Below are 144179 nucleotides of genomic sequence, written 5' to 3'. Positions count from 1 at the left end.
CCTAGTTGCGCCATTACTAGATCACAATCCAAAGCTGGTAAAATCTCTGAGCCTACCTTACCTCCCCAGAGTCTCATTCCAACTATTTTCACTGAACAAAGCCTTAAAGAAGCCCAGCAAAGTGACCCTTCCCTGACTCAGTTGCATGCTAAGGCTATTTCCAAGGATAATATACTTCATCCTCCCTCATATATGAAATGTGGATATATTATAATGTACATATGAGTGTGTGACTGTGTGTCTAAGCACAGGCTCAGTGCCTTTGCCAGGATGTTATGGAACACGTCAGAGCTGATGGCCGTGGCAACACATGCTTGGCTGATACCAATTCAGCAATTGATGACAAATCATCGCCAGTCATCAACCGGAAGCCCCACCCTTCCGGACGAACTACAAGCAAATAAAAGGAGCGAACAACGCGCAGACAGGGGAGAAGACGAGAGAAGACAGCGGGTCGCGGGTAGCGGTACAACTGTTAATATAGTTTAAATACATTTTGTATTTGTATTGACCCTGTGAGAGAGAGAACTAAAGTGAACTAAAGTAAACTTATAACGACTACCGCTCGGCCAAAATATAATCCACATCACTTGGCTTAAAAGTAAAGGTTATTGTGTTATCTCACTTACTACAATCAACTTGTAGAGCAGGCAACGGTACACCGGACCTGACGAGAGATAGTAGTTCGCGCCTTAAACTTAACACTTAACACCAACTACTTTAAAAAGTAAAAACACTTAACATTAGTGGTGGCAGTGGTGGGTTAACTACTATCTCTCTTTTAAGTTAAGTGATGTGGATTATGTTTTGGCCGAGCGGCAGCCGTTTGTGGGGTTCTTGAAAGGTCTGGACTTCCGAAAATCCCGTAAATTCTCAGCAATAAAAAAAATATAAAATATAGTATCTGAAAATTGAGTTACCAGACTCACAGCCCCTTGTAGTCACTTATATTATTTATATATGTCCAGTCACACTACTCATAGGACAAGCAAAGACCAGATGAACCTGCTCTTAAATTTATTTGAAGCAACAAAGAAAACTCGCTGGAAATTAAGAAATAATTAATTTAATTCCAGGCACACAGCAACCTAGCTATCTATCTTAAAACATCCTGTGCAAATAGATTACTTAACTGTAGGTGGGCGAAGCAGAAGCCACCTCTGATCTACCTCGTGGTCCGTTCGGCACTGGAGTTCTCCTTCAGGCCTCTCTCGTACCTCTCTGCAACACGCCGTGCCGTCCTCGTACCACCCAAGGGCTCCCTCGCCTGTAGCACACAGTCAAACTGACTTGTGGATACTAATCAGGACAGGAAAACCACCACGGAGGACACGTGGCGTGGGAGGCTGGTGAGGGACGTCCGGACGCGGTGAAGTCTGGGAGGAAGATGGCGTGTGGGGAGCGCCAAGACCCACAAGCCTCAGCTGCGGTCAAGATGCCAGCTCTCGCCACATTGACATCTCGTTTTCTGTGTGACACTTACGCTAAACGCCCTACGGCTATGGTTTATTATTTATTAATAACCTAACACATGCACTAGGTAATAGTGGGTCATGCATCCCCCCCATAGCTCAGCTTTGGCAGCAATAACGAATATGATTTGAAATAGGTGATGTTTCCCGCCTGCCTGGTGATGCATCTTCCCGCTCTCTCAATCAAAATGGCGGGGACTCCCGCGGTATTTTTCCACGGGCTATTCCTTGAATAATGAAATCATGACATTTCGCCCCCCCCTTTAAGAAAACTTTTGTCTTCAGAGAAAAGTTTTTTTAACTGATACGCTGCCAACACTGGTAACATGCCCTACAACTGCACCTACAATTAGCATGTTCCTGACAGTACGTTCTCACACTTTTTCACACACCCTCTCATACTGTGGTGTATGTCAGTTAACCTCTCCTCAGGTAATTGACGGTTCGCCTGTGAGTGAAAAACCTCAACATTTACGTTAATACTCAAACTAGAGGGAAAACTCCATAGCGAGGCGCCAGTACCTTTAAGAGTGGGCTTGGCGCACTTCGCCACAATTATTCACAATATGTAAGTTGTGTTATGTATGTATACATAGTGTAGGTGGGACAGATGTGGAGTAGCTGTAGGTAGGTGTAAAATGGTGTAACTTATTGTATAAATTCCTGGCTAACTGCCTATTTTTTCCTACATTATCACACCATGCACCATACCATGCAACTTAAATTTTTAAGCATGCCGCAAAACTCTCGGCCAAACCAGCTTTTTCAGGATTGCATTTACGACTCCACCACCTACAGAATTGACAGCTCCTATCTGCTCGAAAACACATGGCCGGATGGCAGGGTGCTCCGCCAACCATCCTCGAAAGCCACCTAATCTGCACACTTTCGTCACTTGGTTCCTCGCTTCAGCTGAATCTTCAGGTCCCAAGATTCGAATATAAAGTCTCCGAGTCACCTAACCTGTCCACCTCACTGCACCCACGCCTCACTACCACCTTGATCAGCTTGCTCTGCTACCAGACGCGACAGAAATCCGCCCCAACGTTGGCTTGTCCCTTTTTGTACTTTACTACTGCCGCTCCCACATCTACGATCTGAGGTTGAGAATAGTGAGCTTTAACTAACTCTAGACACCTCACGCTCTTATCATCATACTCACTTTCTCGCAAGAAACCTGCGGCTGCATCTGGCCGGTAGTATTGTTTCAATATGTTGATGTGGAACCGTTTTGGGTGTCCGTCAACCAGAAGAATATAATTAAGGTCATTAACCTTCTCCTGAACCTCGTAAGGTCCCTTACACTGAGCTAACAGCTTGTTGCTCGCTGTAGGAAGCAAAATTAGACACTGTTCTCCTACACTGAGCTTACGCAGCTTTGCCTTCCTGTCGTAGTAACTTTTCTGTACTTGTTTTGCTTTGAGTAACTCCTCCTTAGCAATGTTACAGGGCTCTCTCAGCCTGTCACCTAAATCTAACACCTACTGGTATGTGGTCTTGACGTTCGGGTCCGGAACATTGTCATCCCACAGCTCTCAGTAACTGAAGCGGACCCCTAACCGACCTACCATACATTAGCTCAAACGGGGAGAACCTTGCGGAGCTCTGTGGCGCTTATCTGTACGCGAACAACAAAGGAGCCAGGTACCTAGGCCATTCCTTGGGTTGTTCGGCAGCCATGCGTTTAAGCATTTTCTTAAGTGTGCCGTTAAAACGTTCACACAGTCCATTCCCCATGGAATGGTAGGGCGTGGAATGTAACCCCTTGCACGCTAGCAGACGTAGTACTTCCTCCATCATCCCTGAGGTGAACTGAGTACCTCGATCACTCAGTATTTGTCTGGGTATACCTACTCGGCAAAATATGGTCATGAGAGCTTCAGCCACAGTTTGCGTTCCAATATTATTCAGCGGCACTGCTTCTGACCAACGCGTGGCAAAATCTACAAGCGTAAGAATATACCGGGAGCCATCGCTAGCTCGGGTCTCTATTGGCCCCACCAAATCTACCGCTACTCTTTCAAAGGGAGAGTCAATAATGGGCAGTGGCTGTAAGCGATCTGGCTTTACCCTTCCCCTATCTATAGTCTTTTGACACACATCGCACGACCTCACAAATCTAGCTACCTCCTGGCCTATCCCTGGCCAATAAAAATGTGCTTGTACGCGAGCGAGTGTCTTGGCTCTTCCCAAGTGACCGCCTAGAGTAGTACTGCGACCTAACTTGAGAACAGCCTCTCTGTATCTCGCAGGCACAACTAACTGCAATTTCCTTTCACCCGAGGGAGGGATAATCTGCCTATAAATCAAGCTACGCTGCTTGATAAAACTGACGCGGTTGTCGTTCAGCTGAATGACACTTTTCCTGCAACCGTTTGCGTACGCCGTGCAGGGTGTCGTCTCTCTCCACCTCCTTCCTTACGTCCTCGCTGTTAGTTAGATCTCCAAGAGATGTAACCATGAGAGGCCTAACAGTACTCTTACGCTTAGCAGCTGCTCGGGTCACTACTGCTGCACCAATCTGAGGCTCACCTTCTCCTTGTAACCTTTCACTTTCCCAAAAATCCTCTGGCTCCAACACCGCGTTAGGTGTTTGAGTGACTGCATTTTTACTCACCCCGTTAGTAGCTCCGGGAATGTTGCCAATCACTAAATCATAGAGCGGTGTTTCGAGTGTCACCGCCATGATCCAGCCTGTGTAATAGGGTGACTTGACTTTATCTTGACTTCAGGAGCTATCACTGGCGCGCTATTCAACAGCCATATTTTTCTACGTTTGCCTGTGAAATCATGGCTCCTAGCTAAGCTGTGCCTCAGTGTACAAATGGTAGAACCACTATCCCTCATCACCGTAACCTCTCGGTCTCCTACACAACATTTACTCAAATGCAACCGATCATCGTACTGATTAGTGGCTGCGCCGCCCATATGTGGTGGCGAACCCTGCTTTCTACCATAATTACCATGCTGCGATGTACTTTCTTGTCTAACTGCAGCATTTTTGTGCCACTATTACCCTGATACGGTCGCGACCCATAACTTCCAGTTTTCGGACGCAATGAATAATTCTGGTTACTTTTGGCTGAAGGCCACGCTTGGTTGATCGCACCATGGTTGGTGGCGACGCCTGAACCAATCTTTCTAGGGACTTCACTCTGCATGTTATTGCTTTTAACAACAGGTCTTTTCGTCCTACCGCAGGCCTCAAAAATGGAATTAGCCATTTCCTTTATAACTTCCAATTTCCTCACCTTGTCTATTTTGAGCCTCGTGACTAATTCATCTGGGCAGGATTTTACGTACTGCGCACGCAATATTAGGTCCTTCACACCTTCAACTGTCTCCTCAGTACCGTCTTTCTTGAGCCATTGATCTAAGTACCCCTTGAGGCGAGCAGCAAATTGAAGTGCTGTCTCATCGTCATTTATGGAGGCAGAGGAAAACTGATGCTTCAAATCATCAACATACATTCCATAAGCTGCCAATAATGCCTCCTTCATATCCTTATACTCACGAGAGTTATCATCCAATCTATGAATCACCTCCAAAGCTTTACCTTCAAAAAGACTCATGAATTGCACCCGCTTGGTGACCTCATCATACTCCGTTAAATTAGCGGCTTCCTCAAACCGCGTTATAAATATCTCAGTCTTGTCACCTTCTTTGAAATGATTAAGCTTTAGGTTTGGAGAAATTACTTTATTATTCTGAGAGTTATTACCATTCCCATTATTCGCCGCTAGCTCGGCCATTTTTACTGCATGGGCCTCCTTTTCTCGCTCTCTCTCAACTTCCAGTTTCCGTAATTCTAGCTGATGTTGCTCTCGCTTTCTCTTGCTCTTTGATTATATACTCTCTGGCTTCCTTAGCATTGTACCCTAACACTTCCGCTTCCTGTTTCCACTGTGATATAGACATCTTGCGAGATGTATACTTCGAGCCTAACAGCCAATACTTTCCTATGGAGTGTGAGGTCAGCCCCTCTTCGGGCGCCATTTTATGTGGGGTTCTTGAAAGGTCTGGACTTCGAAAATCCCGTAAATTCTCAGAAAAAAAAAATAAAGTAACTGAAAATTGAGTTCTCAGACTCACAGCCCCTTCTAGTCACTTATTTTATTTATATATGTCCAGTCACACTACTCATAGGACAAGCAAAGACCAGATGAGCCTGCTCTTAAGTTTATTTAAAGCAACAAAGGAAACTCGCTGGAAATCAAGAAATAATTAATTTAATTCCAGGCACACAGCAACCTAGCTATCTATCTTAAAACCTCCTATGCAAATAGATTACTTAACTGTGGGTGGGCGAAGCAGAAGCCACCTCTGATCTACCTCGTGGTCCGTTCGGCACTGGAGTCCTCCTTCAGCTCTCTCTCGTACCTCTCTGCAACACGCCATGCCGTCCTCGTACCACCCAAGGGCTCCCTCGCCTGTAGCACACAGTCAAACTGACTTGTGGATACTAATCAGGACAGGAAAACCACAACGCAGGACACGTGGCGTGGGAGGCTGGTGAGGGACGTCCGGAAGCGGTGAAGTCTGGGAGGAAGATGGCGTGTGGGGAGCGCCAAGACCCACAAGCCTCAGCTGCGTCAAGATGCCAGCTCTCGCCACACTGACATCTCGTTGTCTGTGTAATACTTACGCTAAACGCCCTACAGCTATAGTTTATTTTTTTTATTAAAAACTTAACACATGCACTAGGTAATAGTGGGTCATGCATCCCACCCATAGCTCAGCTTTGGCAGTAATAACAAATATGATTTGAAATAGGTGCTGTTTCCCGCCTGCCTGGTGATGCATCTTCCCGCTCTCTTAATCAAAATGGCGGGGACTCCCGCGGTATTTTTCCACGGGCTATTCCTTGAATAAGGAAATCATGACACCGTTATAAGTTCACTTTAGTTCACTTTAGTTCTCTCTCTCATAGGGTCAATACAAATGCAAAATGTATTTCAACTATATTAACAGTTGTACATAAAGTTTACAGTTTAAGTGAGCGAGTCGCACGATTTGAGAGCCAGCCACACCAACGTGCCCGGGGTGGCCGAGCTCCACTCGCCCGCCCGCTACCCGCTGTCTTCTCTCGTCTTCTCCCCTGTCTGCGCGTTGTTCGCTCCTTTTATTTGCTTGTAGTCCGTCCGGAAGGGTGGGGCTTCCGGTTGATGACTAGCGATGATGTGTCATCAGTTGCTGATTTAGTATCAGCCAAGCATGTGTTCCCACGGCCATCAACTCTGACGTGTTCCATAACATCCTGGCAAAGGCACTGAGCCTGTGCTTAGATACACAGTCACACACTCATATGCACATTTTAATATATACACATAACATAGCTCAGTCCCCTAGAAGTCGCGACCTCGCGGCTCACCCCACCTTTACAAATTTTTGTACCTACCCATGTTACAGTCGCCCAAAGTGTACTAGCGGAGCGTGTTCTTGTTACAGTTGCTTAAAAGATTATCACAGAAGTCAGAGCCCGCCTATCGATACAAATAGGGAAATGCCAATGATAATAATCATGGAAGTAACAGGAAATGGGTAGTTTTTTTTTTTTTTACAACAAAGGAGACAGCTCAAGGGCACAAAAAAGTAAACAATAATATAAAAAAAAATCGCTACTCGCTGCTCACAAAAAGAATCCAAAGAAGTGGCAGAAAGAGAGGTCAATTTCGGGAGGAGAGGTGTCCAGATACCCTTCTCTTGAAAGAGTTCAAGTCGTAGGCAGTAGGAAATACAGAAGAAGGAAGATTGTTCCAGAGTTTACCAGCGTGAGGGATGAAAGAGTGAAGATGCTAGTTAACTCTTGCATAAAGGGTTTGGACAGTATAGGGATGAGCATGAGTAGAAAGTCGCGTGCAGCGGGGCCGCGGGAGGGGGGGAGGCATGCAGTTAGCAAGTTCAGAAGAGCAGTCAGCATGAAAATATCGATAGAAGATAGAAAGAGAGGCAACATGGCGGCGGGAATTAAGAGGTAGAAGACTATCAGTAAGAGGAGGAGAGCTGATGAGACGAAGAGCGTTAGACTCCACTCTGTCCAAGAGAGCTGTGTGAGTGGAGCCCCCACACACGTGAGATGCATACTCCATACGAGGGAGGACAATGCCCCTGTATATGGATAGCAACTGTGCGGGGGAGAAGAACTGGGGGAGACGATACAGAACGCTCAACCTCGAGGAAGCTGATTTAGTGAGAGACGAGATGTGAAGTTTCCAGTTAAGATTTTGAGTTAAGGATAAACCGAGGATGTTTGGTGTTGAAGATGGTGACAGCTGAGTGTTGTTGAAGAATAGGGGATAGGAGTTTGGAAGATTGTGTCGAGTTGATAGATGGAGAAATTGGGTTTTTGAGGCATTGAAGGACACAAGGTTCCTTTTACCCCAATCGGAAATTATAGTAAGGTCTGAGGTTAAGCGTTCTGCAGCCTCCAGCCTGGAGTCATGTAATTCCTGTTGAGAGGGTCTTCTGTTGAAAGAAGTTGAATAATGCTGAGTGGAGTCATCAGCGTATGAGTGGATAGGACAGTTTGTTATGGAACGAAGATCATTGATCAGGAAGAGAGTGGGTGATAGGACAGAGCCCTGTGGAACACCACTGTTAATAGGTTTATGAAAAGAACAGTGACCGTCTACCACAGCAGAGATAGAACGGCCGGAAAGGAAACTGGAGATAGAGGAACAGAGAGAAGGATGGAATCCGAAAGAGGGCAGTTTAGAAACCAAAGACCTGTGCCAGACTCTATCGAAGGCTTTCGATATGTCTAGTGCAACTGAGAAAGTTTCACCGAAACGGCTAAGAGAGGATGACCAAGAATCAGTTAAGAGAGCAAGAAGATCGCCAATAGAACACCCCTTGCGGAACCCATACTGGCGATCGGATAGAAGGTTTGAAGAGGAAAGGTGCTTTTGAATCTTCCGGTTAAGGATTGATTCAAAAGCTTTAGATAGACAGGAAAGTAAAGCTATAGGGCGGTAGTTTGAGTGATTGGAACGGTCACCCTTCTTAGGCACAGGATGTACGAAGGCGTACTTCCAGCAGGAAGGAAAGGTAGATGTTGATAGGCAGAGGCGAAAGAGTTTGACCAGGCAGGGTGTCAGCACGGAAGCACAGTTTTTAAGGACAATAGGAGGAACTCCATCAGGTCCATAAGCCTTCTGAGAGTTGAGGCCAGAGAGGGCATATAAAACATCATTAGGAAGAATCTTAATAACAGGCATAAAGGAGTCGGAGGGGGGATGAGTAAGAGCAATATGCCCAGAATCGTCCAGAGTGGAGTTGTTACAGAACGTTTGAGGGAAGAGTTCAGCCTTAGAGATAGAAGAGATGGCAGTGCTGCCGTCTGGGTTAAGAAGAGGCGGGAAAGAGGAAGAAGTGAAATTGGAGGAGATATTTTTGGCAAAGTGCCAGAAGACTGTGGAAGAATTAGAGAAAGCAAGGTGTTGACATTTGTTATGGATAAAGGAGTTTTTGGTAAGTCGAAGAATAGATTTGGCACGATTCCGGGCGGAAATGTAAAGGTCATGGTTAGCGGGAGTTTGAAGTACATACAGGTTGAGGTAAATAGGGCTAGAGTCGTGGAAGTTGAGTACTATTCCGAGAAAACAAAATAATAGCTCGAAAAATTATTTACATCATAAACCTAGAAAAATTGAATTGACTAAACTGTCTTTAGGATACATGGTAATGGAGCTATTTGGAATAGCAAAAAGAAAAAGGAACAATCCTTGAAGAAGATCTGCTACACACTGAACCTTCGAATCACACCTTGACACAAAACTGTCGCAGAGAAACACTCATCCGTTGCGTGACAATTAATTGCCAGTGTCGTTACCCTCGGCACGCCTTTGAGACGGGTGGGATGTACAAAAATAGAAGAGGTTGTGTGAAAAGAGGTAATGTTATCCGTAGAGTCTACTAATAGTTACAATGTGATAACAAGGACAAGTCTGGAGAACCTTAGAAGCATCGTCAGTCAGCACCACTAACTCCTAATACTCCGTTTTTCAGGTCTACAGTACTATAAAAGAAAATCCTGTCACCAAGTTGTGAAATCACTGTTGTAACAAATCTCACTGAAATATATAATTCCAGCATAATTGATTAAAGTAATTCCAGCATTAATAAACATCAAATGAAAAAAACAAATTTCCACCTATCCCTCGATCGTAACGAACGTGGATGACTGACATCTTTGACGCCAAAAATAATTCCCGTAACGGGTAACAGTGGTATGTCAAGCAAAGGGTAAGTAAGACTTGTCTGCTCATTTCCAAAGCTTACAGATATTCACATGCTGGTTACAATAAAAGTTAGGGATAGCATCTGCTCAAGTTTAGTTAAGTCAGTCTTTGCAGAGAAAAATGTCTGTTTCAAGCAGAAGCACATGAGGTTCAAGGATAAAAAGTACCTATCCCTATGTTAGTCTACACCCTCGGTTATTACGGCTCCAAAAAAAATTTTGGAAGACTGGCTGCCTTACATCAACTCAGCAATAAAAAAATAAATAAAAAATGGGGTTAGAGTGAAAAGTATTACTGAAGCACTCCCCTCTCGCATGAAAAAAGATGCAGGCAAAAGCTCAGGAACCAAACATAGTTAGTAGATGCGAGGATGCAGGTTATAGTCGTGTGGTGGAGTAGGTAGGAAGACACCTACCGAACGGGCGCAAGCCACTCCCGGTGAGGTATATATGGGAGGTGAGAAGGGAGCTGAAGCCCTCCAAAGACCCTTCCCATGTCCTCACTAACCGTTTCCTTATTGTCTCACCAACACCAGAGAGTAGTTCAGCATGCTCTCTAAAGACAGATCCTCTCTTTATCCACACCACACTACATTCACACAACATATACACCTTTTCCCAAAATTCAAATTTCAAAATGGCTCACCTACAACAAGCCTCGGAGTCCCCGCCTGGAGGGGGGACCACAAATTCCCCCAGGGAGGACTTCCCTTCTGGCTGCCGACCCGAGAGGTGTCTTGATAACTCCTCGAACCTCTTTCTTCTCAATTTCTGCAACATTCGCGGTCTTCGCTCTAATTTTCATTCTGTGGAACATCATCTCTCCTCCTCTAAACCTCACCTTCTCTTCCTTACCGAAACACAGGTTCCTGAGGCTACTGACAGCAATCTCTACTCTGTTCCCTCCTACTATCCTACAAAGCTGGATGTTACGCCTATGTGCGCAACGACATCACTTGCTCTCGTGCCCACAACCTTGACTCTTTTGAATTTTCTACCATCTGGCTAAGACTTCATTGTCATTCTGTTACTAAATACATCTGTGCTGTTTATCTCTCACCTAACTCTACCAACTATGTAAAATTCTTTGACTATTTGAATTATAAAGTGGAGCACATCTTGACCCACTCTCCCTTCGCTGAAATCTCCATCCTAGGAGATTTCAATGTTCACCACCAGCTTTGGCTTTCATCCTCTTTCACTGACCATATGATGAACAAGCCTACAACTTTGCTATCCTGAACGACCTAGAGCAGTTGGTCCAGCACCCTACACGTATTCCCGACCGTCTTGGAGACCGGCCCAACGTTCTAGACCTCTTCCTCACCTCAAACCCTTCTGCTTATTCTGTCAAACTGTTCTCTCCGTTGGGCTCCTCCGATCACAATCTTATTTTTGCATCCTGTCCTATCGCTCCTGTACACCCTCTGGACCCACCGAAGAGGCGATGCTTCTGGCATTTTGCTTCAACTCGGTGGGACGACCTGAGGATGTACTTTTCCGATTTCCCGTGGAATGATCATTGCTTCCAGGATAGAGACCCCTCTGTGTGTGCTCAGCGCATCACAGATGTGATTGTCTCTGGAATGGAGGCATACATTCCTCGTTCTTTCTCTACTCCTCATGCTAAAAAGCCTTGGTTTAATCACGCTTGTTCTCGTGCTATTAAAGATAGAGAGGCAGCTCACAAAAGGTACCAGAGCCTTCAAACTAATGCTAATTATGAACTTTACATTTATACCCGAAATCGTGCCAAATCTATTCTCCGACTAACCAAAAATTCTTTCATTAATAGAAAATGCCAAAACCTTGCTTTTTCTAACTCTTCCCGTGACTTCTGGCATCTAGCCAAAAACATCTCCTCCAACTTCACTTCTTCATCTTTCCCTCCACTTTTCAGTCCTGACGGCAACACTGCCGTCTCATCTATCTCTAAGGCTGAACTCTTCTCTCAAACTTTTTCTAAAAACTCCACTCTGGACGATTCTGGGCATATTCCTCCTACTCATCCCCCCTCTGACTCCTTTATGCCTGTTATAAAGATTCTTCAAAATGATGTTTTCTATGCCCTCTCTGGCCTCAATCCTCAGAAGGCTTATGGACCTGATGGAATGCCTCCTATTGTCCTTAAAAACTGTGCCTCTGTGCTGTCACCCTGCCTGGTCAAACTCTTTCGCCTCTGCCTGTCAACATCTACCTTTCCTTCTTGCTGGAAGTATGCATTCATACAGCCTGTGCCTAAGAAGGGTGACCGCTCCAATCCCTCAAACTACCGTCCTATAGCTTTACTTTCTTGTCTATCTAAAGCTTTTGAATCAATCCTTAACCGGAAGATTCAAAAGCACCTTTCCACTTCTGACCTTCTATCTGATCGCCAGTATGGGTTCCGCAAGGGGCGTTCTACTGGTGATCTCCTAGCCTTCTTAACTGACTCTTGGTCATCCTCTCTTAGCCGTTTCGGTGAAACCTTTGCTATTGCACTGGACATATCAAAAGCTTTTGATAGGGCTAGCACAAATCTTTGCTTTCCAAACTACCCTCCTACGGTTTCTATCCTTCTTTCTGTACCTTTATCTCCAGTTTCCTTTCTGACCGTTCTATTTCTGTTGTGGTAGACGGTCACTGTTCTTCCCCTAAATCTATTAACAGTGGTGTCCCACAAGGTTCTGTCCCATCTCCCACTCTTTTTCTGTTGTTAATTGATGATCTTCTTTCCAAAACGAACTGTCCTATCCATTCCTACGCCGATGATTCCACTCTGCATTACTCAACTTCTTTTAATAGAAGACCCACCCTACAGGAACTTAACGACTCAAGGCTGGAGGCTGCAGAACGCTTAGCCTCAGACCTTACTATTATTTCCGATAGGGGCAAGAGGAACCTGGTGTCCTTCAACGCCTCAAAAACACAGTTTCTCCACCTATCCACTCGACACAATCTTCCAAACAACTATCCCCTATTCTTTGACAACACCCAGCTATCACCTTCCTCAACATTAAACATCCTCGGTCTATCCTTAACTCAAAATCTCAACTGGAAATTTCTTATCTCATCTCTTACTAAATCAGCTTCCTCGAGGCTGGGCGTTCTGTACCGTATCCGCCAGTTCTTCTCCCCCGCACAGTTGCTGTCCATATACAGGGGCCTTATCCGCCCTCGTATGGAGTATGTAGGGGAGGCGGTGGCTGAATCGACAGAGTAACACCACCGCGTTCAGGAGGACGCGAGTTCAATCCCCGCCCGGTGCCACCAAGCTGGGATTTTTCAGCCGCCGCCGAGTGGCTTAAAACTACCCACATGCTGTCCAGAAGACCACCTATCAACCCGGACTCTAGATTCTAGGATTAAAGATGAGCTCCGGGAGGGCAGCATGAGCCAATGCAAGATGGCGCCACTATAAACACTCGCCTGCGACAGAACGGGCTGGGCCGACCATCAGGACCCACCGGGAAGAAGCCTTGGGCCGACCATCAGGCCCCACCGGGAAAAAGCCTACCGGCGCTATAGGCCGCGACGTAAAAAAAAAAAAAAAAAATGTGTGGGGGGGCTCCACTCACACAGCTCTTCTGGACAGAGTGGAGGCTAAGGCTCTTCGTCTCATCAGCTCTCCTCCTCATACTGATAGTCTTCTACCTCTTAAATTCCGCCGCAATGTTGCCTCTCTTTCTATCTTCTATCGATATTTCCACGCTGACTGCTCTTCTGAACTTGCTAACTGCATGCCTCCCCCCCCCCCCGCGGCCCCGCTGCACTCGACTTTCTACTCATGCTCATCCCTATACTGTCCAAACCCCTTATGCAAGAGTTAACCAGCATCTTCACTCTTTCATCCCTCACGCTGGTAAACTCTGGAACAATCTTCCTTCATCTGTATTTCCTCCTGCCTACGACTTGAACTCTTTCAAGAAGAGGGTATCAGGACATCTCTCCTCTCGTATTTGATCTTGCTTTCGGCCACCTCTTTTGTTCCTTTTTTAGGAGCAGCGAGTAGCGGGCTTTTTTTTTATTATTGTTTTCTTTTTTGTGTGCCCTTGAGCTGCCTCCTTTGTTGTAGAAAAAAAAAAAGTACACAAAGCAGCGTCAGGCTGAACCTCAAGCCGACGCTAGTCTTTGGAGATGATCACTATCACATTCTGTGTATTAAAATAATAGATCGTAAAGCTCAAATTTCCGTCCACCTATTTATCTGACTTTCTGCCTAAACCACGGGTAAAAGAACACACCTAGGATTCATTTTTTTTTTTATTACCGCTGGTGACACCCAAAAAGGTTTAGGTCAGAGGGTCGCGAAGGCCCCCCTCCCCGACGAACGTATCGACGGCAAAAAAAGCTTCAAAAAAGACCTAAAATTACTTTAAGTGCCATAAAAGTTGGCTGACAAAATTGTGCAGGTTGTCAGTGGGGCTGTAGTTAAGGGATACTGCACTCCGAAGAGGAACTTTGAGGACAATCATGTACACAATTAACTCTAGTAATAATCTAGCATTAGCTACAGAAATGGTTTCTCCATCTGTCCAGTTTCTTTGTTTTAAACACGAGATTAAATCAGTAGACAGCCTATAGGCGTCCACTGGCCTGTTAAAAAGGCCACTCGTTTGCAGTGTCCACAGCAAAATTTACACTCATGACGAGGCTGTGTTGCCCATCTTCCCCAAATGTTTCAAGCAAAACTGACCGAAACGCATCACAATCCTTCCGTCCTGTGAACGTGCTCTTGTTTATGAGGGCCGTCGTTCCCGTTTCCGGGACTGACCTTCGAGCGGCTGAGAGATATTTTATCTCCCGGATCTGACACGAATGAAATGTCCATGACAATCTCACTTTGAAACAAGAAGTCCCTGGCCGAATACTCTGCCTCCCTTACTACCTGAGAAGGGTCTAACTGCTGTTGTTGTTAGCGGATGATTAGGGGCAGAAGCCATTGTGGGATTAGTAAGGTAAGTAAATACCTCTTGGTTGCTCATGCAGCGTAGAAGGAGAAAGCACCCTTTGAAGACTGCTACACTCCTTACATGACAGTTACCGTTATCCTTGACGGCATTGTTCTTTTTCCTTTACCCACTCCTTCTAGTCCTCAGTGAGAGCTTGTAACTTCGGGTCAGGTTTCTCTGCCATTAAAAGAGTTACTAGTAAAATGAGGAGTAAAATGGTAAAAGAAAAAAAAATTATCGCTGCAAAAATAATTAAAGTAATAATCATTCACCGCTAAGTACGTGCTCACTCCTCCCCGATGCTTTTAAAATGCATAATAAAAGAGGAAAAAGAATAATGAGTGAGGCTTAGCAAGACAAAACTTCTCCACTGTGCAATAAAATACACAAAAGAAAGGAGAAAAGAAAATGAATGATTGTACATAAAATGCGTAACAATGTTACTCAAGAAAAATATTAAACATCCACACGTCAGAAAAATCAACAGCTGAAAAATCTAATAGATTAGATACGGCCCCACACACCTAAACACGTGAACATAATAATAGTAATTCACCTGAAATCATGTTACAAGTGGTGTAATTACTGAAACCGTATCAATGTAGTGTCAGCTAAAATGGGTTAAAAACCTCGAAGACAGCAACTCGATACCCCACTACTCAGCACGCTCGCGTCCTTCGCCTCGCCGGTGACAAGGACAGGGCTGCAGGGGTGGCTGGGTCTGCCGTCCGTCGTCTGGTAGCGGTGATGGGATGGGCGGCGGACAGAGTATATACGCCCACCACAGTCACCCCCAAAGGTCCGAGTAACCTGGCGGAGAAAAGTGTGCACCTACGACTGGTTGTGTAATAATAATAATAATGGAGGTTGCCCATGCGGGCCTTGCGAGTCACTTGGACATAACTAAGACCTACTCCCGTCTACTGGCCGAATTATTTTGGCCAGGAATGAAAAAGGATGTCACTCATTTTGTTAATCATTGTCACATTTGTCAAATTGTTGAAAAGGCTAACCAGGTAATACCACCCTACCTTCTACAGCCCATTAAAGTACCATCTGAACCTTTTCAAAAGTTAGTCATTGATATAGTGGGGCCCCTTCCTAAAACCAAGAAAGGAAATCAACATATACTTACCACCCTATGCCCTACATCCCGATATCCTGAGGCATTTCCATTGAAAAATATTTCTGCTAAAACTGTAGCCAATAAATTAACCCACATGTTTACCACTGTTGGCATCCCTCAGGAGACCCAATCTGACAGAGGCTCCAATTTTACCAGTGAACTATTTACTCAAGTACTTGAGCAACTAGGGATTAAGCAGTCTTTGTCAACAGCATACCATCCCCAGTCCCAGGGCGCACTTGAGAGGCAACATCGAACTCTCAAAACCATGATACGCAAGTTTTGTCACGAAGAGGATCGTGATTGGGATGAGGGACTGCCCTTCCTTCTTTTCGCCATTCGTGAAACACCCTCAGACTCCTTAGGTGTTTCTCCATTTAAACTTCTGTATGGAAGGAAGGTAAGGGGGCCCCTTAAGGTAATCAAAGATCATCTAATAACGTCACCCACCAGTAAACTGATAACAGTACAACAGTACGTAAATTCCCTCCAGGACAGATTAAACAAAGTTCGAACTTTTGCTAATAAGAATTTAATTAATGCCCAGACAGTTATGAAGGCCAATATGATGCCGCATCCAAGATCAGGGAATTTAAAGAGGGTGACATGGTATTGGCAGACATCCCCATCACTAGTTCTCCTCTACAAGCCAAGTATCATGGTCCTTATAAAGTTCAGAAGAAATTGTCTGAATATAATTATATCATTAAGACCCCAGACCGCCGTAAGGCTACTCAGGTCGTGTACATTCCAGACGCCTATCCTCTTCCACGGGTAGACGATCTCATTGATGAGGTGAGAAATGCACAATTTTTAACAAGGATGGACCTATTGAGGGGTTATTACCAGATACCCTTGTCAGTGGAGGCACAGGTAATTTCCGCCTTCACCACACCCTTTGGATTATACCAATACCCCGTGATGCCGTTTGGCCTTAAAAATAGTCCAGCAATCTTCAAGAGGGCCATGAATGATCTATTGCAGGGGTTAAAGGGAGTTTCGGTCTATCTAGACGACATATTAATTTGTTCTCCCCATTGGCAGCATCACCTCCAACAAATCTCCAAGGTGCTGTCCCGACTGCAAGAGGCAAACCTCACGGTGAAGTTCGCGAAGACCACCTTTGGACAAGCGACAGTCACGTACTTGGGACACGAGGTTGGACTGGGAGTCGTCCGACCCAAGGCAGCTAACGTCTCCGCCATTCTCCAGTATCCGGTACCAACCACCTGGAAAGCGCTCATGCGTTTTCTGGGTATGAGAGGTTACTACCGCCGGTTCTGCCCCAACTGTGCCCAGGCAGCAGCACCACTCACCCGGATGACCAGCGGAGCGATGCCTTTCATTCGGACTGACGACTGCCAGATTGCCTTCAACCAATTGAAGACCTGTAACAGTCACCGCTCAAATTTCGTGTTCCTTCCCCTCAGTGACAATAAGAAAATGGGGCGTTGCAGCATAGACTCTATGTTCATTTTTACTTTGTGTCAATGTTTTCGTTCGTGCTCCTGTCTCGCTGTTTCCTGTGCGTCTAATTGTTTATCTCTTGTTACTTGTTTATCTTCTACTGTCCGTCCATGTCCTCTTGTCGTCCATTCGTACACATTGTTATACACATACACCAACACTTAAATGTTACCCACACTTCACAACATTCACACAAACGCATACCCACACAAACACCTTTTCTTAGTGTCTTGTCCGTGTCAATGACCTTTGTGATTTTTGTCCAATAAAGTAACCCTAACGGATATTGAGTTTCTCTATCCGGGAACCTATTAGCACTTGAGAACACTCGCTACCACCAACAATTGGTGACCCTGCAGTGTTGCTAAGGTTCTAGGTGGCTTAAAACCAGTGCCTTTGAAGGGCACTTTCTCCCAGAGGGTGGACCTGAGTCAGAATTATCTGATTCATTCGTCCTACCCTCTCCTGGGGCATTAAATTTCACCTCCGCTTGGGGTTCGTGGGATTGAGCCACGGGTCGGGAGAAATATTACGCCGTGGGCGTAGTTGCCACCTACAGGGTTTCTCCCCCGCCCTCCCCCAGGCACCCTCTGTGCCCCTTCCCCAGGCGCCCTCTGCGTTTTTCCCCAGGCACCCTCTGCGCCTTCCCCCAGGCACCCTCTGCGCCTTCCCCCAGGCACCCTATGTGCGCCTCTTCCAGGCACCCTCTGTGCGCCTTCTCTAGGCACCTTCAACGCCTCCTCCAGGGCCCGTATCCTCGACAACTATTAATACTAAACTTGGTATTAACTTTCGACTTTGGTATTAACTTCACTCTCAAAGTGTATCCTCAACAACTATTAGCCTAATACCTACTCTTAACTTTGGTATTAACTTGAGAGTGCTGGCGAGGACTTCTAAACACTTAATAGTAAAGTTAATAGTGAATCCCAGACCCAGACCCATATCAACATGGCCACCGGACTTCCTCGTCCAGCCCGCCTCCGCAATTTAGAGTTTGATAGGGCGCTTTGGAACTGTATAACGATGGTAAACTTGTCAAGACATACATATTAGACCGTGCAGGAATGGAGTATGTGACTGATTTGGTGAGAAGAGAGCTACAAGATCCAGTTCAAAGGGAGCATTCCCTCACCCCGGGGTTGAAAGTGATTTTGACTTAAAGGTACTTGGCTACAGGAAAAATGCTGCAGTGTTCAAGTGATGAGTTAGGGGGTAAGCCAGAGTAGTGTAAGCAGGGTGATTGCGGAAACTCTGGCCGCCCTCAGTGACCCGTAGGTAGTCGGGAGGTTTATCCAGTCTCCCCTTGATAGGGTGGAGATCCGTGTAAAGCAAGCAGAATTCTACCAACTTGCCGGTGTTGTGGGAGTGATAGACTGTACCCATGTGAAAATAATGGCACCAAAGGAAAACGAAGCAGTTTATGTGAACAGAAAAAAAAACTTACATAGCTTGAACATACAATTAGTGTTTGATGCCTTTGTTATTGCTTAAAATGTGAAATATTTGAGTTAAGGAAAACAAAACATGGGGAAAAAAAACTTTATTTGTAGCAGAAAGGTACACACATACAAATGAAAAAGATGACATAAAAATTGCATTAAAATGTAATTTAGAATATGATTTATAATTATTGCTGCCGGTTATTCATATTGAGATAATGGTGGTAAGAAAGCTTGTTAGAGACGTCTGCCAGTGTGAGGGAGGAGGAACGAAAGGTCGAGGTGACCACATCGCGAACATCATGACTTATGAGTGAAGTAAAACGAGGTTACTTGGTTTCTGTTTACAAAGTTCCAAGTGGAAAAACAACTTTATTGTGAATTCAGTGTATACTTTTCTGGAGTATTGTGTTTACTGAGTGAATTGGTGACCAATCTGTTGCTATTTGTGTCTTGCTTGAAGATATTCATCATTGGATTCAAAGCTATGGTATTAATGTGCAATAGTCGTCATAACAAAATACGTAGTAATTAATTATATATGTCAACCTATTTATTTTCATGAGATCATGGTATGACCACAGAAAAACATAGCTTTTTTATCTTGGCTCCATTACAAATTCAGTATATAATTACTCTATTAGTGGAATCTAGTTTTCAGCATCTTTTATTATTGTGCCAATATTCTAAGCACTCAGCTTGCAAACATGCTTAGGTTTATGTTGTCAGCTTGGGTCGGACTTATGTGAACACTTTACCAAGTGACCTAAGATTACTCAATGCTTGCAAAGCTATGGTATTAACGTGCAATGGTCATCATACCAAAATACGTAGTAATTAATTATATATGTCAACCTAATTATTTTCATGAGATCATGGTATGACCGCTGAAAACATAGCTTTTTTTTATCTTAGCTCCATTACAAATTCAGTATATAATTATTCATATGTTCAATAAAGTAGTGGAATCCAGTTTTCAGCATCTTTTATTATTATGCCAATATTCTAAACACTCAGCTTGCAAACACGCTTAGGTTTATGTTGTCAGCTTGGGTCGGACTTAGGTGAACACTTTACCAAGTAACCTAAGATTACTCAATGCTACCATATAGGTATACTACATCTTTGATTGTGAGTTCATCAGAGAGCACTGGAGAGCAGCATGAGTCTAATTAGGTGCTAATGAATATCCTGCCTGCATCACAGACTACATAAAATGCAAATATGATCAGTGCCTAAAGGTGTTATAAGTTAATGATGGTAAATATATATAAATATATATATATATATATATATATATATATATATATATATATATATATATATATATATATATATATATATATATATATATATATATATATATATAAAACTGTCTGCCCTAATGTCCCTCCCACTTATGAAGGCCAAATGACGCCCCTGATTGTAACAACGCATCTTGTAACACCCATGAATGGGTGCCGGTGCAAATCTCCTCATTTAACACCGAGAAATTAATCTAGGCTCTCGGGAACTCTGAAAAATCCAAGTTAGAGAGTGCTGGCTGTGAAGATTGAACCAGTGACATTCGACATACAAAGCCATGTCTGTCAGTCGAGCCAATAAAGGTAAAGGTAAAGTTGGGGCATACGCTGTAGCAGCGCGTGGCCTCGGTGGTCATCTCCGTAACATTGGGCCTTGAGCCTGTGGTGGGAGGGAGCCCATTACCCCGGGACACAGCGCCAGTGTGACATCCGGGTTACCACAGTTTCCCCAGGTAGTCATTTATCGACCAGCCCGAGAGGGAGGATGATCAGCTGGGTGAGCTGCACGCCGACTGCCCAGGCCGGGATTCGAACCCGGGCCCGCGTAGAAGCCAGGCATGCTGACCACTAGACCACGGAGGCGTATTGGAGCCCAATCTCAAGTGAACCCACTCACAATGGCACACAATTTTTTTTCCGGTAAATTTTGTGCTTTGAATGAATTTGCTAACCATTTCTGTCGAAAAACAGCAGAGATTATTTTTCACCCCTTCCACCCTAACCTCCTCAGTAATAAAAAAAAAAGTGACAAAATCATAGCCTTGAGGCAGTAATATTCAGCCCCAGCATCAAAAAATTATACTGCTGCCCTATGAAAGGCATCTCTTAACTCCGATGAAGTAGGTGGTGACTCTGGTGGAGCAGCTTCATTGTCATCCCTTGCAGTGGCAGGTGTCATTGGGCCAGCAGATGATGAAGCAGTGGCTGGTGTCATTGGGCCAGCAGATGATGAAGCAGTGGCTGGTGTCATAGGGCCAGCAGATGATGAAGCAGTGGCAGGTGTCATTGGGCCAGCAGATGATGAAGCAGTGGCTGGTGTCATAGGGCCAGCAGATGATGAAGCAGTGGCTGGTGTCATTGGGCCAGCAGATGATGAAGCAGTGGCTGGTGTCATTGGGCCAGCAGATGATGAAGCAGTGGCTGGTGTCATAGGGCCAGCAGATGATGAAGCAGTGGCTGGTGTCATTGGGCCAGCAGATGATGAAGCAGTGGCAGGTGTCATTGGGCCAGCAGATGATGAAGCAGTGGCTGGTGTCATAGGGCCAGCAGATGATGAAGCAGTGGCTGGTGTCATTGGGCCAGCAGATGATGAAGCAGTGGCTGGTGTCATAGGGCCAGCAGATATTGAAGCAGTGGCTGTTGCCGGAGCAGCTAATGGTATCTTTTCCACAAGTAATGAACAATGTGCTGGGATGGTCTCTAGCAACACTGATAAAGTGTGTATCTACAAGGAATATGAATTTAAGGGTAATTAATAAATTGTTTTAATAAGAATATAAAAGTTTTTGCCAAAAACATACATGCCAGTCAATATTTCACTGCTGCTTGACTGTTGCTGCTGTCCTATCCCTAGCACATCATGTCAATGCTGAATGGCTGTGGTACCCCTTCAAATACATGAGACGAGCAAGCTATGATGTCATACACCAGTTTATCTACCACAGTTAATGTCATAGTTATATAGGAAGGCGCCTGCGTATCTGTGGTGCCACACGTGTGGGGCACTCAGGTGCTGGGGCAAATGTCATTGTTATGAAGGGGCAGGGGTAAACCAGTGTATGCTGTGAGGCCTTGGTGTGGAAGTTCCCTATCTGAACTGTGCAGCTAATCCCCCATACAGTGAGGGCCTTTTTTACTCCCTCAGGGGCTGTGCAGCTGAGAGAGTGGTGTACATGAGTGTGAGTGTGTGAGTAAGTGTGTGCCTGTCTTGGCTAAAACCCTTCACTGGGGGAAGACAACCAAGGTATTTAGATAGATTGATAGTCATTGACAGATGAACATTAAAAAAATTTCTATATCAAATATGCAGTTCACTGCTATGAACTTATTAACTTTAAGCTGAAATAAAGGCATTGTGGCCAGTATAGCTGCATTCTGTGAGCACATACAAAACTAACTAATATAAGTTTTACATTTAAAGACAACAACTAAAAAAAATTACCAGTCTGCCGCTGCTCATTCTTGCACTTGGCAATGCAAGGCTTTGATTTTTGTTGTACGTTGTACCAACACCTCTCACAGTCATCCTGCGTACGGGGTCCACTCCCAGGGAAGGCACTGTCAGGGTATAAATGTGAAGCAAGTTTCTTAATCGTTTCACTATGGCATGCTTTTTATTTCCCATACCTTCTCCAATAACATTTAATGCATGCTGTGATGAAAAGCTAAATCAGTACCAGTATTTTATTTACATGCATCATAAGACATTAACTTATTAGTTGTTATGAACATGGCCATAAATACTACTTTTCATTACCTACTTTTCTAAAATGCTTTTCTCTAAGTAGGAGGATATTACACAATACAGCTATACAAAAAAATTCAAAGCATTAATCTTAATTCCATTCTTTTGAGTACGTCTAACCTAACATTATATCACCAGAAACTGTTTGACCAATGCTATCAAAATAATATTTTAATCTTACTTTACCATTCTCATCAAATCTACCTATTCCGAATTAGTCTTAACATAAAATATTTGTAAAAGTGTTGAGAGCCTGGCATGCCCAACCCACCCACCCCCCAAAAAAAATATAAATAAGGAATAAATAAAATAACAGGTAAATATGACTTGACTCTCTTATACTAACCCCCTTTCCACCCTAACAAACTTGGGGACCTACCATGTTAGGTTAGGACGTGTTTGGTAGGACATGTTTAGCAGGAGTTGGTTTAGTTATGTTAGATTGCTGAGGGAGTGGGGGTTGCAGCAGAAATGGTCATGATGATGCTATTCACATGGAGCAGTAGGAAAAAGAATGTCCTGTTTGGAAACTCTGTGGTTGTGTTTGTATACAAAAATACCCATTTGACGAGGTTAGGTTAGTTTGCAAGTTACTTGAATCATGGATATGTGAATATGTAACAAAAAAAATAAAAGCGTTAACCTTAATTTCATTATCTTGAGTACATTCCAATCTAACATTATATCACCATAATCTGTTTGACCAATGCTATAAATATACTATTTTAATCTTACTTTACCATTCTCACGAAACCTACCCATTCCCATATAGTCTTGACATAAAGTACTTGTAAAAGTGTCCATAGTCTGGCATGCCTAGCATCCCCCCCCCCCCCCCAATAAAAAAAAATAATAAACAAATAAAAATAAATAAAGAATGAAAACAGGGCAAATATGCCTTAAATATCTATACCAACCCCCTCTTCCCCCCCAACACACTTGGCATGTTAAGTTAGGATGTGTTCGGTAGGACAGGGCAGGTTTGACATGGTTAGGTTTAGTTATGTTAGGTTGTTGAGGGAGAGGGGGTTGTGGCAGAAATGGTCATAATGAAACTATTCAGATACAGAATGAAAAGGTATGTTCTGTTTGGAAGGTCAGTGGTTGTGCATAGTCTATGGGTTGTGTTATTATGCAAAAAATACCCAATTGATTAGGTTAGGTTAGTTTGTAAGCTGATTGAACCATGAATATTTGATTACCAACCTTGTTACAGCTTCTGCCACTTCAGTCCACGCTCTCTTCTTATCCTCAGGGGTGATACTCTTCCCATAACACCCTCTGATTATACGTATTTTTTCTTGAATTTGATGTAAGATGACCGTTTCATCTGGCGACCAATTAAACTTACTCCTTTTCTGCGCTGGTTCTCCGGCCCATAGATGTGCTCATTGTGGCAGATGACGTGGTTATGGTGCGGTAATTTCAGCAGAGCAAGTCGTGACGCAGGAGGGGAGATACGGGTATTGACGAGTGACGGAGTAAAAGCAGCCTTTGAGGCTGCTTCTATCTGCCACAAAACTCAGTATTTTCTTGTGTTTGCCATTTATTATGTTTCTGTTGTACATTTATACATCTTTTCTTTATTTTTCTTTTGAAATATATACTTAATTCATGTCGGATGTTTACGTTTTGCACGGAGGCGTCCTTAGCAACGAGCCCGCCATAAAGAAGAAGAAGAAGAAGATAATAGTAGCCAGGGATTTGCTAATACCTACACTCAAAGTTGACGAGGATAGCTTTTACTCTTAATAATTTGAAACTATTAACTTTGATAGTAACTTTAAGAGTAAAAGTTAATAGCTCTCGAGGATACGGGCCCAGGCTTCCTTAGTGCCCCCTGGTGCTCCTCCCAGCCCTCACCCACCCACCCACTCACCTCCTTCCTGCCTTTCCGCTGGTCCGGCGACTGAGACACGCACATCGTGTGACACGCACACTAGACTCAGTGAACACTCAATCACAGTGCGACATATTACTGAGACACACAGTGCCACACACTCAGTGTACACGCCACACACAGACTCATTGTACACGCCATACAGACAGTGTATACGCCACCACACACCGCAGACTCAGTGTACACGCAAACACAGTGTGACACCCCACTGGGATTACTAGCTGCCCCCTGGATTAACCACCGCCTCCTGGATCTACCACCGCCCTCTTGGATTATCCTACACTTGTGGATCTATGTGTACAGTGCAGTGTGTCCAGCAACAGTTCAGTGCAGCAAGTCCCCAGCAACAGTTAGTGTCACAGTGTTCCCACTAAGTGTACAGTGTTGTTTTACAGTGCTTTCTTGGACACTGGTTCACTCCCCGGGCCACTGAGGTCCCTAGCACGCGCCAGTGCCTATACTACACGCAGTTCGTTCTACTCTCACGGACTGCCGTGGCTCCTGGCCCGTTGTGCGCCAGCGCCCTTGCCAACACCGTTCAACTTCACCATGTCTGACGACGACAACTCTTCCGCTGCGGCGGCGGTGTCCTTCAAAGCGCCGCCCTTCTGCTCACACGACCCGTCCATATGGTTCTCGATTTTGGAGTGCGGATTCAAGACCGCCAAAATTACTAACAGCCTTACTCAGTACACTCACGCTGTTAGCCTCCTGCCCGCCGACGTCCTTCCACAAGTCTCTGACGTCATCGCCTCAGCCTACAACTCTGATCATGCCTATGAAGACCTGAAGACTGCCCTACTCCAACGCCTTCAGTCTTCTGTCGCCACCCGCCTCCGTGAACTCCTCTCCAAAGAAGAGTTGGGTAATGAGAAACCGACGGACCTCCTACGCCGCATGAAGCAGCTGCTCGGCGAAAAGTACCAGTCTTTCGACCCAGACTTGTTCAAACAGCTGTTTTACCAACGTCTGCCCCCTGCTGTCCAGCGCAGCCTCTTCAGCGTTAAGGACGACCTGAAGCCCGACGCCATTGCCAAGTTAGCAGACGAATTCATGGCAACTCTACCTGGACCGCTAACTTCCTCAGTGTCTTCCGTCGTCTCCGAAAGGACCACTCAATTTGACGAACTCGTCAAGCAAGTCTCCCTGCTCGCGACGAAAGTCACCTCCCTTAAGGAGCGGCTCGATCGCCGCCGCTCTGGCTCCCCCACTCCTCACCGACGTCGGCGCCGCTCCCGTTCGAAAAGCCCAGGACTCTGCTGGTACCACAACAACTTCGGCGAGAAAGCTACGAGGTGTACCACCCCGTGCACTTACAAGGCGTCAAACTCCAAGGACGAGCACTAGTGCAGCATAGCGCTCGTCATCAACCCTCGGCGCTGCTCCACCCTCATGATTGCCGTTCCAACACAAAGTTCCTGATTGACACCGGCGCTGATGTCAGTATTATCCCAGCAACCGCCAGTCAGCGAACTCTACCTCCACTCTTGCACCTGTACGCCGCCAACGGTACCAAAATACCTGTCTACTCGCGACACACCATGCAAGTGGACCTTTACCCACGACGTTGCTTCGAATGGACCTTCTACGTCGGGAACGTCTCGCAGGCAATCCTCGGAGCTGACTTCCTAAGGCACTTCAACCTCTTAGTCGACGTCAAAGGACGGAGGTTGGTTGACCCGCTCACTTCCATCTTCTCCAATGCTCAACCAGCACCAGGTGACAGCTCGCAACTTGCCGTCGTTCACAAGGACCACCAGTTCGCCGCCCTGCTCAAGTCCTTTCCCACGCTGACACAGCCCTATTCAGCCAGCCTGCCCGTCAAGCACCACGTTACGCATCACATAGAGACTACAGGACCTCCAGTACACGCCAAGGCCCGTCGCTTAGCTCCTGAACGCTACCGTCAAGCCAAGGCCGAGTTCGAGTCTCTGTTGCGTCAAAGTATTGTACGACCCAGTAGCAGCAACTGGTCATCAGCCCTCCACGTCGTCCCCAAGAAGAACGGCGACATACGTCCCTGTGGAGACTACCGAGCCCTTAACTCGCGCACTAAGATGGACAGATACCCGGTGCCAAACATCCAGGAATTCTCGTCTCAACTTGCTGGTTCCACCATCTTTTCACGTGTGGACCTCGTCAAGGCCTTTCACCAGATTCCAGTCCATCCTGACGACATACCGAAGACTGCCGTCATCACGCCCTTTGGTCTCTTTGAATACGTCAGGATGCCGTTTGGACTCATGAATGCGGCCCAGACCTTTCAACGCTTCATCGACGAAGTTCTCCGCGGCTTACCCTTCTGCTTCGCCTACATAGACGATCTACTCATCGCTAGCCCGGATGAAGCCTCTCACCAACAGCACCTTCACCAAGTCCTCACCCGCTTGCAAGACTACGGAGTACAGATCAACGTGGACAAGTCTGAGCTCGGTGTTACTTCCCTCACCTTCCTTGGCCACTTTGTTACTCCAGAGGGCATCGCTCCACTCAACTCGAGGACTGAAGCCATCCAGCAGTTCCCGAAGCCGTCCACCCAGCGCCAACTCAAGGAATTCCTGGGTATGGTTAACTTCTACAACCGCTTCGTCCCACACTGCTCTCTCATGCTCCAGCCCCTCTACGCAATGGTGAAGCCCTGCAAGCGTGGCCAGTCTGTCACTCTCGCCTGGACTCTGGACGCTGACGCCGCCTTTCTCGCTGCTAAGAAGGCTCTCAGCAACACAGTCATCTGTCCTTCCCTGCTCATGACGCGGAGATCTCCATAGCAACAGACGCCTCCGACACTGGGACTGGTGCTGTCCTACAACAGTTCATCGACAACGCCTGGAACCCGATCGCCTTCTTTTCCCGTAAGCTCTCTAAGTCTGAAGCCAAGTACAGCGCTTACGACCGGGAACTTCTCGCCATCTTCAAGGCTGTCAAACGTTTCCGCTACTTCATTGAAGGCCGGCGTTTCCACGTGTTCACCGACCACAAGCCCCTCACTACAACCTTCCTGAGGAACAAAGACTCTTATACCCCACGTCAACTCCGCCACATGGACTACATCTCGCAGTTCACCACTGACATCCGGTACATCAAAGGTGCGGACAACGCTCCAGCTGACGCCCTCTCACGCAACATTACCGCTGTGACGTCCTCTTCACTTGATTACGCCGCCATAGCCGCCGATCAGTCCGGCGACGCAGAGCTGGAGAAGCTTCTGGACAACCCGGCGCTTAAAGTGAAGAAAATCACACTCCCAGGCACCAAGGTCACTCTCTACGCTGACGTCTCCACGGCCACCATCCGTCCCTACCTGCCACAGCGACACCGCTACCAGGCCTTCCGTCAGCTTCACTACCTCTCTCATCCTGGCATTCGAGCCTCGCAGCGCCTGATGACGTCCCGCTTCATTTGGAAGGGAATTAACAAAGACGTCAGACAATGGACCAAAACCTGCACTGACTGCCAAGTCTCCAAGGTGACGCGACACACATTCTCTCCACCCGGCACCTTCACGCCCGTCACGGAGAGGTTCGACCATGTCCACATCGACCTTGTTGGTCCCCTGCCACCCTCCGCAGGCCACCGCTACATCCTCACCTGCGTGAATCGTTTCACACGCTGGCCCGAGGCCGCCCCCATCGCTGACATAACTACGGATGCCGTCGCCCACGCCTTCATCGCTACTTGGGTCTCCAGGTTCGGCGTCCCTCTCAGCCTCACCTCAGACCGCGGCGGCCAGTTCGAGGCTAACGTGTGGAACAAAGTTATGACCCTCCTCGGCATCCGCCGCTACAGAACGTCAAGCTATCACCCGCAGGCTAACGGCATGGTCGAGCGCTTCCATCGGCAGCTGAAATCCTCCCTCATGGCATCCACCCAACGCGACAACTGGTCCCTGGCTCTTCCCTTGGTCCTCCTCGGCATCAGGTCCTCCCTGAAGGAAGACCTGCACCACTCCTCGGCTGAGCCAGTGTACGGCACCAACCTCCGGCTCCCAGGCGAACTGCTGGCGCCCACAATTGACACCGCCCCCTGCGGCGTCCAGGACTTCGCCGCCCGCCTCAAAGGTGCCATGAGGAGCCTTCAGCCGGTGCAGCCTCGCTCTTCCCCGAAGAAGACCTTCGTCAACCAGGACCTCGACACCTGCACCCACGTCTTCGTGCGCGTGGATGCCGTTCGGCGGCCCCTGCAGCAGCCCTACCAAGGACCCTACCGCGTCCTGAGACGGACCAGAAAGACTGTCACGATCGACAAACATGGTTCTCAGGACGCGGTCTCCATAGACAGGGTTAAGCCGGCGTACCTGCTGGCCCCAGACCAGGCGCCCCATCTCTCCGTCGCCGAAACATCACCGTCTGCACCAGTCCGCACCAGGAAGATATCGTTCCTTCTATGAAGTCACTGGGGGGGGGAATATCTGTAGCAGTCACCGCTCAAATTTCGTGTTCCTTCCCCTCAGTGACAATAAGAAAATGGGGCGTTGCAGCATAGACTCTATGTTCATTTTTACTTTGTGTCAATGTTTTCGTTCGTGCTCCTGTCTCGCTGTTTCCTGTGCGTCTAATTGTTTATCTCTTGTTATTTGTTTATCTTCTACTGTCCGTCCATGTCCTCTTGTCGTCCATTCGTACACATTGTTATATGTACACATACACCAACACTTAAATGTTACCAACACTTCACAACATTCACACAAACGCATACCCACACAAACACCTTTTCTTAGTGTCTTGTCCGTGTCAATGACCTTTGTGATTTTTGTCCAATAAAGTAACCCTGACGGATATGAGTTTCTCTATCCGTGAACCGATTAGCACTTAGAACACTCGCTACCACCAACAGACCTTCCTCACCCAAGACCCCATACTGCGTTCACCAGACTTCTCTCTACCATTCGTCCTGCATACTGACGCCACTGAAGAAGCAGTGGGAGCGGCCTTACTTCAATTGAAGGAAGGCATACTACATCCTGTCGCCTATCACCCTGCAAAGCTGGACCTCCATCAACGGCGTTATTCAACCATCGAAAAGGAGCTACTCGCTATCATATCAGCCATCAAGAAGTTCGAGTGCTACCTGTCTCCTAGTCCAGCACCCCTCAAAGTGTTCACCGAGCACAACCCCCTCACCTTCCTGGACCGGAACAAATTCTCCAACCAACGACTGCTGAGATTGTCCTTATACCTCCAACCATTCAACCTCCAGCTGCAGCACATCAAGGGCTCCGACAACGTCATCGCCGATGCCCTCAGTCGTCTCCCTCCGTCCGTCACGACACCACCACTTCCCTGAGGTGTCGTCTTTAGGGGAGAGGAGTAACGACCCTTCAAGGCGTACGCTCGAGGGTCGTTCCGGGTGCTCATCACAACTACCATCTCCACATTACTAACGAGCCCCAGCCATCAGCACCAAGACCCCGACACTTCGAGACCTCAACACCTCAATTTCAGCTATTGTGTCGACCACGTCTCGACACCTCAACACCTCGACCGAAGCAAGCCGGGCTTCATCGGAGGCTATATATATATATATATATATATATATATATATATATATATATATATATATATATATATATATATATATATATATATATATCCTGGCCGCCAGTGAGAGTCAGTATAGTCTCATCCGCTGTTAAGGTGTGACCTCTCACTGGATTTACTTCAAGGCCTGTCCACACGATCAAGCAGTGCCCAGCACAGGCGAGCGGTCTGCCCGTTGACGGGCTTACCGCTTGTGCTCGCTGAAAAACTCGCTTGTGCTCGCTGAAAACCTAGTAGTTTTCAGCGGGCACAAGCGGTAAGCCCGTCAACGGGCAGACCGCTCGCCTGTGCTGGAGGGCACTGCTCGATCGTGTGGACAGGCCTTCACACGGCGACATCACCTCCTTGGCGGTGAAGTACAAGGACTGATATACCCGAGGAGGATACGTTACCTATTGTTGCTTGTTTCTTGTTTTCTTGTTTACAATGTCACTAAGGGTTACAACTTCATCATACCTGGGTTATATCTTTACTTTATTTCAAATTGAGTTTAAGTGTAATATAAGTATAATTGGGTAGGCGGTGGCTGAACAGATAGCAAGACGGCCCCGCGTTCAGGAGGACGCGAGTTCAATCCCCGACCGGTGCCAACAAGCTGGGATTTTTCAGCCGCCGCCGAGTGGCTTAAAACTACCCACATGCTGTCCAGAAGACCACCAATCAACCCTGACTCTAGATTCTAGGATTAAATATGAGCTCCGGGAGGGTAGCATGACCCAATACAAGATGGCGCCACTATAAACACTCGCCTGCGCCAGAACGGACTGGGCCGACCATCAGGACCCACCGGGAAGAAGCCTACCGGCGCAATAGGCCAAGACGTAAAAAAGAACAAAAAGTATGTGTTTAATTTAACTGTGTTGTTTTACTTTCGAGTTGTTATTCACCAAAAGCTGTTACGACTTCTTTCGGCGACGTAACAATAACCTTCCCCATCTAGTATGAATAAAACCTGGCCCATCTAAATACTGTATCACAACCTGTTTCATCTGTATAACCTTCCCCATCTAGTATGAATAAAACCTGGCCCATCTAAATACTGTATCACAACCTGTTTCATCTATATAACATTCCCCATCCTAGTATGAATAAAACCTGGCCCATCTAAATACTGTATCACAACCTATTTCATCTGTATAACCTTCCCCATCTACATAGTATGAATAAAACCTGGCCCATCTAAATATCATGACCTAAGCGAGAGGTGTTATAGTATATCTAGAAGAAACTGGCGGACGGGGGTATTCCGCGGGGGTCTCTCCTTCCATACCACGCTGCCACATCTCTGTCTCCAGTTGTGGGATTAGAGTCAAGGTGTGAAGTGGACCACCATTAGCCTCCCTTAATTTACTCCTCCTCCTCCTCCTCCTCCTCCTCCCCTCTCTCTCTCTCTCTCTCTCTCTCTCTCTCTCTCTCTTTTATTGTTTTGGTTTCGAATTTCTCGCGGCTGTGCAGCCAACGACGTGGAGAGGCAGGGAGAGGGAGGGGTGGGAGAGGCAGAGGCGGAACACCTGGTGGGCCTTCCATGACCGTGAGATAAATTACCTGGCTCTGGATGAGCAAAATGACAACGTTGGAATACAACGTTGTCAAGTGTCGTGGTATTCATACAAAATCTTTGTTATTATCTTAAAAACGAACCAATCTTAACGTTATATGACCTTATTGGATTATCCAGTTATTTAATTAAATTCATTTAAAGGTAGTACTTTTTTATTATTTTTATTATTATTATTATTTATTACGTCGCGGCTAAGAGCGCCGGTAGGCTTCTTCCCGGTGGGGCCTGATGGTCGGCCCAAGGCTTCTTCCCGGTGGGACCTGATGGTCGGCCCAGCCCCTTCTGGCGCAGGCGAGTGTTTATAGTGGCGCCATCTTGCAAATAGCTGACATATAAGAGGAAGCGAGAGGTGTTGAGAGTATGTGGCAAGGTGCCAAGGTGCAGGACTTAGCTGACCCCCAGTTGTCAACCCCACCCCCCTCCGTCCACCAGTATCTTCTAGATTTACTAGGGACGGGCGGATACCCGGGTAGGTACCCGGGTAGTAGAGTACCAAGTAGCCAGTCGGGTACCCGGGACCAACTTAGATTGTCGGGTATCGTGACGGGCATTTTCTGTAATACTATTATAAGGCAAGCAGTCGGGTATAGAGTACGGATATGCGTACCAGTGCATCGTTGCCAGATTATCGTACTCAAGAGCCGCATATTTACCGGTTTCTGCCCCATAACTATTGCCAAGAAGCACCAATAATTAACCATTTTAAGGATAACCATATATGAATGCAGTTATTTGGGTGATGAAAGCCGTTTTTGGATTAGAAATCATCAAACATAAGAGACTGTCTTGCCTGAGGGTTGGGTTGGCATGTTTCTCCCTTCTCCCTTGTTGTTTATTTGCAACAATAAACTATCAATCAATCAATCAGAGGCAGAGTACGACAATCTGGCAACGTTGTACAGTAACCTTGTAACGGCTCCCACTTAAAGTATGTTCCTTATTCTTGAAAAAAAAAATGATGTAACTTAAGTGGAAGAAGATATAAATAACCTTAGGAAAATGAGCTTTATTCCTGCTGTTAATATGCTATACACTAGTAGGTACATACACACTATACAGCCAGTTAAGTCACACACGATCGCTACCCGTCCCTACTTGTTAGAGGCACACACTCTCGGCTGTGTCCCGGGTGTCTCGGCCTCCCGGGTAAAGCCCCAAATACACTGCCGAATTTTGGCCACGAACTTGACGCCGAATCAGTTCGTGAAAAAATTCGGCGACCGGTTCGCCGACATGACCAAGATTCTTACAGTTCGTGACCATTCGGCGACATGTCGGCGAATGCTCAAGACAATTCGGGGACAATTCGGAGACATGTAGCCGATCTCAAAATCTGAAATTTTAACGTTTTTTTTTGTTGTTGTTGTTGCGGAATAACTGGCGACAAGTCTCCGAATTGTCTTCGCATGTCCCCGAAGTGTCGGCGACATGTCGGGGACAATTCTCCGACAGTGCCAAGATTTCTGACAGCTGAGTTCCTTGTTCTCACCTGTCCAGAGTATTCCAAACACCAGATTAGGAAAATTAATATGTTTTTACAGAATATTTCTGAACAATTTCATTAGGATATATTTAAATCTTCTAAATATGTATGTTTCTAATGACCCTTAAAACTAGATAAATGTAATATACACTGATAATGAAGACTGTCACATAAGCTTTTATATCGACATTGAATTATTAGGAGAGAATAAAATGCACAGTTTTTGCTTAAAGTAAGTAGGCTACTGAATTATTAGGAAATAATAAAATGCACAGGTTTTGTTTAAAGTAAGTAGGCTACTGAATTATTCAGGGTTGGCCGATTTAAATCAACATATACTTCTGCCCAAACCAACATGGAATGTAAAGGAAAAATATAAAAACAAACACATACTTACACCTGCTTTATATATTCCTGAGGAATAGAACACTAAAAGTTTCCTTTTACAATACAACAAAAATTTCCACATTCCATTAAAAAATGAAATTAAAGGGTTTTACTTGTAATGAACTGTACTTATTTCTGAGGAGTAGAATGTTAAAGCACTTCCTTTAATAATACAGTACTTATAACAAAAAAAATCCACATGCTATTAAAAAAAAAGGAAATCAAAGAGGTTTACTTATAATGAACTGTACGTATTTCCTGAAGTATTGAATTTAAAAAAGAAAATTATTGCGGTCTGTATTTAAAACAAAAGCACATTGAATTTATACTGTAAAAGCAGTCTTTGAAAAATAATGATACACTTCTTTGAAAGTAGTTCATAAAAATTCTTTGAAATCGAAATTCAAAATCTTAAAAAAAATAAGGTTTTTAATTCTTATGACAATAAATTTGATTCTTTTCAGTCTTGCTACTATTCCTTGTAACTCCAGTTTACACTGTTTGCATATAGCTCTCCATGCTTTTCCCAGACTTTGAAGGAATTCTGTTAAAATGTTCCCACATTGGATCACTCTTCCTACCAGATACATTAATCCTTGTGGTCAGTGACATCTCTACGCGCTTGCTGTTAGCTCAGGAATGAGTGGCTGGCCTGTAACACCTGAACAGTCAAACTACTACACAGTGGCACATGTCCGACTATGTCCTAAAATGATGTAAGAGAAACAGAGCCTGAGAGAGATGATGCAATCTTGGTCAGTGGGTACTGGGCTGCTTGACAGGTTCAAACACATTGTAACCAAGTGAGAGATGATGCAACATGCCGTAAAACACTCCAAAATGTGTTTTAAACTAAAGTATAGAATATATATATATATATATATATATATATATATATATATATATATATATATATATATATATATATATATATATATATATATATATATATATCTTTCCAAATATTTTTTTATGCTGATTAATAAAAAAATAATAATAAAATCTGATTTAAATATAAAAAATCTGATTTAACCCTTTCATTGCTAAACGCTCGCAGCGAGCGTTACACGTATTTGCTGGTGGTGCTAAACGCTCGTTGCAAGCTCCACCCGCACTCAAATCTCCCGCGTATGAAAGTGTTCCAACACTAATTCTTGTAATGCCGGGTTGTGTAGGGAGGAGAAACTTAGAAGTAAAAGGAAAAGACGTAGGTTAAGTCATTATAAGTGATTACAAGTAGTTATAAGTAAGCATATGTAGTTATAAGTGATTATATGTCACTACAAGGCCATCATAGATGTGTAAGTAATTGTACGAAGCTATCCTTAATCACAACCTATAACATAACACATCTCCCCCCCCTCAGACTACAATTACACAAGGTGGTGCAATCCTTTCACGTCACTTTCCCGCCAGAACTTAGCGTCTACCGTCCCCGCCCCCCCCCCCCCCCTTTCCTCCCCTCCCCCCCTGCCCAAGGGATCAGAGTCTCGCTCTGGGTCACTCTAACCTCTAATTAAGTCCTTAGTTTTTTTTTATACATATATTTTAAGGTTCCCAGTGAGCTACCGGTGACATAGTTTATCGGTAGATCTCTGGTGGCAGCAACTCTACCCCCAGGGTGAGTCCCCTTGATTTTTCCCCAGATACCCCATTAGTTGAATTTTCTTTTAACATCATTTAGTGCCCCGAATTTCCGGCCACGACACTGGTGACTTAAGCGGTGGGATATTAACTAAGAACACAGCCGAAAGCATTTTCTCGCGACGGACAAAACCTATACTATGCTTAAAGTTTCTCTAGTTGGTCACAGTCAAATCCCCGCTCATCTCAATGTTCCAGAAGTTGAGATTAAAATATTTCGAGCTCCAGGAGGAAGAGCAGACTCATTATTTTCCGACACTCGACTGAGAGAAGTGCTGGAATAGGAACACGACTTATGTATCCTCTGGATCGGGAGTAATGATATCGAGGTAGATACAAATCCAAGTGAACTCTGTAATAATATAAAAGAAATCCATAACGCTATCGAGGACGAGTGTGGGGCTACAGTTCACGTTATAAAGTTTGAACCCCGCTTCTACCCGGGAGAATTTTCTGTCAATTCCCATCAGTATCATAGAATTCAAGGGGCAGTCAACAGGAAAATCCAACGTACAGTGACAAACAGAACCTCACATTTCAATTCACCTCAGTTCGTAGAATCCCTCTCAGGAGATGGGGTCCACTGGACAAGTGAGGGGAGAGAGAGAGAGAGAGTGGAGAAGATATTAATTTCCATAATCACGAAAAAGCTGGAAGAGGTGTAAGGGTACCGCCATAGGCCGCCATAGGCCGTACCACTACACGACATGTCGTCTCCTAAGTTTCCTTACGTAGTGGTCAAAATGGAAGAGGAATCATCAGTGAGGGAGGACCCTAACCCATCTCCAACCACCCTTTCTCTCTCCTTACCCTCAGGCGACCGAACCCCTCGGGCGCTTCACGCCCCAAAAATGTTCTTGACCAAGCCGCGGGACATTCCGATTCTTGACCTCCCGCAACTCCAGGGCCTTGACGCGACAGCCAGGTTACAAATGTTTTTTGAACTCGTAGAACAATGCTGTACCTCCGATGAGGCCAGAATCCAAGTCGCCAAAGGGAGAGTGAGCCCTGAACTGGCCATACTCATTCATAGTAACCAACAGAACGGGAACATTCATTCCTGGCAATCCTTCCAAAGTTATTTCCGCTCGGAATTCACGGCTGAGGTTAGTGTGGACCGGGCATGGCAGGAATTGGAAGCCATGCGTTACGACTTCGCCGAGTCACCGCAAGCGTTCACTCACAGATTCATTTGTAAAAACGCGGCGATCGCCACAAAGTTCCCCAATGAGAAGTTCCCTCGGAGGGACAAAACTATCAAAAGGAAGCTGTGGAATGGGTTACCCTCATGGTCGCGCGGAAACTAGAAGCATTCCTAGAGGATGACTACCCTCTTAACAAATTCATGGACAGACTGGAATATGAACGAGCCAGGCTGGAGGAGAGAGGTTCACCGATTAACATGATCCCCCCCGTAAAGAAAGAAATGGATCAAAACTCGACTAAATCAGTCTCAACCGATGAGATGGAGAACTTGCGTAAACAGGTTCAAGAGTTGAAAACCGCATTGAACACCCCAAAATACGCTCCACTTAGAAACCGCGGCCCCTTCTCCACTAAGTTTTGTGCCTATTGCCAAAATTCCTCTCACGACTTGCGTGAGTGCTGGCGGAAACCCGCCCCAGGTCTCTGTTTTGACTGTCACCGACCAAATTGCCGGCGGGAAGACCCCCGGTGTCCGGGGAAAAATGCTCAGACTCCTCAGACTCCAGCCTCAGCCGCCACACAGCCTCCAACCTCTCATAGTCCAGCAGATCTGTGAAATATTCTGGTAGTTTTGTGCCTTTGATGATACAAGCATGAAATTTGGTACACAGTTAGAGCATACCCTTAGGAAACATTTTGGATATAGGGACATTCCAGATTACCCCTAGGGTCAAAATGGTGGCCATTTTACAAAATGGCTGCCACGAATAACTTAACTCTGCCTACAAGGTCAGCAAAGTCATATGTGCTTGGTGCAAAACACAATGTTTTGAGTATAATATGATAATTATCAACTAGTATGCACATGCTTTATTATCTATTTGATACCTGACTAAAAAATTAATATGCATCTTCTTTTCTGTTTTCAGGTGATAACTCCACTGTAGTGCATGTGGCCATAGACTAATCCTCTCCTTGGTGGTGGTTCTTCCTAATTTTAAAGTGACTAATTTGTGTTGGTTCGAGACAATGGCCAAGAATTTCAAACTATTAGATCCCCGGCAGGAAGGGCCAAGTACGACTGTTACATCAGTTAACCAGACAGACTGGAACCTATGTGTTGTGTCAGATGGACACTACTGAACCTTTTCATTGTCCAGCTGACTCCAAGCGAAGCACAGGAGGATCTGGATACCAGACTCTTGCAAACAACCTTCTCCGGTTCAGTGAGATCGACTGCCTCCCAAAATCTCTCGACATATCCCGCTTGGACGATGGTGAGGGTATTGAGTCCACCTTACAGCACCACAGGGCTAAGTGGCATGATTCGTGCAGATTACAATACAACAAAACTCAATTGACTCGGGCAGAGAAGAGGAAACAACCAGTTGCGATACCGAAGGCGTGACCCCAAAGTTTACCCGTCAGCGTGTGGACCGCTCAGAGACACTGCTCGAAACGTGTTTCTTTTGTGACAAGCCAGCAGGTAACGAATCTCTGCGCAAAGCTTCAACCTTCGACTTGGACAGACGGGTCAGGAAATGTGCTCTGAAACTAGAAGACAAGTCACTTATTGCTAAACTGAGTGCTGGCGATATGATGGCGCAAGATGCCCTGTACCATGTGAAGTGTCTGGTTTCCCTCTATAACAAAGCAAGGGACACAAAGAGAACTTTGGATGACCAGGATGATATCAATCATGGCATAGCTCTCGGAGAACTGGTGTCCTACATCGATGATGCCCGCATAGACTCTCATGTGGCACCAGTATTCAAGCTGGCAGATCTAACAAGTTTGTACAGCAACCGACTGAAACAGCTTGGAACAGTCTTGCCTGGACGTGTCCACTCGACCAAACTCAAGTACCGGATCATGGCATATTTTCCGGACATGGAGGAGCACAAACCTGGCCGAGATGTTCTGCTTGCTTTCAACGAGGACATCGGATCAGCCCTTCATTGTGCCTGTGAACACGATGCTGATAGTGATGGTGTTCATCTTGCTAGAGCCGCGAACATAGTCCGAAGAGATATGTTGAAGATGAAGACAGCTTTCAGTGGATCATTTGACGCCCTCTGTCAAGAACAATCCGTGCCAAATTCTCTCCTGGCACTAGTTGCTATGATCCTGAATGGTCCCACGATCCAAGAGCAGTCAAGTCACTCAACACCGACTCTTACAATCTCACAGCTCCTCATGTTCAACAGCTACGCACGCCGCAGGCAGAGTACGAGTATTAAGTCTATCACGCACGGCCACAATCGGGAGACTGTATAATTTTGACTATTTCTGTATATTTGTATAATTTTATAATTTTGTTTTATGTAAGTTGATGTTAGGTCCAAACAGAAGCACTTCCTCTCAGTTCAAGAGTGTTAAATAGTAACAGTCATTCCATGGTACTTGATGAGAGTTTTTTTAAGAGTTTGTTGAAGAAAACCATCCAAAAATACAAAAATGCACCCAAAAATAACCACATAAATGGTTTATTTACGTTTTGTCACCAGTATTTGCTGTCTCTTATTTGCTACAATAAATATTTAGTTGAATAAAACCACTAGTATGCTTCTTCAATAAGTAAATATGGTTGTATTCATATGTATCCTAAGTCACGTACAACAAAATATCGGCCATTTTGAAAAATGGCTGCCATTTTGGCCCTGGAAAGTATCTGGAATGTCCCTATATCCAAAAATCTTTCTAAGATACTGCCCTAGCAGTGTGCCAAATTTCATGCTTGTATCACCAAAGGCACATTTGTTTCACAGATCTGCTGGACTATCAGGCATGACTAGTTGACCCTCCCTACCATCAGTGTCGCCGTTAACGGAAAGCTTATCCAAGCCATTGTCGATACGGGGAGCGGCTACACTTTAATCAAGGAATCAGTAGCCAAGCGACTAGGAGACATAAACACCAGGCGGAACCCACCACGTTTACAAGGCGTCACTGGTGCTCCTCTCAGAATCCTAGGTATGATATGGGCAGAAATAGGGGTGAGTAATGATCAAACATGTAAACAATGGTTCCCCGTAGTACCCGAATCTTACTTATCCACTGACATACTCCTCGGATGTGACGTGTTAGGACGGGCCTAGCTCACCTGGGATGGACAGAGGCGAGTCATGTTGTGGGGAAACACCCCCTACGTAGTAAATCACATACCTAGACAAAGAAACAAGGTAGAACGTATAAATCTTGACCCCCCTGATCTATCTGAACCTACCCAGTCATTGCCACAGATCCATCTTCTTCAATCAGAGAAATTGCCCCCGTATCAAACACGTTTTGTGTCGGTCACGGTCAAGCAAGAACCGGGCGCCACCCTGGTAGTCTACCCTCGATCCACATTCAGCCATAACAGTCACCCTTTTCTCGTTGAGGTGAAACAAGACAACACTATATCTCTCCCCCTAATTAATGTTACCAAAAGCGACAAAACGTTCAAGCCAGGAACCATTCTAGGATCATGTGAGAAAGTGGACGTAAACCCTACCCCTCAAGTCAATGTCACTCAGAAAATTCATAATGATCTCATCCCCCAGAATGATCAAGTGAGCCATCCTGGCACTAGAATTCAGAAATTAAGGGAGTTAATTAAAAGTCAAAATTGGCAACACCTAACCCAATCAAATCAAGCCGACTTACGGAAACTCATCCTCCAACATGACCCTCTTTTCATCCTGGATGAGAAGAAATTAGGCCTCATCAGCGGTCCCCCCGCCCACATCAAGGTAGACGATCCATGCCCTAGCCGGGGACCCACGTACAGGTACCCAGAACAAGCGAAACAGCTGATTGCGGAGATGTTAGAAGACATGGAACAAAGAGACATTATCGAGAGGTCTACCGCGGCATGGCTTTTGCCTATCGTCCTAGTTAACAAACCAGATGGGAGTAAGAGAATGTGTCTAGATTACCGACACGTAAATAAACACCTAGCCACCGATGTGTACCCTCTACCCCGCCTAGAAGAATTAGTTGAGCAAGCCGCCGGTCATCCTTACTACGTCACTCTGGACATGCGGGAAGCTTACTTTCAAATAATGTTGGATGAGGAAAGCCGGGATCTGACTACTTTCAGCGACGGTGTCACACTATATCGTTTTAGACGGTTACCCTTCGGCCTTAACTGCTCTCCCGCTATTTTCTCCCGACGAACGGCTTCCATGCTCACCCCCCTTCTGCAAAAGGGATGGGTACGCAACTTCCTAGATGATCTGATTCTGTGGGCTCCCAGTTTCCCCGAATTACTAGAAAGATTAAAACAACTTTTCAGTCTTTTCGCTGATAACGGCGTAAAACTCAATCTAAGCAAATGCACCTTCGGGTTGAAAGAAGTTACTTTTCTGGGCCATCGCATATCCGCGGCAGGAAGTAAGCCAGATCCTAAGAACATTGAAGCCGTAGCTAAATTGAAGGCCCCGACCTCAGCAAAAGAAGTGAGACGCTTCCTGTGAATGTGGGTTCTATAGGAAACACGTTCCCTCTTTCGCCAAGATTGCCGCCCCTCTCACTAGCCTCACCCGTACCCGGATCACGTTCAATTGGACCGAGGAGAGCCAGCAGACTTTTGAAAAACTAAAATCATGTCTTATGAACGCCCCCGTCCTTGTCAAAGCTCAGGTAGACCAGCTTTTCACCCTTACTACCGATGCGAGTAACAGCCACGTTGGCGGAGTGCTCAGTCAGATCCAACCCGATGGCTCCAACAAACCTATCGGTTATTTCTCAAAAAAACTTAACCCCTGTGAGACTCGCTACTCAGCCACAGATAAGGAAGCACTCACTATAGTACTGGGCCAAGATTCACTAACGAGTTACGACGTTCGTAAGTCACAGAACAGTTACCACACTCTTCCGGCACCGTAACTTTACGGCAGCTCCAGGCATGGCGTAAGTTATCGTGACCCGTATGTAGGGCAGATTTTCTCCACAACACAAGGAGGAATGAAGAAGAGGAAGACTCGCTGCCAAAAGAATGAACAAAACGTCACAGTGCTATCAAAACATTGCTTTATAAGTACGTGTCAACCGTATATGGTATAATACCATTCACTGAATATGTGGTGATTGTGAACTCCTACACTATTGAATCAAATATCCTGCCGTAAACACTGGTGATAATATATATGGAGGGCTTGTAATGCTAGCAGGAGATTCACCAGGGGGTAATGTGGGTACTCATACATGCTCGGTGAATAATTTAGTCTTAATTTGTAGTTTGTAATACCTTAGACCACTAGCACAAACAAGGATGGGCCGGGGCCCACCCGTTTACCGTTGATGAGGTTTCAGGCCCTGCACCCCCAAAGTTTCTCTTGTCTTGTCTTTTTCTCTGCCCTCCAATCTCCCTGAACATATTTCTGGGTGTCCCCTTGCCATTGTTTAGCAGATTTTAGCGACCTATTTTAGAGACACAAACTATTCATTACTGGGTAAATTATCATGTCTTTTTTTGTGGAGTTAGTTATCACCAGGAAACAATTATGAAAGTACTAGAGTTGATTTGGTGAGTCCCATACTTGGGTTGATAATTTACTCTCCTCTGTAACGATAGGCTACTATCCCTAGCGGCAATTATAGGTTACAATTTTAGCAGAGTTAGGTTACCATCCACTAGGTTAAAATGAGTCTGTTAGTTTGTAAATAGATTTGGGAGTAAAGACGGCTGGACAATATATGCCGCAGTGGTTGTTATAGTGAATTCTGGGGTAAATTTGCTGTAGCACTTTCATAGCTGAATTATTGTGGTAATAAACAGATCCCTATTAAAAAGCATCATAACATATCACAGGAAATAAGTAATATGCATCTCAAATAGACTGCTCCTGCTAAGCAATTACCCATTCTTTGCAACATGCATTATATGTTTGCTGGATATTTTGATAATTTAGTCATCCTATGGCTTCTTCTTGTCTCAATGATATTTACTGTATTAAGGTATTACATTTACTATTTAGTGTGCTAGTTTTACTGGGTGTTATAGATAATGTGTCTAGTAAGGGTAGGGTGAAGTTGGGGCATACGCATAGCTGTGTGTGGCCTCGGTGCTCATCTCCATCACATGGTAACCTGTTGCTGGTAAATTAGCAACCTAGCAACACCCATCATGGTTTGATTCATCACCCAGTTTTATTCCCACTCATAGTTTCATAGCTACTATAATTGAAAAAGTATTTTATGATTTTAGGTTGAGGCAAAATATTTATTTATATTGATATTTATTTCATGCAAAAAAGGTTAAGTGAAAAATATATAATTACTTCATTTTCTACTTATAGCACAACATTAAAACTAGAAAATAAAGGTTCTTTGTCCATAGACTATAAAAAAATCTTTCTCACCTTGAAATTCAAGTTATTTTTTGGGTATTGACAAGAAAATGATGTTTCTGTTTTTAACTCAAATATGCACTTTTTTCATTTATGTAACCTGACCTTACTAAAGTACTGACTCATATGTTTCTGGCACAAGTTGAGAACATAATGAAAAAGTGGGCATTGATACATACATTATTAAATATTTAAATGTGTTAAATAGTGTACTGGCAATAAAATACAGGAAATCATCGAGCAAATTGGTGTATGGGTGTGTTTCGTTAAGAACTCGGTAGAGTTCTTCAAAGACAATGGCACTGCCCACTATCCAAACACATTCCACTATACCTAGAAAATTTCCACGACGACTGTTGGCTCTCAAGATATAGCTGGAAGCCAGACTCTTTCTCGAGTCATCAGAGTTTTGAGAGACGTCTTGTGCTTTCCAGGATGTGACACACACACACACACTCACATACACACAAACACACAATTATATACTTTGAAAGTAAGAGTAGTAAAGTTGGGGAGATACGCAGTAGCAGCACATGGCCTCGGTGCTCATCTCCGTAACATTGGCCCTTGAGACTGTGGTGGAAGGGAGCCCCCATTACCCCGGGACACAGGGCCAGTGTGATACCGGGGTTACCACAGTTTACCTTCCCCAGATTTCCCCAGGTACCCATTTATCGACCAGCCTGAGAGGGAAGATGAACAGCCGGGTGAGCTGCACGCCGACTGCCCGGGCCGGGATTCGAACCCGGGCCTGTGGAGTAGAAGCCAGGCACGCTAACCACTAGACCACGAAGGCGTATAACTTTGAGAGTGACACAGGCCAAATGAAATTAATAATAATGCTTTTGAAAGTCACTTAATCTGACTTCATATATATATATATATATATATATATATATATATATATATATATATATATATATATATATATATATATATATATATATATATATATAATAACAACTTCTTTACTAATATAATTAAAGAAAGAACTGCTGGTATACATGAACACAATCACAACTTAAATTGTAAAAAAAAGGGGAGAAATTATCTGACAAAAAATTAATTGCAGGACAATATGGCTGAGCTTATTATACACTTAATAAAATGCAAAGCATATAGCACCTGTGGTGTGTACTATTTGGAGCAATTCTTCACAGCCTGCTATTAAACATCTTTTTATATGTTATTTCCTATAGAAAACAATTAAATAAATTGCAAATACAAAACATGTTCGAAGAAAGCAAAAGAGACCTTTAGTGATGCATAAGAAATACAGAATTTCATGCCCTGCAATATTCAACAAAGTCCTGAAAAGCTCCAGCTATTGCAGTCATTCTGTTTGAAACTATTCAAAGAAATCTACACATTTCTGCAAGCTATCCAGTAATATATGCTTGGTCTTGCTTCTTCAGAATCTTTTATCTTGTGTCCATCTTGTGTCTCCTGCCTGGAAGTTTAAGGGTCCGACGCTGCACCACTGCTGGGACATATGGGCTGCTAGGTGTTGTAGCACCCACTACACTTACAGGTTACACTCAGTCTCCTATAAAAGGAAAATTATTTGCTTGGTCATCATAACCAGGATCATAAGAGAGAGAGAGAGAGAGAGAGAGAGAGAGAGAGAGAGAGAGAGAGAGAGAGAGAGAGAGAGAGAGAGAGAGAGAGAGAAAAGTGACTGGCTAGTAGTTAAAGGTTAAGAAGCAATGAAGTAGAAAGTTTACATAGTTAATAAACTTAATCTGTGGAAATGAAGAAAACAAAGAAATACAATGACTAAGTTGTAATAGTGAATTTAAAGTATCTATGTTTTAATAGGAAGTTATTTTATCTCAAGCACTATGAAAGAGCTTTTTACTTATTGTTATTGCACTTATAGTAGAGCTACAGTGTTTTAAGCCATAATACAGCAAGCTGCTCTTTGGAAAGTATTCCGTTTTATCTACTTCCCCATATCTGAGCAGCTGACAATGTCTGAGCTCCACTCCTAATCCTAGCCACAATACTGGGCAGTGCCCTGGTGGCAGAAGTGGTAAATCTTAATAACTGATATGTCTGCTAAGCTCTGCTGCTCAGTAAATGGCCTCACATCTATGAAAATACTGAAATGACATCACGTACTGAAGTGTGTGTGGCCCCATATCCTTTCCCCTCTCCATGCTGAGATAACTTGGAGCATGCAAGTATATTACACTTTTACCTACAGAGGAGGTCAAAACAGGGTAATGAGACTGATCATGGACAACTTGGAGGACAAAGTCATGGCTAAGAACTGACAGAGAGACACGTTTATAACGTTACCTAAAGAATACCTTCATGCAGGTTAATAAAAATGTTTCACTCACTAGCACGTTTTAGCAACAATATACCAAACTGAATCTCCACATGACAAGTGATTGGCTCACCCTGAACTTCCTCACTTCATCTCCGTACTCCCGGTGGGGCAGACAACATCGTCTGCCTTTGTCACAGACAGCGCCTGCCTCTGTCACAGACATCGCCTGTCTCTGTCACAGACAGCGCCTGCCTCTGTCACAGACATCGCCTGTCTCTGTCACAGACATCGCCTGTCTCTGTCACAGACAGCGCCTGCCTCTGTCACAGACATCGCCTGCCTCTGTCACGGGCCACGTGCTGCACTGGTGTTGAGGTTCCTGTGATTGGCTACTGTCTCTTGAGTACGTATGTATCGAGCGCTGCCATTGGTTGAACGAAATATGTCAACAACACACTACGCCGTCTGTCGGCGGGAGTGTGAAACAGCGTTAAGGCAGGAAAATCTAAACATGGCGGACTTAAGATTTTTTTTGTGAATCGCAAGATACGACATTCTTATTTCCGCCATACTGGATCCACTTAAGATTGTCGTATCTGCGAGGCGTTAGTGAATCTGGGCCCTGGCCTGTCGGAACTTTCACCATTACCTGTGGGGCACACGATTCACAGTGATAACCGATCACCAACCCCTCACTAGTATTTTCAAACGTTGGCTCTTGGAGATGCGGGAGTACAACTATGAGATTAAATACTTGAAGGGCAAAGACAACTTTGTAGCGGATCACCTCTCCCGCCCAGTAAGAATCATAGTAAGATCACCCGAGACATCTTGGCTTGGCCTGGACAAGCAAGCATTCATGACTAAAGAGAGGGAAGAAACGGTCTGGGGAGAATTGATTACTTATCTCCAAGGTGGGAGGATTCCCAGTAAACGACTCCCCAAAACTACCCTTAATCAATTTGCCTTAATGGAAGAACTCTTGTATTTTGTGCGGGAAAAGAATGACGGTAGCCTGCACTATAGCCTCATAGTTCCTCGAGAGTTAACTAAACAAGCCATGCAACATGCCCATGATTTGTCAGGACACTTCGGTCAGAAGAAAACAATTAAGAAGGCCGAGGAAATGTTTTACTGGGCAAATCTCAAGGTGGATGTATGCAATTATGTCAAAGGATGTGTAACTTGTCAGAGGTTTAAAGGAGAGTCAGGAGTACAACAACAATGGAAGGAGTTACCACCCGTGTCAAAACCATTGGAAAGGGTAGAGATCGATCTAACTGACATGGTTGCAGGGAATCACGGTTTCCGGTATGCCCTCACGGTAGTAGACTATTATAGTAGGTTTGTTAGGTTTTTCCCCCTTAAAACAAAACACACCACACACATCACACACGCACTATGGCAGTACCTGGCAGACTACGGGACCCCTCGTAGCATCGTGCTGGACAACGGAGGAGAATTCACCAGCAGAGAGTTCCAGCAGTTCTGCCACAAGCACCACATCACCCTGTTCTACACGACTCCCTACCACCCCCAAGGCAACGGCATCACGGAAAGGATGCATTGGACCCTCAAGGCGGTCCTCTCCGCCCTCTGCCAGGGCCACCCTCTTCGTTGGCCCCAACTACTTCAACCCTGCCAGATCTCCATGAATCAGGCGGTGCGCACCTCCACGGGACAACAGCCTTACTTCGCCTTCTTCTCTCGACATCCACCCAGGTTAGTGAGTGCGGCACTCCCGTCGGTCGACGGCGGAGACGAGGAGATGGCGGAGGCACACGCCCTTATCCGCTGTACCCACTAGCGCATGTCCAGACATAACCGCCAAGTTGCCAACCGGCGGGTCAACCAAGCGGTGGAGGTGGGCTCACTGGTATGGGTGAAGAGGGAAACCACAATACCGGGCACCTGCCGGAAGCTAAATCCCAGGTGGGATGGGGTTTACCGAGTGGTGGAAAAACATTTGGGTGGGAGCGTGTACGTGATGGAAAGCTTGTTCACAGGGAAAAAGGTGCAACGAGCTGCTGGACAAGTAAAGCCCAACATAGGGGAAGAGGAGTGGCTGGTTGAACCGCCTGACTGTACTTTTGAACCCGAGCCAGAAGACGAACGATTGCCACCGCGAGTGCGCAGACCCCCCTGGAGGTTGATTGAGGAGTGTTAATGCTGAATGCCTTAGGATGTATGGGTTTAGGCGTGGGTAAAGGACCTGCGTGTGTGAGCCGGGAGAATTGAGTCCGGGTTACTTTCCCCCTATATAGTTTTCTTTCAGGTGTCTTATCAGAGCGGTCAGGGATTAGTGTAGGAGTGGACAGGGTATTTTAATTCGGGAGTTCGGTGAGAAAGTCTAACTTGACAGCCAACACCATTCGGGGTCAGAGTCAGTATTTCATGACCTGTCGGGCGCTCCCCAGTTGCTGAGGAATGGGTGGGCAGCGCAAGGTTGCGTGTCTGGGTGAATGTTTGTGATCGAAAGACAGGTATGATGATTGAGCACCTATTTCCAGGGGGTAACTCGACAGCGAGAATGCTACAGGCGGACTAGTCTGTTCCCCAGCTTGCGGCCCCGGTGTGAGGTTGGCTGGGATATTCATGTCCATCCCCATACTTTGCCCAGTTCAGTCAGAGAAACGACCCCCAGGGGTACGTAGGTGCAAGTGGACCGACAGGTACCACGAGGGTGATTCAGAGAGATGTGTCAGCGCAGTCGGGGAAGGGAAGTCCCCTTGGTAGTAGGTTCTCCCCTCTCACACACCGTTTCCTTCGGTTCGTTCGTTTGTTTGTTGGAACATGTATGGGAGAGGCAAGGTGCCGACGAGCCGCGAAAAAATCTATTTACCGGGGGAAGGTCTCGTGTAATGCCGGGATGTATAGGGAGGAGGAGAAACTTAGTAGTATAAGGAAAAGACGTAGGTTAAGTCATTATAAGTGATTACAAGTAGTTATAAGTGAGCATATGTAGTTATAAGTGATTTAAGTCACAACAAGGCCATCATAGATATGTAAGTAATTGTAAGAAGCTATCCTTAATCACAACCTATAACATAACACATCTCCCCCCCCTCAGACTACAATTACACAAGGTGGTGCAATCCTTTCACGTCAGTTTCCTGCCAGAACTTAGCATTTACCGTCCCCCCCCCCCCTCCTCCACTCCCCCTACCAGCGCACGCATTTCGGAGTTGTTGCCAGCTCTTGCTTGTACATGTCCTATCTGTTAAAGTCATCCACCTTGCATAGATTTTTACGCTGCTCCAAAAGTTAATGTCGTCACCTTGCAAGTTAAGAAACCGTAACCATATATAAACTACCCTAATTTTCCCTTCATTTTAAATAAAACCTCAATAGATTATAAATCAGCTACTTGGCCCCTCTTCCCGCCCCTACGGGGCCGCCGCAGGGCGAGTATAAAACTCGGGGTAGCGTCATTCACCCGCCGCACGCCAGCGGCGGGTTCCCCCCTGCGACGGGCCGTCAATCGACAAAGGCCCGTTCCCCCTTTTTAGGGGGTAAATCCCACACAACAACATTCGCCCGCTCAACCCACTACTTGCTCGCAGGTCTGGCGGTCAACTCTCTGCCACACACACAACCACTCACACCACACCACAGGCCCCATACACCTACACGAACCGGTGATTCTGTCCCGATGTGTTCTTTTAGTTGTTGACCTCAATATTCATCTTCTTTCCGTGATAAGGGTTGTAGGAAGGAAACCACCATCAGCGTTCTTGGAGCCTGGCGGGGAAGTAGGAACGGGGAATCGAGCCCCCCAAAATGACCTTCTTATGCCCCTATTACGAAAAGTACTTTATAAGTATATAGGCATATAGGCCATTAATCTGTGGTTTATCTCTAGGGTAAGAAGTGTTAGTAAAATAGGGGGCTGTATGTTTGTCGTTTTCGACGGAAATTGTTCTCGCCGTGTACGGGCCTCCTCGGAAGTGTAAAGTTTTCCCCTCCCTGAATTTTCCTATATCTTATGTACCTGGTTTTGCAGTAGATGTACACCCGCCCAAGGGTAAGGTTTTTCGTAGAGAATTCTCAGCCATGTTCTGACTACCATTGTGAGAGGAGAAACTAGAACTCGGTCGTGTGTCTATTCGCCCACTTCTGTCAGTTTCGGGAATATCGTGCCTTCAATTAGCTGTTAACTGTAAACAGTGTCATCAGTTATGACTATGTGTACCTCCTAAACTAAGCATCACATGAATAAATGTACCAACCCATACTGTTAGGCCTTTATTTCTAATCTCTTCTCCCCGTCGTGAGTTTTGTCCGGACGGCTGTGTAGTTAAAGTACTCTTTTACCGCCCCGAGCTTCCCCGCTCCCCACGTTACCCCCTGGCCAAGGGATCAGAGTCTCGCTGTGGGTCACTTTAACCCCTAATTAAGTCCTTAGTTTTTTTATATACATATATTTTAAGGTTCCCAGTGAGCTACCGGTGACATAGTTTATCGGTAGATCTCTGGGTGGTGGCAGCAACTCTACCCCTAGGGTGAGTCCCTTTTGATTTTTCCCCAGATACCCCATCAGTTGAATTTTCTTTTAACATGATTTAGTGCCCCGAATTTCTGGGCACGACATTCTCACAACACAGGATTGCCAATTGAGTGGGGTCTTCACTAAATTTGGTGGAAAATTATTTCAGCCCAGGGCGGCAAATCTACGGACGAGTAACTGGTGGATGGTTTTGCCCAATATAGCGGCATTTTTGCATAGCTGCACCTATCACCTGACTGATTCTTTGACCAAATAGTTGTAAATATTGCAGTTGGCAATACTCCCTTGCCAGAATCTGAAGGAGAGATATCCACAGTTCCCTCAATATGGCTGATCATCCTGCACGCACCGACGTAAGTGTTGACATTTAACACTCCCTGAACGTGCATGTACGTTCGCAAGAGAGGCATACATAACCGACTCCTATAGATCTGGACCTCCGATTTCCAATGGTGTTTTTGGTTTTTAGCTGTGATGAATAGTTTTTGAGATACAGAGGTTAAAAGAGACCCCCCATTGGGCTCCCCGACTGCGCCTGAGGGGATAGTCGCGTCCGCACTGCGCACAAGGAAAGGGTTAAATAAAAAAAAAATGATTTTTTTGATTAAAAAAAAAAAAAAATCACCAACTCTGGAATTATTAGGAAAGAATAAAATGCACAATTTTTGTTTAAAGTAAGTAGGCTACTGAATTATTAGAAAAGAATAAAATGCACAGTTTTTGTTTAAAGTAGGCTTCAGATGAAATGCCAGGATTTACTCTTTTATACACTCCCATACAACATCTGCGTGTAACGTAAAACACGAGAAATTAATCCAGACAAGGAAAGGTTTTGCCGGCGCCCGGGGATCGAACCCACGACCAGCGAGACGGGAGGGCCACTCCTTTACCAGTCGGCCAAAGAGGTACCCCCTGGCCGAGGGAGTATTGGAGGCTCACCTATCAGGCTAGTAGCTGCACTACACGGCTCCCCATTCCTATGTAGATTAATTTATGTGGTGAGATTTCCCATTTTCTATGAACTTCGGAGAGCATAATAAACAAGAAATTAATCCAGACAAGGGAAGATTTTGCCGGCGCCGGGGATCGAACCCGCGACCAGCGAGACGGGAGAGCCACTCCCTAACCAGTCGGCCAAAGTAGTACCCGCCTGGCAGAGGGAGTATGGGAGGCTCGCCTATCAGGCTAGTCGCTGCACTACACAGATACAAAGGTTATATAGTGCACAGTAGCCACAAACATTATAATAAATCTTACTAACTGAAAGAAAAATAAAAGCCAACTCCCTTGAACAGAGATCCATTGCATGAAGGGATAGGTTTCTTGCTTTTAATTAGTGGATGGCGTGACAGCCGGCACCTGCAGCAAAAGGTTAAAGCTATTTGAAATATAAAAAGGTTAAAGCTATTAGAAATATATAATTAAATTGTATTAGCATTTATCCATGAAAATCAAATCACTTGATAATTATGTATAAAATTTTATATAATTATTACAATTATATAATCATGCAAATTGGTTAGTTACCTAAATTACATATCAAAAATATCTATTAACCCTTTAAGTGCTATGGCCGGGCATGGATAGAACCCCGTACTGCGGGAGCCGGGGAGAAGTGAAGACAAAATTCACGCGTTAGTATCTCAGAAGTAGCGGTGTGATTTTGGAGGGAGGGAGGAAGTAATGAATGAGGAGGGGGAAAACGCAGGTGTGTTCCCATTGGGGGAGGATTAGCAGAGATAATTATCTTCCTCTTTCTCTATTCCTTCCTTTCTTACTCTCTTCCTGTCCATAGCTGGGCGTTATCGCGATAAGTTATCGCGATACTTTATCGCTGATAACAAAATCGGATTATCGACCATCCGCTACTTATTTAAATATATATCGGTATCTTCGTTACTTTTGTAACCAAACTAGCGATAATCGCTACTTTTTTCCTCCTCTCAGGAAAAAAAATGTTGTCTCCTTACTGCGCATGCGTGGCCCGGTGTTGTATGAAAAAACTTCGGGGTATGAAATATCTTCGGTGATGAGATTTCATACTTAGATCATGAAAATTAAAACACTAGGTTATTTATTTATGCTACTCAAAATCAATATATCATAGAGAAAAATCATTTAACTTTGCCCCAAAAATGATTATTCACTGCCTCAAATTTGATATTCCATATTCGTTTGTGAGCATGTCATGGTATTGAAGGCACCCGTTGTTGTGTTATTTGGTGTCCCATCGTCAAAAGCATTAAGTATAGACCTGTACAGTCTCACAATGCTTTTTTAACACATTAAGAGTTGCTGGAAAGCTGAATCAAACATACAGTACCACCATCCTCGCTGTTTCTAGAACGACGTACACTCTGTACGTTCACGAGAGACCAGTGTTTGTAAACAATTTTTGACGGTGGGGACGCCAAATAACACAACACCGGTTCAGGCATTTCTAGTATTAACGTCCATATGTACGTGTCAACGTGTGGTTTTAAGGTTTTGTAAGTTTCCTAAAATACAGATAATGAAAATTTGAATTCATCAATGTTGTTCTATCTGAAATATCAATATAGTATCGTTTTCGCCTATTGGACTTATCGCTAGCTAGTATCGGAGTTGTGGATTTATATCGGGTATCGGTTATCGGTTATCGCCTATATTTGTGTCTCTAGTTAACGAATATCGGTTATCGCCGTTAAGGTTTTTCATTATCAGTTATCGGTTATCGGGAATAAGGTTTTCTGTTATCGTGCCCAGCTATGTTCCTGTCTTCCTCTTTCTTTCTTTCTTTCCTTTTTTACTTGCTTTTTCATTCTCCTTTCTTTCTCTTTCATTCTTCTTCTCTCTTTCTCCTTCATTCTTGTTTCTTTCTTTCTCCTTCTCTTTTCTTCCTTTTTCTTTCTTTTTTCTATCTTTCTCTTTACTTTCTTTGATTAGCTTTCTTTCTCTTTCTCCTTTTTCTCTTTCTTTCATTCTTCTTTCTTTCACCCTTTCATTCTTCTTCTTTTATCTTCCAACCTTTTCTCTTTCATTTTTACTTTTTCTTCCTTTCTTTCTTTCGTTCTTTCCCTTTTTTCTTCTCTATTTCTCCTTTATTTATTTATTTCTCTTTCATTTTTTCTTTCTTTATCTTTTTTTCTCTTTATTTTGCTTGCTTTCTTTCTTTCTCCCATTCTTCTTCTCTCATTCTTTTTCTCTTTCTCCTTCCTTCTCTCTTTGTTTGTTTTTTCTCTATTTCTTTATATCATTCTTGATTTCTCTTTTTCTCTCTCCCCTTTCTTTCTCTTTCATTTTTCTTCTCTTTCTTTATTTTCTTATTTCTTTCTTGCTTTGTCTTTTTCACTTTCTTTATTTTTTCTTTCTTCCTTTCATTCTTCTTCATATACGCAGGATATTTTGAGGAGGGAGGGAGGAGAGGAGGATGGGGATAGATGGGGAAGGAGGACGAGGAGGAGGGGAGATCATTATAGAAAGGATCTGTCTCTCTCTCTCTCTCTCTCTGTGTCTGTCTGTCTCAGTCTCTGTATCTCTTTGTCTCTGTCTCTCTCTCTGTCTCTGTCTCTCTCTGTCTCTGTCTGTCTCTCAGTCTCTGCCTCTCTCTGTCTCTGTCTGTCTGTCTCTCTGTCGCTGTCTGTCTCTCAGTCTCTGCCTCTCTCTGTCTCTGTCTGTCTATCTCTGTCTGTGTGTGTCTCTGTCTCTGTCTGTCTCTGTCTGTCTGTCTCTGTCTGTCTGTCTCTGTCTCTGTCTCTCTCTGTCTCTGTCTGTCTCTGTCTGTGTGTGTCTCTGTCTCTGTCTGTCTCTGTCTGTCTCTCTCTGTCTCTCTGTCTCTGTCTGTCTCTCAGTCTCTATCTCTGTTTGTCTCTGTCTCTGTCTCTCTCTCAGTTTCTGTCTCTCTCTCTGTCTCTGCCTCTCTCTGTCTCTGTCTGTCTCTCAGTCTCTCTCTCTCTGCTTCTCTCTGTCTCTGTCTGTCTCTCAGTCTCTGTCTGTCTCTGCCTCTCTCTGTCTTTCTCTGTCTCTTTTTGTCTCTCAGTCTGTCTGTCTCTGCGTCTCTCTGTCTCTCTCTGTCTCTGTCTGTCTCTCAGTCTCTGTCTGTCTCTGCTTCTCTCTGTCTCTCTCTGTCTCTGTCTGTCTCTGTCTCTCTCTCAGTCTCTGTCTCTGTCTCTGTCTCTCTCTGCCTCTCTCTGTCTGTCTCTGTCTCTCAGTCTCTCTCTCTCTGCTTCTCTCTGTCTCTATCTGTCTCTCAGTCTCTGTCTGTCTCCGCCTGTCTCTGTCTCTGCCTCTCTCTGTCTATGTCTCTCTCTCAGTCTCTGTCTCTCTCTGCCTCTCTCTGTCTGTCTCTCTCTGCCTCTCTCTGTCTCTGTCTCTCTCTCAGTCTCTGTCTCTCTCTGTCTCTGTCTGTTTCTGTCTGTCTCTCAGTCTCTGTCTATATCTGCCTCTCTCTGTCTGTCTGTCTCTGTCTCTCTCTGACTCTGTCTCTGTCTGTCTCTCAGTTTCTGTCTCTCTCTGCCTCTCTCTGTCTCTGTCTGTCTCTGTCTCTCTCTCAGTCTCTGTCTCTCTCTGTTTATGTCTGTCTCTGTTTCTCTCTGACTCTGTCTCTGTCTGTCTCTCAGTCTCTGTCTGTCTCTCAGTTTCTGTCTCCCTCCGTCTCTGTCTGTATCTGTCTCTCTCTCAGTCTCTGTCTCTGCCTCTCTCTGTCTCTGTCTCTCTCTCAGGCTCTGTCTCTCTCTCTGCCTCTCTCTCTCTCTCTCTCTCTCTCTCTCTCTCTCTCTCTCTCTCTCTCTGTGGTGGTGGTGGTCGTGGTGTGTTTCCCCCCCTTAACCCCCCCCCCCCGTGTCCCCTTAGGTCCCTCCCCCGGGTCGTGGATGGGTAGGTAGGTAGTGGGTGCTAATCTGATAATTGGCGGTCGAGCGTGACCGCGCTCCATCGTGACCAACAAGGTGCCAACTAGCTGCCCAAATATAAAAACATCCCCGGCCGCTCATAGCAGACAACCTGGGAAGCGTCCACAGACGCTCATAGCACTGAAACGGTTAATGATAGTCTCTCTCTCTCTCTCTCTCTCTCTCTCTCTGGTGTAACTGTGTCCATACATACGTGCAGCGCTCTCTCTCTCTCTCTCTCTCTCTCTCTCTCTCTCTCTCTCTCTCTCTCTCTCTCTCACACACACACATAATTATGGTGGTGATCCAGATCTGTATTCAATACTCACCGCGCTGAGTTTCCTCGGGGACAATAATTAAGATGGTGACCTGCACAGTCCGCTTGCCACGACGACTGACTGTTTTGAGTTTTTTTGACTTAAGAGTTTTTAGTGTGGCGGCGGCGGCTGGCGGGGCCGCTGTCGTCACGCGCGGAAACAATCAATTTTGAAGGGCACGAGATTTATCTCAAATTACCCCTTTCATTAATATTTGTGAGAGAATAATATATTATATTTCTGAATACTGTTAATAATGTACATAATATACATCACTTTTGATGTGCAAGTGAGTTAATGCATTTAATAAATTTGTCTACGTACAGTCGTCACAAAAACTATCGGTGCAGTATAAGCACGAATCATTCTGACAGCACGGAACGAAAGACAGTGAAAAGAGGTGGCCGACTTGATCATCATCATCATCATAAAGATTTCCCCTGGGGCCCAGGGGGGGGACGGGCCTTTGTCTATTGACGGCCCGTCAAGAGAATTACTAAATAACTAACGGGGGGGGAGATACCGCTTAACCAGCTGCGTGAGGACCGCCTCTCCAAGACGGAAGAGAAGGGCAGGCGCAGAGAGGCCGTCGGGGTTGGCAGCGAGGGGTCTCGTGAGCGGGCACTCGAGGAGGTAGTGGAGGAGAGGGCAGTCCTGTTCCTCCTCGCAGTGCTCACATTCCCTCCACCTGATGTCGTCAGGGTCAAGCTCCGAGAGGCACTTGAACCCTAATCGGAGGCGGTGCAGCGGGACACTGACGGAGCGGGGATGGGAGATTGCTAGTCTCCAGCGTCCTAAATCAGTGGCGGCCGCGTACCAGCAGCCCGAGGGCGACTCCACAGCCACAGCCCGTTCGATTTCCTGGACGATACTGCTCCCTGCCCGAGAGTAGGTGAGTCCGGAGCTGTCAAGACTGGGCGGGAGGTGAACAGTGACTAGTGGGAGGAGGGTGGCATCCTTCGCCGCCGTATCGGCTGCCTCGTTGCCCTCAACGCCTGCGTGGCTAGGCAGCCAGTTGAGGGTTGTACGACGGCCGTCCGCCTCTAAGGCCGCAAGAGTTCGCCAGATGGAGGTGAGCAGGCGGACATTGTCGCGGGCGGAGGCCTGGTTGATTGCCTGAAGGGCGGTCATAGAGTCGCTATGTACAACGACAGGCCCCGCTGTCATCTCTTCGGCGTGGAGGAGGGCCATCGAGATGGCCGCAAGCTCAGCCTGGGTAGAGGAACAGCCATCAGTGAGGCGGAAGGCACCAGTGGCTCCACCACCCACAAAGGCGGCACCAACCGCTCCCGATTGGTGGTTGACCGAGCCGTCGGTGAAATACACAACGGCCCGGGGAGGCAGTGGTCCAGCGACGCGCTCTATAGCCTCGCGCCGCAGGTCCGCAGCAGAGAGGAGCGCCTTTTTTGTAGAGAGTGGCCGAACAAGGAGATCAAAGGGCGGGGGTCCAAGGAGGAGGGAGTACATAGGCAGGGACAGGGAGGTCGAGGCGCCGTCAGCATGCCCGCCAGGCCGTTGCTGTGGATGACCTGGGCGATGCGAGACTGCCAGGGCTGTCGTCGGAAGCGTGGGGGGTTGGGTTGGAGCTGCCTCCGAACCCGTTCCGCTAAAGGAGCAGCCCCCGTGGTACGGAGGAGGGCGACCAGATGCCCAAGCCCGAGCTGCCGGACACGCTCCGAGACACAGCAGAGGGACGCTTCCGCTCGCATGCAGAGGCACTTGGTCCAGCCTGGGGCGCCGAGCAGAGTGCGGAGGGCGGAGTTCTGAGCAGTCTCAAGCGGAGCAAGGGAGGAGGCCAGCAGTGTGATTAGGCAGGGCGCAGCATAGTCGAGGCAGGACCGGACGGCACCAACATAGAAGGAGCGGAGGACCCGGTCTCCAGCACCACAGGTGCTACCCGCCATGGCCCTCATGACACGAGCCCTGGCCATCATTTTGACGCGGACAGACGCGACGCAAGGCTTGAAGGACAGCCGGGAGTCAAGCAGCATGCCCAGGTAAGGAACTTGATGGACCCAGGGCACAGGGGTGTCATCCATAAACAGGGGGGCAGGAGGGAGCTTATAGCCAAAGGCCACGGCTCTCGTTTTGGCCGGGTTGGGCGCCAGGCCAAGCTCCGAGCAGGAACTCAGGACACGGCGGAGCATGACGCGAGCCCGAGCTACATGGTAGGGCCCGGAGGCGACGATGACGATGTCGTCCGCGTAGCTCAAAACGCGGACATGACCGTTCCCCTGGAGGCCGACTAGCCGCTCCATCAGAAGGTTGAACAGTAGAGGGCTGAGGATGCCACCCTGCGGCGTACCGTTTTCAAAACCTCTCGAGGCAGAAGTAGTGCCCTGGAAACGGACCGCCGCCGTCCTACCCTGTAAGTACTGTCCAACCCAGCTGAGGAGACGGCCACGTACGCCCTTGGCAGCCAAGACAGAGAGAATGGCGGGAGTGGAGGCCATCTCAAATGCCTTCGTGATGTCGAGGAACACGGCGACTGCCTTGCAGCCCACAATCCCAGACAGAAGTGTCGTGACGCAGTCCCTCGTGCCCTTGCCCCGGCAAAAAGCAAACAGATGGTGATGTAGGGGACCGAGAGACCACTCGAGGCGGGACAGAAGCACCCTTTCCATCGTTTTCCCGATGCAGCTGAGGAGGGAGATCGGGCGGTATTCTGCCACAGCCCCGGCCTTCGGGATGGGGACGATGGTGGCGCTTTTCCAGGCAGTAGGGACGGTGCGGGAGGTGTAGGAGGCGTTGAAAAGGTGCAGCAGCTCAGCCTCCATGGTAGGGCCGGCGTGGCGGAGCATACCATAGCTGACCCTGTCATCCCCAGGCGACGTAGACCGATCCGGGATGGCACGCCGGACTTCTTGGAGAGTGATGGCCGCGTCTGCTGGATGGGGCATAAGGCAGGCTTGATGGTATGCCAACCATCTCTCCGGGTTCAATCGCCTTTGCTGAAGCCGCACTGCAGGGGGAAGACGAGCGGTGGCAGACCGGGAGGCGAAAAGCACAGCGAGGCGCTCAGCCTCCTCTTGCGGCCGGGGGTGGAGTGCCGGCCTCGAAACACTCCCTCGGCCAACCGAGCGGATCTTCCGCCAGAGGAGGGACACAGGCGTGGTGTTATCAAGGAGGCGCACCAGGCGAGCCAGTGCTCCTCCTTGACCCGGTTGGTCGTCATCCGCGCTAGGCGGACCGCAGCCCGCAGAAGGTGGTGGGTCGCCTCGGAGTTGTGGCGACGGTTGAGCCTCCGTGCCATGTTGACCCGGTGGTTTGCCTCCCGGACCTCATCGTCATAGTACCATCTGTCTCGGTGGTGGAGAGGAGGACGTCGAGACAGTGGAATTGCCGCGTCAGCCGCAGAGTGAAAGGCGGCGACGAGACGAGCCTCAGCAGCGTCGATTTCAGCGGGGCGGGGATGAACATTAAAGAACACGGAGAGGGAGTGGCGGAACTTCCCCCAGTCGGCCTTGCGGATGTTCCAGCGGGGTGGGCGGGGAGGGAGGACTGGTGGCAGGACGCGGAGGGTAATCAAGGAGGCTATGTGGTCACTCACGAGGTGGTGGTGAAGCGACCACTCAGCGTCAACTCCCAAATGTTCCGATACAAAGGAGAGGTCAAGGACTCCGCCCGCGAGGTGCGTCGGCTCGCCAGTGTTAAGTAGGGAAACACGGGGGGCTTCCTCTAGGGCGGCCGCCAGAAGACGCCCCGCCCGGTTGCGCCTAGCACTGCCCCAACGCTCGTGGTGAGCGTTAAAATCTCCCCCGGCCGACTTGATGCATGTTGGTAGCTCTGCTGTGAGGTGAATGCCATAATTCACCAGCCAGCTTGATACCACATACTGGTTCACTTGTGTTTACGTATAATGGCCAATCTGCGTTCGTTGATAATGCAACAAGATATTGTCACGTGGTTTTTACGGTAACACTTTCATGTGGTAAAACATATCTACACATCACCCATGAAATGAGATATGTGAAGTATACATGGTAGTCGAATACGGTCATGCATAAAATATAGCCTTTATTACTCATAGTAGTAATTATGCTGTTTTAATACTACTATAGTCGAATCCACGATAACTGGCGGAGATTTTCATTTTAAGGTTGGACTCGCGGACTTGGCGTCATTGCTTGAGTGACGGTCTCCGCACCGCTCATTGGCTGTTGTTTACTACGTAGATCAAAGCTACGGCAATTTCGCTTGGCATGACATAGCCTACTATTTATCGCTTTTTGCTATCTCTTAAAATCAAAATGCATCAACCTGCTCTCTGTTTTAATGTGTGTGTGTGTGTGTGTGTGTGTGTGTGTGTGTGTCATGGTAAGGGCAGCAGGTGTTGTGTGGCATTTAAACAAATGCATATTGTAAAACTCGCTCTGTTTGACGCTATAAAAAAAGGTGGGGGCATACGTTGTAACAGCGCTTAGCCACGGAGCTCATCTCCGCCGCATTGGCCTTGTGGTGGGTATGAACCCGCTACCCCGGGCCACATGGCCACTGTGACATCCGGGTTACCACAATTCACCTTCCCGGGAAGCTGGGACACAATCCGTATACCTGATACCCGGTCCATTCACTGCTGGGTGGACAGGGTCAAGGGATAAAGAGACAGCCCATCTAACTCTGCTCCGGCCGGGGACTGAACCCGGGATCTCTAGGTTGTGAGCCGAGCGCGCTACCATTTACACCATGGAGCTCCCGTTATTTGCGTAATAAATTTATTAAAAACTTTTAAAATCAAAACTATTGATATATGAATGTAGTTATTTTTATTATCCCTCTTCCTTATGATTATTTATTAGTTTATTACCCACATATATTAGATCTTTTAGGAATAATGATAGGACGATGAGAAATGTGAAGGTTCTTGCCGTAGAGCAATGTTTCCGTTATGACTCCATATCATCAATACACATTATGACTATGCCAAGCCAAAAACATCCAAAGCACTTTATAGCAGAAAAAAATCAAGAATGCATAGTTAGAACACTCGCTTCAGTCGCTGCCTGCTGGACATTGTCCATTCACGTGCAGTTCTGACTCCATTAAGGCCCGTCCACACGACGGCTAAAGAAAACTGCACGGCGTCTGGCCCGAGTCACATTCGCCTGCCTACTGTCTGCCTTGGATTGTTTGATCTGGTAACACAGTTTCAAAGCGAGAGGAAGGGTATTTTTCTTGTTACGAATTGTTTCAGATGAATTTCTAATGGTTCACAAGGCACACAATACTTAAGTTAAGAATTGGCAAATGAGCGTGCCGTATCAGCACACATGCAATATCACGTTCGCGAGTCCACCCTGAAAAAATCACCTAATTCTCGTGGAACAGACTTTTATAGCAGTAGGTTTGCTATTATACTACTACTTCTAGGGTAAATATAACAACGCGTGTTTCATTATCTTTATTAATATACATCAGTAAGACGTATAGGCACCACCTGCAGCTAAGACAGCATTCAGCCGTTTAGGCATGGATGCCACCAACGCACTAGTTATATCTTGACCAGGTGGACGACGGAGGTGCTCCCATGCTTGCATTGCACTTCTGACGACAGCATCACGGTTCCTTCCCCTGTCCTGCTCAGGCATATGTCGGACCATTGCTGCCCAGACGTGCTCGATGGGGTTGAGGTCTGGTGATTTGGGAGGATGTGGCATCAGAGTGACGTGTGGATGTCGGCCAAACCACTCTCTAACAACCTGGCATGTGTGGATTGGGCTGTTATCCTGGAGAAGGTAGAAAGGCTCCCCGTCGGGGAACAGCAATGCCTCTACCGTGGGAAGAAGGACCTCCTCCAGGATTTCAACATACTTATCACCTGTTAAATATCCCGGTCCAACATCAGCCAACTCTCCAACGCCACTGGCATGCATCCATCCAAATAACCCAGCAGAGACACGCCCGCTCCTCCTGGTAGCAATTACATTTCCAATGTCGTATCTGAAACATTATAACTATTTATGAACTAGTCACATAAAACCTTATGTAACCGGTATTGAGTAGTAGTAGACAAGACAGACAACACAAATCTGTTCGGGTGGCTACAGGCACCTGTAGAAACAACCAACTAGTTTAAGTATCCATGAGAGAGAGAGAGAGAGAGAGAGAGAGAGAGAGAGAGAGAGAGAGAGAGACTAACCTGGTGCCACATTTCCGCCAAACATATTGTGCTGCTGATGTGCCATCTGAGTAGAAAGTCTTTTCATCAGAAAAGACTACATTCTCCCAAAAGTCTGCTGGCATGTCAGCATACTCGAGCGCATACTCCATGCGCTGCTCCATGTTACGCTCGCTTAGTTTCTGCTTTGTGGCTGGCCTCCGACCTCGGAAATTCCTGTTGTGAAGCCTGTTCCGAATGGTCTGAGTGCTGCACTGCAGACCCTGGTCACGGCGAATGTTGACAGCAGGTGTGAATGGGTCATCATCGATGGCGTTATTTATGGCCTAAATATAAAACCACAAACACCCAATCAGTATGGTAAGGTGAATGGTGAACAGCAACACGAGATATTATATTACAACACATTACCCTATCCAGTTATTGTCACCATGTTACTATTTACATTATTAGTACAGACTAATATTCTACTACAGAATGTAATATTCTACTGTAGAATATTATATCCTTAACCTGGTCTTCGGCTGCGGAGGTGCAGCGTGGGCGCCCGACTCGTGGCATGTCCTCTGTAGCACCAGTGTCTGCGTGCCGCCGAATCCACCGTGCTGCTGTGTTCCGGTGAATACCAAGCTCACGGGCAATACCAGTTATGGTAAAACCCCTAGCATGGAGGGCTACGATAGCCCCTCGCGTCGCCTGCGGTGTTTCCATGTTGACTGGCATGGCCATGGTACGAAGATAACCACATTAACATCCTGTCAGTCTTTGAAACGTTTCGGATTTGGGTTGAAATGTTTCGGATCTGAGTTATGAAACAATCGCTTGTGGTTCGAATCTTGCAGAGAAGCCACAGTCAGGCGTGCCAACCCTCCCACAATATCAGCGGATGCTCGAATGTTTACAGTAGTCATCGCACCCCTTATGCACCGATACTTTTTGTGACGACTGTACGTGTCTGAATGGATACATAAATCATACTGTTATTCACATTATGAGTCCACTGAATCGATGGTTTATAATAGCAACATAATGTCTTTTTCATAATTTGTTTGAAATTGTTTTCTCTTTTGGACCAAGCAGCAACCAGGAAACGACGTTGTGTAAACGTTAGTTTGGTCAGAAAATCACAACGTAATTGTTACGTGCTGATGACGTAACTTTTAGACGGACGAAGATGCAACCTAAAAACGTTTTTTAACGTGAAAACGTTTCCTGTTTGCTGAGGTGTGTGTGTGTGTGTGTGTGTGTGTGTGTGTGTGGTTTTATTTTATCATGAGCGGGCTATCATTATCAATAATTCATGAAGGAACATAATTAACCTATTGTTATGCTCATTTTTTTTTTTTTTTTTTTTTTACGTTGTTGCCTATTGCGCCGGTAGGCATCTTCCTGGTGGGGCCTGATGGTCGGCCCAAGGCTTCTTCCAGGTGGGGCCTGATGGTCGGCCCAGCCCGTTCTGGCGCAGGCGAGTGTTTATAGTGGCGCCATCTTGCATTGGCTCATGCTGCCCCCCGGAACTCGTACTTGATTCGCTTGGACGGCTTCCTCTAGAGTCCGGGTTGATGGGTGGTCTTCAGGACAGCATGTGGGTAGTTTTAAGCCACTCGGCGGTGACCGAAAAATCCGAGTGGTAGCGTGAGGATTCGAACCCGCGTCGTCCATCACGCGGCGAATGTGGGTCCAGTACGCTATCACTTCGGCCACCGCCTACCCGCTGGCTGTTTATACATTGTACAGCACTGGTCGTTATAACACTGGATGCGGGACGATATATTATAACACAACAGTAAATAAACAGTAGGTTATTCGGTATATAAACTAATATTAAACGCGTATTTGTGGAGTATAGAACAACGTACATTAATATCTTATACACCACACAGTCGTGGGTAGAGTGGAGATGGTATAATAACCTAAGGAGGATAGAAGACCCCTTGCTTTGATTATGCTCTGAGTAGCGTCCTTAAGGAACCATCCACCGCCTTGGCGCTGGAAAGCGTACTGTGAATCGTACGTCTGCTCAGAACGCCGGGGTAGACGTCTTGTCAGGTGGTGACTGGTGCAGTTGTAGCGTGAAAAACTGTTGCCTCCCTATTTGCGCGTGCATGGCTCCCACAGAGTTATATATAACTCTGTGGTGGCTCCTCTTCTCTCTCTCTCTCTCTCTCTCTCTCTCTCTCTCTCTCTCCCTGCTCCCACTGCCTTCCGCTCCCAGTCTTGGTGAGGCGATGAGTTCAGTAATTTCAGTCTTGTCTCCTGCCTTGAGGTGATCTATCTCCTCCACGCTACACGGGAAGCCCAAGGTGAGAAGCACAGCGCCATAACTAAACATTGAGTGTCTTGAGTTGGGAAGAAAGAACCTCAAAACAAAGCAGTGAATGTCTTGAGGTGGGAAGAAGCGTCAAAACAAAACATTGTGTGTCATGAGGTGGGAAGCCCAGTGTTGTGGTAAATAGCAAGTGTAAGGGAAGGTGTTATAGATAGGTATACTGAGTGTAAAAACTAAGCGGGTTGGGGAGAGAGAGAGAGAGAGAGAAGAGGCGGAGCCACGCACGCGCAGATAGGGAGTCAGCAGTTTTTCGGCAAGTTTTTCACGCTACACCGTGCCTATCACTCTGCTGGCTGGGGTGGGTTGGTGCAGGTGCTGTGACGGAGAGCTCAATTGAGTTTGTGTTATACCTTTGTACGTAGTTTGTATTATATCGTTGTATTGTTGTTTATGTACTTCAGTTTAATTTTTCATGATTTATGTTAATGGCAAGGGTAGAAGGCTGACTTATACCTGGAATCTACATTTCAAGGGCTTAAGGTCCATATTATCAAAGGTACTGAGCTCCCACTGTGACTCTTTCCCAAGGTCACAGAAAATTAGCCAGGCTTTTATGGGCCTTTTTCCCGTTCAAGATGCAGAGGTCCTGTCAAACTATCACCAGCATCACTAAACAGTCCATGAAAATCCCAGCAACTTCTACGAGCGGCCTTTCAAACAGGCAAACTGAAGGGCTGATAAGTTTAAAAATACAGACTCAAGTTTGTTCCACAGTAGAACACAGCACAGCCTTGGGGCCAACCCTTACAGGAGGTTGACCTCCACAAGAATGTGCGTCAGTTCATCATGATAGTGATGTAGCTCTCATCCTAATGCATTTGCAGTGTTGTGCGCACTACCTGCTAAAAGTAGTGGCACTACCGCTACCACTACTACAGTCAAATTGTAGTGGCACTACCGCTACAGCTACTCATTTATAAATGTAGTGCACTGCCGCTACTACTGCCGCTACCGCTACTTGTGAACAATAAGTACTGAAAAAACATGATTCTCTTTTATACATATTGTAACGTTCCACGTCCCTGATAGAGTTCTGAGTAAGTCACTTTACACTTTCTGTACGTGAGGCTAGAGGATTCACTCACCTCCCTCTGCTGTGCTAGTTAACTCTCCCAGTGTTTACCAGGCTTCGTGAGCCGTGATCAGGAATATCCACGAGTGACTAATCACTTACTGTCCACAGGTAGATAGGCAGCCACACCTCCAGTCACAGATTCACTACTGAGCGAGCGTTGGTGACTGACAAGAGAAACGGGCCGCGGGTCAGCCCACTGAACTGTACTCGTTTCATTCGCGTTTTCATCACGTACGTAGTTGGTTCACCCCGAGTAGCGAGTAGTGACTAGCCCTACCTAAAAATGTAGCGCCGCTATTGTTTTTGCCGCTCTTTCCAAAAAAGATTGGCACTACCGCTACAGCTACTAAAAAAGTAGCTTCGCTACGTGGCGGCGCTACTAGTAGTGCCGCTACGCCTAACACTGTGCATTTGTGTACTTCAAGTAATTTATGATAGGTCAGTTAGGTAGTTAAGTGTACTTTGTAATATAACATTTTGCTTTCTTTATTTCAGGAGCATCTTGAAGTAAAACAACAGAATGGCATCCAGTGAGTACCATTTTACAAATCTTAATAATTTAGACCAGTGGTGCTCAACCTTTTTGGCTGGCAGGGCCACATTAGATGGGCAATGTGTGATGAGGGCCTCGTATTGCCTGTAATGTGAATACGCATAGTAATTAATATATTTTACACACTGATAACACTGATTATGTTGTGTATATACTGTAACCTTCCGGATAGAGTTGTAATCAAAACACTTCTTACATAAATTGCAGGTCATGGGGAAATTAGCAATTATAAGCTACAATAAAGTGAAGACCTACATACGAGCGACAACATTTCGCTGTTAAGCAGGGAGAGGGGAAACGTGGAGCGGCTGCGGTGTGCCGAGAGGGTGGGGGGACTCTATAAGGTAGGGGTCCAGGGGAGGTGGCGTGGAAGACGACGGGTAAGGGGAGAGGGCTAGGAGTGGATGGGCAACAGTGGTGAAGGCCCGGAAAGGAATGGTTGGGTAGAGAGGGGTAGGGAGCCAGAGACCAGGACTGATTGAGAGGATAAGTGTGTGTGGGGGGGCATGAGAGGGCAGGACACGAGCGAAGGAATAGCGAATCAGGAAAGAATGAAAAAAAGAAGCCTAGATTAGCCTGTTTTCAAGGGAAAAAGACAAGGCGCCAAAGTCTCAGCCCAAAAGCCAAGATCTCGTAAAAAAAAGCCAAGGAGTGAAACGCTAATAGTTACAAATGTACGGAAGTGGGGGTTGCCTCAGCAGGGGGGATCGGAAGTGGGGTTGCCTCAGCAGGGGGATCGGAAGTGGGGTTGGGGGTCAGCGGGTGTTACGGAAGAGGGGTATCTGGACCCCGCCACCCGCCCTACCCTCCCTCCCCATCTCTTTCACCTTTTCACACCCTCCCCTCACCCCCTACCCACCATCCCCTAGCGTACGGAAGCGGGAGGTGACAGGAGTCAGGGTGCCCAGCAGGGAGGGAGGGTGACAGGAGAGGGGTACTTGAAGGTTAAGATAAGATCGTGGGCTCGAATGACCACAAGATTATAATCACGCAAAAGGTTAAAGACATTAGGTTAATGACCAGGCTGGAATATGAATTTACTCTCAAATGCAAGTCAGATAATAAAATAAAAAATCGCCATTGAACGTAAGACTCAATAAATTACTTAAGTTTATGCGAGGTGTATTGTATCATTATCTTCTGATTTCTCATTTCTTAACTTGTTTCTTCTTATTTATTTCCTCAACTTATATATATATATATATATATATATATATATATATATATATATATATATATATATATATATATATATATATATTTTTTTACTCCGGTTATTTGGTGCCATCCAACCCTAAACACTGCAGCACCAAGTCTTTTTTTCTTCTGATTTTGCATTAATTAATGTCTCATATCTCATTTCTTAACTTCTTTCTTCTTATTTCTTTTCTCAACTTACATTTCTTTATATTTTCTGCCTGCTCTTCGGTGTCATATGACCTTAGACGTTGCCGCATCGAGTTTACCTTTTTCCCTAGGTCAAGATAGCGCTCAAAACGAAGGAAACCCAGAAATACCTCAGTGAGTCAGAGAAGAGAAGGGAGAGAGAGCGATGTGAGAGGGAAAGTGGTACGGAAGAGACGGGGGAAAAGGCATAAAGTGAAAAAGGATCATGTGTGTGTGTGTGTGTGTGTGTGTGTGTTCCATTCCCCTCTGATTCTTGAGAAATCTGCGGCTAGCTCGAAATTTCGTGGGCCAACTTTTTTAGCCGAATATATGTTCCGAAGCGGAATTTAGTGAGGATTCTTATGGTATCTTCAAATTCCTCATACGTCTATTAGTTCCCGAGTTACACCGAGAAAACTGTATTTTTTTCTCTCTAGTCAGAGTAGCCTAACGAATAAAAATCGCTCAAAGCATCTACGTTCCTTAGAAAGATTGCCATATGTTACTATTAATAAACTTATCCCAACAACTGACGCTTCCAAATTTGACGCACTTTCATCGAAAACTTAATTTTTAATCATTTTTTATTCACTTTTATGGCGCGTTTCGCGTCATCGTCCGCCAGAACCTTTTACCCTTGATGACATGCGTCATCGTGCGCGAGAGGGTTAAATAAGTCAGATTTATCTCACATTCACTGTCTGGGCAGACAAATATTCGGAAAAGAAAAGGCAAACCAGTTTGTAGATATGTATAAATATGCTGTATATTCACGTCCTTATGGATATCTTCTTGTTGATTTGGGTATAAATACTCCTGAATCCCTACAGTTTCGCTCAACTCTCCCTTCCATCATACCTTTCTCCCTCCCTCTTCTCTCTCCTCCCCCTCTCCCTCCCTCCCTGCGCCTCCTTTTACTGGGACCTGATGTCAACAAGAGCACGTTTTATATATAGAAGGAAGTCATATTGTAAGAACTCACACCGCTTTGAATATAGAACGAACTTACATTAGCTGAAGTCACACTGTTTTCAATAAAGAACGAACTTACATTAGCTGAACCCACACTGTTTTGTATATAGAACGAACTTACATTAGCTGAACTCACACTGTTTTGTATATAGAACGAACTTACATTAGCTGAACTCACAATGTTTTGTATATAGAACGAACTTACATTAGCTGAACTCACACTGTTTTCAATATAGAACGAGCTTACATTAGCTGAACCCACACTGTTTTGTATATAGAACGAACTTACATTAGCTGAACTCACACTGTTTTGCATCGAACTTAAATTAGCTGAACTCACACTGTTTTGTATATAGAATGAACTTACATTAGCTGAACTCACACTGTTTTGAATATAGAACGAGCTGACATTAGCTAAACCCACACTGTTTTGTATATAGAACGAACTTACATTAGCTGAACTCACACTGTTTTGTATATAGAACGAACTTACATTAGCTGAACTCATTGTTTTGTATATAGAACGAACTTACATTAGCTGAACTTACACTGTTTTCAATATAGAACGAGCTTACATTAGCTGAACCCACACTGTTTTGTATATAGAACGAGCTTACATTAGCTGAACTCACACTGTTTTGTATATTGAACGAACTTACATTAGCTGAACTCACACTGTTTTGTATATAGAACGAACTTACATTAGCTGAACTCACACTATTTTGTGTATATAACGAACTTACATTAGCTGAACTCACACTGTTTTGAATATAGAACGAACTTACATTAGCTGAACCCACACTGTTTTGTATATAGAACGAACTTACATTAGCTGAACCCACACTGTTTTGTATATAGAACGAACTTACATCAGCTGAACTCACACTGTTTTGTTTATAGAACGAACTTACATTAGCTGAACTCACACTGTTTTGTATATAGAACGAACTTACATTAGCTGAACTCACACTGTTTTGTATATAGAACGAACTTACATTAGCTGAACTCACACTGTTTTGTATATAGAACGAACTTACATTAGCTGAACTCACACTGTTTTGTAGGATAGGCGGTGGCCGAAATGGTAGCGTACTGGGCCCACATTCACCGCGTGATGGACGACGCGGGTTCGAATCCCCACGCTACCACTCGGATTTTTCAGTCACCGCCGAGTGGCTTAAAACTACCCACATGCTGTCCTGAAGACCACCCATCAACCCGGACTCTAGAGGAAGCCGTCCAAGCGAATCAAGAACGAGTTCCGGGGGGCAGCATGAGCCAATGCAAGATGGCGCCACTATAAACACTCGCCTGCGCCAGAACGGGCTGGGCCGACCATCAGGCCCCACCTGGAAGAAGCCTTGGGCCGACCATCAGGCCCCACCAGGAAGATGCCTACCGGCGCAACAGGCAGCGACGTAAAAAAAAAAAAAAAAAAAAAAAAATATAGAACGAACTTACATTAGCTGAACTCACACTGTTTTGTATATAGAACGAACTTACATTAGCTGAACCCGCACTGTTTTGTATATAGAACGAACTTACATTAGCTGAACTCACACTGTTTTGATTATAGAACGAACTTACATTAGCTGAACTCGCACTGTTTTGTATATAGAACGAACTTACATTAGCTGAACTCACACTGTTTTGAATATAGAACGAACTTACATTAGCTGATCTCACACGGTTTTGAATATAGAACGAACTTACATTAGCTGAACCCACACTCCTGGAAGAAGCTAAAATTTTCTAAAGGCTACAATAAAATCAATATGACCGATGAAGATACGGCACGTCACAATGAGCAAACGTACTGTCTTCTCTGTAAATACGGGTTTTAAAAGGTAAAGGAGTAAAACATCATGACCATGAAAAATCAGGAAACAATTACATTGAAGCTTATTGTAATAGATGCAACCTTCAAATGAAAGAAATCACAAATTGCAGCGCACTCTCATTGCACATAATGCGGGTTACGACATGTCGTTAATCCCGCGTGAATTAACGCTACCTGACTTTGAAGATCAAACTAAGAAAAAAACATTCAGTTCACAAATACCATGAAGTCATCATAAATGACTTGAGATTTATTGATGCGTATGTCTTTATGTCTTGTTCACTCGCGGCTTTAGCGAACCAGTTCATCAGCAATGGGAACGAACCCATATGCACACAACAGATGTTGAAAGATGTGCCAACACCTGCGTTACCATTATTGATCAAGGGAAAGCAGGTTTTTTGTTATGACTATATGGATTCGATGGAACGACTTTCTGAGACACGTCTTCCATCCCGCGAAGATTTTTTCAATTCGCTTCAAGAAGCAGAACTTTCCGAAAGTGATTATAAACATGCTCAGAATGTTTGGAAAGTAGCTGGGTGTCAGAGCCTGATGGACGATTTGTTGCTTTATGTAAAAGTGGATGTTGGCCTTCTATGTGATGTCTTCCTAGAGTGGAGAGGTATTTTGAAAACCCAGTGGAGGTTGGATATTGTAAATTATGTTAGCCTACCAGGATTTGCCTATGACTTTTTTGTTAAAAACACAGCACGAATTAGAGATGCTTAGTAGCCCAGACATATATCATTGCATTCAAACAAATGTGCGTGAGGGCTACACAAGTGTTGTGCGTCGTTTTGTACGCATTAATAACATCTACACGAACCCTCAGTTTAATCCAAAATATGATAGAAACACTTTCCTTTCATATCTGACTTCAACAGTCTTTATCACACTGTAATGCAAGAGAAGTTACCATGTGGAGATACGAGAAAACTAGATGAGACATAAATGCACCGGTTTTTGAGCGGGAGGGGGGCTAGGTCAATCAAGCAACCGATGGCGATTTTGGATACCTCATTCAGTGCGATACTGAGGCTGTCTCACGTGAAGTCATTGAGAAAACGGATGACCTCCCACTGACCATCAGAAGACACAATATCATCAACCATCAGAAGACACAATATCATCAATAGAGATATATCGTCAGCCGCACACGAATGGTATGAAGAAGAAAACCGTCCAGTACCGTGTAAGAACATTGTCAAGGTTCCAGAGTTGGGTGCTGTAATCGGAAAGGATAAACAAACAAGATAAATGGTTAGACACCAGTTTACTTTAAGTAAAGTAAGAAAACCCCAAAACAGGCCTCACAACCTGAAGTCTCCGACAAGAAGGCTTCAGCACGCCGGACTCAGCAATGACCTGTTGCACGACTTCTTCCTCTTCGGGGCGTCTCGTCCTTTAAGTGGCAATGACGAGGCAGCAAAGCTTCGTCCTTGAAGTGGTGTACATGTGGTAGACGAGGGAGGCGCAGGAGGAGAAGGGGCGTCAGGTTCACGGCAGTCACGGGAGTCCAGGGCGTGGAGAGGGGAGAGGTAAGGCACCCAGAACGAGCCCACGGTATCTGAGTTAGCCCGAATGAGAGCAGGGCAGGAGCTATAGCAGAATCAAGTGTTCAGGGCGAGGCTCGGCCGCTGTCTGACGAGGAAGACGCGGGCGGCAACCAAGTCGCCTCCCATAGCGGGTTGAGAAGCCTTGGTGGTTCAGTCGACCAAGGCGTCGAACGGCGTCAGGCGAACGAGCAGCGGGAGTGAAGCAGGTGGTTCGCTGCGCCTCGGTAGTTGAACAGCTTCGAACGGCAAGATGCGGGCGGGCGGCAGGAGTGCCCCGGTCGTTCGGCCGCTAAGTTGGTAGTTGCCCTCACACAATCCCCCATACAAGAATCTAATCCAGGTAGATTCCACAAACAACTACCAAGTGGAAAGAAAAAAGAACATAAGCCAATAAACTAAAACAAGGAGGACACTGACGAGGAAACAAAGGAGGAGTGACTTATGCAGGTAGTCTACTCAATAAATCGGGCCCCCCCCACATCATCCTTCCCGGCCATATGGACGACACGGTACCTGTAGGCCGGTAGACCTAAGGCCCATCTCAACACCCGGACGATGTCCTGCTGAATCGTTAAAGTACAGCCAGGCGAGGTGGAGAATGCATCCCGGTCGTCCATAAGTGGTTCATCGAGGGGAAGTTCTGTGGAGCTGGTGTCAGGTGATGGCTCCTCCACTACGGGAACGGGGCTGACAAGAAGTCCTTCCGTAGCTGGTGGAGACAAGGGTCCAACGAGGTCGATGGCAACTAGGGAAAGTAGTTATGTAACGACAGGTAAGGGTTGGAGGGAGACAGGACGTACACGACCTCTCCCCGACATCCGTTGGCACTTATCACAGGAACGACAGTAAGCACGAATGTCTGCTCCTATACCTGGCCAGAAGAAATCTTGAAAGATCTTTATCTCCATCTTATGACGAGAGAAATGTCCGCCCAAGGGACTCTCATGGGCCGTGGAGAGTATGATTTGACGGGAAACCCTTGGCACAACTAGACAGTGTTGGCCTACCGTGTTAGAGAGAAGGTGAGGCACTTCCTGTAGAGAAGTCCGTTGCGATACAGGTACTGGAAGGAGGATCCGTTCCGTGCTTTGTCGACGTGTCCAGATGAGGCTTTCTGCCGTATCGCTGCTAAGGAGGCACAGGAGGCTTGAAGCTGCGCGAAGTCTTGAGGGGTTACTGAAGGAAGTAGAGGTTCGCGGAAGGACATCCGCTTGCGGATGAAGCCTCTTCAACCTACCAGCACGAGTGGTAACGGCGTGTACCTGGATGGCTGTAGGGGACGACGGAACAAGAGGAGTAGAAGTCCCTCGCGGCAACTTTGAAGATGAGGATGTTCTGGAAGACTCAGATTGAGGTTGAGAAGAGTCAGGGTCATGGGGATCCCTGACCCCATGGACGTTTCCGATGAGGGCCCCAACAGGCTTAATAGGAGCTCGTACCACCTCAGTCCAACCGGTGAAGTAGGGACAGCTTAAGTGGCACCTCACCACGGAAAACTTGTCCACTCGTCCTAGGTAGTCAGCAAGGGAGACCTTTGGACAACTCTCAACATCTACATCAGGTAGTAAGTCTTCAGAGACGATCACACAGGAACAGCCAGTATCCCTGATTATGTCGGAGCTCCAAGACCCGTTAATAGTGCCCGAAACAGAAAACTTCGGGATACTTTTGTCACTAAGGCAAAAGCCTGCCTGATATGATGGTTTAGCAGGTTCGACATCTTTGAAGGCGCGGGGATTCTTCGGGCAGCGCGGACGTAGATGGCCTTCCTCCCCGCATTGGTGACACCTCAGGGTTGCTGTACTAGGCTGGGCAGAAGTTTTGGCGGAGGCTCCCGGAGAGGACTCTGATTTCGTGGGCGAAGCAGCCTTAGAGGAGTCTCGGGAATTAGGAGATGAAGCTTTAGGGTAGGCATTACGGGATGTTTCGGCCGGCGCTCCTTGAAGAAGATCCTCAAATCTGGGGTGAGATTAGTGAGAAACTGATCCAGGAGCATAAACTCCCGGAGCTCTTCATAACTGCAGGGGACGTCAGAGGCTTCCAACCACGCCTGGAACAACCGAGTCAGGTGGATGGAGAACTGCTGGTAGTTTTCCCCAACTCTAATCCTGGCGTGGCGGAAGTCTTGGCGGTAGTTATCCGCCGTTTTGCTGAAGCCCGTAAGGAAAGCTTTCTTTAAAAGAGCGTAATCTTCAGTTATTTCAGCTGACAGGGAAGTATACAATTCAGTGGCCTTACCCGTGAGGAGACAACCCAACCTCGCAGCGTAGCTATCCTTGTCGATCCGAAGAAGTTCAGCCACCCTTTCAAAGCGGACGAGGTAGTTATTGATGTCCTCTCCCTCTTGGTAGGTGGGCAATTTCGATCCTCTCACGTTCTCGCAGGAAGGGGAAGCCGCTTTCCCCTGGGCGACAACACGGGCGAGTTCTATTTTTTTTTCCACGTGCATCTTGGCAAGTTGGAAATCTCTCTCGGCAGCCCGTTCTTCCCTCTCAGCTAGGAGACTCTTTTCTTCCCTCTCCCTCTCAGCCAGGAGACGCTTTTCTTCCCTCTCAGCCGCTCGTTCGTCCCCTCTCGATGGCTTGTTGCTGGACGACGTAGCGACCGAGATCCTCACCCTCCAGCCCCAAGGCTACAGCCTGAGCCTTAAATACCTCAAAGCTGGACATAGTTAATATGGACAACACAGCAATAAAGTATAACCCAACAGGCAATGACACCAATAAAGAACAAAAACCCAACAACAAAACAAAACCAAGAAAATGCAACACAGAACCAAAATAAACGAAGAAACAAGAAAAATGAGCAAAAAACACTGCAAAAAGGGTACTAAGGGGCGTAGAAGCCCACCCAATATTCAAACGAGTGATTGGATTGCAAGGTCAGCGCAAGGGCTGAAAGAGTGCTATGGCAGCACCTAAATAATCCCACCGTGGGCATGCAACAGCCCAAAAGAACGGTGAAGGATTAAGCACTCGCTTCCGGGCCGCAAGCAGCAAGTGGCGCGCAAAGGCGACTTAACAAGCCTACCCTTCCGATTAACAGTTGACCCAATCCTGGCGAGGTCGCCACATGTCAAGGTTCCAGAGTTGGGTGCTGTAATCGGAAGGGATAAACAAACAAGATAAATGGTTAGACACCAGTTTACTGTAAGTAAAGTAAGAAAACCCCAAAACAGGCCTCACAATCTGAAGTCTCCGACAAGAAGGCTTCAGCACGCCGGACTCAGCAATGACCTGTTGCACGACTTCTTCCTCTTCGGGGCGTCTCGTCCTTTAAGTGGCAATGACGAGGCAGCACAGCTTCGTCCTTGAAGTTGTGTAGATGTGGTAGACGAGGGAGGCGCAGGAGCGTCAGGTTCACGGCAGTCACGGGAGTCCAGGGCGTGGAGAGGGGAGAGGTAAGGCACCCAGAACGAGCCCACGGTATCTGAGTTAGCCCGAATGAGAGCAGGGCAGGAGCTATAGCAGAATCAAGTGTTCAGGGCGAGGCTCGGCCGCTGTCTGACGAGGAAGGCGCGGGCGGCAACCAAGTCGCCTCCCATAGCAGGTTGAGAAGCCTTGGTGGTTCAGTCGACCGAGGCGTCGAACGGCGTCAGGCGAACGAGCAGCGGGAGTGAAGCAGGTGGTTCGCTGCGCCTCGGTAGTTGAACAGCTTCGAACGGCAAGATGCGGGCGGGCGGCAGGAGTGCCCCGGTCGTTCGGCCGCTAAGTTGGTAGTTGCCCTCACAAACATAAAACTGATTGGAAAACATGTTGCTCAGGAGAAAATGCTGTTTGCTCTGACCCTCCTTAAACTGCTTATTCAACTAGGCCGGGTTGTTAAAAAGTGCATGCTATTTATATGTTTAAGCAAAAGCACTTTCTTGCGGACTTCATTCAGGATAACATAGAAGCCCGCAAAAATGCAACTTGCCCTATCAAGAAAACTGCAATCAAGTGTATTTCAAACAGCATTTTTGGTCGATTCCTGATGAACGCGGCCAAATATAGTGAAGACATAGATATTGTCACCAACCGCGAAAAGTTTTTGAAGCTGGTCCGAAGTTCTTACTTTAAACGTGTTGTACCCCTCAATGATGGTCATGTAGTTGTAGTTCGCCATAAGAAATATTCACAGGTGAATCATCCAAACTACATTGGCTACTACATCCTAGAGCTGTCCAAGCTGCGACTATATGATTTCTTTTACAGTATCATGAAGGCTCATTACGGGAATCGGGCGAAACTAGTGTATTGTGACACTGATTCCTTAATAACAGAAATTGAAACTCCTGATCTATTAACAGAGTACTCGCAGGAACCCTTTAAAAGCTATAAAGACACAAGTAACTTTAGCTCCTCACATTCTTTGTACAACACAGACAACAAAGGCAAGCTCGGATTTCTCAAGTCTGAAGTGAGGGAAAGAACCATCTCAGAATTTGTAGCTGTAAGACCAAAGTGCTACTCCATCCTCTTGGCAGACGATGACCGGTTGAGTTCAGCTAAGAGCGTTCCAAAGTTCATAAAGAAGAAAATTGCTCATCAGCGATACAAAGACGTCCTATTCCAGAAGCAAACATTTACCTTTGGCTATCAGGGATTCACAGTGCGCAATGGACGAATGACTACAGTAAAATATCCCAAGAGAGGGATATCTGTAGTTGAGGACAAAAGATACTACATTAGCACCTTGGAGTCACGGTCTTACTGTCATCCCGATAATTCTACAGGGGTAGAGGAGGAGGAGGAAGAGAAGGAGGCTGTAATCATAATTTGACCAAATTCCAATAAACATTGAGTTTGTTTGACTTGTTTATATGCCCTTTATCACAAAATGGATGAAAAAAAACAACAATAATTGTCTTAAAATTTATTCGATTTGTGGAAACATGTAGATAAAACGCTTTTATGTTTCGATCTGGCTCATATATAAAAAAAAAAAATGACGCGAAATGTGCGCGGCGGCGGTAGCAGCGGGCGCTGCGGCGACATCGTGCGACGACAGGATGCAACAGGATGCGACAGGATTGCGTGGGCTCGGGACGGGGCCGGGGGCGGGGCGTGTTATACAAACCACGATAAAGAAACTAGAAAATTATTTATGCTGAGAATAGCTTCATGGAATGTAATACACTTCAATATGAAAAAATCAATAAAGTCAATACTTACTTTTTATGAACAAGTGTTAAATGTTTGATGTCATACGGGCATTATAAACTTGCTGTAAGCGAATCTCATCACGTGTTCATCATTCCTCGAATATTCGGTCTTGGAAAACTCCATACATATTATTTCAAGAGTTTCTCTTACACCCAAGTGTTAAACATTGTAGGCAAAGTACATGGCATAAGCCCCGCACACATCGCTTCGCGTGCTTTGAAGTCGAAATACATATTTATATATGTATTTAAAATAATCAGAGTATAATTTGGGGTCGAGAGCATAACTATCTAAGAATACTATCATGTCCGGTTCATAGTAGAGACAAATCCAGTATCTCATTTCTCTTTTAGAATAACTTGGTAGCGTGAGAAATAAGAAGATAATGATACAATACACCTAGCAAAAACTTAAGTAATTTAGCGAGTCTTACGTTCAATGGCGATTTTTTATTTTATTTTCGGACTTTCATTAGAGAGTAAATTCATATTCCAGCCTGGTCATTAACCTAATGTCTTTAACCTTTTTCGTGATTATAATCTTGTGGTCATTCGAGCCCACGATCTTATCTTAACCCTTCAAGTACCCCCTCTCCCGTCACCCACCCTCCCTGCTGGCCACCCCCACTCCCGTCACCCTCCCGCTTCCGTACGCTAGCCCGAGAGGGGGGGTGGGGGGTGGGTGGGTAGGGGGGATTGAGGTGTGTGTGAAAGGTTAAAGAGATGGGGAGGAGGGAGAGGGGAGGGGGTCCAGATACCCTTACTTCCGTAACCCCCCCGCTGACCCCCCAACCCCCCCTTCCGACCCCCCCCCCCTTCCCCGCTGAGACAACCCCCACTTCCGTACATTTGTTACTTCTAACGCTGGTACGAACAAAATTAGTGAGGCTAGCCAGCATTCAGGCTGCTATAGTCCATCGACTTAACTTGAGCCCTGTGGCTTGGGCCGGGGAAACCTCCATTGTTTACAGTTCTAGCGATGACCAGCGCATGGCGATCTGTCTCACTGTTAGTCTGAACATTATTTATTTATGGAATATATATTCATAATACGACTGCATGATGAAACAGTACAGTCTGTTCATGCGTGTGGCGAGGACGTTGAGATCTCAGAAAGTTTCACGTATCTTGGTAGCGTAGTTCATAAAAACGGTGAGTCTGGCCAGGAAGTCTTACGGCGGATTGGTCTGGCCCACGGTGTTATGGACTCGCTTAACACGAGTATATGGCGTTGTCGATATCTGTGCAGAAGGACAAAGATCCGGATCTTCAAGTTTCTTTTGCTCCCTGTCTTACTCAACGGTTGTGAGACATGGACACTTAATAGGGACTTGGAGGCGGATTGCTGCCTGGTAATAAATGTCTACGCAGAATCATGGGATATCGCTGGAATGACTTTGTGTCAAACCGGCAACTACTCCGTGAGACTGATTCGACATATATTACCTCCATAGTCCGCCAACGCCAACTCCGGCTATACGGGCACCGCGGCACGTTTTTGGAAGCCGATCCTGCTCATCGGGTTGTCTCTGTAACAGACAATTCTGAGTAGAGGAGGCCAAGTGGACGCCCACGGAGCTCGTGGGTTGAGCCAGTCGATAGATCCTGCCGAGAGGTACTCAAGGTTGGAAAGGGGCTTGCATGGACCATCGCCCGGAGGGACCCCGGACTTGGCGTCGTTGGGTGGGCGAGGCGACGCCCCCCGGTATGCCCCCATTGATTGATTAATGATGTTATGAAAGACTTGGGGTCAGAGGGAAAGAAAACATCGCGTCCAAGGGCTCAAGTTAAAAATGATAGACAATAGATGTGCAATAGCCTTTTTATCATAATAATACAATAACATAAGAAAAGTTAGCATATAATAAGATATGCAGTAATATGAATCATAATAAAATTAATATTGCTGCATATCATTAAAATCCAATGTGAACAAATAGTACGTATTATTATAGTGATAAGTAGGTTATTTTTTGGTTACCTGCCGAGGGCCGCATTAAACTTCTTTGAGGGCCGCATGCGGCCCTCAAACAGTGGGTTGAGCACCCCTGATTTAGACCATTAGTGTGTGATTATTCAGTATGTTTGATCCTCTTCCATCTTTTATTCAAACTGCCTGTGACTGGTGGTTCAGTCACTGGTGCGGTGCAGTGCAATGATGTGAGTACATGACTGTTATGCTGCATAGTGCTGGTGCAAGCGTGTGCTCATTACCCTGCACAGGGGAGTAGAGCTCACTCTAAAATGGACTTCATTAATTAATTTTGTTCAATCCATTTATATAATCCATGTTTTAATGCTATTTGTATATGGCTGATCACTTTACAACCATTTTTTAACAAAGTAACCCAGTCCTGTAGTGAAGGACGCCTATAACATATTAAGACCTTCATGAATGTACACACCTGTCTTGGGAGTGATGCACCTTGCTGCGACCTTCAAGGCACAGACCTTCGTGCTTCCTATGGTTGGAGTAGGTAGGAAGACACCTACCGAACGGGCGCAAGCCACTCCCGGTGAGGTATATATGGGGAGTGAGGAGGGTGCTGAAGCCCTCCAAAGACCCTTCCCACTACCTCACTAACCGTTTCCCTATGGTCTCATGAACACCAGAGAGTAGTTCAGCATACTCTCTAAAGCCAGATCCTCTTCTATCTACACCACACTACATACACACAACACACACACCTTTTCCCAAAATTAAAAATTAAAAATGGCGTTGAACGACAGTGCCTCGGAGTCCCCGCCTGGAGGGGGGGACCACACATTCCCCCAGGGAGGACTCCCCTTCTGGCTGTCGACCTGAGAGGTGTCTTGATAACTCCTTGAGCCTTTTTTTTATCAATTTCTGCAACATTCGCGGCCCTCGTTCTAATTTTCATTCTGTGGAACACCATATCTACTCCTCTAAACCTCACCTTCTCTTCCTCACCGAAACACAGGTTTCTGAGGCTACTGACAGCAATCTCTACTGTGTTCCCTCCTACTATCTCTATCCTAAATTTCAGTTCAGAGCTAGATGTTGCGTCTACGGGCGCAACGACATCACTTGTTCTCGTGCCCACGACCTTGAGTCTTCTGAATTTTCCACCATCTGGCTAAGACTTCACTGTCTATTACTAAATACAGCTGTGCTCTTTATCTCTCACCTAACTCTACTGACTATGTAAAATTCTTTGACTATATTAACTCTAAAGTGGAGCACATTTTGACCCACTCTCCCTTCACTGAAATCTCCATCTTGGGAGATTTCAATGTTCACTACCAGCTTTGGCTTTCATCGTCTTTCACTGACCAGCCTGGTGAACAAGCCTACAACTTTGCTCTCTTCAACGATGTAGAGCAGTTGGTTCAGCACCCTACACGTATTCCCGACCGTCTTGGAGACCGGCCCAACATACGAGACCTCTTCCTAACTTCTAACCCTTGTGCTTACTCTGTCAAACTGTTCTCTCCGTTGGGCTCCTACGATCACAATCCTATTTATGTATCCTGTCCTTTCGCTCCTGTACATCCTCTGGACCCACCGAAGAGGCGATGCTTCTGGTGGGACGACCCGAGGATGTACTTTTCCGATTTCCCGTGGAATGATTATTGCTACCAGGAGAGAGACCCCTCTGCGTGTGCCTAGCGCATCACAGAGGTGATTGTCTCTGGAATGGAGGCATACATTCCACGTTCTTTTCCTACTCCTCATGCTCAAGCCCATCCCTATACTGTCCAAACTCCTTATGCAAGAGTTAACCAGCATCTTCACTCTTTCATCCCTCACGCTGGTAAACTCTGGAACAATCTTCCTTCATCTGTATTTCCTCCTGCCTACGAATTGAACTCTTTCAAGAGGAGGGTATAAGGACACCTCTCCTTCCGAAATTGACCTTTCTTTTTGGACATTCCTATGTACTCTATTATTGGGGGGGGGGGGGGGTAGATGCACCTTGCTGCCACGTTCAAGGCACAGACCATGAATGTACACACCTGTCTTGGGGGTGATGCACCTTGCTGCGACCTTCAAGGCACTTGTTTGGCTGTGCAGGAAATGTTATCTTGTCTGCTGGTGCTCATAAGTACTGGAAATTTTCATATTATGTTAGATAGAAACAATAGAAGATGCATCCCCTAAATGTGAATGGTAAGGAAGTGGGATTAAAAAAAATTATAGACACTGATTTGTTTTAATGAATAACATGAACATTATCCTGCTCAAAAAATCAACTTTTTAATATCTTACTATTAATTATAAAAAAAAATAGGCATATCATAGGAATGGCAAGCTTTCCTAGTATGTAAATGGTACTTCATCCTCCTTGACAGCAAAACGGTACTACATCCTCCTTGACAGCTAAATGGTACTACATCATCCTTGATAACAAAATGGTACTATATCCTCCTTGACAGCTAAATGGTAATATATCTTCCTTGACAGCAAAATGGTAATATATCCTCCTTGACAGCTAAATGGTAATATATCTTCCTTGACAGCTGAATGGTAATATATCCTCCTTGACAGTTAAATGGTAGTATATCCTCCTTGACAGCTAAATGGTAGTATATCATCCTTGACAGCTAAATGGTAGTATATCATCCTTGACAGCTAAATGGTAGTATATCATCCTTGACAGCTAAATGGTAATATATCTTCCTTGACAGCTAAATGGTTATAATATCCTCCTTGACAACTAATAGTCATGTATCGGATATCCGCATCCGCATCCACGGAACATCTGCATAATTTTTCACATCCGCATCCGCATTTTTGATAAATGAAACATCCGCATCTGCATTCGCATTTGTAATGAAATAAACATCCGCATCCGCATCCGCACCACACATAGAGGATGTTGCGGATATATTTTATTCATTACAAAGTCACAGACTTAGATATCACAATGCAGACTACATAGCACAGAGCTTGCACAGTTGAAGAAAATGAATTAATGCATGTTAATTTTCTACTAAAATTACACTTTCTATTAATTTCCTTTCAAATTTACAAAATCTAATGTGTCAATACGCAGAATCATGGGATATCGCTGGAATGACTGTGTCAAACCGGCGACTACTCCGTGAGACTAATTCGACATATATTACCTGCATAGTCCGTCAACGCCAACTCCGGCTATACGGGCACGTGGCACGTTTTCCGGAAGCTGATCCTGCTCATCGGGTTGTCTCTGTAAGAGACAATCCTGAGTGGAGGAGGCCAAGGGGACGCCCACGGAGTTCGTGGGTGGAGCAAGTCGATAAATCCTGCCGGGAGGTACTCGGGTTGGGAAGGGGGCCTGCATTGAGACTCGCCCGGAGGGACCTTCGGGCTTGGGCGTCGTAGGGTGGGCGAGGCGACGCCCCCCCTCCCCCCCGACGTATGCCCCCATTGATTGATTGATTGATAATGTGTCAAGAATTTTGCGGAAGGGCAGAAGAAAAGAGATAATTTTGCATAGTAACTATGTATTATATATGTATCATGTAAATTTGTAAAAGTATGTTCTGAACTGTGTAACTGTATGTACCATATGTAATATTGCGTAGGTATGAAGGGAAGCAGCCTGGCCGGCAGAGAGAGAGAGAGAGAGAGAGAGAGAGAGAGAGAGAGTTCCGCGCGTGACCCCGGATAGAGAGGTCGCACCGCTCCTGCTGCCCCCCGGGGAAGGGCAAGTCAGGTTAAGACCGGCAGCGTTTCGAGGCGCCCTGGGTGTAGTGGACCACGACCCCCTCCCCGCTCATCTCCTCGATCTCCAGCTGCATGTCGGACCCTTGTGCAGTGGCGTCGCGAGAGGGGGGGGTGCGGGTTGGGGGGCTTGGGGGACATATGTCCCCGGCCCAATACTTCGGGGGCACCAAAGTGAAGAAGATCAAAGTGGGGTCCCACAAGGTTCGGTATTAGGTCCACTTTTGTTTATTATTTATATCAATGACTTAGATACAGGAATTAGTAGTGATCTTAGTAAATGTGCAGATGATACCAAGATCGGAAGAGTAATTGAGTCGGATCGGGACGCTAGTATTCTCCAAGGTGAACTCAACAGATTGTATGACTGGGCGGATAAATGGCAGATGGAGTTCAATGTAGGGAAGTGCAGTATTCTGAGTGTAGGTAGGAACAACCCCTCACATAACTATTGCTTAAATGACACTCTCATTAGCAGGTCTGGGTGCGAGAGGGATTTAGGGGTTTTAGTGAGCTCTGATCTCCGTCCAAGGGCACAATGCATTCAAGCTAGAAATCGAGCTAATAGGGTACTGGGATTTATTTCAAGGAGGGTAAGCAACAGAACCCCCGAAGTCTTCCTCAAACTATATTTAGCATTAGTTAGACCTCATCTTGACTATGTGGTTCAGTTCTGGTCACCTTACTATAGAATGGATATCAAAATGTTAGAATCGGTGCAGAGGAGGATGACTAAGATGATTCAGTTACGAGAAGAACTCAACTCAAACAGTTAAACTTGCATTCTCTAGAAAGGCGAAGGTGCGTGGAGACATGATCGAGGTTTATAAATGGAAGAGGGCTTTAATAAGGGATACATTCAAGGTTTTTTTGTTAAAGAGAGAACCGGTAGACACGAGTAAATGGGTTTAAACTGGATAAATTCAGATTCACTAGGGACATAGGCAAAAATTGGTTTACTAACAGGGTGGTGGATGAGTGGAATAGGCTTAGCAGTCATGTGGTGAGTGCCAATACAATTGTCACATTCAAAAATAGACTAGATAAATTCATGGACAGCGATATTAGGTGGGGTTAGATACATGGGAGCTTAGGGTCAAAGGAGCTGCCTCGTACAGGCCTACCGGCCTCTTGTAGACTCCTGCGTTCTTATGTTCTTAACCAGATTTTTGTTCCGCATCCTGGTAACACACAACTCGTCATAAAGCATTAGAATTACAAAATGCAGTATTGTGTAACAAAAGCAGCTAGCATCTTGCAAGAGGTGAGTGGTTAGTGTGCAGGCCTTGCATTCACGGCGCCGTGGACAACGTCGGTCCGAATCCCCACGCTACCACCTGCATTTTTCAGTCACCGCCGAGTAGCCTAAGAATACCCACGTGCTCTCCAAAAGACCACCCATCAACCCGGACTCTAGAAGATACCGTCCAAGTACACACTGATAACACTGATTATGTTGTGTATATACTGTAACCTTCCGGATAGAGTCGTAATCAAAACACTTCTTACATAAATTGCAGGTCATGGGGAAATTAGCAATTATAAGCTACAATAAAGTGAAGACCTACATACGAGCGACAACATTTCGCTGTTGAGCAGGGAGAGGGGAAACGTGGAGCGGCTGCTGTGTGCCGAGAGGATGGGGGGACTCTATTGGGTAGGGGTCCAGGGGAGGTGGCGTGGAAGACGACAGGTAAGGGGAGAGGGCTAGGAGTGGATGGGCAACGGTGGGGAAGGCTCGGAAGGGAATGGTTGGGTAGGAGAGGGGTAGGGAGCCAGAAGCCAGGACTGATTGAAAGGATAAGAGGGTGAGAGGGCAGGACACGAGCGAAGGGTATAGCGAAGCAGGAGAGAATAAAAAAAAAAGAACCTAGATTAGCCTGTTTTCAAGGGAAAAAAAGACATGGCGCCAAAGTCTCAGCCCAAAAGCCAAGATCTAGTTAAAAAAGCCAAGGAGTGGCAACGCTGGTACGAACAAAATCAGTGAGGCTAGCCAGCCTTCAGGCTGCTATAGTCCATCGACTTAACTTGAGCCCTGTGGCTTGGGCCGGGGAAACCTCCATTGCTTACAGATTTAGCGATGACCAGCGCTCGGCGATCTGTCTCACTGTTAGTCTGTACGTTATCTATTTATGGAATATATATTCATAATACGACTGCATGATGAAACTGTATACAGTCTGTTCATGTGTGTGGCGAGGACGTTGAGATCTCAGAAAGTTTCACGTATCTTGGTAACGTAGTTCGTAACAGCGGTGAGTCTGGCCAGAAAGTCTTACGGCGGATTGGTCTGGCCCACGGTGTTATGGACTCGCTTAACACGAGTATATGGCGTTGTCGATACCCGTGCAGAAGGACAAAGATCCGGATCTTCAAGTCCATTGTGCTCCCTGTCTTACTCTACGGTTGTGAGACATGGACACTAAATGGGGACTTGGAGAGGCGGATTGATGCATTTGGTAATAAGTGTCTACGCAGAATCATGTGATATCGCTGGAATGACTTTGTGTCCAACCGGCGACTACTCCGTGAGACTTATTGCACCTACGTAGTCCGTCAACGCCAACTCCGGCTATACGGGCACGTGGCACGTTTTCCGGAAGCTGATCCTGCTCATCGGGTTGTCTCTGTAAGAGACAATCCTGAGTGGAGGAGGCCAAGGGGACGCCCACGGAGTTCGTGGATTGAGCAAGTCGATATATCCTGCCGGGAGGTACTCGGGTTGGGAAGGGGGCCTGCATGGAGACTCGCCCGGAGGGACTCCCGGGCTTGGCGTCGTAGGGTGGGCGAGGCGACGCGCCCCCCGGCGTATGCCCCCATTTATTGATTGATGATGTTATGAAAGGCTTGGGGTCAGAGGGAAAGAAAACATCGCGTCCAAGGGCTCAAGTTAAAATTGATAGACTATAGATGTGCAATAGCCTTTTTATCATAATAATACAATAACATAAGAATCATAATATAATTAATATTGCTGCATATCATTAAAATTAAATGTGAACAAATAGTACGTATTATGATAGTGATAAGTAGGTTATTTTTTGGTTACTTGTCGAGGGCCGCATCAAACAGTGGGTTGAGCACCCCTGATTTAGACCATTAGTGTGTGATTATTCAGTATGTATGATCCTCTTCCATCGTTTATTCAAACTGCCTGTGACTGGTGGTTCAGTCACTGGTGCGGTGCAGTGCAATGATGTGAGTATATGACTGTTATGCTGCATAGTGCTGGTGCAAGCATGTGGTCACTACCCTGCACAGGGGAGTAGAGCTCACTCTAAAATGGACTTCATTAATTAATTTTGTTCAATCCATTTATATAATCCATGTTTTAATGCTATTTGTATATGGCTGATCACTTTACAACCATTTTTTAACAAAGTAACCCAGTCCTGTAGTGAGGGACGCCTGTAACATATTAAGACCTTCATGAATGTACACAGCTGTCTTAGGGGTGATGCACCTTGCTACCACCTTCAAGGCACAGACCTTCATGAATGTACACACCTGTCTTGGGGGTAATGCACCTTGCTGCCACCTTCAAGGCACAGACCTTCGTGTTTCCTATGGTTGGAGTAGATAGGAAGACACCTACCGAACGGGCGCAGGCCACTCCCGGTGATGTATATATGGGGAGTGAGGAGGGTGCTGAAGCCCTCCAAAGACCCTTCCCATTACCTCACTAACCGTTTCCCTATGGCCTCATGAACACCAGAGAGTAGTTCAGCATGCTCTCTAAAGCCAGATCCTCTTCTATCCACACCACACTATAGTCTATTCATCTGGGCAAGGCCACTCACGGTAGCTTAGTCCCAGTGACTCCACTTCCCCCTTCTGGCTGGGTAGCTCCGAGTTGGATGATGTAACCTACTTGTCGTGTTAAATAGTCAACATAAAATGGTAAGTAGTAATAATAAAATGTTAAGTAGTTAACATAAAATACATATCCAACATAAACTGCTAAATTATGTTCAAGCGCTGCCCAAGGTGATTTAATTACAGTTTACATGATGGAGGAAAGAAAAATCTTGAACATGATATGTATTTTATGATATGTATTTTATGTTGACTACTTTACATTTTAATATCACTACTTACCATTTTATGTTGACTACTTAACATAAGTAGGTTACATCATCCGACTCGGAGCTACCCACCCAAAAGGGGGAAGTGGAGTCGCTACCGTGAGTGGCCTTGCCCAAATGAATAGACTATACATACACACAACACACACAACTTTTCCCAAAATTAAAAATTAAAAATGGCTTTCAACGACAGTGCCTCGGAGTCCCCGCCTGGGGGGGGGACCACAAATTCCCCCAGGGAGGACTCCCCTTCCGGCTGTCGACCTGAGAGGTGTCTTGATAACTCTTCGAGCCATTTTTTTATCAATTTTTGTAACATTCGCGGTCTTCGTTCTAATTTTCATTCTGTGAAACACCATCTCTCCCCCTCTAAACCTCACCTTCTCTTCCTCACCGAAACACAGGTTTCTGAGGCCACTGACAGCAATCTCTACTCTGTTCCCTCCTGCTATCTCTATCCTAAATTTCAGTACAAAGCTAGATGTTGCGTCTACGTGCGCAACGACATCATTTGTTCTCGTGCCCACGACCTTGCGTCTTCTGAATTTTCCACCATTTGGCTAAGACTTCACTGTCTATTACTAAATACATCTGTGCTGTTTATCTCTCACCTAACTCTACTGACTATGTAAAATTCTTTGACTATAGGAACTCTAAAGTGGAGCACATCTTGACCCAATCTCCCTTAGCTGAAATCTCCATCTTGGGAGATTTCAATGTACACACACTCAAAAAACTATCGCTACAGTGGGGTCCGACGAATTTCACACTGAGCAACCCGGTAATCTCGGCAGGGTTGGTAAGAGTGCGATCACCCCCACCACCTCAGCTCTGCTGGGGGGAGCAGGACAGGACCCCGTAAGGGAGGGATAGAGAGGAAGGGAAACACCGAGATACCACATATGACCATAATATTAACGGAGTGATTTGAGTGCCACTTGTTTAAACTTTATATTCACAAATTATTAGACAATAATGCTCATATGATATACGTAACAGCGGTGGGTATAAGTATTCTCCCATGTCAAAGACAAAAACAACCATCATCGTATGTCAGATATAGTTCAGTTCATAATGTGCCATCCTGGAACTAATGCTTCCACTGAACGTGTCTTTTCTTGAATGAACAAGTTGTGGGCATCTGAAAAAAAAACTTAACTTCATTGCAACGCTAAAAGCATTGCTGGTAAGAAAGATAAAAGTTTAAACAGGTTGTTTCAATCTACTCCTGGGCTACCCTTCTATCTTGTGCTGCCTCATTGCCTAATAAAAAGTAGGATCTTTGCGCGCTTTTTAAGTTAACGAATAAGGAAATTGCCGTTGGCGTTTTGAATTGCCGAAATTAGCCGTGTCTGGAGAAGAGTAATCTATTAAATAGCTTGCATGCAGGAGTTAATTTGTCTAACATGTTGGTATAATGACTCGCTGAGAATTATTAGAAAATTAATCTTATTGGGTGCATTCCATGATTGTTTCGAGACAAGCGAATACCGTGACTCGGGTAGTGCATGCTATACTAGTAAAACCAATGCCAACGTTATCTTAACATTTGGATGATAAGTCAAGTTTATTATCCACTATAAATCTATCATAAGGGTTAGCTAAGTTTTACGTAACCTCCTAGGCTCAGTGGAGCCGTATGTGGCGATCAGTCAGTGGGATTCACTCTGATATCCGAATCCTGAGTGACTCATCACCGCAAGGTGTTAATCATATTGTATCCTAAATGAATTAAATTTTAACCCTTCACTTGTGTGTGAGGTGTTAAAGCATAATTTCATCACCCCAAACACTACAATATTATAGCTACATAAAACACAGATCAATTCACTTTGACTAAGACTCCACCTGTGTGTTTCATGAAGCGTTACTGTGCCAGCTCAAATTCTACTGCTTCATTTACGAGTCCCGCTCTCTTGGTTCTGGCAAGTGAACCCACACCCAACACACGCAGTGATACCAACATGAGTAGCCTATTCTCAATGGCTTCGTCCTTGGTGTCAGTGTGTATCGTGCTGAATGTGTAACGATAGTTTTTTGAGTGTGTGTACACCACCAGCTTTGGCTTTCATCGTCTTTCACTGACCAGCCTGGTGAACAAGCCTACAATTTTGCTCTCCTCAGCGATCTAGAGCGGTTGGTTCAGCACCCTACACGTATTCCTGACCGTCTTTCAGACCGGCCCAACATACTACTATCCATATCAGACCCTATGACATACCGTTTTTCGCAAATATCTTTCAAACGAAGACTCTGATCAGCATGGGACTTTGGCACAGATTGTTTCACACACTCCGCTAATTTTTGACGCTATTGTGCAATGCCAGATGCGGTTAATTATGGCGTTTACTTCTGACTGTGATGGCAAAACCTGCGTGAGCCACTTACACATTCGAACAGGTGAGGCGTGACGTATTTGTGACGTGTATCCACCACCTACCTCCACCCCTGGCTTCCCCTACTCCCATCCCTCCCTTTCCCTCCCTCCTCCTTCTCCCCAGCACTCTTTCCCCCCGCCCTCTTTCACCCCCATACCTCCCCCCCCTTCTCTCTCTCTCTCTCTCTCTCTCTCTCTCTCTCTCTCTCAGTGTACATGCGATGTGAAGCGTTGCACACACATGACTTGTCTATAATGGCGGATAACTCGAAAGTATATGCTAAGTATGGTCTGGTGTTTTATGCACACGACCCTGATTCCTGTTCCAGCGTAACTGAATGTTGCTTAAGTGCTGTGTGAGGTTTGTTTGGCAATTGTACACCCATTGAAAGTTGTACGAGTATATGACCCTCCTTCCCACAGGTTACGTTGAGCGTATGATGGGATGAAGCACGTAGCTGACGCTTGATTATTTATAGAAAATCGCGTAAGAGACGGAAAGGAATAACGGTGGAATTGATGCGGGAATTCATTGCAGAGTAAAAACGTGAAACGAAATCGGAGAAATATATGAATAATTTATTCTGGTGTTAGGAAAAGACTGCCATACGCTGTGTTCATGTAGATATGTTAAAAAGTCATAGCAAATAAAAATAGATAGCGAGTATATGATGGGTGGATTAATAATGTAAATAACTGACCACATAGTGTTACTTCAACATTCATCACCATTGACAAACAGGTCATCCTCGTCATCACTGTTGATGCTGATGCAGACGGGATATAATTTATATTTATCTGCCATTAATTGAAGTCATACGTGTGCATGGATTCATATCTCGTGTACAGCACAAGTGTTTGTGAGAGAGAGAGAGAGAGAGGGTGGGGTGGGGGGGGGAGGTATGGGGGAGAAAGAGGGCGGAGGGAGAGAGTGCGGGGGAGAAGACTGACATTAAAATTAAAATACTACGGTATTTCAGGAACTATTCTTCACTGGATCACTACATTTCTTACTAACCGGACTCAACGTGTTCTTCTTGAAGGATCTTCATCTGACACTGTCCCTGTTTCTTCAGGTGTCCCACAAGGCACCGTTCTAGGCCCCCCTTCTTTTCCTCCTGTACATTAACGATCTTCCACTGTCAACGCCTAACTCTTCCACTAGACTATTTGCCGACGATAGTTTACTGTTTAGAGCAGTAAAGACTACTAACGACTGCAGACTACTACAAAACGACTTGGACGCCCTCGAGCGGTGGGAACGCACCTGGCAGATGCACTTCCGACCAGACAAATGCATACTTTTAAGATTCACCAGAGCGCACAACCCCCTCCATCACACCTACACTGTCCACAATTCAAATTTAGAATCAGTTCACACACACAAGTACCTTGGCATCCATCTCTCAACTAACTTGAAATTCAACACCCACAGAGACCATACCAGTACCACAGCCAGCAGAACACTGGGGTTCCTGAGGAGGAATTTACATAACTGCACACCTGACATTAAACACATAACTTATGACACACTTGTGAGATCAACACTGGAATACTGCTCCACGGTGTGGGATCCTTACATATACAGAAACATTGATAGGTTAGAACAAATCAACACCAAGGTGGCTAGGTTCATTACAAACAATTCCACTCGAACGTCTGGCATCACAACACGGATCAAACAACAGATAAACATGGACCCTCTTCACATACGCAGACAAGCACACAGACTTACACTTATGTACAAGATCACAAACACTCACATTGACATTGACCCACAAACATACCTACACAAGGCAAACAGTCAACGTACTCGTAACACAGATCCATAAATACCAAACATATCACACTGACGCATACAAGCACTCATACTTTCCACGCACCATACGTGACTGGAACAACCTCCCTCAACAGATTTTAGACTCCGGTACAATAGACTCATTCAAAAAACAAATACATACTCACTTGTCACCACAACACACCAACACTAACAATTACACTTGATTCACTTCTCTCCCCTGCACACTCGGCTCCCCCGTCCCTCCAACAGCCAACAAATATGCGTGTTATGCACCATACGGGTGCCCTGCGCATCATTAATCCAGAGCCAGATCCAGGAGTAGGGAGGGAAAGGGGGGGATGGGAGTAGGGGAAGCAAGGGGTGGAGGTAGGTGGTGGATACACGTCACAAATACGTCACGCCTCACCTGTTCGAATGTGTAAGTGGCTCACGCAGGTTTTGCCATCACAGTCAGAAGTAAACGCCATAATTAACCGCATCTGGCATTGCACAATAGCGTAGAAAATTAGCGGAGTGTGTGAAACAAACTGTGCCTAAGTCCCATGCTGATCCGAGTCTTCGTTTGAAAGATATTTGCGAAAAACGGTGTGTCATAGGGTCTGATATGGACAGTAGACCTCTTCCTTACTTCTAACCCTTGTCAAACTGTTCTCTCCGTTGGGCTCCTCCGTTCACAATCCTATATCTGTATCCTGTCCTTTCGCTCTGGACCCACCGAAGAGGCGATGCTTCTGGCATTTTGCTTCAGCTCGGTGGGACGACCCGAGGATGTACTTTTCCGATTTCCCGTGGAATAATTATTGCCTCCAGGAGAGAGACCCCTCTGTGTGTGCCCAGCGCATCACAGAGGTGATTGTCTCTGGAATGGAGGCATACATTCCATGTTCTTTCTCTACTCTTCATGCTAAAAAGGGTTGGTTTCATGATGCTTGTTCTCGTGCTATTAAAGATAGAGAGGCAGCGCATAAAAGGTACCAGAGCCTTCGCACTCCTAACCATAATCTTTATATTTCTGCCCGGAATCGTGCCAAATCTATTCTCCGACTTACCAAAAACTCTTTCATCAATAGAAAATGCCAAAACCTTGCTTTCTCTAATTCTTCCCGTGACTCCTGGCATCTAGCCAAAAATAAGTCCTCCAATTTCACTTCTTCTTCTTTCCCTCCTCTCCTTGACCCTGACGGCAGCACCGCCGTCTCATCTATCTCTAAGGCTGAACTCTTCGCTCAAACTCTCTAAGAACTGCACCCTGGACGATTCTGGGCATATTCCTCCTACTCATCCCCCCTCTGACTTCTTTATACATATTATTAAGATTCTTCCTAATGATGTTTTCTATGCCCTATCTGGCCTCAACTCTCAGAAGGCTTATGGACCTGATAAGAGTGCCTTCTATTGTCTTTAAAAAATGTGCTTCTGTGTTGCCACCCTGCCTGGTCAAACTCTTTCGCCTCTGCCTATCAACATCTACCTTTCCTTCCTGCTGAAAGTACGCCTTCGCACAGCCTGTGCCTAAGAAGGGTGACCGTTCAAATCCCTCAAACTACCGTCCTATAGCTTTACTTTCTTGTCTATCTAAAGTTTTTGAATCAATCATTAACCAGAAGATTCAAAAGCACCTTTCCACTTCTAACCTTCTATCTGATCGCAAGTATGGGTTCAGCAAGTGGCAATCTACTGTCGATCTTCTTGATCTCTTAAATAACTCTTGGTCATCCTCTCTTTGCCGTTTCGTTGAAACTTTATCTGTTGCGCTAGACATACCGAAAGCCTTCCATAGAGTCTGGCACAAGTTTTTGCTTTCTAAACTGCCCTCTTTCGGATTATATCCCTCTCTCTGTTCCTTTATCTCCAGTTTCCTCTCGGGCCGTTCTATCTCTGCGGTGGTAGACGGTCACTGTTCTTCCCCTAAACCTATTAACAGTGGTGTTCCACAGGGCTCTGTCCTATCACCCACTCTCTTCCTGTTATTTATGAATGATCTTCTTTCCATAACAAACTGTCCTGTCCACTCATACGCCGACGATTCCACTCTGCATTATTCAACTTCTTTCAATAGAAGACCATCCCAACAGGAAGTACATGACTCCAGACTGGAGGCTGCAGAACGCTTAACCTCAGACCTTGCTATCATTTCCGATTGGGGTAGAAGGAACCTTGTGTCCTTCAATGCCTCAAAAACTCAATTTCTCCACCTATCAACTCGACACAATCTTCCAAACACCTATCCCCTATTCTTCGACAACACTCAGCTGTCACCTTCTTCAACACTAAATATCCTCGGTCTATCCTTAACTCAAAATCTTAACTGGAAACTTCACATCTCCTCTCTCACTAAATCAGCTTCCTCGAGGTTGGGCGTTCTGTATCGTCTCCGCCAGTTCTTCTCCCCCGCACAGTTGCTATCCATATACAGGGGCCTTGTCCGCCCTCGTATGGAGTATGCATCTCACGTGTGGGGGGCTCCACTCACACAGCTCTATTGGACAGAGTGGAGTCTAAGGCTCTTCGTCTCATCAGCTCTCCTCCTCTTACTGATAGTCTTCTACCTCTTAAATTCCGTCGCGATGTTGCCTCTCTTTCTATCTTCTATCGATATTTTCACGCTGACTGCTCTTCTGAACTTGCTAACTGCATGCCTCCCCCCTCCCGCGGCCTCGCCTCACACGACTTTCTAATCAAGCTCATCCCTATACTGTCCAAACCCCTTATGCAAGAGTTAACCAGCATCTTCACTCTTTCATCCCTCACGCTGGTAAACTCTGGAACAATCTTCCTTCATCTGTATTTCCTCCTGCCTACGACTTGAACTCTTTCAAGAGGAGGGTATCAGGATACCTCTCCTCCCGATTTTTTTTTCATTATTGTTTTCTTTTCCCGCTCTGTGTGTGCTCAGCGCATCACAGAGGTGATTGTCTCTGGAATGGAGGCATACATTCCTCGTTCTTTCTCTACTCCTCACGCTAAAAAGCCTTGGTTTAATCACGCTTGTTCTCGTGCTGTCAATGATAGAGAGGCAGCTCACACTAATGCTAATCATGAACTTTACATTTCTGCCCGGAATCGTGCCAAATCTATTCTCCGACAAGCCAGCGACTCTTTCATTAATAGAAAATGCCAAAACCTTGCTTTCTCTAACTCTTCCCGTGACTTCTAGCATCTAGCCAAAAACATCTCCTCCAACTTCACTTCTTCATCTTTCCCTCCACTCTTCAGTCCTGACGACAACACTGCCGTCTCATCTATCTCTAAGGCTGAACTCTACTCTCAAACTTTTTCTAAAAACTCCACTCTGGACGATTCTGGGCATATTCCTCCTACTCATCCTCCCTCTGACTCTTTTATGCCCGTTATAAAGATTCTTCAAAATGATGTTTTCTGTGCCCTCTCTGGCCTCAATCCTCAGAAGGCTTATGGACCTGTCCATTTACAGGGGCCTTGTCCGCCCTCGTATGGAGTATGCATCTCATGTGTGTGTGTGTGTGAGGGGGGGGTCCACGGGTCCACGGGTCCACTCACACAGCTCTCCTTGACAGAGTGGAATCAAAGGCTCTTCGTCTCATCAGCTCTCCTACTCATACTGATAGTCTTCTACCTCTCAAATTCCGCCGCCATGTTGCCTCTCTTTCTATCTTCTATCGATATTTTCATGCTGACTGCTCTTCTGAACTTGCTAACTGTATGCCTCCCCTCCTCCCGCGGCCCCGCTGCACTCGACTTTCTACTCATGCTCATCCCTATACTGTCCAAACCCCTTATGCAAGAGTCAACCAGCATCTTCACTCCTTCATCCCTCACGCTGGTAAACTCTGGAACAATCTTCCTTCATCTGTATTTCCTCCTGCCTACGACTTGAACTCTTTCAAGAGGAGGGTATCAGGACACCTCTCCTCCCGAAATTGACCTCTCGTTTTGGACACTTCTTTGACCTCTATTCGGGAGCAGTGAGTAGCGGGCTTTTTTTTTTTTTTTTTTTTTTTACGCCCTTGAACTGTCTCCTTAGCTGTAAAAAAAAAAATTGTCCTTGACAGCTAGATGGTACTATATCCTCCTTGACAGCTGAATTATACTACATCCTCCTTGACAGCTAAATGGTAGTACATCCTCCTTGACAGATAAATTGTAGTACATCCTCCTTGACAGCTAGATGGTACTACATCCTCCTTGACAGCTAAATGGTAGTACATCCTCCTTGACAGATAAATGGTAGTACATCCTCCTTGACAGCTAGATGGTACTACTTCCTCCTTGACAGCTAAATGGTAGTGCATCCTCCTTGACAGATAAATGGTAGTACATCCTCCTTGACAGCTAGATGGTACTACATCCTCCTTGACAGCTAAATTGTAGTACATCCTCCTTGACAGCTAAATGGTACTACACTTTTCTTGACAACTAAATGGTACTATATCCTCCTTGACAGCTAAATGGTAGTACATCTTCCTTGACAGCTAAATGGTACTATATCCTCCTTGACAGCTAAATGGCAGTACATCCTCCTTGACAGCTAAATGGTAGTACATCCTCCTTGACAGCTAGATGGTACTGTATCCTTCTTGAAAGCTAAACGGTACTACATCCTCCTTGACAGTAAATGGTAGTACATCCTCCTTGACAGCTAGATGGTATTACATCCTCCTTGACAGCTAGATGGCAGTACATCCTCCTTGACAGCTAAATGGTACTATATCCTCCTTGACAGCTAAATGTCAGTACATCCTCCTTGACAGTAAATGGTAGTACATCCTCCTTGACAGCTAGATGGTATTACATCCTCCTTGACAGCTAAACGGTACTACATCCTCCTTGACAGTAAATGGTAGTACATCCTCCTTGACAGCTAGATGGTACTACATCCTCCTTGACAGCTAAATGGTAGTACATCCTCCTTGACAACTAGATGGTACTATATCCTTCTTGACAGCTAAATGGTTCTACTTCCTCCTTGACAGCTAAATGGTACTATATCCTTCTTGACAGCTAAACGGTACTACATCCTCCTTGACAGTAAATGGTAGTACATCCTCCTTGACAGCTAGATGGTACTACATCCTCCTTGACAGCTAAATGGTACTACATCCTCCTTGACAACTAGATGGTACTATATCCTTCTTGACAGCTAAATGGTTCTACTTCCTCCTTGACAGCCTTACGCATTGCTCTGGTCCAAATGGCTGTGGCCGAGGAGAAGACCAAGAACGTGGAGCGGGCCGTGCAGCTCATCGAGGAGGCTGCCGGCAACGGTGCCCAGCTGGTGGTGCTGCCGGAGTGCTTCAACGGACCCTGCCGCCTCAGTAAGGAGCTTTGCTTACATGAGTATGAAGTGATTTTTTATTTATTTATATGTATATTTTTTTATTTATTATTATTATTATTATTATTTTTTTTTTGGTGCTGCCTCTTGCGCTTGTAGGCTCTCTTGATGGCCCTCTTGGAATGCCCCAGTTCATTAGCAGGCGAATTCAGTTTATAGTGGCTGCCGTGATATGTGACTCTTTGCCTGGCCCATGCTGCCCCCCCGCGCAGCACTTGAACGATGTCGCTGAAGTTAGAGTTGATTGAAGATCTGGGCAGCATGTGGGTAACCTTCAGACAATCTGGCTTGAAAAATCAGCGTGTTTCGGTGGGACTCAAACCTTGGTCCACGGGCTCACCACACCTGCACGCTGATCACCTGGCCACCGCCTCCCCATGTATAGAGAGAGATCAGTTTATTAAACATATTATATATATTTACAATACTGTTTGTTTTTTGTAACAGTTCAACAGCGTCGTCTACACAGGTGAGAATACCAATTACGTGGAGCCCGTCCCCGGCGAGAGCACCGCCCCCCTCGGTGACGCGGCGAAGAAGTTTATGTGTTTGTGGTGGGCGGCTCGGTGCGGGAGAGGGAGGGAGACAAGATCTACAACACCTGCACAGTCTGGGGGCCACAGGGCAACATGTTAGCAAAGCACAGAAAGGTGAGTTTTGTTCATGTAGTTTTGGAAGCAATGGAGACAATGGTCAAAGCTTCAGTCGCAATCCGAGATGTCCGCTGATCACCACAATTGTCTCATGTTCCTTACACTGACCTGCCACACCCACTCCTCCTCTGCCTCACACCCCGACCTCATGGTTGTCAGTCTGTCATTTAATTTTGGAGGAACTCGAGACAGTGATCGAAGCTTCTGTTGCAAGTCTTAGTGTCTGCCTATCTCAACAAGTGTCCCTTAAGACCTGTGCGCCTTGCGCCTGGTTGCCGTGCATCTGCCTATGTCTCTACGCATGCAACACGCACGCTCAAGCATGCCTCTAGCTGCATGCTTCTTCCTCGATGGATGTGCATGCCTCTTTCTGTTCACACCTGGAGTGAAGCACACATACACTTAAGTCGTCAAGGTGTCTGCTCTGAACCAAGCAGTTGCTGCTGCCGCAGCTGGTCATTGCCGTCTCGAGTATAGAGAAGGCATGGCAGCTTGCTGGGTTCTTTGCCGATGAGTCATCCAAGTAAAGCCGAGTGTGTTCCGCGCTGTCCAACTAAAATGTTATTTTTTGTGTGTTTTAATGCATATTTTTGTGTTAAATATATTTTTTTCTGTGATAAAAAAAGGTTTTCCAACATCAATATCTTCTAAACATCATCAAATTAGACCTAAAATAGAGGAGAATTAATAAGATATTGTATAAGGAGAGGGAGAAATATTCACATAAAAAATTATATAAATAGGCTACATTGACAGTCGTAACTGGGTAGACTCCTATTATTTTGATTTGTCACCGTTTCTAAACATCTCTTTTGACATTCATAACGGTGTCGTTACTATTACTATGTTTAACAAGCTGATCTTCCATCCCTATGCTAGGCAACTCAGTCACCTGCTATCTGGCAACTACAAGTTACATAGAGGTATTATTATTATAAACGTAAACTATTTCATTGCTAATATACGAATATATCTTCCTAAAAAAATATAACGATAAATATACCATAACACTGAGATCCATGTGGCCATTATATTGATTGATAGTGTATTGTTGCAAGTAAACAACAAAGGAGAAGGGAGGAACATGCCATCCCAACGACTATGCCTGATGAACAAGCCTCCCATAACCCACTTAGCCAGTGGGGTATCTCTTTGGCCGACTCGGTAAGGAGTGGCTCTCCCGTCACGCTGGTCGCAGGTTCAATCCCAGGCAGCCGGCGAATACCCTCTTCTGGTCTTGATTAATTTCTCGTCTGTTTCGATACACGCAGAGGACGTGTTGGGAAAAAGAAGAAAAAGAGAAAATAAGCTCTACGGGGACATTGTCTCTTCTTTAAACTGCCAGGAAAGAACGTAAGTATTTGCCGTGCCCCCGGAGGCAAAGCTCGCTCGTGCATTGACGACCCACGTATGGATGAAGTGCTCGAGTGGGAACATGATTTGACCATTTTGTGGATCGGAAGCAATTATATCACTAGTAGTATTGACCCAGCAATTGTTTTCAACCACATTAATTATATTTGTCACGAGTTTGAAGAAAACTGCCAGGCTGTAGTGTATGAATGTCAAATTGAACCTAGACTCCAACCCAGAAATCTTTCCCCTGACCAGTATAAGATAATTCAGTGCGGGATTAGTAACCGAATTAAGAAAGACCTTAAAAACATCATTTTAACAACAAGCAATTTGTGGATGAGCTATCAGAGGACGGAGTCCATTGGAGCGAAGCCGGTCGAATGAGGATCGAAGAGAAATTCAAAAAGGTTATCCAGGGATTCATGGGAGAGGATGACTCCGATGAGTGAGGTGTAGGTACGGAATGGTAACAAGATACTGGAGCGTACACCCGTACCGACGGTAAAACGAGGATCGAGCCTCAACCTGGGACCCCTGAACTACATCTCATCCATCGTGAGAAGTCACATTGTCAAAAATGGCCGAGAAACCACTGCCGCGGAAGTGGGGTTCATACGATCAATTAGTAGAAACCAAACCCCCGCCAGGACAAGACCCCACGGCCGATAGGCGGTTTGCAAGGGACATAGATGCCTTAGAGCAGGAAGTAAGTTGCCTCAAAGATGTATTAACCCGGCAGAATGAAGTTATTGAAAGCCTCGGGGCGCAGTTACAAACTCCCCCACGGCCAGTCACAGGGAATACCAAACCGCGAGACATCCTATTCTGGAGCTGAACCAACTACAAGGGCTCAATTCAACCACACAGCTCCAGATATTTTTTGAACTAGTCGAGCAGGTTAGCGACGACGATCTGAGAAGGATGCAAGTAGCAAAAGGGCGAGTAAGCTCTGAGCTAGCAGCTCTCATTCACAACCATCGGACCCAACATCAATGTATCACATGGGAAGACCTTAAAAAGTTATTAAAAACTGATTTCTCCACCGACGTAAATTTTGATGAGCATGGCAAGAAATAGACTCCCTAAAATATGACTGGGCATCATCGCCCCAGGCCATTACTAATAATTTCATTTGCCAGTATGCCACTCTGGAGACGCGGACAAAGCAATAAAAAGGAAAATGTGGCACGGCTTGACTCCCGAATCAAAAGCTAAATTAGAAGGATTCCTGGATGAGGACTACCCATTAAATAAATTAATTGATCAAGTGGAACATGAGCGCCAGTGGCCCGAAGCTACCCACGCATCCTCACTATATAGAGTTAGAGAAGAGCGAAAAACGGCCACTGAATCACCACCTGCGAACCGTCCACCCAACCCTAACGATACGCCTAAACCAAATGCTACATCCAGCGAATCCTCCGAGAACAACTTAGAGGCAGATTAGGAACTTAACGGAACGGGTAGGACAATTACAAACCTCAACTCGTCAGTCACGATCAGAACGATATTGCTCATACTGTCGGTCCGACACACGTTTCTTGAGAGAATGTTGGCGGAAACCGACGCATGGTACTTGCTTCGATTGCAAGAAGTACGGATGCTGGCGTGGAAATAAAAACTGCCCAGGTCAATCAGCCAGCCGAACATGACTAACACAGGGACACAGTTTGGCTATCATCAGTAAAATCATGAGAGCAGTGGTAGTAGACACGGGTAATGGTCATACCCTTATCAAAGAATCGGCTGCAAATGAACTAGGGAGTGAAATAAATAAAAGACGCAACATACCTCGTTTAAGAGGCGTCACGGGTTCAGCTCTCCGACTTATTGGTATGGTTTGGTTAGAAATCGGGGTAGGTAACGATCATGTACACAAACAATGGGTTCCAGTAGTCCCAAACAGTTACCTTGATGCAGAGCTACTGCTGGGTACTGACATCTTAGGGAAGGCTCATTTTCAATGGAACGGAAGGTTGGACGAGATAGTCTGGGGTAATGCTTCATACGTTGTTGGTCACATAAGACGACGGAAAGGGAATGTAGAGAGAATACGAAGCATTCCCCTGCCCCTAGCCCACGGCGACATCCCTAAAGGGGTAAATCTCACAAAGCCTCTTCATATGGAACCCTATACCTCACAATTTATCCCTATCCAGGTAAAGGAAAACCCAAATACCACCTTGCTGGTTCATCCTCAACCCATTCCTGCTCCAACCTTGGTTGAGTACGGACCTCCGCTCGCTCCTCCTGCATTCTACCTGTGGTTCAAGTCTTCGAGACTTCACACACAGCTGTTGTCTGCTGGAGTCTGAACTGTGCCAGCAAGCCCTTGTTGCTTCACCCACCTTCTATCGAGGCATTGCCTGCCTCGATGGATAACTCCGAGTCCGGAGCTTCTACACTCGAGAATGACCTCGCCATGTCTGACGAGGACGACTCACCCGCAGTGAACCACTGGCCCGAGCTGCCGAACCTTGTCTCCCACCTGTCGTCGTCCACTCCCAGCCATGGTAAACCGATCACCACCAAACGGCCCGCAGACGACTCAGACGACTCACACGACGCAGCCACTGAGGACTGCCTCCGCCCTCTGGCCAAGACTGCAAAAAGTGCCCCCACGGGTGTTGACACGACTCCTCCTCTGCCTCCTCTGCCTCTTCCTGTTGCCTCGACCCCTGCCGCCTCCCGGACATCCGCCAACCTCCCAGCTTTCGCCCCACGAGACACGTATGTCAAGCTATCCTTCCCTGGCAACCCGTCCACCGACACGAAGCTCCGATGGTTGTCGGAGGTTACTAAAGCCTTCCACCTCCAGCGCGATATGGCCGAGGTCAAGATGGCTGCCGTCACCTCCAGGTTTGTTTATATCTCCCGGCAGCGAACTGACATCATCTCCCGCGTTCAGGCTGGGGAGTTCCTGTCGCTGCCTCTCACCCCAATGGACTCACCTGACAGGCCTCGCAAGTTCCCCAGCTACATCCTTACCCGTTACCCTGTTGACGTGGACCCGCGTCTTGCTGAGGGTCACCAAGGCGTTTACTCGGCAAGACGCTTCATCCAAAACGGCTCCCCCATTAACAGGATTGTTGTGGTGTGGAGCCTTCCTGACCCGCCTCCACCCACTATGGCCTTCGACTTCCTTCCGTGTCTGCCCCCCTGTGAGGTGCGTAAGCTCCAAAATGATCAGCCTTGGTGTTTCAGGTGCTGGGGCGTTGGCCATATCTCCAGGTACTGCTCTGCCTCACCGAAGTGTGCCTGGTGTGCTGCTGCTCACGACACGAGGACATGCCCGGTCAAGAACGAGAGTTCCGTCCAGCTGCTTCCACCTCCTCCGACCTTCAACCACCAAAGGATGTGTCCTCTGGAAGTGCCCACGGTGCCTTCAGCCGGGGGTTAACGTGTGGCACGGCTGTGCTCGGCGCCAGGCCCCGCTTCGTACCTCCTCGACAGCGTCACCACCACCACCTCTGCCACCGCTGTCTAATAAGACTGCTAACCCCACTGACTCTGCCTCTCCACAGGATTTGGCACTTCGCAAGGCCATTTCTTCCCTCCAGGCTCGTGTCACTACTATGGAGGACCGTTTCTCCGCCCTCGACGCCAGGATCAACGAGCTGGTTGCCGCCCAGGCAGCTACTGCCTCCAAGCTCAACACCATGGTCGAAGCTCAGGAGGCCGTCGTCACCGCAGTCTCCTCCTCACAGAAAAATGGATACCATCTGTGCTCGACTTGAGAAGCTCTACCAGACACCTCCTGCCTCTGCCATGTCTCCCTCAGGTTGCTCGTCTACCTCCACTCCTCACCGGTCTCACTTCTCAAAGGGTAAGATTCGACGCTAATTTCCAACTTGATATCATATCTTGGAATGTTTGTGGCATCACCAACCACGCCAAGCTTGCCCAGCTCAAGGCCTATGTGTATCAACACCATCCAAACGTCATTTTGCTACAGGAGGCATTTCCAGGTCGGCCGCTCCCCGCTGGGCAAGCTCCTCCTCTCACAGGGTACGTTCCGTACGTCCACATGGTAAGGAATGGCCTCCTGACGTACATTCATTGTTCCTTGCCTCACCGCCCTCTCCGCACATCTACAGATCCTGACACGACCTTTCAGCTCTTTGAAATCACGCTTGGGGGTGGCCTCCTTCAGATATGCAATGTGTACTCTGCCCCTGCTCGCCTCAACCTTGCAGCTCTTCCACCTCCTACGGTGCGCGGTATGATATATCTCGGGGACTTCAACGCGAGGCATCCCGACTTAGGTGATCGATCTGATTGCACAAACTACCCTGGACTACGACTCCTAGCTTACATCCGAAGGCATCATCTGACGCGCTGGGACACCGGGGGCGCCACTCACTCCCTGGGTGGTACGCTGGATCACGTCCTCACCTCTGGCCTGGTAACATCTCAGGTCCAATGTTCCTCTGTGCCGGCTTTATTTTCTGACCACGTTGCCCTTCGGTTTTGCTATTCTCTACCTTCTCTGTCAACCAATTCTGCCTCTCGACTACGAATCAATGTGCCCCCTAAGTATTGCCCGACATTTATCGCCTATATAACCCACGTGTTGCCTACCTTTAACGTTACTTCACCTGATCAGTTATATTCCGCTCTTGTCTCTGCCACCCATGACTTTCACAGGTTGTATATCTCACGGCCACACCTCCAGCGTCGCCCTGCTGCTCACCCCTGGACATTAGACTTGCGCATTCAAGAGGCAAGGGAAGAAGCTGAGCGTGCTGGTCTTCTGTTTCAAGCAAACCCTACTCCTGAGCTGCTCCGTCGATACCAAGAGTCAAGGGACGCTCTTGTGGCATTACAAGAGTGCGTCATTACAGAGTCCTGGCGGAAGTTCACAGACAGCATTAACCAGCAGACGAGTGTGGCCTCCATGTGGCGCCTCATCCGTCGGGTGGTTAAGAAGACTCCTCAACTGCCCTTCACCACACTCCCGCCGCCTACGCGCAGCAACTAGTAGACACATGGTCGGAACAGTCTAACCCTGCCAGCCTTCCCGCCCACATACAAGACGCCCTCTCCTCCCGTGCTGTCCGACGGCTCCGTCTCATGTCAGCCTTATTGCACCCGGATGACGACGAGTCCGTGCCGGTCACCGCCAGTGAGCTGCGCCGTGCTCTCTAGAGGTAAAGCTTCGTCTCCTGGTGATGATGGTATAACTTACACAGTACTACGCCTGCTGCAACAAGTTCCCGGAACCCTCTGCTTCTACTCTACAATCTTTGCCTTCGCGACGGTTGTGTACCACAAGCCTGGACCAGCAGCACCATCATACCCATCCCCAAGCCAGGTACAGCAAAGTTCAGACCTATTTCCCTTACTTCTTGTTTCTGCAAAGTTATGGAACGAATCTTACTTAACCGTCTTATGTACCGCCTCCAGGACCGCCTTTCGCCCCGACTGTTTGGCTTCCTTCCTCAGCGCAGCACACACCACTGTCTCGTCGACCTGTACTCTCGTCTCTCCCGGGACAGCGTGGTGGCTTTCGTTGACCTGAAGAGTGCCTTTGATGTCGCTAACAGGGACATCGTTTTGGACCAGCTCGTTGACTTTGGTATTAAGGGTAATCTCTTACGGTGGATCAGGGCTACCTCAGTAACAGGACCTCCTGAGTGTTCTTCAGCGGTGCATACAGTCACTCGAGAAGTTTTCTCCTTGGTACGCCTAAAGGGGGTGTTCTAAGTCCGTTTTTGTTTAATATTTTAATGCATCGGCTACTCACTTCTCTACCTGACATTCCTGGCATTACGATTTCATGTTACGCTGACGACATATGTGTTCATTCTACCTCACCAAGGGACCTTCAACTTTTTCTTGCCTCCTTCTCCGTGTCGTCCTCTAACTGTGGTATTATTGTCTCTCCTGATAAGAGTAGAATATTCTCCTGCCGCCCTCCTGCCACTCTGCCAGACTTCTCCGTCGGTGGGACTGCCATTCCTTGTGCTCCCAGTACTGCTACCTCGGCGCACCTGTCAAGATCTCGCCAGTCGTCCCCGCCGGGCGTCAAACCCATCCTCTCATTCGTGACTTGCTGGATCGCCTTCAGAGACGGCTTCAACCACTCCAGTGGCTCACAAACAACTCTTCGGGCATCTCCATTCCTGTGGCCAGGACCATATATATTACTTTTATTCGCTCTGTCGTTGATTACCTCTCCCCTGCCTTGGTACAACTTCCCGAACGACTTTAGAGCCCTTGGAGAAATTTCAGAACAGAGCGCTGAGAGTTATTCTTGGGTGTCCCATGTCTACAAGGATTGTAAACATGCAATGCGAGTTAAGTCTTCCACCCTTGGTCGAGAGAATTTATTCCAATGTTACTCGCCTCACTGTTAAGTGCCTCCATCTCCCACATCTCTCGCCCCACTATTCGCAGCTGATCAGGATGTCGCTTGGACCCGCTCGACCTGTTCCTCCTATCTTGCCCGCAGGTCGTACCCTTATTCGAGCTGTCTCTTCCTTGATTCGCAGTCTTGATTTGGATGTCCGTGCTGCTGACGTGCCCCCTGGCCCGCCCACGTGGATGTTGCAAACGCAAGAGTTCAGCTTAACTCCTACATCCAAGTCGGACCCGCCTCCCTACAGCTGCAGTTGGCCCTGGAACACGTAGCGACAGTGACGTCCTCCATCGCAGCTCCACGCCGTCTCTACACTGACGGGTCACTGCAATCGGACGGTGCAGCTGGTTGTGCGGTTTTCACCTGACTTGGAGCCGCCTCCTGGGGGTTGGGTTGGCCGTCGCCTCCATGACCACTCCAGCTCCACATTATGTGAGCTGTATGCCATACTAGATGCTGTCAGTCTCGTTTGTCAAAGGGGAGTAAATGCTGCTATTATTTGTGATTCAAAGCCTGCCCTTCAGTCCCTGTCTGCTGTCCATCCCACCCACCCTCAAGTCGTTCAACAGATCCTGTCCTTTTTATCTTTAATGAATGCTCGTAAGTTGCACGTCAAATTTTTATGGGTGCCATCTCATGTGGGTTTATGCCATAATGCCACAGCTGACCGCCTTGCCAAGGAAGCCTGCTGCCTACCTCCACGTGGTGATGCCCGTCCTCTCTCCCTGCCCTGCAACCTCTCCAGAGTCCGCTCCGCCGCCTTTCTTCCTGCACGGCGTCGTAGGGATACAGAGAAGCCTCACAGCATCACCATCAACCACTATGAGGCCGTCTGCCGCCACAAGTACTCGTACCGTCGCCGGGGCCTCATGGTTCGGAGACACAATGTTGTTTCCGCACGTCTGCGGTTAGGCTACCGTCCACCGTGGCAGGTCGCCGGAGTGGAGGGGGAGCCTGTGTTCACCGAATGTCGCCTGTGCCGCTCACCACTGTCAAACACCATCGAACACTACTGCCTGGCCTGCCCCACTGTTCGTGGATTGCTACCCCAGGGACAGCCGCTGGATGCTGTCTGCCGCCACCTCCTGAACCACGACTCTCTTGATGTAATCCTGGTGCGCCACCCTCGATTTGGGGGGTTTTCATAGGTGTGTGTGTGTGTGTGTGTGTGTGTGTGTGTGTGTGTGTGTGTGTGTGTGTCCATTGGTTTAGTTAAAATCCGCCCTTGATCACAATTGTATTCAGCTGATCTTGTACATAATGTCTGAGGCTATTGCCTAATAAATTTATCAAACAACAACAACATCCTCAACCCAAAATCAGTCAAAACAGTTTACTTAACTAAAGTAAAAGAGCAAAACACCATCTACCTTCCTTTCGTTAACAACACCAAAACAGTAAAGGGATTCAAACCGGGAACGCTATTAGGTTTATATAAATACCTCGACGACGAACCAGACCATGCGAGTGAGACGGCCGAGGTTATCCGGAACACCCGGGAGATTCAACATGACCTCCTCCCAACCACCGATCAAGTGAACATCCAGGGTAGCAGAACAGTACGACTAGCAGAAATTATAAAACAGCAGAAATGGAACCATCTTACTCATGAACAAAAGGAGGAACTGAATCCAGCCATTCTAGACCACACCAAACTTTTCATTCTGGACAAAAGTGAACTTGGGTTAATGGCAGGCCCCCCTGCGAAACTTAATGTAGCCGACCCGAGACCGAGTCGAGGCCCTAGATATCGTTACCCTGAACAGGCAAAAAAGGTGATAGCGGAAATGTTACAAGACATAGAGAATAGGGAAGTCATTGAGAAGTCGACATATGCGTGGCTTTCACCCATTGTCTTAGTGAATAAGCCTGATGTCTGGACTACCGACACGTTAACACGCACCTTAGTACTGATGTTTATCCCTGGCCGAGACTGGAAGAGCTAGTAGAACAAGCAGCGGGCCAGCAATTTTATGCCACCCTTGACATGCGTGAGGCTTATTTTCAAATTTTATTAGATGAAAACAGCAGGGACGGTATCACCTTCAGTGATGGAGTCACCTTGTACGTATAGATTCAGGCGACTACCGTTTGGCTTCAGCTGCTCCCCTGCGATTTTTTCTCGCCATATGGCTACCCTCCTATCTCCCCTGCTTAAAGAAGGCTGGATTAAAAACTATTTGGACGATTTAATCATTTGGGCACCAGATTTTTCTACCTTAACAAGCCGACTGAGAAAGGTTTTTTTCCTACTCACTGAGAATGGCGTCAAACTAAACTTAAGTAAATGCGAATTTGGGAAGAAGGAAGTCACATTCCTAGGATACAAGATCTCAAAAAAGGGCAGCCGACCTAATCCTGAGAATGTAGAAGCTATCTTAGAAATGAAACCCCCAACTAAAGTAAAAGAAGTCAGGAGATTCTTAGGAATGGCCGGGTTCTATCGAAAACATGTAAATAACTGCAAAAATAGCCGCCTCTCTCACTAACCTCACCCGGGCCAAGGAAAGCTTTAACTGGAACGAACAATGTCAATCGGCTTTCGAGACACTTAAGGAATGCCTTATTGAATATCTGGAAGGAGGTTCTGTCCCTACTAAACGTTACCATAAAACCATCTTGCAGCAATTTGAAATAGGGGATGAGATTATATACTATACTAGGGAAACAATTGATGGAGGCATACATTACACCCTCGTAGTACCTCACAGCTTAAAGACCGAAGCTTTACAACACACTAGTGGCATAAGCGGTGGGATGTCTCATCACTATTTCCCTAAGAGCCCACTCATCACAGACCATGTGGAAAACAGCTTTAATAGGCCATAACCAAATTCGAAAACAGATAATAAAAACAGAGGATCGCAGCTGAAGGCAACACAATACAACTAAGGATACATGTGGAAGTAGCAACAGGAAACTAAAAGTATACAATGGTAGGGGACAAGTGCTAAAAAATAAAGGCCTTGATTTAGGCAGGGGAGTAGACATAAGGGACTGAACATACTAGGGGCAAATGCAGGATACTCACTGAGCACAACTGAAAGAACATTATTGTTAACGAACCAGCCCACCAGCTTAGGCAGGTCCCAGTGGCCCTGTGGGCGGTAAGCACTAAGAGCAGGACATTGGAGGACATAGTGTTTGAGCATGTGACCCCCTGGCCTAGCACACAAGCTACAAGGTACAGTGTCAGCCCCACTGACTTCCCAGTAATATCTTTAGCCCAGCCTCAGCCGCATCACCACCAGATCATAGGATGCACTAAGACTACCATAAGTGTGGGTCCAGCTACTTGAGACCTGGGTTTGCCCCTGACCCTGTTGACATGGAGTCAAATCCTCTGCAGTGTCTTAATCTTACGCAGCTGCCCCAAGAAGTCACCCCACTATCGCTGCCGAGCCTGTTGGCGAAGAGGGTTTGCATCGCAGAATGCATGCCCTCTACCGCAGTCTCCAGCGAATCCATCCGAGAGTAGACTGCGGTCAGGCCTGAGTCACCCACAATCTGGGCACCGTTGCCGGAGGCGGGTGAAGCTACATGTGTCCCTGTAGCCTACACAGGAGGAACTGGACCGAGAGAAGTATTGGGTGCTGCCTGAGGCGGCAGGGGATCGGCTGCCGGCGAGAACGGTAGAGAACGAGACCCTCCATCAGCATCAGCAGTCACAGGAGCCGGGCCAGGAGGGTGACATGGAGCAGGGGGAACAGGGCGAGCATCCACAGCAGTGAGGCGCTCAGAAACTTAAGCAAGGACAGCTGAGAGATTGCTTATTTCCTTTTGGAGGGTGAGCAGGATACTAGTAGAGAGGTCAGAAGTAGGAGCGTAAACTAGTGGACCCCCAGCGGGGAATGCAGGGGCAGGTGAGGACTCAGAGACAGTGCCAGCGGAGGATCGTCGAGGTTTCTCCGGACACACACTGGATTGGGCATTATAAGGGCCACCACAATTAAAGCACCGAGACGAAAAGGAGGCACCGTCCTCGATTCGTTTTTTTACACTCCTCCAAGTGGTGGCGGCCAACACAGAACCGACACCGAGGCAAGGATCTACACCGCCAGTCCTTATGACCCCAGCGACTGCAATGTTGGCAGAGGTCAGGCTCAAGTCGGTAAGAAGTGACCCGTTTCCTGCCCAGTCCGCAGATAGTTGTGGGTGTGCCACCTGACCCACAAAACGCCTCCTCAGTGACAGAAAGCCCGGAGCAATGGCTTGTTGGGACCCAGAATATGGACAAACAGAAGACGACCATAGCAGCACAGTTAATTAATAGTGACCCCAATCAGAGGCAAATACCGAGTGGAGATATGGAGACAAGAATTGTAAATATGATAGGAGAGGGAAGGAAAGCAATTAGTCAGATATACAAAGTTGTAAACATCTGATAAGCACTAACACTACTGAGAGGTTATGGAAAATACCCAGACCCACATACAGAAAACAGATACCCAGTAGGCGTGGTCAGGAAGTGTGGATAACCATTCAAGAGGACTCTAACATGTCACGTGCGGTGTGACGAAATGCTATAAGCGAATAACTGAAAAGAGAAGTCACTGTGGGAGTGTCTTAAGAGTGAAATCACAAATAGTAGGAGAAGTAAACAATATAACATAATGAGCGAGCCAATGGTTGTTGACAGGAAGTATTGGCTACTGGTTATGTAGAAAATGAAGGCGTGTCAAAGATGTAGTTCCGCCTCAAGCAAGGAAAAATGTGACCTAGACAACAGTGATATGGGCAGACCGAGCCTTGCACTCGCTTCAAGCAGACTTGCTACTCACTCAGCTGAGAATGGCTGTTGTGATCTTAATCGTGAGTAGAAATTCGAGAATCTAAGGGAAACCGATTGTTTTGTCCTGGAGATTATAATGTAGGAGATGTGTTGTAGGATTGTGAGTGGGACAGGATTGTGATTATTTGTTTGCGATGTAAAGCAAAGATAGAAAGCACTGGGTGTGGTATAATTTGGTGCTTCCGTGAAATTGTAGTAGATTATACTATAGGAATGTGTTATCAGGATGTGAGGAGAGTATTTAAATATTGTGATGTAAGCAGAGAGAAACAAACCACTGCTTGTGGAATGACGAGTGTTATTATTATTGGCAACAACTGAGCACAAATTGTAGTATTATGTTTAAGACATGTCGTTTGTCATATGTTGTATCCATTGCTGAATATGCCAGCGTTATGATCGTCTGAACATAGAATATTGCCTAAGGCAATTACTTTCATTTAATTTTAAATAAATGTATATTTTCTTTTTCCCTTGTTTATCCCCGAACACCAGTCTCCAATAACAACTTAAGCCGGATCACGCTACCAGGGATACGAGACGGTGAGATCATTTATGGAGTAATTAATGAGTGATAAAAGAGTTGTTTTAATACAAGCTAATGTAAATTAAATAAAGAAGTAAAAATTAAAATACAAGAAAAGAAGGGTCCAAAACTGGCGGCAGCGGTATAGGGATAAACAGGGACATGTGCTTACAGTGCTTTTGTTTAATTTACTCTGACGAGAAAATGCCTCTCATTTTTATTAAGCTTTGCTCGTTTTAACTGGCAGAAATAATAGTGACGATTTAATTATATAATTATTGGTTCTTCCGGAGGACATGGACTTTGACGATATGGTGGTTGAAACTCTGGCCAGCAATTGTTGTTCTGTAGTGTAGAATTCATGAGTTCCTTCCCCGGGCGGAGTGGAAAGGGATGGGCAGTCTCTATCCACCCGCGCCGCGATCCACTCATTAGTGAGAGGGTGTCAGGTGACAGGCAGCGGCAGTGTCCCGCCTCCCAGGTTTGTTTGTTTTAGGATTGTTACCCCATGGTCCGGCAGAAGTATGACTGAACCTGGAAATTTTATGCAAAGTTTTTTTTTTGATTGATTTTGGTAGCCTAGGATCTACTCTTTCAGGATCTGCCGGGTGCACTCCGCGCACCCTTGAGCGTTTTGAGAAATTCAAGATGGCGCCCAAGATGGCTGCCGTTTCAGATAATTCCTTATAACTCAGGAGGGGAACACAAGGCTCTACGCCTCACAGGGTGGTGGTGTGCCGCGGCGGGCATGCAGCCACAGAGTGACTTTATAAAGGCCTAACCCGCGTCCCACAGGAAGGAAGTGTAGAGTATGATCTAGAGAAAATGTGAAATACTAAGAAAAGTGTGAAGTATGGATAAAAAGTCAAGAATAAAAAATAAAAAATAAAATAAATAAATAAATGAAGCATATGGACAAGTGTGAAGTATTAAGATAAATGTGTGAAGTAGGAGAATCAGAGGAAGAGGAGGCCAGGGTAGTGCCCCCCTCAGTTAACTACTATAAATAACATTAAATAAGTAAATGAATAATAAATAAATAAATATGCACACTTGCGGTGGAAAAAACGGAAAATAAGCGAAGAACAAAACAGGGAGTAACCTTTAATATAATAAATGAAGGCTATAACGAACAAGGGAGTAACCTTTAATATAATAAGATGAAGGCTATAACGAACAAGGGAGTAACCGCCTCACTTAAATATAAGCAAAAGAAGGCTATAACAAACAAGGGAGTGACCTTATAAATAATGAAAAGAAGGCTATAATCAACATAACTCAAGAGTAACTTTGTTAGGCAGATCGCACTACTCATGATAATACATATGCAAAAGTGGCAGCACTCCTAGAAACAGGAGCGTGTGAGTTTTTAACGGATGAATTTATTAAATAATTAGGGCTCGCAGTAAATGAATGTGAAGCGAAACCCGTGAATATTGTCTCTGTGCAAAGATACCATATTGAAAATGACGATAAAAGACAAGTTAATATGGAAGGAAAAAGAAGTTTCCAAGAGTTATTGATAACACGCGATGTAGATTCGCCGACTCCTATTGTGTTGAGTACTGATTTTTCATGCAACACGAGATAAGTTTTAAAACATGGCAACTAAATAAGGAGCAAAAGAAACGAAGCTGAAAACTGATTAGATAAGGGGAAACCATGCCAATACAACCCATTATGCCAGGAAAAATATATCTTATATCTAGAGGTGAAGGATCTTAGCTAAATGTAGATGGAAATGAAGAAGGTCTCACTGAAAATAAGGCCGCACGTTGCCAAGCAGCTGAACCTTTGCAACTGCATGCATCTATTGCAGGGTACATAACGCTATAGTGACGCAACTACAGGCAAGTGAAGCTTTATTTGAGCCTTGTGTAAGTAATACTCAGGTTAGAGTCTTGTGCTCAGGGATAGTTAAGTTAACCCCTTCACCTGACAATCAAAGATCTTATGTCACTGTGCCGTATTTGGATATTGAAAGTGTGTAAAGATAGATGATAATACAACGTTAGGATTTGTGAAGCCTGTCACTCATGAGCTATACGCTGATCTGCCACAAGTATCTAGTGTACAGACCGCTGACACAGCTAAAACAGACTTGAAGCCCGCGGAGCTTGAAGTAAGGAAGAAAAGCCTCTATCAAATTGTTGACGCTAAATTCCCAAGTGAAGAGAGAGAATCAGGTTTTAAAGTCCTTAATAGATAAATATATAACAGTGTTTTCCACAGAACAAGAACGATTAACAATAACGCCCTATTTTTTTAAGCACCATCAAGCAAAACACTGATGAAGTAGTGTAGAGGCGTCCATATAACATTCCTATCAGTTATCATGACAGAGTAAATGAACAACTTATATCGCTCTAGCTACAGGGTGTGATTCGCCCTTCGCGATCACCCTATAATGCCCCACTTATTCCAGTGCCAAAAAAAGATGGAGTACTACGACTTTGTCTGGACTTCCGGGCACTTAATAAGACACTACGGGACGACCGGTACCCACTCCCTAATATAACTACCATACTCAATCAATTGGGAGATAGTAAGCTTTTTTCATGCCTAGACTTGAAACAGGGTTACTATCAAATCCCCCTAGACGAAATCAGCAGAGAGAAAACGCCATTTTCTTCTCCAGCAGGACATTGGGAATTTACTTCCCTCCTCTTTGGCCTAAAAACAGCCCCGTCCTGCTTCAAGAAAATAATAGACACTGTCCTTACAGGTCTATAAGGTAACAAGGTTCAGGTGTACCTTGATGACATAATTATCCTGGGCGATATATTTTCTAAGGTATTTTCTAAGGCTGGAGTAGGTAGGAAGACACCTACCGAACGGGCGCAAGCCACTCCCGGTGAGGTATATATGGGAGGTGAGAAGGGAGCTGAAGCCCTCCAAAGACCCTTCCCATGTCCTCACTAACCGTTTCCCTATTGTCTCACCAACACCGGAGAGTAGTTCAGCATGCTCTCTAAAGACAGATCCTCTCTTTATCCACACCACACTACATTCACACAACATATACACCTTTTCCCAAAATCAAAATTTCAAAATGGCGCGCATACCAAGCCTCAGAGTCCCCGACTGGGGGACCACAAATTCCCCAGGAGGACTCCCCTTCTGGCTGCCGACCCGAGAGGTGTCTTGATAACTCCTCGAACCTCTTTCTTCTCAATTTCTGCAACATTCGCGGTCTTCGCTCTAATTTTCATTCTGTGGAACATCATCTCTCCTCCTCTAAACCTCACCTTCTCTTCCTTACCGAAACACAGGTTCCTGAGGCTACTGACAGCAATCTCTACTCTGTTCCCTCCTACTATCCTACAAAGCTGGATGTTACGCCTATGTGCGCAACGACATCACTTGCTCTCGTGCCCACGACCTTGACTCTTCTGAATTTTCCACCATCTGGTTAAGACTTCACTGTCATTCTATTAATAAATACATCTGTGCTGTTTATCTCTCACCTAACTCTACCAACTATGTAAAATTCTTTGACTATTTGAATTCTAAAGTGGAGCACATCTTGACCCACTCTCCCTTCGCTGAAATCTCCATCCTAGGAGATTTCAATGTTCACCACCAGCTTTGGCTTTCATCCTCTTTCACTGACCATCCTGGTGAACAAGCCTACAACTTTGCTATCCTCAACGACCTAGAGCAGTTGGTCCAGCACCCTACACGTATTCCCGACCGTCTTGGAGATCGGCCCAACATTCTAGACCTCTTCCTTACCTCAAACCCTTCTGCTTATTCTGTCAAACTATTCTCTCCGTTGGGCTCCTCCGATCACAATCTTATTTCTGCATCCTGTCCTATCGCTCCTGTACACCCTCTGGACCCACCGAAGAGGCGATGCTTCTGGCATTTTGCTTCAGCTCGGTGGGACAACCTGAGGATGTACTTTTCCGATTTCCCGTGGAATGATTATTGCTTCCAGGATAGAGACCCCTCTGTGTGTGCTCAGCGCATCACAGAGGTGATTGTCTCTGGAATGGAGGCATACATTCCTCGTTCTTTCTCTACTCCTCACGCTAAAAAGCCTTGGTTTAATCACGCTTGTTCTCGTGCTGTCAATGATAGAGAGGTAGCTCACAAAAGGTACCAGAGCCTTCAAACTAATGCTAATTATGAACTTTACATTTCTGCCCGAAATCGTGCCAAATCTATTCTTCGACTAACCAAAAACTCTTTCATTAATAGAAAATGCCAAAACCTTGCTTTCTCTAACTCTTCCCGTGACTTCTGGCATCTAGCCAAACGTATTTCCTCCAACTTCACTTCTTCATCTTTCCCTCCACTCCTCAGTCCTGACGGCAACACTGCCGTCTCATCTATCTCTAAGGCTGAACTCTTCTCTCAAACTTTTTCTAAAAACTCCACTCTGGACGATTCTGGGCATATTCCTCCTACTCATCCCCCCTCTGACTCCTTTATGCCTGTTATAAAGATTTTTCAAAATGATGTTTTCTATGCCCTCTCTGGCCTCAATCCTCAGAAGGTTTGTGGACCTGATGGAGTGCCTCCTATTGTCCTTAAAAACTGTGCCTCCGTGCTGTCACCCTGCCTGGTCAAACTCTTTCGCCTCTGCCTGTCAACATCTACCTTTCCTTCCTGCTGGAAGTATGCCTTCATACAGCCTGTACCTAAGAAGGGTGACCGCTCCAATCCTCAAACTACCGTCCTATACCTTTACTTTCTTGTCTATCTAAAGCTTTTGAATCAATCCTAACCGGAAGATTCAAAAGCACCTTTCCACTTCTGACCTTCTATCTGATCGCCAGTATGGGTTCCGCAAGGGGCGTTCTACTGGTGATCTCCTAGCCTTCTTAACTGACTCTTGGTCATCCTCTCTTAGCCGTTTCGGTGAAACTTTTGCTATTGCGCTGGACATATCAAAAGCTTTTGATAGGGTCTGGCACAAATCTTTGCTTTCTAAACTACCCTCCTACGGTTTCTATCCTTCTCTCTGTACCTTTATCTCTAGTTTCCTTTCTGACCGTTCTATTTCTGCCGTGGTAGACGGTCACTGTTCTTCCCCTAAATCTATTAACAGTGGTGTCCCACAGGGTTCTGTCCTATCTCCCACTCTTTTTCTGTTGTTCATTGATGATCTTCTTTCCAAAACGAACTGTCCTATCCATTCCTACGCCGATGATTCCACTCTGCATTATTCAACTTCTTTTAATAGAAGACCCACCCTTCAGGAACTTAACGACTCAAGGCTGGAGGCTGCAGAACGCTTAGCCTCAGACCTTACTATTATTTCCGATTGGGGCAAGAAGAACCTGGTGTCCTTCAACGCCTCAAAAACACAGTTTCTCCACCTATCCACTCGACACAATCTTCCAAACAACTATCCCCTATTCTTCGACAACACCCAGCTATCACCTTCCTCAACACTAAACATCCTCGGTCTATCCTTAACTCAAAATCTCAACTGGAAACTTCATATCTCATCTCTTACTAAATCAGCTTCCTCGAGGCTGGGCGTTCTGTACCGTCTCCGCCAGTTCTTCTCCCCTGCACAGTTGCTGTCCATATACAGGGGCCTTGTCCGCCCTCGTATGGAGTATGCATCTCATGTGTGGGGGGGCTCCACTCACACAGCTCTTCTGGACAGAGTGGAGGCAAAGGCTCTTCGTCTCATCAGCTCTCCTCCTCATACTGATAGTCTTCTACCTCTTAAATTCCGCCGCAATGTTGCCTCTCTTTCTATCTTCTATCGATATTTCCACGCTGACTGCTCTTCTGAACTTGCTAACTGCATGCCTCCCCCCCTCCCGCGGCCCCGCTGCACTGGACTTTCTACTCATGCTCATCCCTATACTGTCCAAACCCCTTATGCAAGAGTTAACCAGCATCTTCACTCTTTCATCCCTCACGCTGGTAAACTCTGGAACAATCTTCCTTCATCTGTATTTCCTCTTGCCTACGACTTGAACTCTTTCAAGAGGAGGTATCAGGACACCTCTCCTCCCGAAACTGACCTATCTTTCGGCCACCTCTTTGGATTCTTTTAGGAGCAGTAGCGGGCTTTTTTTATTAATGTTTACTTTTTTGTGCCCTTGAGCTGTCTCCTTTGCTGTAAAAAAAAAAAAAAAAAAAAAATCATGCAGATAACTTAGAACAAATGCCGGAACGCTTAAAGGAAGCCAAACTGACTATTAGGATGGAGAAGTGTAACTTTTTTTAAGGAAAAAGTAGATTACCTGGGCCATGCCATCAGCTCAGAGGGAATAAGACCTCAATCTAGCAAGCTGGAGGCCATACAAAACATCCCGGCCCCCCAAACTGTTCATGATTTACAGTCATTTCTTAGATTGACTAATTATTATCGCAAATTTATTGCAAATTATTCACAAATTGTTGCTCCTCTTCAAAAAATTTACAAAGGGAAAAAAGATACACAAGAAAAAAAAAATTCCTCTCATGGACATATGAAGCAAAAATTGCGTTCTCAACCCTTAAAGATAGAATGCTTGATACAGTCACTCTAAACAAATTCCTGACTTTAACAAACCTTTCGTGTTTACTACTGACGCGTCCTACTACAATACTGGTGGAGTATTGCAACAACAGGATAATGATGATGAACTAAGACCTGTATCTTTTTTAGTATGAAATTGAACGCGGCAGAACAGCGGTACAGTACAGTTGAACGAGAGGCTTTAGCTGTAATTTATGGGTTGCACGTAAACCGCCCATTAATACTGGGTTACCCTATTGAGATCAACACGGATCACAGACCTTTAGTCTGGTTGTTACAGGTAGCTAGTCCCAACGGCAGGGTAGCTAGATGGCAGACTCTCATGAGTGAGTATGGTTTCACAATCAATCATTTGCCTGGCAAGGAAAATATAGTAGCATATTTTTTATCAACGATGAAGGCTCACAGGACACTGAGATTGAATTAGAAGGACACGCGCGATAATGTTTGTGGATGGGGAACAACAAAAACCGTGGAACACGTGGATAATGAGGGGCAAGGTATTGCACTAGTGCAGAAAAAGAAACAGGCGCCGAAAGATGAGAAAATAAAATGTATGATATGTATGGACCTGAATAGTGAGTGTATTGGCCACACACTTGACTGGAGTATTCAGGAGATTAGTGAGCTGCATGATGAGCAGCCAGCATATAAGTATGCTAAAAGAAGGAAGCCCCATGAATGAGATTGAGCAAAGACTCAGAGAAAAAAGGCATAATGTGAAGATGCCGCCCCTGTTAGAGGTACAGGTGGAAAATGTGTTATATTGTGTTGAAGATGGGCATAATGTGAGATGCCGCCCCTGTCAGAGTTACAGGTGGAAATAAATGATGTGTTTTAGTGAGTCCGTACGGAGAAGCCACTAAGGTGGTGGTTCTACCCCCAAAGTATTTCCAAGGCGATAACTCTGGCTCATTCGTCGCCACTGCAGGGCACGGAGGAACCAAAGTTACGTTATGTCGGTGTAGAAAGTTCGCTTTCTGGCCTGGAATGAAACGGGATGTAGAAAATTATGTAAGGAAGTGCGTCATGGTAGTCGTTTTAAAAGTGAGTTGGGAACTTGCACCCTGCTCCTTGGCGGCAATATCCAGACGTCACCGCTCCTTTTGGAAGAATACACATGGACCTTGTGGGTCCCATGGGTGTATCGAACAATGGGGTTCGATACGTAATGCCCATAGTTGATGTTTTTAAAAGGTATTTGATTACAGTACCCTTACGGAGTAAGGAAGCCCGCGAAATGGCAAGGGCGTTGTACGTGGATGTTGTTTGTGTACACGGTGTTCCTCAGACAGTTGTTACAGATCAAGTTTCAGAGTTCGTTAATTCCGTGATGCAGGAGATAAATTAGAAGCTACCTGTGCGACACGCGAATAACGGCTTACCATACAAATGGAAATGGAATAATAAAGCGCGCAAATTATACTGTTGTTAACATTTTGAGGAGAATGTTATAGGAAATGTGTCCGTTTGGGATATAATGCTACTTATAGACATCTTGGCCTATAATGCTGCGTATTATCGCACCATAAAGGAGTCCCCATTTTATCGAGAGAGACAGAGAGAGGATTTTTAGAGATCCTCCTGTACCCTACACTATGTTAGAAAAAAATTCAGCAGCCCTGGTATGATATTGACTCCTATCAAGAGGAAATGGTTGTAATTGCAAGGAAAGTTTATGATATTTACTCCTATGAAGAGGAAATGGATGTAATGCAAGGAAAGTTTGTGATATTTACTCCTATAAAGAGGAAATGACTGCAATTGCAAATAAAGTTTATGATAGATGCCAGGTTTACATTGAAAAAGGTAGAAAAGAAATAGAAAAGAAATACAAAGCTTCAAAATCAAAACTATCAACGTTGGAGACAGTGTTCCTCAAACGAGACCACAAAAAAAGTAAATAAAAAGTTGCAACCTATTTTTGATGGACCCTACAGGGTAATAGAGAAGATCAGTGATAAAAATTAGGAACCTTAGGACTAGTAAGGTTTCAACGGTCCCCACAGATAGAGTAAAAGTCCTTCATGAAGACTGCATCGATGTGCAGCAATGTCCAACGATTAGGCGAGCATACCCTTTAAATCCAGAGACAGACACTGATCTATTCTTTGCATTGCTCAACCCTGAAATCACTGAGAAAAATTCTACCGAAAATGATAACTCGTAGCGGAGAGGTGACTGCTACTCATGACACATTAAATAATGTTCGTTCTACAACAGCAATAAACAGCTGATGCACAGGCCCTACCTTCTCAGGTTACTCCCAAACTTTCAGAGCCACCTCGGCATAGATAAAGCCTTCGCTCTTCCTCTGCGGTACAAGAGTTACCTAATGTAGTGTCAAAGCCAATACAATATAAAACAAGGATAATGTATGAGGATGAAAAAGCAATAATTAAGCGAAAATATTACGAAGTAAACCACAGATTTATTTGACTCTTTCGGTGTAAGACTCAATGACACAACAGGAGTCCCCAACACGTGCTGGCCAAAGTTTCACACCAACATACTATCTATATTATAGTCCTCACAGACAGAGACTATAGTACTGTTTATTCTCACAGAAGATGTTTGCACTGCATTATATAAAGCACGGAATTTAACTGCTTCTTTAACTTGAAATGTTATTCAAATGTCACCTGAGTATCCAGCATAAAAGCAATAAAATACACACTCTTTGATTTTGAAAATGAATTCAGTTCATTGTTGCATCATCTAAGAAAAGTTTTAGGCTATGTGATGACTACTATTCAAAACAAGCTGCATGCTTCTATGAATTATAAAAATAAAAATAAACGGGAAATAATTATGTTCTTAACGATCCTTGTCTAATAACCTATTTGGTACTGCGACCCAGGCTCAAGTTGACACGATTCATGGAAAAAATAAAGTACTAGAGTCATTAACTGAGAAAGATTTAATATAGCTAAATGTTTATTATGGAAAAACTCAACATCGTTAAGTAATATGCATGCCATGCAATCTGCCTTTAATAGGCTATATTCAGCTGTAGATGTATTGAACCAAGTTGTGCGCCAATTTTCTATTGACTTTGGCATGAGGAAGAGAAAAAATCTCCTACAAGCATTGTTAAATTTTGACTAAGCATTGAGACACATAAGTCCAGGTAGACAAGATTTAAAGGTGAGTCTGCAGGCTTCCCTGCAAACATACATAACTCCAACTACTATGTGAGACCAACAGTTGTTAAGTACATTAGAGGAAGCCTAGGTTCGGCCTCCAGGTCTTTTATTCCCTGCAGTTCCTGATTTTTTAGCTTTATATAGGGATATGATATAACTGTGTCCTCCAGGACAACGGCTTTGCACGATTCTCGTAATTTCTATTTCACCAAACCTTTACGAGGAGATCCGCCTGACACCTTTGATGTCTTTCGAATCGACTCCCTTCCATTTTCTGTGCAGAATAGTACTTACTATCTTATGTATAGTATTTATTCAAGATGTATTGCCTTCAGTGAGAATAGGAAAATATACTTTCTTCTTTCTAGTATAGAACACTGTAACAAGAATAACCATATGTTAGTTTGTCCTCCCACAGACCCCGTCTATGAGGCTATATAGTCACGCAGCCTCTTGTGAATCGGCTGCTTTCTTGAATTGAGTCAGTGATCAACTTCTTCCACACAATAGTCTTAAAAACATTTCCCCCTATGTTTATAAAAGGTCCTGGCTACCGGACCTATTCACTTGCCACCCCCATCACTCTGACGCTCAAATGCACTACCAGTCCTGTAAACAAACATACTGTCAGCCTCACGGATAGTGGGATATTGACGCTACGGCAAGGTTGCAGCGCCTACAGCCCATCCCTGACACTTCCTGGACAAGAGGCAGTTGTGGAGGGGCCCCCCCATCACGGTCTCTCTCGCCCCTCTCCCTCTCCACCTCCCTACTCTCCAAGAATTCTTACAGGCCATCTTATCTGGTCCGTTTTGCCTGACCTTCCATCTTTTCGCAGTGCTGAGTCCATCCCCCTACAGGAGCTAACAGCTGGCTTGCAGCCCCTAAATTCTGTGGTCAAGCCGGATCAGCCCTTTCAACCCGAAATCCTTTGGTGGATTGTCTTCGCCATTGTCGTGATCCTGGTTCTTCTGCTGGTGACGTCTGCCGTGGGGTATTCCTATGTCCTGCGCTATGCACGACGACGCCTGCTTCCAGACTCAAGCCCACTGCAGACATTGAAAGGCGTCTCTTCTCCACCAACACCTGTGAGATCTCAGGGGCGAGATCTTCCGGAAGGGGAAGTATGTCGGAACCCAGAATATGGACAAACAGAAGACGACCATAGCAGCACAGTTAATTAATAGTGACCCCAATCAGAGGCAAATACAGAGTGGAGATATGGAGACAAGAATTGTAAATATGATAGGAGAGGGAAGGAAAGCAATTAGTCAGATATACAAAGTCGTAAACATCTGATAAGCACTAACACTAACAAGAGAGGTTATGGAAAATACCCAGACCCACATACAGAAAACAGATACCCAGTAGGCGTGGTCAGGAAGTGTGGATAACCATTCAAGAGGACTCTAACATGTCACGTGCGGTGTGACGAAATGCTATAAGCGAATAACTGAAAAGAGAAGTCACTGTGGGAGTGTCTTAAGAGTGAAATCACAAATAGTAGGAGAAGTAAACAATATAACATAATGAGCGAGCCAATGGTTGTTGACAGGAAGTATTGGCTACTGGTTATGTAGAAAATGAAGGCGTGTCAAAGATGTAGTTCCGCCTCAAGCAAGGAAAAATGTGACCTAGACAACAGTGATATGGGCAGATCGAGCCTTGCACTCGCTTCAAGCAGACTTAACATAAGAACATAAGAACGGAGGAGTCTGCAAGAGGCCGGTAGGCCTGTACGAGGCAGCTCCTTTGACCCTAAGCTCCCGTGTATCTAACCCCACCTAATATCGCTGTCCATGAATTTATCTAGTCTATTTTTTAATGTGACAATTGTATTGGCACTCACCACATGACTGCTAAGCCTATTCCACTCATCCACCACCCTATTAGTAAACCAATTTTTGCCTATGTCCCTGTTGAATCTGAATTTATCCAGTTTAAACCCGTTACTTCGTGTCCTACCCGGTTCTCTTACCAACAAAACCTTATGAATGTCTCCCTTATTAAAGCCCTTCATCCATTTATAAACCTCGATCATGTCTCCACGCACCCTTCGCCTTTCTAGAGAATGCAAGTTTAACTGTTTGAGTCTTTCCTCGTATGGCAAGTTTCTCAACCCCTGAATCATCTTAGTCATCCTCCTCTGCACCGATTCTAACATTTTGATATCCATTCTATAGTAGGGTGACCAGAACTGAACCGCATAGTCAAGATGAGGTCTAACTAATGCTAAATATAGTTTGAGGAAGACTTCGGGGCTTCTGTTGCTTACGCTCCTTGAAATAAATCCCAGTACCCTATTAGCTCGATTTCTAGCTTGAATGCATTGTGCCCTTGGACGGAGATCAGAGCTCACTAAGACCCATAAATCCCTCTCGCACCCAGACCTACTTATGAGAGTGTCATTTAAGCAATAGTTATGTGAGGGGTTGTTCCTACCTACACTCAGAATACTGCACTTCCCTACATTGAACTCCATCTGCCATTTATCCGCCCAGTCATATAATCTGTTGAGTTCACCTTGGAGAATACTAGCGTCCTGATCCGACTCAATTACTCTACCGATCTTGGTATCATCTGCAAATTTACTAACATCACTACTAATTCCTGTGTCTAAGTCATTGATATAAATAATAAACAAAAGTGGACCTAATACCGAACCTTGTGGGACCCCACTCGTAACACATCCCCAGTCAGATCTTTTACCATTGATTTGCACTCTTTGCTTCCTATTGCTAAGCCACGCCTTGACCCAGTTCAAAACTTTACCCTCTACTCCGTGAGCCTGTAATTTAAGCAACAGTCGTTGGTGAGGAACTTTGTCAAACGCTTTACTAAAATCAAGATAGATTACATCATAATTTTCATCTCTGTCAACCGCCTCAAATACTTTATTGTAGAAGGACAAGAGATTGGTGAGGCATGACCTACCTTTTGTGAACCCATGCTGCGAGTCGTGAATTAAGCTATGTTTCTCTAAATGCTCCCGAATGTTCCTGGCTATTATGGACTCCAGCATCTTCCCTATAACCGATGTTAAGCTAATTGGGCGATAGTTTGAAGCAACTTGCTACTCAGTCAGCTGAGAATGGCTGTTGTAATCTTAATCGTGAGTAGAAATTCGAGAATCTAAGGGAAACCGATTGTTTTGTCCTGGAGATTATAATGTAGGAGATGTGTTGTAGGATTGTGAGTGGGACAGGATTGTGATTATTTGTTTGCGATGTAAAGCAAAGATAGAAAGCACTGGGTGTGGTATAATTTGGTGCTTCCGTGAAATTGTAGTAGATTATACTATAGGAATGTGTTATCAGGATGTGAGGAGAGTATTTAAATATTGTGATGTAAGCAGAGAGAAACAAACCACTGCTTGTGGAATGACGAGTGTTATTATTATTGGCAACAACTGAGCACAAATTGTAGTATTATGTTTAAGACATGTCGTTTGTCATATGTTGTATCCATTGCTGAATATGCCAGCGTTATGATCGTCTGAACATAGAATATTGCCTAAGGCAATTACTTTCATTTAATTTTAAATAAATGTATATTTTCTTTTTCCCTTGTTTATCCCCGAACACCAGTCTCCAATAACAACTTAAGCCGGATCACGCTACCAGGGATACGAGACGGTGAGATCATTTATGGAGTAATTAATGAGTGATAAAAGAGTTGTTTTAATACAAGCTAATGTAAATTAAATAAAAAATTAAAAATTAAAATACAAGAAAAGAAGGGTCCAAAAGCTAACCAGTTGACAGTTACATAGATGGGCACACCATGAATAAGAACAGTTTTTGGAGACTCCTCCAAAGGCACCATGACCTTCACCTGAAAGCCCTGCGTTACAAGCTGATCGTATACTGGCCCAGTATCCACCGTCATGTCGGGAAAGTTTCGACCTTCCTTAAACAGCGGGTTGGCCTCTGGGTGCTGTTTGAGGAGACCCATGAACCACAAGTGCTTGGCAGCCGTCGTGTCCTGACGTGTGTTGAGAGGCCACAGCAAACTCCGTCGCTTCCTGTCCACCTTTCCCTGGTTAACAGGAACGTCTGCAGTCTCTGAGGTGTCCATACCGTGGGCCTTACTCTCTCCCGTTGCAGAAGGAAAGAGGGCCTCTCCTTCTGGGGCGGGGGGATTCAGGGGGTCAGCAGCAGGGGGCGGGGAAGCCTCGTCCGTGCGGGATTTTTTCTTATCTCGGCCCATGGCGGTGGCGGCCGCGGGAGGCAAGGAGGCTGAAGTGGCGGCGCTGTCGGAACTGGTGCTGGTCGTGCTGGTGGCAGGGCTTCGAGAGCGATCACTGGGTCCCTTCCCAGAGAGGGAGTAAGCATGCTCCTGGGATACAAGGCGCCGAGAACGAGCAATGCGACGTTTGCGAGCTTTGGGCCTCATGTGAAAAGGCAGAGTGGAGAGCGGCACGAAAACACAGCCGACCCGCCAAAGCAAACTGTCCATTATATGAGTAAATTATTTTCAGATATGTTCTTCTTCTTTTGACCTGTGTAACGCCTTCTCAGCACTTCTATGCTTCACAACATGCACTTAGTTACTTCACAGTGCACACTTATACACTTCACCCTGAACCTAAGTGTTTTTTCTGTTATTTTCTTCCCCTGACTTTGCTTTTCTATGCCCTTTTGTTAGTTTCCACTATTACTCTTTTCTTTTCACTTCCCGATTACGGTATCTCCTGTGCCAGGTAGGTATGCTGTCTTCTTCTTTTGACCTGTAACGCTTTGTATCTTCTTAGGTCCTCCTCCTCCTCCTCCTCCAAAGATTGCTCCCTCCCTATAGGAGAGAGCACGGGCCTTTGCCAAAGGCCGGGTGCCGACAGACCGACTCTATCGGCGATCGAAATCTAGCCGACCAAGTTGGTCTGTCGGCAAGGACTGGCGCGTCTCTGTTCTTAGGTCCTCCTCCTCCACACTTCTATACTTCACACCATGCACTTAGTTACTTCACAGTGCACACTTATACACTTCACCTGAACCCTGAACCTTCTTCTTCTTTTGACCTGTAACGCTTTGTATCGCTTCTTAGGTCCTCCTTCTCCACACTTCTATACTTCACACTGTAGTGTAGCGACTTGCCTGATGGGCGAGCCTCCCATAACTCACTCTGCGAGTGGGGGTACCTCTTTGGCTGATTGGTTATGGAGTGGCTCTCCCGTCTTTCTGGTCGCGGGTTCGATCCCCTGCGCCGGCAAAACCTTACCTTATCTGGATTAATTTCTCGTGTGTTTCGTTACACGCAAGAGGTCGTGTTGGAGTATCGAAAAGAGAAAATTCTGGCATTTCACTGGTGGTAAGGCGGTGGCATCCTCTCTTGTGATTCTGTTGTGTCACCCCGAGTGGGTATATAACAGGTAGAGTGATGGCCCATGCTCTCTGAAGTTCATAGAAAATGGGAAATCTCAACACACAGAAGTTAAACTAAATAGGAATGGGGAGCCGTGTAGTGCAGCGACTTGCCTGATGGGCGAGTCTCCCATAACTCACTGTGAGAGGGGGGTACCTCTTTGGCCGACTGGTTAAGGAGTGGCTCTCCCGTCTCGCTGGTCGCGGGTTCGATCCCCGGCGCCGGCAAAACCTTACCTTGTCTGGATTAATTTCTCGTGTGTTTCGTTACACGCAGTGGTCGTGTTGGAGTATAGAAAAGAGAAAATTCTGACATTTCAACACCATGCACTTATTTACTTCATATTGCACACTTATACACTTCACCCTGAACCTAGGTGTTTTTATGTTCTTTTCTTCCTCTGACTTTGATTCTCTATGCCCTTTTGAGAAGGTTGTAGCAGCCCCCTCACTTGTAGGTGCCAGATAGCAGGTGACAGAGTTGCCTAGTATCGGAATGGAGGATCGGCTTGTTGAATATAATAGCTGTAACGACAGCGTTATGAATGTCAAAAAGAGATATTTAGAAACGGTAGAAAAAATCAAACTAATAGGAGTACCCAGTTACGACTGTCAATGTATTTCTATATTTTTGTTTGTGAATATTTCTCCCTCTCCTTATATCTTATTTATTTCCTCTTTTTTATGTCTAATTTGATAATGTTTATTAGATATTAATGTTGGAAAACCTTTATTTATCACAGAAGAAATATATTTTCACAAAGATATGCATTAAAACAAACAAACAAAACAAATTTATTGGAGAGCGCGGGACACTCGGCTTTACTTGGATGACTCATAATTTGAGCTGTCAGGCCTTCTCAACAATCGAGACGGCAATGAGCTGGTATTATTTTGCGACAAAGATAAAATCGAAGGAAAAAACGTGAGTGCTGGGTCAGTAAATATCTTGCACGTACGTGTGAGTGTAGAAGAAGAGGAAGTACTTCAAGACCGAAGGGTTTTAATTTTGTTTAGGACTGCCTATGACGTACCTATTCATATATATTTTTGAGGAACTGTAGAGCATCCTTCCGTTTCACCCTGTCTTTATAGTCTGCGGAGCTAGCCATCCAGACAAGTAGATGAACGATAATCCTCAATAAGTTTATATTTTTTTTCATTGGACCAATCCGCCATACTGGCAATACAAAGGAGGACATGAAAATTAGAAAACACAAGGTATATTAAACCGTGGCTGACGGGCGACTTGCACGAGTCTCCCCGTCATGGATGGGAAAATCTTGCGCCTTCATGTGTCTGCGCACGTTGGCCTGTGCGCACAGACTTGAAGCATGCCTTACCTTGCTCCGATTCATGCCTCTGCTTGCCTCTTCATGCAATAGGCGCATGCCTCCTGTGCGCACGAAAGGTTGCACAGGTCTGAACGCGCTTTTACACTGACCTGCCACACTCACTCCTCTACCTCACACCTTGATCACATGTTTTGGCTGTTTACCTAGATCCAATTCTCACTGTTCCTACGATCCATTTTGGAAACTTATTTTATAGTAGTAGCAGCTCGAGGGCAAAAAAAGAAAAAAAAATTGAATTGACCAAATTACGAATTGATGTTTTGTCTCTAGATTCACCTTTTTGACGTCAATATCCCTGGTGAACTAGTCTTGCAAGAGTCCAGCTTCTTCACTCCTGGCAACACCTTGACCACCTTTGAGCTCCCCCACTGTAAGATTGGTCTCGGCATCTGTTACGACATGAGGTTTCCAGAAATGGCCCGACTTTATGCAAAGTTAGGTGAGTGCTTACATTGTGCTGCATTTGCCAACTCTTTTGCATACTACTTGTTATGTTTGTCATTGCCTACTGCGTATTTGTTATGTTTGTCACTCTTTCTCTCCTACATGTTATGTGCTGAAGTTTACAAATCACATGTTCGTCTTCTGTGCTTGTTCCCATTACACAATCCCGTGACGTCAGCAAGGTTAGCAAGGAGACGTAACATCCCAATTCCTCTTGTACAAAGCATTGGTCTCAGTCTAGTACTGATATTCAGTGCATAACATACTCCCATTTAGCGTTCTGGGACACAGCTTGTCACCTTGCACGTGGCAAGGGCTTTGGTAGAATTTGTCCAGCAGTTCCTTGGTATGGCTGATGGGTGGGTGACAGCCAGGCATGCAGTAGTTTTAATCTGTAATTCTTATCGTTATTTTGGGGTCTAGTTTCCTGCCTAAAAATATCTGAACAGCTGTTTTTAAATCATAGATGTGCCTTCAGGAATCCAGACTTTTGATGTTCTGACTAGTGGCATTCGTGGGAAATGACTTATGCTTTGTTTCAAGGAATCGATACATTTACTTGTGCTAATAGGTATAGTCAGCATACACTAGAGTGACCCAGAAGCCCTGCCCCCTCCCCTCTTTCATAGCTATGGGAGATGACTGGTTGGGTGAAAAAGAGTTTAGGTTCTAATGGAGCAAGGGTGAGGGAGGAGGCAGGGCTGCTGGACAAATTTAATGTATAATGACTGCATGTAGTGACTGATTCATTCATCTGATATCCCCCAACCCCTGCATATAGAAAATGGACTGTGAGCTTTCTATTTTATTTCTTAATGCAAAAATGTGTATCATACAAGTAAGGTTTAACATGGATTTTTTTAGGGTGCAAAGTGGTGCTGTACCCCGGAGCTTGCAGCAATGTCACCGGCCCGGCCCACTGGCAGCTGCTGCAACGAAGCCGTGCCATCGACAACCAGGCGAGTGACGCTCCTTTTGGTGTTTAAAAGAGACGTCTTGTACACGGCTGTGCTCTGGTGGCAACTGCACGAGCCCCGCTGTGTTGCTGATGATTGCTGGAGGCGTTGCCTGTCCCATGCCACAAGGCTGTTAGTGCTTCAGTTGTGTGGCTCCAGCCCATGACATGCATTTACCTACCTTCTACTGTTGGGAAGTGGATCTTACACCATCACCATATCAGCAATATTGGAGAAATAACAAATATCAAAAGTGTGTAGTGATGATGGGATCCGGCTTGTTTTGCTGTGTACATCCTTGACTTCTGAACAGCTGTTTGAATACCGGCTGTCAACTTTCGCCATCAGACTCAATCTTTAATTCTCTACCGCCAGGTGTACGTGGCGAACGTTTCTCCCGCTCGCAACACAAACCATTCTTTCGTTACCTGGGGCCACTCCTCGATTGTCAACCCCTGGGGGGAGGTCATCGCCACTTGTGAGGAAAAGGAGACCATCGTCTATGGTGACCTGGGTGAGTGTGACCTTTTTGATGAATAAATATTTGGATTTCAAGACTGTTCCTGATAGTCATTTCCACACACAATAAATAAAACCTTACCATCACATACTACAGTGCCTTTTCACCATATCTCATACCTTCCATATGGTCTATATATACATACGGTCCCAAACAGATACTCATATTGAAGTTGTAGGTACAAACAACTTACAGGAATAATTTTTAAATGTAGCAAAATTTGTATTTCTGGGACAACTCCCTTCCCAACCCTGCAGCAAGAGACACATGCATTGTAATGACCACAGTACTCAACGGATGGCAGTGGCCCCTGAAGGCAGGACATTCTAGGACAGGGGAACATGTCTACACATCACAGCTTGGGCATTGGGGGGAAAAGTTCCTTCCAAACCCTGCAGCAAGAGAGCATTGTAATGACCACAGTGCTCAACGGATGGCAGTGGCCTCTGAAGGCAGGACATTCTAGGACAGGGGAACATGTCCACACATCACAGCTTGGGCATTGGAGCCACAGCATGTGCCCGGTGTCCAAACATCACATGCTCTTTTTACAGGATGAGCACTCCCACATGGCACAGTGAAGGGTTGAAACTTTCTAGTCACAGAATGCTTTGCAAGACAAGAACATGGCACTGAAAATCAGGGGCGTATTTAGGACCTTGAAACATTGGGGGCTTAAGCCCAGCCCAAAATGCTGAGTGGTTGTAGGCGAGAGAAGCCCGGAGGTTTTTGGGTAATTCTGAGGCCTCTCTGACATACATTAGGGTCAATTTATGTGTTATTGTATTTAGCAGTAACATTGAAAATATGGCAAGTGTGTCATAATAAAACTTTCGAGGTCATAATCGAATTATGGTAAAGCATAAGCACATTACTGTAAAGCGCTTAAGACTGATGAATCATACATATAAATGTACTGTACAGACAACTTCTAATTAAAATTTACTGCAGAGGACAAGGCACTAAAATCTGATGAAAAGCAATTGGCCCTTTTTACAATGTACTATAGTAATATAAGGAACATCTGAGTAAGTGAGCATAAAGTAATTAGCAATCAGAAACTACCATTTTTAACAAATTCATCTATTTGTTTATTTATTTATTGTTACCAAGAAGATTGAAACTACAACTCAGCACTCATACACTTAACCAGAGGCGGGCAAGTGCGGTATTTAGTGCGGTACTACCGCATCACAAAAAAAGTACCGCACTACCGCAAACTTTCTGAAAATACCGCACTACCGCGGACCGCACTAATAAACCCTGCGGTACTTTTTGCGGTACTTAGAAAACCATCGAAGACATTTGCAGCGCGGCATGCTCACAGAAATGTTTTTTTTAATTTTTTTATATACATTGAATCGGACTCAATCAGTCAATCGGTATCAGTCATCAGAATCAGTGATTCAATCATTCTGACTTTTCAGTTATTGTTCAAAATTAAATACTAAATGAATAACTCAGAGTAAATATGTTCGTCACTCAACCCAAGGCGGCGCGCCATGACTGCCTCTGACGATGACTGTACATGGCAGTGAACAACAGTACAAGCAAGCACTAACATGATCGCCGCTCAATCTCATGTCCCGCACAATTTTTTCTCTGATGCATAACATTAACATAGACCATAGTACATATTATATCTGTTTTATAACTTCATTGTAACTTCTCTATTTTATCATTCTCTCTCTCTCTCTCTCTCTCTCTCTCTCTCTCTCTCTCTCTCTCTCTCTCTCTCTCTCTCTCTCTCTTCAATGTAGCCAAGATCAATATTATTTGATTATAATAATAATAATAATAATACATTATTATTATTATTATTATTATTATTATTATTATATTATCTCCACGTTGAAATTTCCACGTGGTTTCTTCGCTGAGGCATGAGACACCAGGGCTTACAACTTTCCCATGGTAGCCGCTAATTAACAGTTGCAGTTGATGTGTTTTGTCTTAATGTATTGGACAGTTTGAATAATGTTTCACTCTTCCTGCCATGACTTTCCTATATTAGTAATCTTTCGCTTTCGCTCAAACGCTGGAGAATAGTCCTCCCCTTTCTTCCCTCCTCCCCTTCCCCTTCACTCCCACATATCCCTGCAGCTGCACCACCCTTCCTTCCGTTCTGCCTTCCTTCCCTCCTTCCTTCCCACCCCCCACTTTCTCCTCTCTCACATGACGCTGATCTCCTCCTCCCCCTTCCCTGTCCCCTCCCTCGGAAAGTTGCATTCCCTTCCCTCCCCTTCCTCCCCTTCCCGTCCTCTACTCCCCTGTTCCCCCTTTCCTCCTCTCTTCCTCCCCCGGTCCTCCTTTTTTTTTTTTTTTTTGTATCTCACAAGTTATTAGTTAGTCAATGGATAACCAGGATAGGCACTGAAGTATTTTTTTTTTTTTTATAGTGACTACCGCTACCGCAGTACCGCACACCGCATACCGTACTGGGAAATAAAAAAAATGGGACCGCACTACCGCAACCGCAGTACTCAGGAAAAAAGTACCGCACTACCGCAACCTCACTACTGATTTTTCAGTACCGCGCACACCTCTGCACTTAACTCTCTTGTTTTTTGCTCGTAAAAAAAACTGTCCGTATTTGGAAATTAGACCGCCAACACGTTCAACATAATACCCCTTTTTTTAATAGGAAAAATAAGCAATTTATTTTGTAAATAATATTAGTATTAATGGTAGCCACAACTTAATTGTTCACAGTCCAGCGGCAACGGAACGATCGATTTATTTTTTTGCTCTTCTCACCTAAAAAAGAAGAAAAAACCTTTCAGCCTTTAGCCTTATAGGAGACGTATTGTTTATCCCATTGTCATAGCCTAGGACCCTAGGTAATCACATCACGACAGTAAATAATGTGGCCTGTCAGGTTTCATCTCCTGCAACCTACTACTCTATTACTGCATTTTTATAAATTTAGATGCTGATTTTCACTCCTGCCATGTCATCAGTTCCTGCAAGTTTATTAAATACAGGGTTAAAGACGTATTAAAAGCTTTTACTGTAATGCTTTTAACTTATTTTTTATATCAACGAAATTCGATCTCGTGTAATTGTCACCACAGGTTTTTGCCCACAGCAAAATATCACTAAATTACCTCTTGAAATTCGTTAAATAATAACTGGATCCTTTGGAAATTGGAAAAAGCACGGTCCCTCGTTCCACTTCGAACTGCTGAATGCTGGAGCAATTCGGTGCAGTGTACACATTTCCCGTCATTATATAGTATACATAACTACCATATTTTTTTAAGGAGTTAGTATGCCTTGGTGACAAAAACGTTTGAAAACCCCTCAGCTGGACTATGGCTACTAGCTGGCTGGCTAAAGAGCCCTCTGCTTCACCAACCTAAGCTAACAGACAATGTAAAGGCAGCGGCAGTCTCCCGTCATGACTCATCTGCAGTTGCAGCAACAGCAGGAAGTAACTCTTCCTCTGCCTGCTCTTGCCTTGCAGGCTGCACCTCATTGCCTTGGTCCCCTTTCTTTTTGAAAAAAACTGCTAACATTCATAGCCTCAGACACAGGTCTTGCTCGCTACTACCAATCAACAAATTATCTCGCCCACACGTGTGCGCGGGCCGGGATACCCACCTTGGCTGGCGCCTGTCACGGTGGCACCACTGCCTGACTGATGGCCGTGAATACGTGACAGGAACGTGAACCGGACGGGAACAAACATAATCTCCGTATGGGATCTATGAAATCTAATTTCTATTACTAACAGCTTAACAAGAATTAACATTTTGTATTAGCCTGGTTGGGGCAATTCTTAAAAAAAAAAAAAAAAAAAGAGATCCAGGGCTATTCATAAAACATTCGGGGCTATAGCCCCGAAAGCCCAGGCCTAACTATGCCACTGCTGATACTCAAAACACAGTCTTGAGATAGCGTTGAGGTATTTGAATTATGCCATAAATTTACATGTCCTATGATACCTCCTCTTGCTGCTAGACCATCTCGGGTTGGATATTTGGTACATTGCCATACTGGGAATCACACTGATTTTGCCCTATTCCAGACCTTACGGCATTGTGTAGTAAGGATCGAGACATTTCCACAACAGCACTAACAAGCCCTAAACCCTTTCAGACATGGACTACGTGGATAAGGTGCGACAAATGATTCCTGTCCTCAAGCAGATGCGAGACGACGTCTACGAGGTGACGGCCAAGTAAAAACAAGAGGCCATAAGGTGTTATAATAATAATAATAATAATAATAATAATAATAAAGGGTTTATTTGGTTGCGGCAGCCGTCAGGCTGAAAATTTACATATTATAAATACAATTTTTCTTCGCTAATGAAACAAGTACAAAAGAAGAGGGACGGGGAATGGGAGTTGGGGGGTTGGGGCGACGGAGCTTGGGGTGGGGGAGGAGGGCGGTGGGGAGGGCAGGGCGGTGGTGCCGAGCGCGGGGGAAGGTGCGGTCTCTTCAGATGACGGTGAGGTCAGGTCAGGTGTTAATCCTCATGTCAGACGCTGGGTTCAGGTGACAGACGATGGTGGTGGTGCAGGTGGGCAATTTGTGGGGGTGGGTCACTCAGGTATACCCAGGCTTAGTAGGGAGGTCCTAAGCTCTTGGGGCGGCGAGACACAGGTGGTGGGTGCTGCCCGGCTGGACGGGCTGGTAGATGTAGTCGTGGGAACAAGTGCACAGCGTTGATATAGTTGCTGTACATCTTGCTCCGAAACTGAGTGACGAGACTGCCACACTGCCTGCCACCTGAACTGACCTTCCCCTGCTGCTGGGTGACCTAGATGATGGTATCCTTCGGATCTTGAGGGTGTCGGCTGGGACGCTGTGGATGACGAGGCGTTGGCGACACAGCTCGCTATCCTTCCAGCACCACTAACACACTGCACTCACTGTATGTCTATACATTACAACATTTCACAAAAAAGTTCTTTGGAGTGATGAGCTCCTCGAAAGAATGAAAAGGGGCGGGGAATGGGGAGCGAAGGGAAAGGAAAAGGGTCAACAGGACGACCCTGTGGCTGCTATGGGGAGCGCCATGTGACACGTCTTGACCCCGTGAGAGGTTAAAACCATGGTTTAAACCTATAAAAACAGTGGTTTAAACCAACTAATAAAACTTTTTCTTCTCCTTTTCTTTAGTGTGTATCTTTGTTAGTGTCTTAAGTATTGTGGTTTTAACTATATGTAAGATTTTAATTATGTACAGCAGGGTTGGCGGTTAAAACCAGGGGTGTCAAACACAAAACCCTTCGAGGGCCAATCCATCCTCTGAAGTACCGTCATGGGGGTTAACAAGGGTAGAAAATACATTGACAAGATTGAAGTTATCGTGATACCGCGGGCCATTTATGACTATCCCGCGGGCCATGAGTTTGACAGCCCTGGTTTAACCCAAAAACCCATCAATAAAACCAGTGTTTTTTTATGTACCTTTGTTAGTTTCATCAGGTATTGTGGTTTTAATTATATAGAGTTTTGAATTTTTGATTATGCGCAGTCATTTTACTAATACCAGGATGAAAACATCAGTTGGTAAACTCAAATCCTTATTCAAATGCTGCAGCTTCAAAGTAACTGAAAACATATTTTTGGTACATTATATATAAATAAATAAATAGATAAATATATTTGCCACTTCACTAAACAGCAGATAAATTGTTTAAGAAACATCCTTTCCAACCATGCATACAGAAAAATACTGGTAGTTAAATTGTGTAAATTTAAATGTAGTACAATGCTTATTCATACGTATTGCTTTCTCAAACTTACTGAGCAAATGCATATAATATACAGTACTGCATTAAGCCACAAAAATCAGGTATGTGTAATTTATAAAGGAGAACAGCAAATTTATATTCATTCCTACAGAGCAATTATATATATTGCATACAGTACTATATTGATCCACAGAAAAAAAATGTTGGTATTTAAATTTCAATAGCATACACAAACATATTTTCCATAGGCCCACCAGAGCTGTGGTTATGATAGAAACAACAGAACACTGCGTTAAAAGAATAAGAGAGAAAATAAACTATCAGCATAGTAATAGGCAGTTGGCCTATAGCAAAGAAATTAATTGTCTAATATAAATTGTAATCTTTGTTTAAAATCTTGAAGGAAAACTAGCTTCCCGGCCTTCTTTCACTCCAAGTCTATTCCCGAATAAAGTTTAGTGTACCAGGCCAAATGTGGAAAACATTCTTTCAACACTTGCAGTATAAGTCGGTTCAAATTAACTTGGCCAGTTTGCACCAAAAAGCCCCTCCTCCGTACTGGCTAAGCTCAGCCCCCTTTCACCCGATTGGTTGTTCATGACTGTCAAGGCCAGAAGATTCAAAATGGTTAAAGGACTGATTGAAGCCAGGAGAACGGCGGCAACTACTTCAATCGAGTCCAAGTATGATTATACCTAAACCAGGTTTCTAAGGAAATATGATCAAAACAACCAAAAGTGTAAGTGTCAACATGTTAAGGTACAAAGTCCAATACACCTCCCGTACTCTCCAGTAGACCGCGACAGGACCAAGGAAAGCGGCAGCCCGACCTGGCAGTTGTAGTGGCGCCTCGTGGGAAGAGACGCACACTGCCTCGTAGAAGTCACGCGATGGAGGAGGACGGGCTCAGCAGAATGTCGGCTGCCTGAGTGCCCGTAGATGATGACGTCGGGGTAGACGGGGAGCCAAGGACGAACAAACGGTGTCAGCTCGGCGAGGAGACGAGACTGGGTAGGTGGGACGGAGGCGCCGGCAGGCCGTGCCCAGTAGACTGCGGGACTCCAACGTTGAGAGGGAGGAATGGGGGCGCAGGTCCTGGATCGCTCTCGGGTCAGTTCCGCTCTGCCTCAGCTCTCGGGCAACCACACTACCTTGGCTCGCTTCGACGCCGCGTGGAGTCGGGGCGCCGGCCGTGAAGCCGAATGAGACTGCATCGCTACCAGCAGCAGCTTCGGGTCAGCGAACAAAGCAGGCTGGGTGTAGCGGCAAGCTGGGAATAATCGAAAGAGCATCAACCCTTATACCGGTGTGTGTGTGTGTGTGTGTGTGTGTGTGTGGTAGTTCAGCCCTCACATAAGCCCCCTTACAAAAATCTACCGTAGGTATATTAAACTGAACTAACACGATACAACAAGAATTAAGCAACCAGAAATGACAAAGAGGAACGGCTAACGTTCACCTCCTAAGGAGCGACTCAGAAAGTCTGCACCCACGTTGTCTCGGCCGGCGAGATGAACCAACCGGAACGGGTAGTTCTGCAACTGAAGGGCCCACCTCATCAGTCTGTCGTTGGAGCACTTGGACTTGTGGAGATTACCAGAGGTTTATGGTCTGTTTCTAAAATGAGGTAGATGTCAAACTTGGAGATCTCGTACAAGATGGCAAGGGCTTCTTGTTCGATGGTGGCGTATCTCCTTTCCCGGTCAAGCAGCTTCCGACTGGCATACCAGACTGGATGGGGGGTGTCCTTGTAGTACTGCAGCAGCACAGCTCCCAACCCGAAGTTCGAGGCGTCTGTCCTAAGAACAAAAGCCAAGGCGGGGTTAGGAAATCGTAGGACTGGCTGCGATGACAAGGCACCCTTCAGTTGTTCGAACCGTGATAACAGGTCTTCAGTCCACGGCAGCGGCTCACGTTGGGGTTTCCGGAGAAGGTCAGAGAAAGGTCCCGTGAGGTCGGAAGCCATGGGGGTGAAACAGCGGTTGAACGAAACCATCCCCAGGAAGCTGTGAAGACTTTTCTTGGTAGTCGGAGGGCTGATCTGCTTCAGGGCCTCAGTCTTGTCCCGCATGGGGCGAAGGTGCACCCCGTCAATCGCAAACCCCAAGTACTGGATAAAAGGGAAGCCAAACCGACACTTGGATGGTTTCGCCGTCAGCCGGTGATGACGGAGCCGCTCAAGGACAGAGGTTAGAGCTGTTAGGTGACTGGGCCAATCTGACGAGTAAATGAAGACGTTATCAAAATAAAAGGAGATGTTAGGCAGATCGGCAAGAACAGTCCTCATGAGGCGGATGTAGGTGGAGCAGGCGGTGACGAGACAGAAGGGAAGTCGACAGAACTCCATCAATCCTCGGTGGGTGGGAAAAGCAGTGAGAGGCTTGGCACGGTCGGTGAAGGGGATCTGGTAGTAGGCCTTGCACAAGTCAAGCTCCGAAAAGTAGGTAGCTCCTGCAAACTTGTGCAAGTCCTCTTCGACAGAACAGGTGGGCTCAGCATCAAAAACAGTAACGGAGTTAAGTTGCCTGAAGTCTATGGCCATTCGGTAGCTCCCGTCAGACTTGCGTACCATTACCACGCGAGAGCAGTGTGGAGAGGACGACGGCTGGATGATGCCTAGTAGGCGGAGGTTGTCAACTTCCTTAACAAAGTAAGGACGGAGGTGGATCGGCACAGGGTAGTTCTTCGTGCAGACTCTGTTGGTGGTGGTTAAAATTATCTCATGTTGCAGGGTGTTGGTGCAACCTGGAGTCTCTGAAAATACGTCCTTAAAGGTGGAAAGTACGTCTTCTAGCGATGCGCGCTGGTTCCACTCCAGGGACTTGTTGATGTCCAGCGCCGGGTTGAGGGCGGAGTCAGGAACGGAACAGACCAAAGGACAGGGGACAAGGTCGTCAGGGTCCTCTGCTTCCATAGGTCCTGTGGGTGAACAGTCATCATCCGGCGCTGGAGTATCGTCCATGACATACGCGAAGTTTACTTGAGCGCGGCGATGGTACCTTTTTAGGAGGTTGGCGTGGTACAGCGGGTCATCAACCAGGTAGTCCACCTTGTTTCGTCGTTCCAACACTTTGAATGGGCCACGCCAGGAAACGAGCAACTTCTTGGTAGAGTCAGGGAGAAGAACTAGGACCTCGTCGCCAAGCTTGAATTGTCTATCTTGGGATCGCAGGTCAAAATCAGACTTGTACTTTGCAGTACTTACGTCAGCCTCCCGGGCGGCGAGCTGAGCACATTCGGTCAGTTTCTCCCTGAGCTCGATGACGTATTGTAGACTCGTCCGTTCTTCCTCCTGCAGGTCACGGTCTTCTCATAAGTCCTTCAGGACAGTCAAGGGCCCTCGCACACTGCCCTCGTAGAGGAGGTCGAAGGCCGAGAAGCCGGTGCGGTCGCTGGGCATTTCCTTGAGGGCAAACAAAGTCGGAATAAGGTAGCGATGCCACTATCTAGTCTTCTCGCTGCAAAGCTTCCGTAGAACAGCTTTGAGGGACCCATGCAGCCTCTCCACTCGACCATTACCACTCGGATGAAACGGTGTGGTGAGCTGGGGCTTCACACCAAGCAGCTTGTGAAGCTCGGCCATTAGCTGAGAGGTGAATTGCGTACCTCTGTCACTCAGGATTTCCCGGGGAATTTCGACCCTGGAAAATATAGACAAAAAAGCCTCAGCAACAGAAACAGATTCCACATCCTTGAGTGGAATGGCTTAAGGGAACCCTGTGGCAAAGTCAATCAGGGTGAGAACATACCTGTGTTCTTCTGCAGACGGCGGAGAGAAAGGGCCCACCACATCCACAGCAACTCTGAAGAAGGTTTCCGTGACGACAGGCAATGGTTGGAGGGGGACGGGTTTAACCCGGCCCTTATAAGACTTACGCTGGCATATGTCGCACGACCGATAGTAGACACGGATATCGGCCCCCATGCCAGGCCAGAAGAAGTTATCGCTCACCTTCAATTCCGTCTTCCGATGAGAGAAGTGACCGGCGAGGGGACTATCGTGGGCCACTTGTAGCACGATATGACGGGAGTCAGAAGGGAGCACCAACGACCGAGTCCCGACCTTGCCGGGCCGGCTAGAAGCGACACAGTCTCTATACAGGAGTCCATTCGTCCAGGATAACTTTTAGGACGCTCCATTCCGGGCTACATCGGGCAGTCCGGCAGTAGCCTTGGGGCGCACAGCGCCGAGGGAAGGGCAGGTCTCCTGTAAACGAGCAAAGTCGTTGGGCGTTACCTTGACTGGTTGTAAGTCGGGGAGAACAAGCGGATGCAGGCGTCTCACACGTGCTGAAGCAGCGCGAGTCTGAACAACACAGGCTAATTCAGACTCGGAAGGAGAGGAGACGACCTAAAGCGAAACAGAGGAATCTTGCGTAACAGGCGTAGCACGGAGAGGAGGACGAGCATCTTATTCCTGAGGAGTACAGATTGAGGCAGGCGCCGTTAAATCAGATGTACAAACAGGGTCGTCAGGCTTACGGGCCCCGGGAATGTCACCAATCCTAGCGGTTGCAAACTTGATCGGTGCACGGATGGTATCAGCCCAGCCTTCATAGTAGGGACACTTTAGGTACCACCGAACGACGGGGAAGGTGTCTGGCGGACCTAGGTAGTCACAAACTGTTACCTTCTTACAGTCGGTAGTGTCATCATCTGGCAAGGCCTCCTCGGAGACGATGAGGCTGGAACAACCGGTGTCACGGATGATTGTAGCAGTCCAGGCGCCGTTGATGGTCCCCGTAGCACAGTAGTTAGAAACTTTCCTGTCCTCCCAACAAAAGCCTACGTTAACGGAGGAGGACGGCCCGTCCTTGAAGGCGCGAGGATTCTTAGGGCATCTGAGGCGGATATGGCCTCCCTCCCCGCATTGATGGCACTTCAAGGTAGAGGCAGGACCTTTTTTGGCAGCAGGAGTACCGGAGTCGGAGGAAGCTTGATCTTTCTGGTGTGTCTTCTTGCTGGCAGATGACGACTGGGAAGACCTGGGATATGAGTGGCGCGCCGATGACCAGTCGTCGGCTAATTGTACGGCGGCCGCCAGCGGCCGCACTCCACGTTCCTTGATAAACGTGCGAAGGTCAGGGAGAAGAGAGAAGATGAATTGATCTAGCACCATAAAGTCCTTTAAAGAAGCGTAGGTGAAGTCAATATTGGAAGCCTCTAACCACTGTTCAAACGAGCGGCCAAATTGAATGCTGAACTACTCGTAAGTTTCCCCTGGCTGAATCTTACTTGACCTGAAGTCCACTCTAAAGCCGTCGGGAGTCTTGCAAAAGCTCTTCAGCAGGGACTTCTTCAGAAGATGGTAGTCAGCAACAATCTCAGGAGAAAGTGAAGTGTAAATCCTAGCAGCTTTACCAGACAAACGGGCTCCCAATCTTACAGCATAAGCATCCTTGTCAACCTTCAAAAGCTCAGCTATCCTTTCGAACCTTTAGGGTACGCGGTGGCCGAACTGGTAGCGTACTGGGCCCACATTCACCGCGTGATGGACGACGCGGGTTCGAATCCCCACGCTACCACTCGGATTTTTCAGGCACCGCCGAGTGGCTTAAAACTACCCACATGCTGTCCTGAAGACCACCCATCATCCCGAACTTTAGAGGAAGCCGTCCAAGCGAATCAAGAACGAATTCCGGGGGGCAGCATGAGCCAATGCAAGATGGCGCCACTATAAACACTCGCCTGCGCCAGAACGGGCTGGGCCGACCATCAGGCCCCACCTGGAAGAAGCCTTGGGCCGACCATCAGGCCCCACCAGGAAGATGCCTACCGGCGCAACAGGCAACGACGTAAAAAAAAAAAAAAAAAAGGTAAGAAGCAAAGTCATCTCCATCCCTGTAAGCAGGTAAACGAGGACGGTCAACACACTCACCGACAAAACGAAGAGCAGACTTACTCGAAGCGGCGATCCGAGCCAGCTCCAGTTCCTTCTCGGCCTCAAGCTTCGCTAACTCGAACTTTCGCTCTTCTTCCTTCTTCCTTCTTCAATTTTTTCTTTCCTATTCCGTTCTTCCAATTCTTCTTTCCTCTTCCGTTCTTCCCTTTCTAAGGCGCGTTCTTCCCTTTGTACGGCCTGTAGCTCCAACACATAGCGGCCGACTTCAGCTCCCGAGAGGCCCAGTCCCAGGGCCTTAAGTTCTTCGAAGCTGGACATCCTAGCAAGAGACTTAAAGATTAGATCACAACAAACAGGAAATCAAAGCCACAAAAGAAAACAACCGGAAGGACACACTCCCGGGACAACACGAACCCACGAAGATCCGAACCGAGTTCAAGACAGACTGTCTGCACATAAACAGCAAAACACCGGGGAGGCGGTGGCTGAGTCGACAGAGTGACGGCGCCGCGTTCAGGAGGACGTGAGTTCAATCCCCGCCCGGTGCCACCAAGCTGGGATTTTTCAGCCGCCGCCGAGTGGCTTAAAACTACTCGCATGCTGTCCAGAAGACCACCTATCAACCCGGACTCTAGATTCTAGGATTAAAGATGAGCTCCGGGAGGGCAGCATGAGCCAGTGCAAGATGGCGCCACTATAAACACTCGCCTGCGCCAGAACGGGCTGGGCCGACCATCAAGGCCCACCGGAAAGAAGCCTTGGGCCAAGCATCAGGCCCCCCAGGAAGAAGCCTACCGGCGCAATAGGCCGCGACGTAAAAAAAAAAAAAAGTGCAGCAAACAAGCTTGCGACTGAAACAAGTCCCGGTGGGAATAACAACCACACGGCGGTAGCGTGGTGCTACAAATACCCACTTCGGGGCCAGGACAGTGAGTGCGCGCTCACGGCGACTTAAAGGGTTCAGCAGAGACCTGGAACATAAAACCTTAGAAATCAGTGAGGTACAATCCTGGTGTCGTGCCCGGAAATTCGGGGCACTAAATGATGTTAAAAAAGAAGGAATTCACCTATGGATATCTGGGGAAAAAAAGGGGGCCTCACTCTGGGGGTAGTTTTGCTGCCACCACCCAGAGATCTACCGATGAACTATGTCACCGGTAGCTCACTGGGAACCTTAAGAGTATGTATATATAAAGGACTAAGGATTTAATAAGGGATTAAAATGACCCAGAGGAAGACTCTGATCCCTTGGGCAGGGTAGCGAGGTGAGCGGGGCAGACTCGGGGGCGGTAAATGGTAAATGGCGACACGGTTTACAATTAATTCCTCATTGAAGGCACGATTTACCCGAAACTGACGGAAGTAGGCGAATGGACACACGACTGATTTCTTGTTTTCTCCTCTCACAATGGTAACCAGAATAAGGCTGAGGATTCTCCACGAAATCTTTACCCTTGTGAGGGTGTACAATTATTGTAAAACCAGGTACATATGATGTATGAAAGAGACTCAGAGAGGGGGAACGTTACATTTCCGGAAAAACCCATACACCTCGTCGTGTATAAGACCAAACACACAGCCTCTTTTTTCACTAACACTTCTTACACCACAGATAAAGCACAGATTACTGGCCTATATACTCCCACAATATTTCCCGCAATAGGGGGTGCAGGAGGGAATTGTAAGGGGGACTCGACTCCCCGTTCCTAACCCTGCTATGGCTCCAAGAACGCATGGGGTAGGCGGTGGCCGAAGTGATAGCGTACTGGACCCACATTCGCCGCGTGATGGACGACGCGGGTTCGAATCCTCACGCTACCACTCGGATTTTTCGGTCACCGCCGAGTGGCTTAAAACTACCCACATGCTGTCCTGAAGACCACCCATCAACCCGGACTCTAGAGGAAGCCGTCCAAGCGAATCAAGTACGAGTTCCGGGGGCAGCATGAGCCAATGCAAGATGGCGCCACTATAAACACTCGCCTGCGCCAGAACGGGCTGGGCCGACCATCAGGCCCCACCTGGAAGAAGCCTTGGGCCGACCATCAGGCCCCACCGGGAAGATGCCTACCGGCGCAATAGGCAACAACGTAAAAAAAAAAAAAAAATACAGGGATCTCTCCTACAGCTCCTCCCGCGGAAAGAAGAGAATTATTGAGATTAACAACTAAAAGAACACATCGGGATGGATACACTGGTTCGTGTAGGTGTGTGTGGGGTGTGTGTGTGTGTGGCAGGGAGTAGGTCGCCCGGACCTGTAAAACACAGCGGATGAGCCTCGAGTCTGCCATTTCGTTTACTGAGATCAGAAATGCATTTACAGGGTAATTAAGATACACATTGGCTTAAGAGGAGACGGTAAGTGAACTGGGGATCACGTAGGGGGGAACAAATGGGGGGCGAAAGCGGGAGAGCCACGTACATACCTGTAAAACACAGCGGATGAACCTCGAGTCTGCCCGGGAAGACGCTGGTCCGTGTTTTTATACCCGCCCTGGGGCAGCCCCGTCGCGCAGACAAGGGGCCCAAGTAGCTGATTTATAATCTATCACGTTTTAATTCAAAATGAAGAGAAGACTAGGGTAGTTTATATATGGGTACGGTTTCTTAACGTGCAAGGTGACGAAATTTCATGTGGAGCAGCGGAAAAAATCTATGTAAGGGTGGATGATTTTAATTGATAGGGGATTGACCAGCAAGGGCTGGTAACAATTCCGAGGTGCGTGCGCTGGTAGGGGGAAGGGGGGAAAGGGAGGGGTGACCGACGCTAAGTTCCCTGGCGGGAAAGTCTTGGCGTGGTATTGCGCCATATGGTGTAATTGTAGTCTGAGGGGGTGGGGGATGTATTCTGTTATGGGTTGTGATGAAGAATACCTACTTACATTCTTACATATCTATGATGGCCTTACAGTGACTCATAATTACTTACAACTACTTAGGCTCACTTACAACTACTTGTAATCACTTATAATGACTTAAACTACGTCTTGTCCTTATACTTCTAAGGTTCTTCTCCTGCCTTCACATCCCGGCATTACACTGGCAAGGTCGCCACAAATGTCAAGGCCAGGAGGTTCAGATGGTTATAGGACTGATTGAAGCCAGGAGAACGGCGGCAACTACTTCAGTCGAGTCCAAGTATGATTATACCTTCACCAGGTTTCTAAGGAAATATGATCAAAACGACCAAAAGTGTAAGTGTCAAAATGTTAAGGTACAAAGACCAATACACCTCCCGTACTCTCCAGTAGACCGCGACAGGACCAGGGAAAGCGGCAGCCCGACCCGGCAATTGTGAGTGGCGCCTCGTGGGATGAGACGCCCGTTGCGGTGATGTAGAGACGCACACTGCCTCGTAAACGTCACTCGATGGAGGAGGACGGGCTCAACAGAATGTCAGCTCCCTGAGTGCCCGTAGATGATGACGTCGGGGTAGACGGGGAGCCTAGGACGAACACGGTGTCAGTTCGGCGAGGAGACGAGACTGGGTAGGTGGGACGGAGGCGCCGGCAGGCCCTGCCCAGTGGACTGCGGGGCTCCAAGGTTGAGAGGGAGGAAAGGGGACGCAGCTCCTGGGCCCGAATTCACAAACATGCTCAATAACTTATCTGCTACCCAGCGGTTCCTGAGGCTGTTCTGTTGCTGTAGTGTGCTGCAGTGACTGAACAACAACTACTACTACCCAACACTGTGATCTGTTAAGTGTTATTTCTGATTCATTACATTTCATCACCCTCACCCTAACACACCTGCTTTCCCTCGCTGTACTAACCCCATACACCTCACAACTTCACAGTGGTGTACGCAAGCTCCTTCTAAACGTTCTACACGTATTTTTTTCCTATTCATTTTCCAGGAAGTGTTTATATTAGGTGCTGTTTCAGGCTGTAATTTTCCATGTTAAACGGAAATTTCCAGGCCACCAGACGACACCCCGCTCGCCGGCCGTATTCCCCTGGGACCCTTTGTTTCACCCGGGACCCTTTGTTCACTATACGCTCCGCGGAAGGATCAACCAATATGCCCTCAAATTTGAAACGTTGTTCTAACTGTGGCCTTCGCCAAGCTCCGCAGTATTTTAGGACAAGTAACGGGACAAGTAAGACTTGCCGTTTTTGCGTCAAGGCAGGGCAAGATGAAAGAAAAAGCAAGCACCTGGAATCCACGATCCACTCGTTAACACGGGACATGAAATATTTGGCGGAGCAAGTCACAGCGTGTCGCAGGTGTTCTACTCGCGGGGTTACCTCACCCCCCCTTCCTTCCACCCCTGCTTCTCCCCATACAGCAGCCTCCCTTCTCCCGCCTGCCTCCCCCTCCTCGCTAGTGCCTTCTCCCTTCACTTCGCCCTCCTCCTGCATCTCCCTCTTCCCCTCCACTCCTCCAGCCGCTTCTCTCCTCTCCTCCCCTCTCCTCTCTCCTCACCCGCCATCTCCCCTCTCCACACCCACCATACTGCCCTTCCCTTCTGCCGCCGCTGACTCTCATTCAACACCTCCCTCTCCCCTTTCCTCCACCTCTTCCCTCCTTTCCGTCTCTTCCTGCTCTTCCTCGCATTCTCTCTCCTTGTCCTCCATCACATCACCTCCCGCCTCCTCTGCTACCGCTACCTCCCCCACCTCCTCCTCCTCCCCCGCCTCCCTCCCTCTCCCCTCCTCCTCCCCCCCTCTTCCCCCGCCTCCCCACCACCTCCGCCGCCACCTCAGCCACCTCCCCCCCCCCTCCCCCCCCCCCGTGGTGACGGGACTTGAAGCGAGGTCGGCGGCACCACCTACCTGGCTTGCCCACCTAGATAGGGCTCGATGTCCGTTGGCCTCGTGGACCAAGTGCTCCCCCCTCGTCACCGGTAGAGGAGGCCTACTGGTGATGTTGCCTTCGCCCGCCCTGCCGTTTTACCACCTAGGGCAGGGCTACTGTCTCCCCACGTGTTTGCCGTGCGTGGCGTCCCGTATAATCCCCGTGCCCTCTCATCTGGGGGTTGAGTCCACCGCGGGGCAGGGTGTAGTTCCCCTCTGTGGGCAACACGCTCCTTTGGTGGGAGTGTTGGGGTAAGACGGGTGGTTCAGTGTGGCCCCACTGGATCAATCGGCTGGTGATGCGATGGCTAGGGTCAAGTGGTCATTGCCGGGTGGGCGGTCGCAACGGTCCCGCGGCCGCCGTTAAACACCTGGCAGTGGATGCGTATACTTCCCCATTACCCCTGGGTCTGTTGGGTGCGGTTTGGCCCCAACATTCAGCCTCCCCTTGTTGGGCTCCGTGGTGGGTGGGGTGTGGGGGAGTGAAACACCTCCCCTGTGTATGGGTAAGTTTCCCTTGCCTCGGGATGCCTCTCCTTGACGTCCGCCTGTCCCCGATTACCCCTACACGGTCCTCTCTCGTCGCCACCTTGGAGCCTTTCACGGCTCCTGGTGGTGCCGCTGGAAAGTCCCTACCTCCTAGAGGGGCTGACCAAGATAAGTCCGTGCGACACAAAAGCCCACGTGTGTCTGACAAAGCTGCCTCCCATTCCGGGGGTAGCTCTGATGTGCGTCCCTCTTCCAAGCTGGACGCACTTCAGATGGTGAATATCGATCCATCGTTTTCCTACCGTGCCTTGCACTCCTTACTCAAGCCATTTGGCACAGTCCTTCGTATCCGTCTCATTTATGATGGCGACTTCAAGTCAAACAGATGCTATGTGACCTTTGCTTCCAGCGCTGAAGCCCAGTCGGCGTGTGATGCTGTTGCGACTCTGCCTATCGCAGGTGCTGGATTCCAAGCGGAACTTCTCCGCTCTTCCAATATTTCTGACAGTGACATGGACTATGTCCCGAACCTCTTCGAAGACGCTTTGTTAGAGCCAACTCCCAGGGATAGCCAGGTCCCTCCCCCTCTTTGGTTTGTTGCATACTGTAGGAATGGGCGTGGCAACTTCATTCATGCTGCTAGGTACCTCGCCAAAGAAATTGGCACGATCCCTGAGGGGAATCTGAAAAAGTATGGGAAGGGAGTGTTAGTCAGGGCTAAAGATATTACTCAAGCTAAAATGCTGCAACATCTACC

General features: G+C 46.2%; 3 protein-coding genes and 2 long non-coding RNA genes across 5 annotated transcripts; 4 read left to right on the top strand and 1 right to left on the bottom strand.

The window, feature by feature from the left end:
• Positions 1–59793: 59793 nt before the first annotated feature.
• Positions 59794–60845, bottom strand: LOC126993942 (uncharacterized). The gene is made up of 2 exons (XR_007748589.1): positions 60545–60845; positions 59794–60345 (listed from the first exon to the last, which is right to left on the bottom strand). It is a non-coding gene; the product is annotated as an uncharacterized LOC126993942 (long non-coding RNA).
• A 1845-nt stretch (positions 60846–62690) lies between these two features.
• Positions 62691–94601, top strand: LOC126993958 (uncharacterized). Its single transcript, XR_007748598.1, has 3 exons — positions 62691–62826; positions 64423–64457; positions 94462–94601. It is a non-coding gene; the product is annotated as an uncharacterized LOC126993958 (long non-coding RNA).
• LOC126993956 (uncharacterized) lies at positions 69944–75018 on the top strand. The gene is made up of 2 exons (XM_050853183.1): positions 69944–70368; positions 73787–75018. Exon 2 carries the CDS (start codon positions 74081–74083, stop codon positions 74996–74998), a length of 918 nt encoding a protein of 305 aa, XP_050709140.1. The 5' UTR covers positions 69944–70368; positions 73787–74080; the 3' UTR covers positions 74999–75018.
• A 586-nt stretch (positions 94602–95187) lies between the features above and the next one.
• On the top strand, positions 95188–126205 carry LOC126993957 (omega-amidase NIT2-like). The gene is made up of 3 exons (XM_050853184.1): positions 95188–95278; positions 124938–125106; positions 125976–126205. The coding sequence occupies exons 1-3, from the start codon at positions 95258–95260 to the stop codon at positions 126095–126097; spliced, it is 312 nt and encodes a 103-aa protein (XP_050709141.1). The 5' UTR covers positions 95188–95257; the 3' UTR covers positions 126098–126205.
• Positions 126206–126234: 29 nt separating this feature from the next.
• On the top strand, positions 126235–130821 carry LOC126993953 (omega-amidase NIT2-like). Its single transcript, XM_050853181.1, has 3 exons — positions 126235–126264; positions 126416–126581; positions 130689–130821. The coding sequence occupies exons 1-3, from the start codon at positions 126235–126237 to the stop codon at positions 130772–130774; spliced, it is 282 nt and encodes a 93-aa protein (XP_050709138.1). The 3' UTR covers positions 130775–130821.
• Positions 130822–144179: the final 13358 nt, after the last annotated feature.

This window comes from Eriocheir sinensis, unplaced genomic scaffold (assembly GCF_024679095.1).
Source record: "Eriocheir sinensis breed Jianghai 21 unplaced genomic scaffold, ASM2467909v1 Scaffold7, whole genome shotgun sequence".
In the NCBI taxonomy this organism is placed as follows: Eukaryota; Metazoa; Arthropoda; class Malacostraca; order Decapoda; family Varunidae; genus Eriocheir; species Eriocheir sinensis.
The sequence above is the reverse complement of the archived record's forward strand: the minus strand, read 5'-3'. Positions and strand labels throughout refer to the sequence as shown.

What these genes read in the sequence shown, in the direction of transcription:
- LOC126993956 (XM_050853183.1), top strand. Translation starts at nt 74,081, where the DNA reads ATGTTTAAGCAAAAGCACTTTCTTGCGGACTTCATTCAGGATAACATA.
- LOC126993957 (XM_050853184.1), top strand. Translation starts at nt 95,258, where the DNA reads ATGTTAGCAAAGCACAGAAAG. An exon ending in TGTTAGCAAAGCACAGAAAG is followed by an intron (nt 95,279 to 124,937) that starts GTGAGTTTTGTT and finishes TTTTGTCTCTAG; the next exon opens with ATTCACCTTTTTGACGTCAA. An exon ending in CCGACTTTATGCAAAGTTAG is followed by an intron (nt 125,107 to 125,975) that starts GTGAGTGCTTAC and finishes GGATTTTTTTAG; the next exon opens with GGTGCAAAGTGGTGCTGTAC.
- LOC126993953 (XM_050853181.1), top strand. Translation starts at nt 126,235, where the DNA reads ATGCATTTACCTACCTTCTACTGTTGGGAA. An exon ending in CTACCTTCTACTGTTGGGAA is followed by an intron (nt 126,265 to 126,415) that starts GTGGATCTTACA and finishes TTTCGCCATCAG; the next exon opens with ACTCAATCTTTAATTCTCTA. An exon ending in CATCGTCTATGGTGACCTGG is followed by an intron (nt 126,582 to 130,688) that starts GTGAGTGTGACC and finishes AAACCCTTTCAG; the next exon opens with ACATGGACTACGTGGATAAG.